This window comes from Pongo pygmaeus, chromosome 2 (genome assembly GCF_028885625.2).
Source record: "Pongo pygmaeus isolate AG05252 chromosome 2, NHGRI_mPonPyg2-v2.0_pri, whole genome shotgun sequence".
Classification (NCBI taxonomy): domain Eukaryota; kingdom Metazoa; phylum Chordata; class Mammalia; order Primates; family Hominidae; genus Pongo; species Pongo pygmaeus.
Genome location: NC_085930.1, coordinates 154,977,802 through 155,121,980, shown reverse-complemented (window position 1 = coordinate 155,121,980; position 144,179 = coordinate 154,977,802). Strand labels below are relative to the sequence as shown.

Here is a 144,179-nt window from a genome sequence, read left to right as displayed (position 1 = left end):
TCCCAGTCCAATTGGATGGTAAAAGGTTATGGAGGTTCCTTTTCCTACAATACCACCAGAAATCAGCCCAAGGTATATGGACAGCTGAGTAATTGCCATTGCTTGACTCAACAGTGATGTTTAGGATGTGGGTACAAGACAAGAGTTCTCCCATGGGCTTATTGAATTCTTCCCCGTGCCTAGAGAGGCAAAAGGAGTGGTTTATATTCCCTATAGAGAATGAGGGTTTGCTCTCGGATCCGGCCTCCACAATGTGGAAAAGAACAATGACAGATTCTTACAAGTCTTATTCCCCAACACATCCTTGTCGTGGTATGGAGCCAACATGCAACACATTCCTTTAAAGTTAACTCTAAGAAAAATCTAAAAAGAAAACATGTGCTGGCCCCATTTCTGGAGGTTAATATGGCTAGGATGGACTACTATACAAAGAGCAGACCGTCAAAACTTGGTATTCCATCCTAAGGGAAACAGAACCACCTGTGCCTGAGGTCGTCTGCAGCCCACGCATGGCAGTTACCCTTGTCGAGGGCTTGCACCAAAAATGTGGCCAATTTGACCCAGGCATTCACACAGCCATATCCTGTCTCAATTTCTTTCTTTTTTTTTTTTTTTTTTGAGATGGAGTCTTGCTTTGTCACCAGGCTGGAGTGCAGTTGCTCGATCTTGGCTCACTGCAACCTCCGCCTCCCAGGTTTGAGCGATTCTCCTGCCTCAGCCTCCTGAGTAGCTGAGACTACAGGCGCGTGCCACCACGCCCAGCTAATTTTTGTATTTTTAGTAGAGACAGGGTTTCACCATGTAGGCCAGGATGGTCTCAATCTCTTGACCTTGTGATCTGCCCACTTCGGCCTCCCAAAGTGCTGGGATTACAAGAGTGAGCCACTGCATCCAGCCCTGTCTCAATTTCTAAGGTTTGCATTAAATCCTTTACCTCAATTATTTTTACCCTTTTAGGGCCATTATCTGCTGAACTAAACTGTTTATTAGGGCTGGGGTTAGAGTATTCCCAAGCAAATGGGAGGTTGAGTTTTTGATTAGTTTGAGAACAAATCACCCTGAAGGGGTTTTTCCCTGTGATGTCTGCCCGTAACCCATATACTTGAGATGCTACTTTTGGTTCTTGGTCTAGAACAGCTGGATTGTTAATGGTTATGGGTACAGGATTGCATTCTAAATTCTGGTAGTTATTTGGCTGGGAGCCCTTGGACATATGTAGTTTATTTTTTAAGGGTCCCCAGCTCAGAGTTACCCACCCCATGTTTACTGTCCAACTCTGAAATTGGGTAGTCAACCATACATCGTCCCTGCTGGGGCAAGGTGATGCCTTACTGTAACCTGTATCTGGTTCAGGGCACAGATATTTATTTGCCTGCAAGAGCTTCTCTGATTTTCTAAATTCCCACGTGGTAAAACTTGGCAGGCATTAAATTTTATACTCTGGGGTTCTACTGTTTTGGTCACATTAATTATCAACCTGATTGAGTAGGGAGGAGTCCCCTGTCAGTTTCCATTTTGACGTTTTGCTCTTTGTATAGTATTCCATCCTGGCCATACTAACTTCTAGAAATGGGGCCAGTCCATGTTTTGTTTTTAGATTTTTCTTAGAGTTTACTTTAAGGATTTCTTAGGTGACCAATGCACTTTCCAGTGATCTTTTTCCCTCCCTTCAAGGGTCTCTTTTACCAGTCCCTTGACTCAAGTATAGTGAGTCCACCCCCATTCAGCTGTTTGCATGGCAGTCTCAGTGGTCAGGAGACCTTGATAGGGATCTTCCCAGCTTTGGTGGAGCTTGTCCTCTTTCCAGCTCTTAATCAGCACCAAGTTGTCAGGCTGGATGTGGTGAACCATGAACTTAACTGCTGTGGCTGCCCAAGGTGTGCCTGCCTACCAGACACTTGATCTTGAGTTTGAGTCAGAAGTCCTTTTAACCTAAGGGATGACAGGGTGGAGGATATGGCCAGTATATAATTTCTTAAAAATTAGTCCTTGGTAGCTTGGGTGACACAGCGAGACTCTGTCTCAAAAAAAAAAAAAAAAAAAAAAAATCAGTCCTTGGTTTCCATAGTAAGAAGATCTGTAGCCCTGCACAAATATGGGAGTCCATATAGTAAGTCACAGGGGGACAATCCCAAGTATTCTCTTGGGCCTAATCCTCAGGAGTGCTATTTGGAGATATTTGGTCCAAGGCATTTTAGTTTCTAAGATTAGTTTGGTAATATGCTTTTTGAGAGTTTGTTTCATTCTTTCTACCTTTCCAGAGAAGGGGAATGCCAAGGGGCGTAATAATCCCATTTAATTTGTAAACCTTCCATAATTTCCCTTAACACCCTTGAGGTAAAGTGGCTCCCATTGTCTGAATCAATATTTTCCACCAGGCCAAATCTAGGTACAATCTGTTCTAATATTATTTTGACCACATTTCTGGCAGTGGCTATTGGAAGGGGAAAGTCTTCCACCCAGCCAGAAATGAGATCTACGATCACCAGTAAATACTTTAGTCTTCTAACTTTGGGCATTTCTGTGAAATCTACTTGAATGCTTTGAAATCGTCTTAGTCCAGGAGGTCTTCCTCCCATGGCCTGTTTTCTAATCACCTTTTTCTTCATCTTTTGACAAGTTACACAAGTTCCACATACTTATTTAGTGAGGGTATAAATTCCTATACACACATAATTTCTGAGTATTGCATTACACAGAGCCTGGGGTCCCCAGTGACTCCCTTTGTATAATATAGACATTAGTTCTTTCATCAGGGGTTTACTGTCTAGCTGTCTCACACTGTCCACCTTTATCTCGGCTGTCTGCTCCAGTTCTGTGACTCCTGCTGCCCCTGTGCCTGCAGCTGCACTCCCTGGTCTTCAAGGCCACCTCTTAGTAGCAAAGTTAGCCTTCAAAAGGCCTTGCACTACTGGATCCTCCAGATCTAATCCAGAGTATTTTCTATCTGATCTCTGAGCCTCTGCAGGAATGCAGACGGAGTTTCCTCTTTTTCTTGTTGAATTTCGAATGCCTTTGAGACATTTTGTGTTCAAGAGTAGACTCTTTGATCCCTTTGATTATTAGTTCCCTGAGGTTCTGCATTTGGGCCTGGTTCCTGGGATCATTATTATCCCATTTGGGTTCTACATTTGGAAATTTTTGTTTGGCTGGCAACACTCCTTGCCCAGGAGGGTGTTGCCTCTCCCAGATAGTCATGACCACTCTCCTAATCATTCTCCTTTCTTCTCCTATGAACAGGATATTCACGATGGACATCAATTCAGCCCAGGTGTAAAAGCTGGTCTGCTAAACCAAGGGGATCTTCTAGGAGTGGTTTCATTTCCTTCTTGAAATTCCTAACTTCAGTACTTGTAAGAGGAGCATTTACAAAGCCAGTCCCTCCCCATCCCATGGGAACTTCCCTAAGAGGGAACATGCTAGATGTCTGCTGTGTGGAAGGGATAGGGAAGTTCTCAATATCTCTCTTACACTGTTCTAATTTTTTTCTTAAATTTGGATAAGGATTTAAGGGAGCAGTTGGTTCAGCTCCCCCATGGTCTCCAGGTCACCTTCCTCTAACCCTCCTGTTGCCCCTTGATATTCTTATGCTCAATTTTGTGAGACACAGGCAGGGGGCAAGCATGATAGGCAGTCCCAAGGCTTTTCAGTGGATGAGGGCTCTTTACTAGGCTTTTTTTTTCTTCTTCTTTGAGGGGGAACATGGCAGCTAATTCCTTGATCCAGCAGAAAGCGTAACCTATTTCTTCTTGTGAGGATGCGGTTTTATCATTCACACAGAGAATTAAAGTTTGGCACACCCAATCTTCATCTGAGCCAAACTCAGGCCAAAAGATTGTAGCCTTATGAATGGGGTCTTTGGGCCAGATAAAACAGCAATACTTTATCATCTTTTGCTATTTCTCGTCCCTGGTTCTAGGGTTGTCCCTCCAAACCTGCAACATGCTCCCCAAAGGACTATCCGGGGGAATGTCAGAGGGAGTCTCTTTGGCTCCCTCCTTCCTTTGTCTCCTAAGCCTGGAATTACTGTTTCCCATTTTCAGTCTGTGTCTGAGCTTTTCCCTGTGTACTGAGCTCCCTCTACTGGAGGTTTCTTGCACACCCCAAGAATTGCTTTGTCCATGTCCGGCGGTGTTTCCCTTGCAGGAGAACAGAACTGCAGATTGGGACTCCGCAATTGGTTTGTATGCTGGATACGTCTCAGTTACACACACTTAACCTCCAAACATGCCCAACCACCATGGCACTACTTACAGTCCAATTTTCCTACTTCGGCTCATACACGAAGTTGCCTGGTTGCTGTGGTGCTTGCTTTTCTCCCTGTGTCACTTCCGATGCCTCCTGAATAACAGTCTCAGTTTTGTCTATGGCCTCTGTCGGGAGCCAGGGTGCCCAGACAGACCGGGCCACCTACATTGGGTGGGATATGTCTCCTTTCTCAGCTAGAGTTCTACTCCACGCAGGCACAGAGATCCCAGATGAGTCCTCAGATTTGTAGAAAACATGCTCACCCATCCAAACCCAAAGAATGGACTCAGAGGCACAAAGAACAGAGAAAGTGAGACTTTTAATAGCAGTCTTGCAAGATCAAGTGTCTGGTAGGCAGGCACACCTGGGGCAGCTACAGCAGGTAATTTATCTCCTAGCATGCAAGTCCCTCCCCTAGTTCCTAATGGGTCAAGTACTCCCAGATGTCGCCTAAGTTTCGTTATCCCCCTTATAAGGTTATATCCCAGTCCCCCTTCCCCGTTAAGTTTTGATTTCCCAATAATGAAACTTTCTTCTCTTTTATGGGCTGACCCCTCCTCTACATTCTGTTCACTTATCATGACTTTCTAACAGAATGAGCCATGAGATTTCTTACATCCACAGGCTGGCTGCCAGTGCTAGATTTATCATGCCTTGAAAATGGACCATCTAAAATATTTTTTCACAATTACGAATTCTCAGAGGACAAACCTTTAGCACAAGGCCCAGTGAGGCTTTCATTTCCTTCTCATTTGCCAGTGGAAGAATGTTATCTATTCCACCCTTTATATTGGAATGTGCCCCTTTAAGGGTTCCCATTTTATTAGGGGTCTCTATTACAGTACCCTCCTTGCTCAAGCCCAAGCCCTCACAACTGCCTGGCCATGATTGGTAAATCAGATCCCCGTTCTAAGGAAGATGGGCAACTCTTTCTCTGCAGAAGCCAAAGACAGTGTTAGTCTTTTGTGTAACACTCAGATTTTTCAGATTGTTTCTTACTTTTTGGCCCCATGGATTTCTCTAAATTTCCTTGGAGCTCAACTTTGCATGCATATAGGTTTTAATTATGCTTAGCTCAGCCTTTCAGGTTTTTACATGATATACTTTGCAACATTGGCAAATATGGATGTGATATAATTGTTAAAAACACATACAGATTTTAATGTAAGGAACACAAGAGAGAGAATATTCTAACATCAACATAAAAATTAATGTTCTGGTTTTGAATTATGATTTTTGGCAATAATTTAAAAGGTACTCCTTCATTTTCTATTTGAAAAGACATGTATGATATTTATGTCATCATACTATAGAATTTCAAAACCTTTGAAAATATTTATTTCCAGTACAGTTTCATTATCCCAGCCTACAACTTTCTCCCATGCTGGATGCTTCCTGCCCTCAAACGTTAGACTCCAAGTTCTTCAGTTTTGAAACTCAGACTGGCTCTCCTTGCTCCCCAAGCTTGCAGGCAGCCTATTGTAGGACCTTGTGATTGTGTAAGTTAATACTTAATAAACTCCCCTTTATAATAAATAAATACATTTATATTTATATATCCTATTAGTTCTGTTCCTCTAGGGAAACCTGACTAATACTAATACAGGTAACCAATCATTAAATTATTATAATAGCAACTGTTTTGCAATCCAAGCACAGAAAAATCTATCTTGGAGAAATTACTAAAACTGATTTTCTTGAAAGTTTCAAAAACATGTTTTCTCAGTTGTCTTAGCTAACAGTAACTACTATTCTATTTTTGTTAAAATCTAGGTCTAAGAAAAACAGATTTAAAAGATAATGTTAGAAACTCTTGCTTATGCAAGGATAGGCAGATGAGAAATACCAGAGAGAACCAATTAGAAAGACAAAATATTATTTATTTAGATTTGTGAAATTATTGCTACTGGAATTAAATATTTCATAATTAAATTTTATTTAATAATTATATTTAATTTATTAATTTATTTATGTATTTATTACTTATATTTATAATCATAATTATATAATTATTTATTTAATAATTTAATAATAACTTAAATATTATTCATTTAATTTGGTGAATTATTCTTTTTTCCCTGACATAAAACTAAATAAAACAAGTCTACAAAATGGGACAGCAGTAGTTCATTGCTTTCTCTACTGAAATATACTATTTCCTTAGCCAAATTATGCTACTACTAATCTATAAATTTTAATGAATAGTACCAAAATATTTTAGAGTTAGAAGGAATATTGAGGACTACCTGCATTACATTCTAATCTACAAATGAGAAAACAGGCCAAGGTCATGTGTCCAAAGTTACACTGAGCACAAATAGTAGAAACAGGACTGCAAATTACAGATTCATTTTATCCCCCAGTATTCTTGCAATCACACTAAAAATTTAAGAGATTTTTTTTTTTTTTCTTGAGATAGATCTCACTCTGTCACCCAGGCCTGAGTGCAGGGGTGCGATCTTGGCTCACTGCAACTTCCGCCTCCCAGGTTCAAGCAATTCTCCTGCCTCAGCCTCCCGAGTAGCTGGGACTACAGGCGCACGCCGCCACACCCAGCTAATTTTTTGTACTTTAGTAGAGATGGGATTTCACCTTGTTGCCAAGGCTGGTTTCAAACTCCTGAGCTCAGGCAATCTGCCTGCCTTGGCCTCCCAAAGTGCTAGGATTACAGGCGTGAGCCACTGAGCCCGGCCTTAATGTGCAATCTTTTATAACAATGGTTAATAGAAAATTTTTAAAGATTTGTTTCAAATGTATCTACTGTTGTAAATTAATTGTAAGCAAATGCTAACATAGCACATCTCAACAATACCGACTGATCTCACAGCAATCTTCTACCTATGAAGGCAAAACTAAATTACTATGTTACCAAAAAAAAAGCATTTAAAATACCTGTCATCTATGAGGTATTTCAATTTACTCATCCATCCATTTATTGATACAGTCATATTTTTCACAGCCACCATTCACATCTGAGTTTAATTTCATTTATTAAGATATATTTTTAGATTCTTTTGTGAAAGATACTTATTGTTTGACAGATTCACTTGCATTGAAAAATTTAATTGTTGGTCATACAAAGAATATCAGATGATCATAGACAGACTCAAACCATTACCTTGATGAAGGGAAGGAACTAATGGGCATTAGTATTTGGCTAATGGGCAGCCAAATACTACTTTGTCCAGATGTGACCTAACCTGCCTGTTAGTCTGGCAGATAACATGGAATAGACAATATGTCTGGAGACGTGGGAATACTTTATTCATAGTTCTGGCAGATTCACAGTCAGTTATAAAAATTATTCTGGGGACTACTACTATATTTCCTATATCCTTGAATTGTTTGTTCTTAGTTTCCTATATATTATAACATTTCAATATTTCTGTTTGTTTTCCATGTCTGTATAGCTCTCTCTGTTCTGTCCGGTTTTGTGTATTCCTGTCTACCTATAATTTTTGCCACTTGTTTGAGATATGGCCATAGGACCTTCCTAGATATGGAAATCAGAGAAATGTGGTGCTGTTTTCTTAACTGACAGCAAGTTAATATTGTTGGCCTTTTGAGAGATCATTGTATACTATCACTGTTCTTTGCCTGTGAATGAAATCACTTGAGAGATAGGCAAAGGAGTAAAACTGACTTCATCATTAACCTGATAAAGCTGTTTAGAGGACAAGGCTTCATTCTCTAGCAATAATAAATTTGCAAAAGGGTGCTGAATCAGAATTACTCTCACTGTCTCAGGCAGAGCTGGAAAAAAACACAGCCCTTTATTCCAGAGGCCTGCCACCATAAACCTCACTCCCTGAAAAACCTAGGAATTCGCGCTGGCTATTAACATGCTGTTTCTCCAAAGAGAAACACAGCTGAACTTCTCATACCCAGTTTCTTTGCTCAAACTCCTCAGAACAATCATTTATCCCTGATCCCTGAGGCAAGTAAATGAGAGAACAGATAAAGATCAGAAGTCTTCTCTAATGCCAGTATCTCTACATGGAAATATCAGCAATGGAGAGTAATTTTGGTAGAGGTTTTGCTTGTTCCCTTAAGTCTCTTCTTCTTCCATAATAGCTCTAATTTCACTGATTCCACATGAAACCTGGAATACACAGAATATTTCTGACTCTTCTATGTAACTAGATTTGGAGATATGGTAAAGTTCTGTCCCGTTAGATGTTAATTGTCTAATGGGTGCTTTAACAGATAATTGGCACATACCTTTCTTTGATTCTTTCCTCATTCCCGCTGGATACATGAGAAAACCATTGTTTTAAAAAATATGTCCAGGAGTTGATAAGCCTAACTGAGCAATTTATTTAAAGTTGAATAACCTAATAGAGTTTGAAGGTTTTTTTCTGGTTATTTTTATATAGTTTATATAACACTGTTTATATTAGTATAAATGGAATAGATTATTTGCAAATGGTTTCCTATAATTTAGCATGTTTTTGTACTTGAATATAAACAGGAAGAATTGCCTTCATACTATTGCTTCCCCTTTTTAATTTCCTCTCCCTTGATTTTCAGATGAAATAAGTCTTTCAGCATCTTCGTAAAATGTGAGAAAACCTCCCAAGCACCAATAAAGTAACAAATGTAGAGTTATTTTCTCCTTAACTGGTTTACAAGTCATCAATGAAGAGACACCACTATGTAAAATTCATTTGTCTGAATCCAATAGTATTTTCAGTTTGCCATACATTCCCAATAAAACATAATCATCCCTAGTATAGAAAACGTTGTCACCGAACAAACTCAAATTTCTACGGAGGACTAGTGGAGTGAGTTAGTACTACCAGGGGCTCCCTCAAACTGAAGACCACAAATGGCATCTAAAGGGAGAAACTAATATTTAGCACAGGCAGATTGTCCCATTAAAGCATGTGAACAGATTGCCAGGCAGCGTAGGCTAGGTTAAGCTATGGTGACAATCTCAAAGTTTTAGTGGCTTATAAAAATAAAGGTTTATTATTTACTTACATGTCCTTTGTAGGTCATCAAGATACTTTTGTTCATCACAGTCACTCAAGGACCTGTTCTAGAAAAGACTTCATCTTGACCCAGTCTTTCCTAAGTACTAAGGCAGGGGGAAATGGACACAGGCCTGGGAAAGTAAATATGACAACACAGGCACTAGTTCTTAATATTTCTCCCCCAAAGTGACACACATTACTTACAGTTACAATTCACTGGCCAAAGCAAGTCATATGAATACAATCAACTTCAAATGACCAAAAAAATGCAATCTTACTATCTTCCTGGAAGGATAGAAAATAGCTTGTAAATAGGACTAATGACTATCTCATATATGTTCTGTTTCTTATGTTTGTTTGGTTTGTTTTCACGAACTCTACTTCACTATTGGCTTTGAATTTATCATTTAATTTTTATCAACTAACATCATAATTTATTAAGGTTTATTTAGCAACTGAGCAATGGTAGTAAAAGGCCCTGAGCATTGATGTCAGTAAGGGAGATGACGGACATAGAGAAGTTGCTTGATTGCACACTAGCAGAGGTGTCATAGATACACCTCTACTCACTTCAAAATGTCGTCTGCCTTAAATGGTTAAAGTTTAGAAAACTGTTAAAAACCAAGTGTTGGTAAGAGTATGGAGTAACTTGACTTATACTTACTGTACGTAAGACATAAACTTACTCTAAAATTCAGCCAGTTTACTCTTAGATGAATACTCAAAAGAAGTGCAAATGTTTACCAGATTTTGTGTACAATAATATTTGTAGTAGTTATATTCATAACACCAAATGCAAACATCCTAAATGCCATCAATAGAAAAATGGACAATTAATATATATTATACTCACACAATGGAATACTGCACAGGAATGAAAATGAGAAACTACTGATGTGCAATATAACATGGATAACCCTCAGAAGTTATCTCAATTAGTATGATCTCTCCAGCAAAATAGAATAAATAGGATAGCTTTAGACAAAGATGTACATGTAGGCTTATCATAAGAAACTGGCTCTTGTGGTTATGAAGGCTGAGAAGTTCCATGATCTTCAGATAGAAAACTGGAGACACAGGAGAGCCAATGCTATAGTTCCAATCTGAGCCTGAAAGCTTCAGGTGAGCTGATGGCGTAGGCTTCAGTCCAAGCCAAAGTCTGAAGGCAGAAGAAGACCATGTCTCACATAGAAGACAGGTAGAGAGAGAGTGAATTCTCTCCGAGCCTACCTTTTTGTTCTGTTTAGGCCTCCAACACATTGGATGAGGTGCACCTACATTTAGGTAGAAAATCTGCTTTATTCAGTCTAACAATTAAAATGTTAATCTTATCCATAAACACCTTCACACCCAGTATGTTTAACTAAATATCTCAGTACCCTATGGTCCAGTCAAAGTGACACACAAAATTCACTATTATGCTGTATTAAATGAAAGAAGCAAGAGTCAAAAGAATATACGCTGGATGATTTCATTTGATGAGTTCAATATAGGTCAAAATAATGACTTGAAGATAGAAGTAAGCATTGTGGCCACCTCTTTAGAGTGTGCTGAATGGTATAGCACAGAAGAAAACATTTTGGAGTACTTGAAATGTTCTATATCCATCTAGTTGATACATGGGTGTATGTATAACACTGAAAAAATATTCAACTTGCTTATTTAAATTTGCACACATTACAAATTGTATGTTATACCTCAGTTTAAAAATAATATATTTGTCCTTTCACAAAAACAATAATTATTCAGCTATGCATAAATGAAAATAGCTCTGGGAGAGTTCAAGATTCTATTTAAGAAGGTTCAGCCACACAGTGGGGCAATAGAACCAAAAATAACTTCACAGATAGAATGGGAAGAACAGTTTCATTTAGCCTACTTTTTTTTAATTCCTCAGGCCAGCACAGCTTCTCACTGTGAGAGGTCATCTTGGCCCATAAGTTCTCCTTATGAAGGAAAAGAGGATCAAGATGAACAACCAGTTTCCCCAGCTTTTAGGCTGAAGGACTTACATTGGTTTTAACCCAGCCAGATTGCTAAGGAAATCAGCATAACTGATATATTTGGCGATGGCTAGGAACAAGGAAGGAGGAGCTATTAGTATCAAGTACATGGCAGCAGGTGCTACCTCAGTTCCCAGTGGTCTGCCTTGCAGAGGACCCCAATAACATCACCATTAAGGACTTCAACAACCTTTATGGCCACTGCAGACTCTTGAAGCCTTCACCACAAAGGGGCCCATATTTTCTCTTTTCTGACCTCAGTTGCCTGAGCTGCAGCATCTGCTGCAACCACTGAAGGCACCCTAGCCAGTGATGCCATGGAGACTCAGGACCCAGTATGGCCATTTTGTATAAATGTATACAACTAGGCTCTGCTCCCATCACCAACCTCAGCTCCCACTGGAGTGGGCACACCTGCAGTTGGCCCCTGTAGCTAAGTACAAGCATTTTGCCCACTTCAACATCCACCTACGCAGTCATGCTCACCACTTGACCAAGAGATGCCACTGTGATTCCCAGCAACCCTAGTGGCCATCATGGGCCCCATATAAACATCAATTCCAAGACCACACATTTGTCAACATTGCATATTCCAGCTGCCTGATCACTGATCCACCACCACTTGCCCCAAACCCAGAGTTGGTACACACTCCCACAGTTTTTGTCTTGAACACCACTAGACCCAGGGCCCAGAGTACACCCACAAACAACCCTACTTTTGGCATCCCTTCATCCTCATTCCTCCTCTGCAGGTGAAAGTTTTTCCTTACCAAAGCCAGTCCATAAAGTCTGTGATAGGTAACTGCTTCTCAAATGTGCAGACACCAACACAAAGAAACAAAGAACACACAAAAAAGGAGGGAAACATGAAATCATCAAAGGAATGTAATAACTGTCCAGTAATTGACAGTTATTCTAAAGAAGCACAGTAAGGTAAGAGAGAACATAGATTAAACATTTTTTTTTAATCAGTAAACAGCACAAGGACAAAGTGAGTAAAAAAGTGAAAAAAGAATCAAACAGATTCTGTAACTTAAGAGCACAATGGCTATGCTTAAAAAAATAGAGTGCTCCAGTTGGGAGCTGTGGTTCACGCCTGTAATCCCAGCACTTTGGGAGGCCGCGGCAAGCAGATCACGAGGTCAGGAGATCAAGACCATCCTGGCTAACACGGTGAAACCCCATCTCTACTAAAAATACAAAAAAAGTAGCCGGACATGATGGCGGGCGCCCGTAGTCCCAGCTACTTGGGAGGCTGAGGCTGAATGGTGTGAAACCAGGAGGCAGAGTTTGCAGTCAGCCAAGACTGCACCACTGCACTCCAGCCTGGGCAACAGAGTGAGACTCTGTCTCAAAAAAAAAAAAAACAAAAAAAACAGTGCTCCAACATCAGGCTTGATCATGCAGAAGAAAGAATCAGCAAATGTGAAGATAGACCACTTGAAATTATCCAGTAGGAAGAGAAAAAGGAAAAACAGTAAAGAAAACCTAAGTGACTTATGAAGCACACTGAAGTGAACCGACACATTTATAATGTGAATTCAAGGAGAAGAGAAGAGGAAAGAAGTATAAATCTCATTTAAAGATATAATAACAGAAAGCATCCCAGATCTGGAGAGGGAAATAGACATCCAGACTGAAGAACCTCATGGGACCCTAAATCGATTGAAAAGAAAGAGGTCTACATTCAGACATAACAAAGTTGAACTGAGAAATTAAAAAACAGAAAACCTTGAAAGCAGCTAGAGTGAAACAAGTCATCACACACCAGGGAAATCCTATAAGAATATGAAGTATTGCTCAGTAGAAATTTTGAAGGCCAGGAAGTAGAAGGACTTATTTAAAATACTGAAAAAAAAAAAAAAATTGCCTACCCAAAATAACTAAACCCTAAAAAGGATCCTTCAAGAATGAAGGGAAGATAGTCTTCCCCAGAAACATACACTGAATATAAATTTTCACTACTAGATCTGCTTTGTAAGAGATACATAAGGGAGTTTTACAAGTGGAATTGAAGACACGCTAAACATTAATATAAAATCACATGAAAATATAAATCACACCAGTAAAGGTAAATACATAATCAAATACAGGATAATATAAAACTATTGCTGGTGCACAAATTTTCTATAACCTTAATAGGAACGTTAAAGAACAAAATATTAAAAATATAACCACAAAAATTTAGTAATTCCTATATTAGTCTGTTCTCACACTGCTAATAAAGACACACCTGAGACTGGGTAATTTATAAAGAAAAGAGGTTTTATTATTATTATTATACTTTAAGTTCTGGGTTACATGTGCAGAATGTGCAGTTTTGTTACATAGGTATATATATGCCCTGGCGGTTTGCTGTGCCCATCAACCCATCACCTACATTAGGTATTTCTCCTAATGCTATCCCTCCCCTAGCCTCCCACCCACTGACAGGCACCGGTGTGTGATGTTCCCCTCCATGTGTCCACGTGTTCTCATTGTTCAACTCCCACTTATGAGTGAGACCATGCAGTGTTTGGTTTTCTGATCTTGTGATAACTTGCTGAGAATGATGGTTTCCAGCTTCATCCATGTCCCTGCAAAGGACATGAACTCATCCTTTTTTATGGCTGCATAGTATTCCATGGTGTATATGTGCCACAATTTCTTAATCCAGTCTATCACTAATGGACATTTGGATTGGTTCCAAGTCTTTGCTATTGTGAATAGTGCCACAATAAACATACATGTGCATGTGTCTTTATTGTAGAATGATTTATAGTCTTTTGGGTATATGCCCAGTAATGGGATTGCTGGGTTAAATGGTATTTCTAGTTCTAGATCCTTGAGGAATCACCACGCAGTCTTCCACAATGGCTGAACTAATTTATACTCCCACCAACAGTGTAAAAGTGCTCCTATTTTTCCACAACCTCTCCAGCGTCTGTTGTTTCCTGACTTTTTAATGAACACCATTCTAACTGGAATGAGATGATATGTAATTGTGGTTTTGATTTGCATTTCTCTAATGACCAGTGATGATGAGCATTTTTTCATATGTCTGTTGGCTGCATAAATGTCTTCTTTTGAGAAGCATGTGTTCATATCCTTTGCCCATTTTTTGATGGGGTTGTTTTTTTCTTGTAAATTTGTTTAAGTTCTTTGTAGATTCTGGAAAGTAGTCCTTTGTCAGATGGATAGATTGCAAAAATTTCCTCCCATTCTGTAGGTTGCCTGCTCATTCAGATGACAGTTTCTTTTCTTGTGCAGAAGCTTTTTAGTTTAATTAGATCCCATTTGTCAATTTTGGCTTTTGTTGCCATTGTTTTTGGTGTTTTAGACATGAAGTCTTTGCCCATGCCTATGTCCTGAATGGTATTGTCCAGGTTTTCTTCTAAGATTTTTATGGTCCTATGTCTTACGTTTAAGTCTTTGATCCATCTTGAGTTGATTTTTGTATAAGGTGTAAGGAAGGGGTCCAGTTTCAGTTTTCTGCATATGGCTAGCCCTCTTAGCACAGCTGGCAATGCATCAGTCTCATAATCTGAAGGAAAGAGGTTTATTGACTCACGGTTCTGCATGGCTGGCGAGGCCACAGGAAACTTACCATCATGGCAGAAGAAGAAACAAAGTCCTTCTTCACATGGTGGCAGCAAGGAGAAGTGCCAAGAAAAAGGAGAAAAAGCCCCTTATAGAACTATCAGATCTTGTGAGAACTCACTCACTATCATGAGAACATGAGGATAACCACTCTCATGATTAAATTACCTCCCACTGGGTACCTTCCCCACAACTCATGGGGATTATGGGAACTACAATTCAAGATGAGATTTGAGTGCGGACACAGTCAATCCATATCATTCCACCCTTGGCTGCTCCCAAATCTCATGTCCTCACTTTTCAAAACACAGTTATCCCCTTGCAACAGTCCCCCAAAGTCTTAACTCATTCCAGCATTAGCCGAAAAGTCCAAGTCCAAAGTCTTATCTGAGACAACGCAAATTTATTCAGCCTATGAGCCTGTAAAATCAAAAGCAACTTAGTTACTTCCTAGATACAATGAGGGTACAGGCATTGGGTAAATATATCCATTCCACATGGGAGAAATTGGTCAAAACAAAGGGACTAGAGGCCCCATGCAAGTCTCAAATCCAATAGGGCAGTCATCAAACCTTAAAGTTCAAAAATGATCTGCTTTAACTCCAGACACACATCCAGGTCACATTGACGCAAGAGGTCGGTTCCCATGGCCTTGGGCAGCTCTGCTCCATGGCTTTGCAGGGTACAGTCCCCCTCCTGGCTGCTTTCACCAGCTGGCATTGAGTGTCAGTGGCTTTTCCAGGCACATGGTGCAAGATGTCAATGGATCTACCATTCTGGGATCTGGAGGATGGTGGTGCTCTTCTCACAGCTCCACTGTAAATTGGCCCCTTTTAGCCACATCTGGATCTGAAGCAGCTGGGATGCAAGACACCATGTCCTGAGGCTTCACAGAGCAGGAGGGCCCCAGGCCTGGCCCACAAAACCATTTATCCCTCCTAGAGCCTGTGATGGGAGGGGCTGCTGTGAAGATCTCTGACTTGCCCTGAAGACATTTTCATCATTGTATTGGTGATTAACATTTGTCTTCTCATTACTTATGCAACTTCAGTAATGGGATTGCTGGATCAAATGATAGTTCTGTTTTAAGTTATTTGAGAAATCTCCAAACTACTTTCCACAGCAGCTGAACTAGTTTTCCATCTACCACCAGTGTATAAGCATTCCCTTTTCTCTGCAACCTTGCCAACATCTGTTATTTTTAGACTTTTTCATAATAGCCATTCTGACTGGTGTGAGATGGTATCTTATTGTAGTTTTGATTTACATCTGTCTATGATTAGTAATATTGAGCATTTTTTTCATATGCATGTCAGTCACGTGTATCTCTATCTCGTCTGTGCATATGCTTGTTGGCCCACATGTATCTCTTCTGTCTTGTCTGTTCATATATTTGGCCCATTTCTTAGTGTTTGTTTCTTTGCTTGTTAATTTGCTTAAGTTCCTTATACATTCTGGATATTGGACATTCATTGGATGAAAAGTTTGTGAATATCTTCTCCCATTCTGTAGGTTATTTGTTTACTCTGCTGATTGTTCCTTTTGCTGTGCAGAAGATCCTTAATATAATTAAGGCCCATTCATTAATTTTTGGTTTTGTTGCAATTGCTTCTCGTGTCTTTGTCATGAGATCTTTGCCAGGGCTAATGTCCAGAATGGTATTTATTCAGTTTACTTCTAATGTTTTAATAGTTTTAGGTTTTACATTTAAGTCTTTCATCCATCTTGAGTTGAATTTTGTATATAGTAAAAGGAAGGGGTCCAATTTCAACCTTCTGCATATGGCTAGGCAATTATTTCAGCACCATTTATTGAATAAGACATATTTTCCACATTGCTTATTTTTGTTGAATTCATGAAAGATCAGATGTTCGTGGGTGTGTGGCTTTATTTCTGGGTTCTCTAACCTGTTCCATTGGTCTCTTTGTCCATTTGGGGCCAATATCATGCTGTTTTGGGTTGCTATCACCTTGTAGTATAGTTTGAAGTTGGGTAGTGTGATGTCTCTGTCTTTGTTCTTTTGGCTTAGGATAGCTTTGGTGATTCTGGCTCTTTTTTGATTCCATCTGAATCTTAGAATAGTTTTTTCTAATTTGGTAAGAAATAATGTCGGTAGTTTGATAGAAATAGCACTAAATCTGTAAATTGCTTTGGGCAGTATGGCCATTTTAACAATATCAATTCTTCCTACCCATAAGCATGGAATATTTTTAGATTTGTTTGTATTTTCTCTGATGTCCTTCAGCAAAATTGTATAGATCTTGCTGTAGGTCTTTCACCTCTCTGGTAAGCTATATTCCTAGGTATTTGTATATGGGGTGTGTGTGTGTGTGTTTGTGTGTGTGTGTGTGTGTGTGTGTGTGTGTATTGTATATGGGACTGCAGTATTGATTCAGCTTTTAGCTTGGAAGTTATTGGTGTATATGAATGTTATTGATTTTTCTACATGATTTTGTATCCTGAAACTTTGCTGAAGTCATTTGTCGGATTTAGGAGCTTTTTGCAGAGACTGTGGGGTTTTTTAGGTATAAAATTATGTCATCTACAAAGAGAGATAGCTTGAATCTCTCTCATTCTATTTGGATGTATTTTATTACTTTTTCATGTTTGATTGCTCTGCCTAAGATTTTTCATACCATATTAAATAGCGGTGGTGAGAGTAGATATTCTTCTCTTGTTCCAGTTCTCCAGGGGAATACTTCTAGTTTTTGCCCATCCAGTACAATGTTGGCTGTGGGTTTGTTGTAGATGGCTCTTATTATTTTGAGGTACATTCTTTTGATTTCTACTTTGTTGAGGGTTTTTTAACATTAAGGGATGTTGAGTTTTAACAAAAAACATTTTTTGCATTTGTTAAGATGATCATGTGTGGGTTTTTTAGTGGTTTATGTGATGATCTGATTAATCACATCATTAATTTGATGTGATAATAAAGTTGTCTTTTTTCGTAGGATGTAAGGTTTATTCAACATGCACCAATCAATAAATGTAATTTGAATCATCACATTTATTGATTGTCGCATGTTGAATGAACCTTCCATCCCAGGAATAAAGTCAACTTGTTTGTGGTGAATTAGCTTTCTAATGTGCTGCTGGATTCAGTTTGCTAGTATTTTATTGAGGATTTTTGTATCTATATTCGATAAGGATATCGTTCTGAAGTTTTCTTATGGGGTTTTCTTTTGCTGTGTCTCTGCCAGATTTTGGTGTCAGAATAATGTTGGCCTGATGGAATGAGTTATGGAGGAGACTGTCCTCCTCAACTTTTTGAAATAGTAACAGTGGAATTGGTATCAGATCTTCTTTAAACATCTGATAGAATTCATCTGCGAACCCCTCTGGTCCAGTGTCTTTAGTGGTTGGAGGCTTTTTATTATAGAATCAATTTTGGAACTAATTAATGGTCTATTCAAGGTTTCTATTTCTTCCTGGTAAAACCTTGGGGAGATTCTGTTTCCAGGAATTTAGCTATTTCTTTTAGATTTTCTAGTTTGTATGCATTCAGGTGTTCATATTAGTCTCTGGGTTTGTTTGTTTGTTTTTTTTTAATGTATTTCTGTGGGGCCAGTGATAAGGTCTCATTTTTCATTTCTGATTGTGTTTATTTGTATCTTCTTTCCTTTTTAAAATTAGACTAACTAACTGTATATAAATCTTATTTATTCTTTCAAAGAACCAAATTTTGGTTTTGTTTATATTTTGTGTAGATTTTTTGCATCTTAATTGCATTTAGTTCATCCTAGTTATTTATTTTCTTCTGCTACCTTCATAGTTGGTTTGCTCTTGTTTTTCTAGTTCCTCTAGGTATGATGTTAGGTTGTTAGTTTGAGATCTTTCTAATTTGTTGATGAGGGTATTGAGTGCTATAAACTTTCCTCTTAATAAACTTAAGTTTATTATTGTTAACTGCTTAATAAAGCAGTCAACTGTTTTAACTGTGTCCCAGAGATTCTGATCTTTGTTTTTATTAATTTCAAAAAATTTCTTGATTTATGCCCTAATTTTATTATTTACCTAAAGGTCATTCATGAGCCAGTTGCTTAATTTTTATGTAATTGTATAGTTTTGAGATATCTTCTTAGTAGTTACTTCTATTTTTATTTTGCTGTGGTCCTAGATTGTGATAGGTATAATTTTAGTTTTGTTGAATATTTTGTGAATTATTTTATGCCAATCGTGGTCAATTTTAGAGTATACTCCAAGTGCAGATGCAAAGAATGTATATTCTGTTGTTGTTGAGTGGACGGTTGTGTAGATGTTTGTTATGTCAATTTGCTGAAATGTTGAGTTTAGGTCCTGAATATCTTTGTTAGTTTTCTACTTCAAGGCATTCAAGTTCTTGTGTTTACTGTTTTTTGTTTGTTTGTTTGTTTGTTTTTCCAAACCAGGAAACAACAGCAGAGCAATGAGTTAGTCCCAGTGCCCTATTTTAGTTCTGGTACTCACTATAAATCTTTCTAGAAATGAATAGCACGTCAGACTCTAAGTTCTGATACTAAGCAGTGAAGGTTCAATGTCACCAAAGAACACTTGCAAAAACTGGAAGAGGTGGCTGTCTTCTTAGATGTGCGGCATCCACATGAAGATGCAAGAAATACGAAAACTTGGGGAAATATGACACCATCAAATCTCCAGCATTGGAACCAGAAGAATTGAAGATCTATGAAATGTGAGACAGATAATTCAGAATAATCCTCTTAAAAAAGTTCATGGAGTCACAAGACAATACAGATAGAAAACTAAGTAAAATTGAGAAAACAATCCAGGAACAGTAAGAAATTTGCCCAGGTAAACTAGTTGAACAATTGTGGAAGACAGTGTGGTGATTCTTCAGGGATCTAGAACTAGAAATACCATTTGACTCAGCCATCCCATTACTGGGTATATACCCAAAGGATTATAAGTCATGCTGCTATAAAGATACATGCACATGTATGTTTATTGTGGCACTATTCACAATAGCAAAGTCTTGGAACCAACCCAAATGTCCATCAATGACAGACTGGATTAAGAAAATGTGGCACATATACACCATGGAATACTATGCAGCCATAAAAAATGATGAGTTCATGTCCTTTGTAGGGACATGGATGAAGCTGGAAACCATCATTCTCAGCAAACTATCACAAGGACAAAAAACCAAACACCGCATGTTCTCACTCATAGGTGGGAATTGAACAATGAGAACACATGGACACAGGAAGGGGAACATCACACACCGGGGCCTGTTGTGGGGTGGGGGGAGCAGGGAGGGATAGCATTAGGAGATATACCTAATGTAAATGACGAGTTAATGGGTGCAGCACACCAACATGGCACATGTATACATATGTAACTAACCTGCACGTTGTGCACATGAACCCTAGAACTTAAAGTATAATAATAAAAAAAATTTAAAAAATAAATAAATAAAAATAAATCAAGAGAACAGTGAAAAAAAAAGAAATATGCCCAATAACTAAGTGCAATTTTCAAAAATCAAATAAAAATTTTAGGAATAAAAAATGCAATAACTGAACAGAAAGATTCATTAGAATTTCAACAGATGACTTGATAAAACAGAGAAAATAATTAACAAGCCTCAAAGCAAAATATAAAATTAATCAGAGGGGAAAAAAGAAAAAAACATATATAATAGAGTTAAGAAAACCTACAAGACTCATGGGATGCCATCAAGCAAACTGATAGGGTTTGGCTTTTGTCCGCAGCCAAATCTCATCTTGAATTGTAATCCCCAAATCCCCATGTGTCATGGGAGGGATCTGGTGGGATGTGATTGAATCATGGGGGTGGTTTTCACCATGCTATTCTTGTAATAGCTAGTGAGTTTTCATGAGATCTGATGGTTTTTTAACCGGCTTACCCCTTCGCTTGGTTTGCATTCTTCTCTCTTCTAACACCATGTAAAAAAGATGTGTTTGCTTCCCCTTCTGCAATGATTGTAAGTTTCTTGAGGCTTCTCTAGCCACGCAGACCTGTGAGTTAATTAGACCTTTTTCCTTTATAAATTACCTAATCTCAGGTATGTCCTTATAGCAGCATGAGAATGAACTAATACAGTAAATTGGTACCACAGAGAGGGGGTGCTGCTGTAAAAATACAGGAAAATGTGGAAGTGACTTTGGAACTGGGTAACAGGCTCTGCCTCTGTTGGAACAGTTTGGAGGGCTCAGAAGAAGACAGGAAAATGTGGTAAAGTTTAAAACTTCCTAGAGACTTGTTGAATGGCTTTGACCAAAATGCCAATACTGATAGGAACAATCAAGTCCAGGCTGAGGTGATCTAGGATGCAAGTGAGAAACTTGTTGAGAACTGGAGTAATGGTGACTCTTGCTATGCAAAGAAACTGGTGGCATTTTGACCCTACCCTAGAGATCTATGGAACTTTGAACTTGAGAGAGATAATTTAGGTGAATTCTGCTGAAAATTTCTAAGTGGCGTAGCATTCAAGAGGAAGTAGAGCGTAAAAGTTTGGAAAATTTGAAGCCTTACAATTTGATAGAAAACAAGACCGCATTTTCTGGGGTTAAATTCAAGCCAGCTGCAGAAATTTTTATAAGTAATGAGGAACTGAATGCTAATTACCAAGACAATGGGGAAAATGTCTCAAGGCATGTCAGGGACCTTTACAGCAACCCCTCCCATCACAGGCCCAGAGACTTAGAAGGGAAAAATGATTTTGTGTGCAGGCCCAGGATCCCCCAGCTCTATGCAGCCTTGGGACATGGTGCCCTGCATCCCAGCTGCTTCAGCTCCAGATGTGGCTAAAAGGGGCCAACATATAGCTCAGGTTGTTGCTTCAGAGGGTGCTAGCTCCAAGCCTTGGCAGCTTGCATGTGGTATTGGGCCTGCGGGCACACAGAAGTCAAGAATTGAGGTTTGGAAACCTCCACTGTCCTCCAGAGCCCCAAATAGTAGATCCACTGACAGCTTGTACTGTGCCCCTGGAAAAGCCACAGACACTCAATGCCAGCACATGAAAGCAGCTGAGAGAGGGGCTATACTCTGTAAAGCCGAAAGGGTGGCACTGCCCAAGGCCATGGGAGCCCACCTCTTGCATCAGTATAACATGGATGTCAGCCATGGAGACAAAGGAGATCATTTTGGAACTTTAAATTTACTGACTACCCTTTTGGATTTTAGAATTTCATGGGGCATCTAGCCCCTTTGTTTTGTCCAATTTCTTCCATTTGGATCAGGTGTATTTACCCAATGCCTGTAACCTCATTGTGTCTGGGAAGTAACTAAGTAGCTTTTGATTTTTTTTTCTTTTTTTTTAGGAGTCTCACTCTGTCACCAGGCTGGAGTGCAGTGGTGCAGTCTTGACTCACTGCAACCTCCCACTCCCTGGTTCAAGTGATTCTCCTTCCTCACCCTCCCGAGTAGCTAGGATTACAGGCATGTACCACCATGCCCAGCTAATTTTTGTACTTTTAGTAGAGATGAGTTTCACCATGTTGGCCAGGATGGTCTCCATCTCCTGACCTTGTGATCCACCCACCTTGGCCTCTCAAAGTGCTGGGATTACAGTCATGTGCCACCACGCCCAGCCAGTTGCTTTTGATTTTATAGGCTCATAGGTGGAAGGGACTTGCTTTGTCTCAGATGAGACTTTGGACTTGGAATTTTCGGATAATGCTGGAATGGGCTAAGATTTGTGGGGGATTGTTACAAACGGCATGATTGTGTTTTGAAATGTGAAGACATGAGATTACTGATGGGCCAGGGTCAGAATATGGTTTGGCTGTGTCCCCACCCAAATCTTATCTTGATTCATAATTGCATAATCCCCACGTGTCATGGGAGGGATCTGGTAGAAGGTAATTTAATCATGGGGGCAGTTTCCCCATGGTATTCTCATGATAGTAAGTTCTCATGAGATCTGATGGTTTTATAGGGGGATTCCCCCTTTACTCGGCTCTTATTCTTCTCTTTCCTGCTGCCATGTGAAGAAGGACATATTTGCTTCCCATTCTGCCATGATTGCAAGTTTTCTGAAGCCTCACCAGCCATACAGAACGGTTTCCTTTATAAATTACCTAGTCCCAAGTATGTCCTTATAGCAGCATGAGAATGGACCAATACACAGAATAACCTTCACATAATACAAATCTCTGAATGAGATGAGAGAGAAAAGCATATTTAAGGAAATAATTGCTGAATATTTCCCAAATCTGGATAAAGATGACACTATTCAGGTACAGAAGGCTCAGAGGTCACCAATTAAATTCAACCCACAGACAAATCTCCAGGACACATTATAATCAAATTAGCAAAAAATTAAAGACAAAAAAGAATACTTAGAGTAGCAAAGCAAAGGAACATCACATTTAATGGAGCTCCAATAGAGTTTTCAGTGGATTTCTCAGAAGAAACCCAGTAGTTGAGAAGAAATTGTAACGTTATATTCAAAATATTAAAGAAAAAAACTCAATCAAAAATACTGTAGCCAGCAAAGCTAACCTTCATACACAGACAGATAAAGCCTTTCCAAGACAAAAGCTGAGGGAATTCATCAATACCAGACATGTCTTAGAAGAAATGCTAAAGGGAATTCTTTAATCTGAAATAAATGGACACTAACGTTTAGCAAGAAAACAACTGAAGGTATTAGATTTACTGACAAAAGAAAGAAGAAAGAAAAATTCAGAATACCTTAATATTGTAATTGGGTAAGTAAATCATACATATTTAAAGTATGAAGACTGAAAGAAAAACCCATCAAAATTAATAACTATACCAATTAGTCAACAGAGAGGCAATATAAAAAGATACAAATTGAAATATCCATAAGTCGAAAATGTTGGGGAGATAATGTTATAATGTATAGTTTGATTTTATTACTTTGCTTTGTGATCAAAATTAAGCTGTTATCAGTTAAAAATAACCTGTTATAACTATATTTTTGTAAGCTTTGTGTAGCCACAAATCAAAAACTTCTAACAGATACACTTAAAATAAATAACATGAAATCAAAACATATGACTAGAGAACATTGCTTAACACTAAGGAAGGTAGTAAGAGAGAAAAATGAAAGAAAGGATTTAAAAAACAAGTAACATAGTAGCAGTAGCACACCTTTACTTATCAATAACAACCTTGATTCTAAATCAAAGTTTGCTTGGATTAAATTTTCCAATTAACAGACATAGAGTGACTGAATGAAAGTGAAAGACCAAATTAATGCTGTATTTAAGAAACTCATAACACCAGTAAAGATATGCATAGGCTGAAAGTGTAGAGACGTGAAAAGATATTGCGTGCAAATTCAGACCAAAATAATCAGGCATAGCTATACTTAGAAAAAAGAGACTTTAAGTCAAGAATGTCGAAAAGAAAAAGAATTCCATTACACAATTATAAAGAGATCAATATAGCAAGATAATATCACAATAGCTACAGAATACACATTTTTCTTAGCAGTACAATGAAACATTCTCCAAGACAGACCATATGTTCAGTGACAAAATAAGTCCTATCTAATTTGTTTTTTCTGAGATGAGGTCTCACTCTGATTATGACTCACTGCAGTCCTGAACTCCTGGACTCAAGCGAGCTTCCTGCTTCAGTTCCCAAGCAGCTGGGACTGCAGCATGCAGCACTACATGTGACTAATATATATTTTAAAATTTTTGTACAGATGGGGTCTCTCTTCATTGCCCAGGCTGGTCTCAAGCTTCTGACCTCAAGTGATTCTCCTAACTTGGCATCCCAAACCGTTGGGATTACAAGCATGAACCACCACACCCAGCCCAAATGTCAAAGAACATTCCATCCAGTAGCTGCAGAATACACATTTTTCTTAACAGCACAATGGAACATACTCCAAGACAGATCAGATGTTCAGTCACAAAATAAGTCCTATTACATTTGTTTTTGTTTGTTTGTTTGTTTTGTTTTGTTTTGTTTTGTTTTGTTTGAGATGAGGTCTCACTCTATTGTCCAGGCTGGAGCACAGTGGCATGATTATGGCTCATGGCAGTCCTGAACTACTGGGCTGGAATTACAAGCATGAGCTGCCAAACCCAGGTCAAATTCTTTAAACATTGGAGTTATGTCAAGTATCTGTTCTGACCACAATGGAATAAAACCAGAAATCAATAACAGAGGGAACATTGGAAAGTGTACAAATTCATAAAAATTAAACAACATGCTCCTGAACAATAAAAGTGTCAATAAATAAATTAAAAATGAAATTTAAAAATTCTTTGAGATAAATGAAAGTGGAAATACAACATATCAAAACCTATGGGATGGAGCAAAAGTGATTCTAAGAGGAAAGTTTATAGCAAACAGAAACCTATATCAAAAAAGTAGAAAGACTTCAAATAAACAACATAACAATGCACTTCAAAGGATGAGAAAAGCAAGAATAAACCAAACCCAAAATTAGCAGAAGGAAAGCAAGGCTCAATGGAACATATCTGTAGTCTCAGCTACTCAGGAGCCTGAGGCAGGAAGATTGTGAGTTCAAGCCAAGCCTAGGCAAAATAGCAAGAAACTGACTCAAAAAAAAATTAGAAAGAAAGAAATAACAGATATCAGGATAGATATATAAATAAAATAGAGACAAAAAAGATAAATAAAACAAGGCTTATTTTTTAAAAGATAAACAAAATTGAAAACTTTTAGGTAAACAATGGAAAAAAAGAATAAATAAAATTAGACCCAAAAAAGGAGATATTACAACTGATACCCAGAAATACAAAGGATTATTAGAGACTACTATGAACAACTATATACCAATGAATTGGAAAATCTAGAAAAAATGGACAAATTCCTGTATACCTACAACCTACCAAGACTCAATTATAAAATATAGAAAATCTGAATAGACCAATAGTGAGAAACAAGATTGGAATAGTAATAAAACATCTCAGAGTAAAATATAGGAACTGATGGCTTCTGTATTAGTCTGTTTTCACACTGCTCTAAAGAACTACCTGAGACTGGGTAATTTATAAAGAAGAGTTTTAATTGAATCACAGTTCTGCATGGCTGGGGATGCCTCAGGAAACTTACAATCATGGTGGAAGGCATAGGAGAAGCAAGGCACGTCTTACATGGTGGCGGGAGAGAGAAAGAAATGGGGGAACTGCCATATGCTTTTAAACCATCAGATCTCATGAGAACTCACTCACTATCATGAGAGTATCATGAGAAAAACTGCTGCCATAATCTATCACCTCCCACCAGGTCCCTTCTTTGATACGTGGGGATTACAATTCAAGAAGAGATTTTCGGTGGGGACAGACAACCAAACTATATAAGAGTCATTCATGAATGTTATCAAACATTTAAAGAACTAATATAAATTCTACTCAAACTATTTCAAAAAATGGAAGGAAGAGGAGAGAATATTTGCAAACTCATTCTACGAGGCCAATATTACCCTTATACCAAAACCAGATAAAGACACAACAACAACAACAAAAAACTATGGGGAAAAATCTCTGATGAACATAAATGCAAAAATCATCAACAGAATACTAGCAAACTGAATTCAACAATATATTAAAAAGATCTTTTCATCATAATCAAGTGGGGTACATCCCAGGGATGCAATATGTTTCAACAAATGCAAATCAATTAATGAGATACATCACATTAATTAAAACCCAAAAACTATGTGATCATTTCAATAGATGCTGAAAATGTGTCCAATAAAATTCAACATATTTTTTATGATAAAAGCTCTCATCAGATTGCGTATAGAAGGAACATACCTCAAAACAATAAATGCCATACATTACAAACCCACAGCTAACATCATATTGAATGGGGAAAAATGGAAAGCCTTTAAGATATGGAAAAAAATAAGGAAGCCCACTTTTACCACTTTTATTCAGCATTGTGTGGGAAGTCTTAGCCAGAGCAATTGGGGAAGAGAAAGAAATAGAGACATCCAAGTTGGAAAGAAAGAAGTCAAATTATCCTTATTTGCAGATGATATGATCCTATATTTAGAAAAACCTAAAGACTCCACCAAAAAAAAGTTAGAATTGATAAATTCAGTAAACATTCAGGGTACAAAATCAACACACAAAAATCAGCAGCATTTCTATATCCCAACAGTAAACAATCTGAAAAACAAATCATGAAAGCAATTCTATTTATAATACTACAAAAATAAAATAAAATACCAAGGAATAAACTTAACCAAAGAAATGAAAGAAATCTACAATAAAAAACTGTAAAACAATAATGAAAAAAAATTCAAGAGAACATAAAAAAGTGAAAAGATAAACTATGCTCATTGTTTAAAAGAATTAATATTGTTTAAATGTGCATAGTGCCCAAAGCAATCTACAGGTTTCATGCAATTCGTATCAAAATACAAATGGTATTTTTCACAGATGTAGGAAACAAATCCTAAAATTTTAATGGAACCAAAAAGATCCTGAATAGCCAGAGGAAATCTTAGCAAAAAGAACAAATCTGGAGGAATCACACTACCAGACTTGAAATATACTACAGAGCTATGGTAACCAAAACAACATGGTATTCGTATAGAAACAGACATATCGACTAATGGAGCAACATACAGAACCCAGAAATAAATCCACAAATTTACAGCCAACTCATTTTCAACAAAGGCATCAAGAACATACATTGGGGAAAGGATAGTCTCTTTAATAAATGGTAGTGGGAAACTAGCTAGACATCTATATGCAGAAAAATGTAACTAGATCCCTATTTCTCACCATTTACACAAATCAAATCAAAATGGATTAAAGACTTGAAACTCCTGGAAGAAAACATTAAGAAAGTATTTTAGGCAGTGGTCTACTAAAAGACTATGTAAGTAAGGCTTCAAAAACAGACAATAAAAGCAAAAATAGACAAATGGAATTTCTATACAGCAAATGAAAAAACCAACAGAATGAATAGACAACCTACAGAATAGGAGAAAATATCTGCAAACTATTCTTCTGACAAGGCATTAATAAGAAGAATATATAATAAATTCAAACAACTCAATAGCAACAAAAATAAATAATCCAATAAAAATATGGTCAAGTAACCTGAATAGACATTTCACAAAAGAAGACATATATATTGCCAATGGGTATATGAAAAATGCTCAACATTACTAATCAACAGAGAAATGAAAATCAAAACCACAATGAGATGTTGTCTCTCACATGTTAGAATGGCTGTTATCAAAAAGACAAGAGAAAAAGTACAAACAAGGATGTAGAATAAAGAAAACCTTATACACAATTGATGGGAAAGTAAATTGGTGCAGTCATTATAGAAATAAAATGGACACACTTACAAAAATTAAAAATAAAATTACTATATGATCTAGCAACTCCACTTCTTGGTACATATCCAAGAAATGGAAGACAGAACTGCAAAAAGATATCTGCATTCCCCTGTTCTTTGCAGCATTACTCAGAGTAGCCAAGATATGGAAACAGCCTCAATGTCTTTTGATGAATAAATATATAAATAAATGTGGTAAATATACACAATGGAATGTTATTTAGCCTTTCAAATGAAGAATATAGTGCCATTTGCAACAGCATGGATGGACATGTAGGACATTATGCTAAGTGAAATAAGCAAGATCCAAAAAAAAAATACAGCAAAATCTCACTTACATGTAGAATCTAAAATAGTCAAACTCATAATAACATAGAGAAGAGTAGCAGTTTCCAGGGTCTGGGTGCAGGGAAAGGAAATGGGATAATGTTGGTCAAAAGGTACAAAGTTTCAGTTATGTAAGATTAGTAAGTTCTGGAGACCTAATGCACAGCATGATGACAATAGATAATACAGTATTGTATATTTGAAATTTGCTAAGAGAATAGATCTTAAATTAAATCTTGGCACACACAAATACACACACACATATGGTAACTGTAGAGGTGACAGACACATTAATTAACTGGATTTTGGTGTTCGTTTCACATTATATCTGTATATCAAAGCATCAAGTTGTACACCTTAAATATATACAACTTTTTATATGTCAGTGATATCTCTATAGAGCTTTTTTTTTTAAAAAAAGAATTTATTGGTCTATATGTTGATATTTGTTTAAAATAGATAAGTGGTACAAAGGGGTTCAGTACACAATTATCCAGATTTGGGTATATGCTTAACATTTTTCATAATAAAAAGATTGGAGATTTGCTTGGGATAGGAAAAGCATAGACCAAGATTTTAATAATAGATCTTCTGGAATGTAAAATTGAGTAAGTTCATCTGCATTTCAGAGGCATATGCATTGCTGGAATTTATTTCAATAAATGTTATCAATTTTATAATTCAAAAAATGACAGATAAACTTTCAATGTTGCCTATAATAGCTGGCTCCCTATAGGATGTGAGTTATTAGACTATAATAAGGCTTTCTAACCCTGAGGACACACTTAAATTAATGAGGGCAACTTTCATATAATAGCAGTTCAAGTCCCCCTGACTTTCAAAGATTAATTTAATCACTCTGGATGGGACTCAGGCATGGTATTTTTTTAAGTCCCAGAGGTGTTCCTTGCATGGAACATAGACTGGGAATCATTGGTTTGTGTTGCCAGTCACCAGCTCCTCATTGTACATTATAATCGTGTGAAAAGCTTTGGAAAATCTCCATTCCCTGGCCCCAAAACAGAGCAGTGTCATGAGAAAGTTTGGAGTTCCTCCAGGAAAACTCTTGGTTTCCTGTGATTAAATAACTCAAATACTTTGCCTTCCAAATTTTTGCAATCTCACTTCCTGCAATGCATTCATTACTGTTTCCTGTGCTCCAGTTTAGATAAGGGATGATCCTTATTCCTGAACTTTTCCTTCAGTTAGAATGTAGGACGACACATGGTCTGAGGGACAGAGGCCGCAAGAAGAAACAAGGTAAAATAGAGGACATGGGTGCAGAATTTAAAGCCCGAGTAAAATTAGGAACAATAGCAAATGTAATGAGAGCTATTATTCCTGATCATTTACTATGTGCCAACACAGTTCTAAGTATGTTACATGTATTATGTTATTTCAACATATCAACAGTCTACAATGTAGGTATTTTTCTTATATCCGTTTTAGAGATTAAAACACCAATGCATAAAGAAAGAAAAGTACTCATGATGGGGGTCGGACAGAGCTAGCAGTCTAGCTCTCGAATCCTGAGTCAAACCCTGAAGTTTGGCACCAGATCCTGCTTTCTTAACCACTAGACTACTATCTAGAACAGAATCTGCAATGTCAGAACTGTACTCATAATAATATTAGCATGCTATTTGCCTTTTTTGTTCTCATAAGTATACAGTGGAATTTTTCACTGTATATTTGGAAGGTTGACATAATTCAGTGAACCAATATATTCCCCATATCCAATGCACAATGTTACAAAATCACACTTGAGTGAAAGATGGATTCAAAGTGCAAGATAGACCAATGGATTTTATTGAAACAAAGTACAAAAGTTCATTGATAAGAGTTGCAGATTCCACACTACAATGAATCTTTAAGAATTTAGCATGCATTGAATTTTGGTGTGAGATTAAAGAATATCCACAATTAATTGAAACAGCTATGGAAATGCTCTTTTCAATGTATTTAATTGTATGAGGATATTTAATTTTTTTATCAAAAATATTCCCAGATGTTATGCTGTATAGAGATAACAGAAGATTTTTAACTTGGAGTTTCTTCTTTGGCCTTTAAAATAGCTAATGATAAAGATAAACATATTTTACTACTTTGTTTATTCCAGCAGTACTTACTCTGAAAGTCTTGGAAATATATAAATCCTTCATCCTTTGTGATGATAAAACATAATTCATGCTGCATTCTTTAAGGGTTATACTTTATTCCTGTCCTTTGCTAGATTCCCTGTTAATGGGCTGATTGTGTGCTCCAGGTTCCTATGTGGAAGCCCTAAATTCCAGTATCTCAGAATGTGACTGCATTTGAAGATAGTGCCTTAAAAAAGGCGATTAATTTAAAATGAAGCCAGTAGAGTGGGCTCTAATCCAGTCTGACTGCTGAATTTATAAGAAGAGAAAATTTGGATGCAGAGATGAGGAGAGAGGCCTCAGAAGAAACCAAACCTGCCAAATCCTTGATCTTTGCTCCCAATCTCACCCATCACTGTAAGAAAAGAAATTCTGTTACTTAAGCCACCCAGTCTGTGGTATTTTGTTATGGCAGCCCTAGCAAATTAATATGCCAACCTAAAATATTTGATTGATATAAAATGTCTTATTTTCTAAAGAAAATTTGTGTGTGTTGGGGTGGGGGGGCGGGGTGTACTTTCCACACTAGTATTCGTGGCAGCTTTTATACTACCATTTAATATCTCACAAGTTTACAACATGTTTTTATAAACACCCGGGTTCCTCATATCAGCTTAAAAGTTAAGATATTACAAATACAAATGAAGTGTTGAATGGCTTTGACCAAAATGCTGATAGTGATATGAATAATGAAGTCCAGGCTGAGGTGGTCTCAGATGGAAATGAGAAACTTGTTGGGAACTGAGGTGAAGGTCACTCTTGCTATGCAAAGAGACTGGCAACATTTTTCCCCTGCTCTAGAGATTTTTGGAACTTTGAACTTGAGAGAGATGATTTAGGGTATCTGGTGGAAGAAATTTCTAAGTGGCAAAGCATTCAAGAGAAAGCAGAGTATAAAAGTTTGGAAAATTTGAAACCTGATGATGTGATAGGAAAAAAAAACGTTTTCTGGGGAGAAATTCAAGCTGGCTGCAGAAATTTGCATAAGTAACAAAGAGCCAAATGTTAACCACCAAGATGATGGGTGAAATGTCTCCAGGGCATGTAAGAGACCTTTATGGCAACCCCTCCCATCACAGGCTCAGAGGCCTCGGAGTGAAAAATTGTTTCTTGGGCTGGGCCCAGGGCCCCCCTACTCTATGCAGCCTAGGCACATGGTTCCCTGCATCCCAGCTGCTTCAGCTCCAGCTGTGGATAAAAGGGGCCAATATACAGCTCAGGCCATTGCTTCAGCAGGTGCAAGTCCCAAACTTTGGTGGCGTACATGTGATGCTGGGCCTGCAGGTACACAGAAGTCAAGAATTGAGATTTGGGTAACCTAGATTTCAGAGGGTATGTGGCAATGCCTGAATGTCCAGGCAGAAGTTTGCTACAGAGGCAGGACCCTCATGGAGAACCTCTGCTATGGCGGTGTGCAAGGGAAAGGTAGAGTCAGAGTCCCCAAGTAGAGTTCCCACTGGAGCGCTGCCTATTGGAGCTGTGAGAAGAGGGCCACTGTCCTCCAGACCCCAGAATGGTAGATCCACTGATAGCTTGCACCATGCACCTGGAAAAGCTAGACAGTCAATGCCAGCTCATGAAAGCAGTTGAGAGGAAGGCTGTACCCTGCAAAGCAACAGGGGTAGAGCTGCCCAAGGCCATGAAAGCCCACCTCTTACATCATTGTTACTTGGATGTGAGACATGGAGTCAAAAGAAATCATTTTGAAACTTTCAGGTTTAATGACTGCCCTATTGGATTTCGGACTTGCATAGGGCTGTAGCCTTTTTGTTTTTACCAATCTCTCTCATTTGGAACAGATGTATTCACCCAATGCCTGTAACCATTGTATCTAGGAAGTAATTAACTTGCTGTTGATTTTACAGGCTCATAGGCAGAAGGGACTCGCTTTGTCTCAGATGAGACTTTGGACTTGGACTTTTGAGTTAATGCTGGAATGAGTTAAGGCTTTGGGGGACTGTTGGAAAGGCATGATTGTGTTTTGAAATGTGAAGACATGAGGTTTGGGAGGGTCCAGGGGCTGAATGATGTGGTTTGACTATGTCCCCACCCAAATCTCATCTTGAATTGTGGTTCCCATAATCCCCACATGTCTTGGGAGGGACCCAGTGAGAGGTAATTTAATTATGGCGGTGATTACCCTCATGCTGTTCTCGTGATAGTGACTGAGTTCTCACAAGATCTGATGGTGTCATAAGTGGCTTTCTCCCACCTTTGCTCAGCACTTCTCCTTCCTGCCATTATGTGAAAAACTATGTGTTTGCTTCCCATTCTGCCATTATTGTAAGTTTTCTGAGGCATCCCCAGCCATGCAGAACTGTGAGTCAATCAAACCTGTTTCCTTTATAAATTACCCAGTCTCGGGTAGTTCTTTACAGCAGCATGAGAACAGACTAATACAAATGTCTTGGAGTTTTTCCCAATGTTTTCTTGCAGCAGTTTCATAGTTTGAGGTGTTAGATTCAAGTCTTTACTCTATTTTGACTTTACTTTTGTATATGGTGGGAGATATGGGTCTAGTTTCATTTTTCTGCTATGAATATTCAGTTTTCCCAGCACCATCTGTCAAAGAGACTATCTTTTCCCCAGTGTATATTCTTGGCACCTTTGTCAAAAATTAATTCACTGCAGGTGTGAAGATTTGCGTCTTCGTTCTTTATTGTGTTCCATAAATCTATGTATCTGTTTTTATGCCTCTACTGTGCTGTTTTGGTTACTATAACTCTGTAGTATAATTTGAAATCAGGTGATGTGATTCCTCCAATTTTTTTTCTTTTTGCTCAAGATAGCTTTGGCTATTCTGGGTCTTTTTTCATTTCTGTAAACTTCAGGATTTTTTTTTATATTTCTGTGAAGAATGTCATTGGTATTTTGATAGAGATTACATTGAATCTGTAGATTGATTGGGGTAGTATGAACATTTTAACAATATTTATTTTTCCAATTCATCAACATAAAATATTTTCTCATTTTTTCATGTTTCTCTTCAGTTCCTTTCATCAGTGTTTTAGAGTTTTCATTGTTGAGATCTTTTACTTATTTGGTTACGTTAACTCCTAGGTATTTAATTTTACATGTGGCTATTGTATATGGGATTACTTTTTGATTTCTTTTTCACATTGTTCCCTGTTGGCATATAGAAATGCTACTGATTTTTGCACTTTGATTTTGTATCCTGCAACTTTACTCAGTTTGTTTATCAATTCTAATAATTTTCCTGTGAAGTCTTATAGGTTTTTTCCTAAAATAAGATCATATCATCTGCAAACAAGGATAATTTGATCTTCCTTTCCATTTAGGATGCCCTTCTTGTCTTTATGTTGTCTGAATGCTCTAGCTAGGACTTTTATTGACTCTCTGGCCATTCAGAAGCATATTTTGAAATTTCAATGTATTTGTATAGTTTCCAAAATTTCTCTTGCTATTAATTTTTAGTTTTATTCCATGGTGATCAGAGAAGATGCTTGATATTATTTCATTTTTTTAAACGTTTTAAGACTTGCTTTGTGACCTAGTATATTGTCTATCCCTGAAAATGATCCATGCGCTGAGGAAAATAATGTGTATTCTACAGGTCTTGGATGAAATGTTCCATAAATATCTATTAGATTCATTTGGTCTATAGTGCAGATCAAGTCTGATGTTTCTTTGTTGATTTTTTGTCTGGAAGATCTGTTCAATGTTAAACGTAAAGTGTCTTCAGCTATTATTTTTTGGGGGCCTATCTTTCTCTTTAGCTCTAAAAATATTTCCTTTATATGTCTGGGTGTTCCCATGTTGAGTGCATATATATTTAAAATTGTTATATCCTCTTGCTGAATTGACCCCTTTGTCATTATATAGTGACGTTCTTTGTATCTTCTTAAATTTTTTGTCTTGAAATGTATTTTGTCTGATATATGTATAGTGACTCCTGCTCTCTTTTGGTTTCCATTGACATGGAATATTTTTTTCCATCCCTTTATTTTCAGTCTATGTGTGTCTTTATAGGTGAAGTGCTTTTCCTGTAGGCAGCAGATAAATAGGTCTTGTTTTTTCCATGCATTTAGCCAGTCTATATCTTTTGTTTAAGGAGTTTAGTTCATTTACATTCCAGTTATTATTGATAAGAAGTACTCCTGCCGTTTTGTTATTTGTTTTCTGGTTGTTGTATGGTCTTCTCTTCATTCTGTCTTTCCTTCATGTCTTCCTCTAGTGAAGGTAATTTTCTCTGGTAACATGATTTAGTTTCTTCCTCTTTATTTTTTCTGTATCCATTGTATGTTTTTTGGCTTTAGGTTACCATGAGACTTGCAAATACTATCTTATAACCCATTATTTTAATCTGATAACAACTTCATATTATTTGCATAAACAAACAAGTAAAAAGAAAACTAATAAAAACTCTATGCCTTAACTTTATCCCCCAACTTTTTAACTTTTCATCTTTTCTATTTGTATCTTATTGTACTGACTATGTCTTGAAAAATGGTTGTAGTTCTTTATTACTATTGGTTCATGGTTTAGTCCTTCTACTTAGGATAAAAGTAGTTTATACACCACAGTTACAGTGTTATAATATTCTGTATTTTTCTGTGTACTTACTATTACTAATGAGTTTTGTAACTTCAGGTGATATTTATTGCTCATTAATATTATTTTCTTTCTGTTTGAAGTATTCCCTTTAGCATTTCTTGTAGGACAGGTCTGGCACTGATGAAATTCCTCAGCTTTTTGTCTGGGAAAGTTTTTATTTCTCCTTCATGCTTGAAGGATGTTTTCACCGGATAAACTATTCTGGGGTAAGTTATTTTATTTTAGTACTTTAAATATGTCATGCCACTCTCTCCTGGCCTGTAAGGTTCCCACTGAAAAGTCTGTTGTCAGACTTATTGGAGCACCATCGTATGTTATTTTTTTCTTCGCTCTTGCTGTTTTTAGAACCGTTTCTTTATCCTTTACCTTTGGGAGTTTGATTATTAAATGCCTTGAGGTAGTCTTCTTCGGGTTTATTCTGCTCGGTGTTCTATAACCTTGTACTTGGATATTGATATCTTTCTCTATGTTTGGGAAGCTCTCTGTTATTATCACTTTAAAGAAACTTTCCACCCCTGTCTCTTTCTCTACTTCCTCTTTTAGTCCAATAACTCTTAGATTTGCCCTTTTGAAGCTATTTTTTAGAAGCTGTAGGCAAACTTCATTGTTTTTCATTATTTTTTCTTTTGTCTCTGACTGTGTGTTTTCAGGTGGCCTGTCTTCAAGCTCACTATTTTTTCTGCTTGATCCATTCTGCTAATAAAGGAATCTGAAGCATTTTTAAGTATGCCAGTTGTATTTTTCAGATCTAGAATTTATGATTGATGCTATTTCATTATTTCAATCTCTTTGTTAAATTTATGTGATGGAATTCTGAATTTCTTCTCTATGTAATATTGAATTTCTTTGAGTTTCCTCAACACAGCTATTTTGAAATCTCTGTCTAAAAGGTGTCATATCTCTGTTTGTCCAAAATTGGTCCCTGGCAGCTTATTGAGTTCATTTGGTGAGGTCATGCTTTCCTGGGTGATGCTGATGCTAGTAGATGTTCTTTGGAGTCTGAGCATTGATGTTAGGTATTTATTGTAGCCTGCTCTATATGGGCTTATTTGTAGTCATCTTTCTTGGGAAGGCTTTCCAAATATTTAAAAGAACTTGGGTGTTATGATGTAAGCTGTATCTTTAGGGAATACCACAAGCCCAGTAAAGTTGTGGTTCTTGCTGACTTGTGGAAGTACCACCCTCACGGCCTAGGAGATCCAGAAGAGTTCCCTGGAAAATCAGGTAGAGATTCTTGTTCTCTTCTATTACTTTCTCCCAAACATATAGAGTCTCTCTCTCTGTTCTGAGCCACCTAAAGCTGGGGATGGAGTGACACGAGCACCCCTGTGACCACCACTACTATGACTGTGCTGGGTCAGACTTGATGCCAGCACAGTGCTGGGCCTCACCCGAGGTCTGCTAAACTACTCTCTGACTGGGGCTTCACAATCCACAGGTGGAAATGTCAGTCAGGCCTGTGTTCTTCCCTTCAGGGCTGTGAGGTCCCCCAGGCTCTGGTTAGATTCAGAAGTGCTGGCCAGGAGTCAGGGATTATAGTCAAAATCCATACAAGTAAGTCTACCTGGTGTTCTATTGTATTGCAGCCAAGCTGGCACTCAAACCACAAGACGCAGTCCTTCGGACACTTCCCTTCCTTTTCCAAAGGCAGAGGAGCCTTACCCCATAGCCACTGTGCTATCCCAGGCCCAGGACTACTTCCAGCCTACCACTAATGTTCTTTTAAGCCCCAAAGACTCTTAAGTCAGCTTGCCTTAAGTGCTGTCTGGCCTGGGACTCACCATTCAGGACAGTGGACTCCTCTCTGGCCCATGACTGGCCAGAAATGCCATTCAAGGGTCGGTCCTGGAATTGGGGACCCCAAGTGCCCACTTGGCACTCTACCCTTCTTGTGGCTGTGCTGGCACCGAAGGTGGGAAAAAAAAACCCAAAAAACCTTTACTTTTTTTTTCTGCTTTTCTCAAGCAGAAGGAGTTTTTCCTCATAGCCACCACAGCTAGTAATGTGTGAGTCTCACCTGAAGCCAGCAAGTCTCAGAGGCTCACCCAAGGCCCTCGATGTAATACCTGGGCATAGCTACTGTTTATTCAGCATCCAAGGACCCTTCAGTTAGTAGGTGATTAATACTGCCAGGACTGGGTCCTTCCCTTCATTGCAGTGGTTTTCCTTCTGGCCAGAGTGTGTCTATAAATGTTGTCTAGGAGCTAGGGCCTGGAATCCGGGCTCATAACTCTGACTGGTACCCTATCCTGCTGTGGCTGAGCTGGTACCTAGATGCCAGACAAAGCCCTCCCCACTCTCCCCTCTGTTCTCCTCAAGCAGAAGGAAGGGGTCTGTTTTGGAGCCATGAGCTGTGCAGCAGCCTGGGGTTAGGGGAGGGGTGATATCAGCACTCCCTTGGCTGCCCAAGCTGGTTAGTCACATGTCCCCTCAGTCCAGTCTCTCTGGGCCTAGTTCAGCACTGGGACTCACCTAAGAGTTGCAGTCCTTATGGCCTAGACTACCTTTCAAGTTTACTTGGAGACACAGAGTGCTATAGTCCTTGGTGGTGAGGTCTGTGAGCACTCAAGTTCAGACCATTGTGATTGGTAATCTGACTGGGCTGACTAGGGCTGGTTTAAATGCTCCATCCATGGGCCAGCATCAGCTGAGTTTAGTCTGGTTTTCCTTTCTGCTCTAACAAGACAACACTGAGTTCAATGCCTCACATTGCCATGTTCTCCCTCCCCCCGGAGCACAGAGATGCTCTCTGCACCACACCACTGCTGCCATGGGTAGGGGAAGAGGGTAGCACTGGAGATTTGGGGCTTTTTTTCCTATCTCTTCAGTGCCTCTTTCAGCTATATGAAGTTAAAACCAGATACTGTGAATGCTCACCTGACTTTTGGTTCTTATGAAGGTGGTGTTAACTTGGTGTCCTTGCAGCGGGGATGATCAGTGGAGTTTTCTATTTTGCCATCTTGTTCTGCCCCTCCTGAGGCATATTTCTATATCATTGAATATTCAAGCTTTTAGTAGAAAAATGTTGGGAAAAAAATTAGAGGAATTGATGAAGTATCTTTAATTTAAGTAGGCCTAACAAATGTCTGATTCCTGGAACATCTTTTATTTTAAAGTTATGTCCCATATAAATGGAGTCTAAAACATTAATATTTTACAAACAGTATTGGTATGGGGGTGAGATCTCTATTGTATAAGAGTTATTCATTTTCCTCAGGAGTAAAAAATATTAAATGAATTATTCACAAGAATGTAGAATGTGTTTAGATAATGAAGGCTCCACCCTTATGAATGGATTAATGCCATTCTAAAAGGACTTGATTCTCCCAGCCTTTAGAAATGAAAGAAACAAATTTCTGATTATTGTAAAGTACCTTGTCTCAGGTATTTTATTTTAGCAGTACAAATGGCCTGAGACAGGGGCAGAACCCAAAAAGTGTGTGTCCTAGATTAGTGAGAGTATGACCAATCTGGAATAAGGTCTCAGTTACAGCTAAACCTATGCAAGCCCTGTTTCTACAGACCTGCAATTGAGGCATCAACCACACCCTGCTGGTGTTATTATGGAAAATCTTTGAGAACTGAGGCCGAGAGTATTTAGAGGTGTAGCCAAATATGAACTAATTGTTTCTCCTTGGGAGGAGTTTGTTCCATGGATTAAGGGAGAAACAGCAAAGAAGGAATTTGCGAAACGTAAGGTTTTTTGACCTGCATACTCAAAAGAGTTTGTAAGCCTCTTGTTTCTCCTGCTGCTGACTCAAGTCGGAACCAGTGTAGTTAATAAGGTATGTCATGCACGTTCATTCTAGCCTGTTCCACCAAGTGGGAAAAAGGAGACCTGGGAAAAGATGGAAGTTTATTTCCTGGTAACTGTGATTAGAGCAGCCATAGCAGCCTTTAATTAGATTGCTTTCCTTGTCCTTTCTGTTTACCAGGAGCTTCAGTCACCTATAGGTTAGGTGGAAGGGGAACAGAAGGTCTCAGTTAATGCAGGTCATTAAAGAGAAAAAAAATAACTTGATTCTGATTTGGATAAATTCTGTTCATTGGGTCAATTTCCAATTTGAGGCTCAATAGTAAGTATATACCCCGAAGATCTCACGTCTCAAGCAGCTCTGGCTGATTTCCTGCTTGTTTTTTAATTCACTATTATGTATACAATATCACCCTCTGCTTTCTTGAGAAAATAATGTCAAGCTCCCACAGAGAAACTCCTCATGTGGGTAGGAGCCAAACTGGAATAAAAGTAACCCCCATGCTAAATCTCCCATCTGTGTGCTTCTATATCTTTGAGAGCTTTGTTTTAGGACTCATATTAATTAGTGAACTGAACCAGTTAACTCAGGCTCATGACTTATCTGCCACCTGAGACTATGAAAGTAAGAAAAATGCACAGGGCAGTGTAAGACATCAGGAAGTGATGGGGGAAGGCAGAAACTGACAATGATGCCCAGTCTAATGTCTCTCAAAAACAATCAGACAAACAAACTACTTTGCTGGCCAAATCTTAAATTGTAGTTTGGTGTGATTAGACACAAAAGTCTCCATTTGCAACCATATACAAATAGTGTTGTCATCCCTGTGCACTACTTTTTAGAGGCAAACATCTTATTAATACAAATTAAGAACTTAAAACAATTTATTATAAGCAGAAGTATTTCATGGTGATCAAAGTGGGGACTATGAAAACACTCAATTAGAGTTACATTCCAGCTCTGCCAATTATTAGCTCTGTACGTCACCTTTCTCTTACCGGGTCCATGTTTTGGGCAAGTCGTTTAACCTCCCTATACCCAGTTCTTCCATCTGTGAAATGGAAAAACTACTACCTATATAAATTGTGAGAATTAAATATTTATTATATGTAAGGTGCTTAGAATCACACCTGGCATATAGAGAGCAAGCACTACAAATGTATTATTATTATATTACTTTTTCTTTTTAAAATGAAAGTCTATTGTTAACTTGATATTTGGGATTTATATCAGACCTGTATGATTCAATTTTTCAGAAGCTATTCAATTGCATTGCCTTTTAAAAAAATACTTAAAACCTAATTCTATTTCAATTTTGAATTAACAGAAATAGAACAAACATATTCATTACAACTAACCCTTAAGCTAAGGATCTCCCACAGCAGTGATTGTCAAACTTAATTGTACATCAGAATCACCTGGAGCATCGTTCAACTACAAATTGCTGGGCCCAACCTCAGAGTTTCTCATGCAATATGCTTAGGGTAGAGCCCAAAATATTGTATTTCTAAGTATTTCAAATATAATATTAATGCTGCTGCTCTGAGGACCACTCTTGAAAACCATTGTCTTAGTAAATGAAATCTACTGTTTGTTGGGGAAATAATTTTGGAAATTTAAACAGTAAATTTATTCTGTGTATGCATGTCCATATATAAAGTGATTATTTAAAAGATGTGTAAAATTAATAATATGTAATTTGCTATATAGTTACAAAGGTAAGATTTACCTTTACATAAATAAAAATTATGTTAATACAGATATGTAGGAGGTTTAATATCCATGTAACACTTTTAATTACATGTTAAGTGATTTTAAAGCAATCAACAGAAAAATGATTCAACAAGCAGTTACGAATTGTCTTGAAACAGATGAAAAATAGCAAAACAGAAATAGAATTTAGTTAAAGGAAACAAATCGAAATGATAGATCTGAAAAATAACGTAAGGTAAATTTTTAAAGCTTGCTAGATTGGCTCAGTAGTAGAATGGAGATGGCAGAGAATAGAATCGTTAAGTTCCAATCTGAATACTGATTTACAGATTGGAAGCAGTTATTCCAATCTGAATAACAGAGAGAAAATAGACTGAAAAAAACAAATAGAATAGAGCCTCAAGGACCTGTAGAATAATAAACCATCCAACATTTATGTCATTAGAGAGGAGAAAGAGAGGTAGGTTGAAAGAGCATTAAAAAAATAATGATGTTTAAAACTTTCCAAATCTGGCAAAATATATAAGCCCACAGATTCAAAACACTGACATGTGTCTACATGGAAAATCCCAAGAAATCTGCAGACCAAATAAACAAAACTTCTAAAACTAGTAAATGAGGTTAGCCAGGCCACATGACACATATCAAGGCATGAAAATCAATAGCATTTCTACTAACAATGAGCATGTAGAAAACAAATTTTAAAGTGCCGTAACATTTATAATCACTCCAAAGAAAATTAAATACTTAGGTATTCATTAAAAAGTCTTAATTTTAAATAGAATGGTTTATCTCCTTTTATTCACTTAAACATGTACAGAATCTGTATGCTGAAAATTATAAAATTCTGGTTAAAGGAATGAAGGAATAAAGGAATGAAGAAAGATAGAAATAATAATTCTTCCCAAATTGATTTCTAAGTTTTATGTAATTCCTGTAAAATCCTCAAAATTGTTTTCTGTAGACCTACAGCTTATCAGAAAATTTACTTATCATAAAATTATCATAAAATTTATTCTAGGGGCACAGGCCCTAGAATAATTTTTAAAAATGAAAAAAAAAATTAAGAGAGATCTCAGTATACCCAATAGTAACATCCGAAAATTACAGTAATGAGCACTGTGTGATATTGAGAGAAGCATAGACATAGAGGTCAATGGGAAAGAGTAGAAAAATAGACCTGCACAAACTTGTTCAACTGATTTTTGACAAAGGTACAAAAGCAATTCAATGAAGGAAAAATTGACTTTTCAACAAATGGTGTGGAAGTAATCAGACATCCAACGCAAAATTATACATGGCTTAACCTCACACTTTACACAAAAAAGTTATATGCAAACATGTCAGATATATAAATGTAAAACATAAAATTATAACAATTTTAGAAAAAAATAGGAGAAAATCTTCATGATCTAGGATTAAGCAAAGACTTTGTAAACTTGAGAACAAAATCACAATACATAAAAGGAAAAAATAATTTGACCTCAACAAAATTTAAAACTGTTTTTTACTCTGCAAAAGATCCTCTGATGTGAATGAAAAGATAAGCTACAGATTAGGAGAAAATAATTGCCAATTGTATGTAAAAAGTACCCAGAATACATTATGGTCAAAATTCAATACCCAAACAAAGAACAACAGTGCATCTAGAATTCTTTATCAAGTGAAAAATGCTTAAACATTGAAGGTTATATAAAGATAATTTGAGGTAAATTAAAATAAAGAATTTGCCCCACCGTACCTGGACTACAAGTAATGCTAAAGAAAGCTTTTCAGGCTGAAGCAAAATTAGACCAACTGCAAACTTGTATGCCTATGAAGAAATAAAGACTTTTTTTCTATCTTAATTCCTTTTAATTTTTAAAGCAAAAATTATAGCACAATTATAAACAACAGGGTTTATAACATGTAAAGATGTGCTATACATAAAAACTGTAACACAATGATTGTGCATAGAGCAAATGGACCCATATATTTCAGTCTTTCTACTTTTATAATAATTGGTATAATACTACCTCTAATATGCTGTAAAACATTAAGGATTTATACTATAATCCAGAAAAAAAACCACTAAAATTTATGTAAGCAGCACTGTAGAACAAATGGACTCAATAAATATTTACATAACATGTCTTCCAAAGGCTGCAGAATACAGATTCTTCTCCTCAGCATATGGATTATTCTCAAGGATAGACTGCATGTTACATCACAAAACAGATCTTAAAACATTCAAAAAATTAAAATAATATCAAGCATCTTCTCCGAACACAATGCAATAAAACTAGAAATCAAAAATGAAGAATACTGGAAACTATACAAACACAAGAAGATTAAATATGCTCCTGAATGACCAGTGGGTCAATGAATAAATTAAAAAGAAAACTGAAAAATTTCTTCAAACAAATAATAATGGAAACATACTAGTCCAAACCTATGGGATACAGCAAAAGTAGTACCAAGAGGGAAATTTATAGCTATAAGTGACTACATAAAAAAGAAGAAAAACTTGAAATAAATAATGATGCATGTTAAAGAACTAGAAAAGCAAGAGCAAACTGATCATATAATTAGTAGAAGAAAATAAATAATAAAGATTAGAGCAGAAATAAATGAATTTGAAATGAATAAAACAATACAAAATATCAGTGAAACAAAAAGATTTTTTTTGAAAATATCAATAAAATTCACAAACCTTTTATAAGACTAATGAAGAAAATAAGGGAGAAGACCAAAATAAATAAAATAAGAGATGAAAAGGCAGACATTACATCTGATACTGCAGAAATACAAAGGACAATTGGTGGCTATTAAGAGTGACTATATGCCAATAAATTGGAAAATGTGCAAGATTTGGATACATTTCTAGACACATACAACATACCAAGATTGAACCATGAAGAAATCCAAAACCTGAACAAACCAATAACAATTAATGAGATTAAAGCCATAATAAAAAATCTCTCAGTAAAGAAAATCCTGAGACACAACCGATTCACTGCTGAATTCTACCAAACATTTAAAGAAGAACTAATACCAATCCTACCCAAACTATTTTTTTAAAAAAGAGGATGAAAAAATACTTCCAAATTCATTTACAAGGCCATTGTTTCCTTAATATTAAAACCAGACAGACATACCAAAAAAAGAAAACTATAGGCTAATATATCTGATGAATATTAATGCAAAAGTTCTCAACAAAATACTAGCAAACCACATTGAACAATACATTATAAAGATCGTTCATCACGACCAAGTGGGATTTATCCCAGTGATGCAAGGATGGTTCAACAAAAACAAATCAATCAACGTGATACATCATATCAGTAGAATGAAGGACAAAAGCCATATGATAATTTAAGTAGATGCTGAAAAGCATTTGATAAAATTCAACATCCCTTCATCATAAAAACCCTCAAAAAACTAGGTATAGAAGTGATATACCTCAACATAAAAAAAAAAACCTGTATGACAGACCCACAGCTAGTATCATACTGAATGGGGGAAAACTGAAAACATTTCCTCTGAGCTCTTAGAAGATCTGAACACTATTAATGAACCTAAGCTAATAGATATTTATAGAACACCACACCCAAGAACTATAGAATACATGTTATTTTCAGTTACAAATGGTATGTTCACTAAGATAAACCATATAATAGGCATTAAAACAAATTTTGATAAATTTAGAAGAATTTGAATCAAGAGGGAGTTTCCAACATGGCCGAATAGGAACAGCTCCAGTCTGCAGCTCCCAGCGTGAGCAATGCAGAAGATGGGTGATTTCTGCATTTCCAACTGAGGTACTGGGTTCATCTCACCGGGACTTGTCAGACAATGGGTGCAGCCCACAGAGCAGGGTGGGGCATGACCTCACCTGGGAAGTTCAAGGGGTCAGGCAATTGCCTTTCCTAGTAAAGGGAAGCCATGACAGACAGTACCTGGAAAATTGGGACACTCCCACCCTAATACTGCATTTTTCCAACAGCCTTAGCAAATGGCACACCAGGAGATTATATCCCATGCCTGGCTCAGAGGGTCCCATGCCCACAGAGCCTCACTCACTGCTAGCACAGCAGTCTGAGATCGAACTGCAAGGCGGCAGTGAGGCTGGGGGAGGGGCGTCCGCCATTGCTGAGACTTGAGTAGGTAAACAAAGTGGTCAGGAAGCTCGAACTGGGTGGAACCCAGTGTAGCTCAAGAAGGCCTGACTGCCTCTGTACACGCCACCTCTGGGGTCAGGGCATAGCTGAACAAAAGGCAGCAGAAACTTCTGCAAACTTAAACATCCCTGTCTGACAGCTTGGAAGAGAGTAGTGGTTCTCCCAGCACAGAGTTTGAGATCTGAGAATGGACAGACTGCCTCCTCAAATGGGTCCCTGACCCCCGAATTGGGAGACACCTAATTGGGAGACACCTAATTGGTGAGACTAATTGGGAGACACCTCCCAGTAGGGGCTGACTGACACCTCATACAGCCAGGTGCCCCTCTGAGAAGAAGCTTCCAGAGGAAGGATCAGGCAGCAACATCTGCCGTTTTGCAATATTTGCTGTGCTGCAGCCTCCGCTGGTGATACCCAGGCAAACAGGGTCTGGAGTGGACCTCCAGCAAACTCCGACAGACCTGCAGCTGAGGGTCCTGACTGTTAGAAGGAAAACTAACAAATAGAAAGGACATCCACACCAAAACCCCATCTGTACATCACCATTATCAAAGACCAAAGGTAGATAAAACTGCAAAGATGGGGAGAAACCTTAGCAGAAAAGCTGAAAATTCTAAAAATCAGAATGCCTCTTCACCTCCAAAGGAACACAGCTCCTCGCCAGCAACGGAACAAAGCTGGATGGAGAATGACTTTGACGAGTTGAGAGAAGAAGGCTTCAGATGATCGGTAATAACAAACTTCTCCGAGCTAAAGGAAGATGTTCGAACCCATCGGAAAGAAGCTAAAATCCTTGAAAAAAGATTAGACGAATGGCTAACTAGCATAAACAGCATAGAGAAGTCCTTAAGTGACCTGATGGAGCTGAAAACCATGGCACAAGAACTACGTGACTCATGCACAAACTTCGGTTGCCGATTTGATCTAGTAGAAGAAAGGGTATCAGTGATTGAAGATCAAATTAATGAAATGAAGCAAGAAGAGAAGTTTAGAGAAAAAAAGAATAAAAAGAAACGAACAATGCCTCCAAGAAATATGGGACTATGTGAAAAGACCAAATCTACATCTAATTGGTGTACCTGAAAGTGATGGGGAGAATGGAACCAAGTTGAAAAACACTCTGCAGGATATTATCCAGGAGAACTTCCCCAAGCTAGCAAGGCAGGCCAGCATTCAAATTCAGGAAATACAGAGAATTCCACAAAGATACTCCTCGAGAAGAGCAACTCCAAGACACATAATTGTCAGATTCACCAAAGTTGAAACAAAGGAACAAATGTTAAGGGCAGCCAGAGAGAAAGGTCAGGTTACCCACAAAGGAAAGCCCATCAGACTAATGCCAGATCTCTCAGCAGAAACTCTACAAGCCAGAAGAGAGTGGGAGCCAATATTCAACATTCTTAAAGAAAAGAATTTTCAACCCAGTATTTCATATCCAGACAAATTAAGCTTCATAAGTAAAGGAGAAATAAAATCCTTTACAGACAAACAAATGCTGAGAGATTCTGTCACCACCAGGCCTGCCTTACAAGAGCTTGTGAAGGAAGCACTAAACATGGAAAGGAAAAACTGGTACCAGGCACTGCAAAAACATGCCAAATTGTAAAGACCGTCAATGCTAGGAAGAAACTGCATCAACTAACGAGCAAAATAACCAGCTAACATAACGACAGGATCAAATTCACACATAACAATATTAACCCTAAATGTAAATTGGCTAAATGCTCCAATTAAAAGAAACAGACTGGCAAATTGGATAGAGAGTCAGGACCCATCAGTGTGCTGTATTCAGGAAACCCATCTCATGTACAGGGACACACATAGGCTCAAAATAAAGGGATGGAGGAAGGTCTACCAAGCAAATGGAAAGCAAAACAAAGCAGGGGTTGGAATCCTAGTCTCTGATAAAACAGACTTTAAACCAACAAAGATCAAAAGACACAAAGAAGTCCATTACATAATGGTAAAGGGATCAATTCAACAAGAAGAGCTAACTATCCTAAATATATATGAACCCAATGCAGGAGCACCCAGATGCATAAAGCAAGTCCTTAGAGACATACAAAGAGACTTAGACTCCCACACAATAATAATGGGAGACTTTAACACCCCACTGTCAACATTAGACAGATCAACGAGACAGAAAGTTAACAAGGATATCCAGGAATTGAACTCAGCTCTGCACCAAGCAGATCTAATAGACATCTACAGGACTTTCCAACCCAAATCAACAGAATATACATTCTTCTCAGCACCACATCACACTTATTCCAAAATTGACCACATAGTTGGAAGTAAAGCACTCCTCAGCAAATGTAAAAGAAAAGAAATTATAACAAACTGTCTCTCAGACCACAGTGCAATCAAACTAGAACTCAGGAGTAAGAAACTCACTCAAAACCACTCAACTACATGGAAACTGAACAACCTGCTCCTGAATGACTACTGGGTACATAATGAAATGAAGGCAGAAATAAAGATGTTCTTTGAAACCAACGAGAACAAAGACACAACATACCAGAATCTCTGGGACACATTCAAAGCAGTGTGTAGAGGGAAATTTATAGCACTAAATGCCCACAAGAGAAAGCAGGAAAGATCTAATATTGACACCCTAACAACACAATTAAAAGAACTAGAGAAGCAACAGCAAACACATTCAAAAGCTAGCAGAATGCAAGAAATAATAAGATCAGAGCAGAATTGAAGGAGATAGAGACACAAAAAAACCCCAAAAAATCAATGAATCCAGGAGCTGGTTTTTTGAAAAGATCAACAAAATTGATAGACTGCTAGCAAGACTAATAAAGAAGAAAAGAAAGAAGAATCAAATAGACACAATAAAAAATGATAAAGGGGATATCACCACTGATCCCACAGAAATACAAACTACCATCAGAGAATACTGTAAACACCTCTACGCAAATAAACTAGAAAATCTAGAAGAAATAGATTAATTCCTGGACACACACACCCTCCTAAGACTAAACTAGGAAGAAGTTGAATCCCTGAATAGACCAATAATAGGTTCTGAAATTGAGGCAATAAGTAATAGCCTACCAACCAAAAAACAGTCCAGGACCAGATGGATTCACAGCCAAAGTCTACCACAGGTACAAAGAGGAGCTGGTACCATTCCTTCTGAAACTATTCCAAGCAGTAGAGAAAGAGGGAATCCTCTCTAACTCATTTTATGAGGCCAACATCATCCTGATACCAAAGCCTGGCAGAGACACAACAAAAAAAGAGAATTTTAGACCAATATCCCTGATGAACATCGATGCAAAAATCCTCAATAAAATACTGGCAAACCAAATCCAGCAGCACATCAAAAAGTTTATCCACCACGATCAAGTCAGCTTCATCCCTGGGATGCAACGCTGGTTCAACATATGCAAATCAATAAATGTAATCCATCATATAAACAGAACCAAAGACAAAAACCACATGATTATCTCAATAGATGCAGAAAAGGCCTTTGACAAAATTCAACAGCCCTTCATGCTAAAAACTCTCAATAAACTAGATATTGATGGGACATATCTCAAAATAATAAGAGCTATTTATGATAAACCCACAGCCAATATCATACTGAATGGGCAAAAACTGGAAGCATTCCCTTTGAAAACTGGCACAAGACAGGGATGTCCTCTCTCACCACTCCTATTCAACATAGTGTTGGAAGTTCTGGCCAGGGCAATCCAGCAAGAAAAAGAAATAGAGTATTCAATTAGGAAAAGAGGAAGTCAAATTGTCCATGTTTGCAGATGACATGATTGTTTATTTAGAAAACCCCATCGTCTCAGCCCAAAATCTCCTTAAGCTGATAAGCAACTTCAGCAAAGTCTCAGGATACAAAATCAATGGACAAAAATCACAAGCATTCTTATACACCAATAACAGACAAACAGAGAGCCAAATCATGGGTGAACTCCCATTCACAACTGCTTCAAAGAGAATAAAATACCTAGGAATCCAACTCACAAGGGATGTGAAGGACCTCTTCAAGGAGAACTACAAACCACTGCTCAATGAAATAAAAGAGGATACAAACAAATGGAAGAACATTCCATGCTCGTGGATAGGAAGAATCAATATCATGAAAATGACCATACTGCCCAAGGTAATTTATAGATTCAATGCCATCCCCATCAAGCTACCAATGACTTTCTTCACAGAATTGGAAAAAACTACTTTAAAGTTCATATGGAACCAAAAAAGAGCCTGCATTGCGAAGACAATCCTAAGCCAAAAGAACAAAGCTGGAGGCATCACGCTACCTGTCTTCAAACTATACTACAAGGCTACAGTAACCAAAACAGCATGATACTGTTACCAAAACAGATACATAGACCAATGGATCAGAATGGAGCCCTTGGAAATAGTACCACACATCTACAACCATCTGATCTTTGAGAAACCTGACAAAAACAAGAAATGGGGAAAGGATTCCCTATTTAATAAATGGTGCTGGGAAAACTGGCTAGCGATATGTAGAAAGCTGAAACAGGATCCCTTCCTTACACCTTACACAAAAATTAATTAAAGATGCATTAAAGACATAAATGTTAGACCTAAAACCATAAAAACCCTAGAAGAAAACCTAGGCAGTACCATTCAGGACATAGGCATGGGCAAGGGCTTCATGACCAAAACACCAAAAACAATGGCAACAAAAGCCAAAATTGACAAATGGGATCTAATTAAACTAAAGAGCTTCTGCACAACAAAAGAAACTACCATCAAAGTGAACAGGCAACCTACAGAATGGGAGAAAATTTTTACAATCTACTCATCTGACAAAGGGCTAATATCCAGAATCTACAAACAACTCACACAAATGTACAAGAAAAAATCAAACAACCCCATCAAAAAATGGGCAAAGGGTATGAACAGACACTTCTCAAAAGAAGACATTTATGCAGCCAACAGACATATGAAAAAATGCTCATAATCACTGGCCATCAGAGAAATGCAGATCAAAACCACAATGAGATACCATCTCACACCAGTTAGGAAGGCGATCATTAAAAAGTCAGGAAACAATAGGTGCTGGAGAGGATGTGGAGAAATAGGAACGCTTTTACACTGTTGGTGGGAGTGTAAACTAGTTCAACCATTGTGGAAGACAGTGTGGCGATTCCTCAAGGATCTAGAACTAGAAATACCATTTGACCCAGCCATCCCATTACTGGGTATATATCCAAAGGATTATAAAAAATCATGCTGCTATAAAGACACATGCACAAGTAAGTTTATTGCGGCACTATTCACAATAGCAAAGACTTGGAACCAACCCAAATGTCCATCAGTGATAGACTGGATTAAGAAAATGTGGCACATATACACCATGGAATACTATGCAGCCATAAAAGAGGATGAATTCCTGTCCTTTGTAGGGACATGGATGAAGCTAGAAACCATCATTCTGAGCAAACTATTGCAAGGACAGAAAACCAAACACATGTTCTCACTCATTGGTGTGAACCGAACAATTAGAACACTTGGACACAGGGTGAAGAACATCACACACCAGGGCCTGTTGTGGGGTGGGGTGGGGGGATGGAGGAGGGATAGCATTAGGAGATATACCTAATGTAAATGACGAGTTAACGGGTGCAGCACACCAACATGGCACATGTATACCTATGAACATATGTAACAAACCTGCATGTTGTACACATGTACCCTGGAACTTAAAATATAAAACAAAAAAAGAATTTGAATCATACAGAGTATGCTCTGTAATCACTATGGAATTAAGTTATAAATTAGTGATAATAAAATATTTTTAAATATTTGGAAATTAAACAACACATTTAATAAATAATCTGTGGACAAAATAAGAAATCAAAAGAGAATTTGCAAAGAATAATAATGAAAGTGCACAACATATCACAATTTGTGGCTGCATCTGAAGTAGTTCTTAAAGGAAAATTTCTTTCTTAAACCAAAGAAGAATAATGTTCTAAAGTGAATCATTAGGGTTGCATCTAATAAATTATTAAAAAATCAAAATAAACCAAATGTATATATAAGAAAGAAAATAAATATAAGCAAAGAACTCAATGAAATATAAACCTCTATACAAAACATCGATAAAATTAATAAGCCTAGCTAGACTTACCAAGAAGAAAAATGGAGAAAAAATAAATTATAGTTATTAGGAATTGAATAAATAAGATAAAATAAATAAATTTACTGAAAGCACAATATGCAACTTGCCAAAAATTGATGCAAGATAAAACAGATAACTAAATGGTCCTGTATCTAACACACTATTCAGTTTGCTGTCAAAATTCTATCCGTAAGGAGTTCTCCAGGCCAAGTTTATTAACTAACAAATGAAATAAATAAATAGAACCGATATTACAAAAACTCTTTGACAAAATATAGAAGGAAGATATACTTTATAATTGGTTTTACGATGCTGGTATAACTTTAATTTCAAAACCTAACAAAGATATTACTAAAAAAAGAAAATTATATAAACAAAGGAACAAAAACAACATTAACACAATACTAGCAATTTTACTATATATATAAGAAGAATACATCTCAATTAAAGGACTTATTCTAAGAATGCATGGCTAGTTTAACATTCACAAGCAAACCAATGTAAGTCACCATATTAACACAATAAAAGACAGAAACAATGCAATCATTTAAACAATTATGAAAATAACTTATAAAAATTTATTCATGATAACAATTCTCAGCAAACCAGGAATAGTAAGAAACTTTCTCAACCTGACAAAGGGCATCTATGAAAAACCTTTTTAATGCAGAAACACTGAGAACTGTTCCTCTGAGATCTGAAAAAAGCCAAGGATACCCACTTCTACCATTTATTTTGAATATTCTACTGAAGGTCCTTGCTAATTGCAGTAAGGGATTAAAAGTATTTAGAAGACTAAAGTTATAAAAGAAATGAATAAAACTATGTCTATATAGAGATGACATAATTTTTAACAGAAAATTGTAAGGAAAATACAATAAAGATACTAAAAATAATAAGTTCACAGGATACAAGATTAAAATTTAAAACTCAATTGTATTTTCATATATTGACAGAGAAAAATTTAAAACTCAAATTAGAGAAATAATTTTACTTATAATGGCATTAAAAACAAAATATTTTGAAATAAATTTGACACAAAGATATAAACGACATTCACATTGAAAACTACAATATATTGATGAAATGTTAAATAAAAAAGACCTAAATACATGGGGTTCATTTGATAAAGTTCATCAATCTGAAGACCTAATATTTTTAAGACAACAATCTACCCCAAATTGATCTATAGATTCAATGCAATCCCAAACAGAATCCCAGCAGGCGATTTTGTAAAATTTGATTCTAAAATTTGTATGGAAATACAAAGGACCTAGAATATCTAAAGCAATTTTGAAAGAAAAAAAAGAACAAATTTGGAAGACTTACATTATCTAACCCTAACATTTACTGTAAAGCTATAGTAATCAAGACAATATGATACTGGCATAGGTATTGATAAACAGATCAGCACAATAGAATAAAGTCCAGAAATATAGGCACACATTGATGGTAAATCAAGTTTTGAAAAAGATGCCAAAGGAATCCAATGGAAATAGAAAGTTTTTTCAATAACAGTTTGAGAACAACTGGATAGCTTTATGGGAATCATTAACTTCAAACACTATGTAATACTTTTAGCAAAATAAACATACAGACATAAACATTACAAACATACCTTTGTAATGAGGCTAAGCAAAAGTTTCCTAGACAGAATTAAGAAAGCAATAATCATAACAGAAAAAAGTCTTAAATTGGACTTCACAAAATTAAAAATTTGTCATTGAAAGATAAAAAAATGAATGGAAAAACTAGCAAGAAGTATTTGCAAACATGTATCTGACAAACGACTGCTATCCTCAATATACATATAAAAACTTATTATAACCAAACAGTTAAAAGACAAAATTAATTAAAAGTGAGCAAAATATTTTTAGAGATATCTGACAAAGGAAGAGATACAAATAGCCAATAAAGTACACAAAAAACTGCTCAATGTCATTTGGTCAACACAAAAATTAAAGTTAGAAGAAGATACCCACATATGTCACCAGAATGGCTAAAATGAAAAACAATGACATCACTAAGCTTTGGGGAGAATGTAGACCAGTTCTAACTCTCCTACATTGCTGAAGGGAGTATAATATGGTACAACCACATTGGAAAAACTCTGGCAATTTCTTATCAAACCAAACATACATTAATTTTTGACACAGTAATTCAACTCCTAAGTATTCACTCAAGAGAAATGAAAACGCATATCCACAAAATCATTTGTAGAAGAATGTTTATAGCCATTTTACACTCAAGAGAAATGAAAACACATTTCCACAAAATAACTTGTAGAAGAATGTTTATAGCCATTTTATTCATAATGACAAAGCCTACAAATAGTACATTTTTCTATCAACAGGACAATGGATTTTTTAAAACTGCAGTATGTCATTTAATGGAACACTTCATAGCAGTACAAGTTCTCCAAAGTGTTCCACAGCTTTCGTAAGGATCATCATTCCTGGTGCAAAGGGCAGTGCAGTCGAACCAGTTGACATCTGTTTCACATGCAAAGCTTGCACGATAATTTTGAAAAATTGTCAGTATTTCAAATAATATATAAACAGAGGAGTTTTATTGTTTTGATCAGGTTCATTTAATTTAGATTCCATAGGTTTATAACCCACATGTCTCTTGAATCACTGTCCAAAGGTATTCCTTACTTCTAAGCAAAAGAGTCATCTTTGCTATTGTGCAGATGTTGGGAACATTAGTAAGGGAGTACTGCTTTCTTGGTTTTTATGCAAAAAAAAAAAAAAAGAATGCTAAAATAAATGTGTTTACAACTGCACACACTTCCTGGTTGAATAGGTCCTGTTTACATACATTATCAGTGTGATAATGTATAGAGTGGTCTGGAATGTAATTTTGCCACCACATGAATAAATGTTGCAGATTATGACTTCATGACTATATATGTATCAGATTTACTTGACCATTCTAGATCCCCAGTGTTAGCCTAAGATGTTTGAAATCATCTGTGCAGACCTTCCTTAACTTCCTGTTAATCCATCCACCAATAAACTTATTTGAATTTACATTCATACTTTCTTTTTTTACTTGTCACAAAGAAAAAAGTGTCTTCCTTTCTTCCCATCACAAAGACAACCAAACCATTGGTGCACTGGTTGCTTCCAGCCTCCCAGAGGACATTGCCTACTCAATTATCCCCTTGTTTTCCTTTATCTCTTATCTCCCTTTCCAGAGCAGAGTGTTACTCAAATGTGGCTTTGAGTCAGTGACATTAACATCATCTGGGAACTTCTACAAAAGGCAAATTCATGGGCCCAACTCTAGACCTACTGGATCAGAAACTCTGGAAATCGGACATAGCAATCTGTGTTGGGAAAAAGGCTTATGGGGTGCCTGTATAAACTGGCCATAAAAATATGAAACAATAAGTCGTGGAAAGCCACAGGAGGCCTCTGAGTAGGAAAGCCTCCGTATTGCCATCATGTTCCCATGATCAGAACATGACCTGCTCTTATCTATAAACACTGTGCTCAAGGAGAAAGATACTCCTTTGAAGCACTGGAATGTGGCCAGACATACCAGCTCCTAGTTAAGCCCACTCCCCACAGCTGCTCTCCGATAAGTTAAAGAATAACCAACACCAATCTGTGTAATTTAAATTGTCACTGAAGTGTGAGAAACACTATAATTTAACGCAGTGATTCTCAAACTTAGCTGCACATTGGACCAGCTTTAAAAAAAAAACAATTGGGAACTTTAAAAAACTATTGATGTTTTGTTGTAGGTGACAGGTATATGGAGGTTAACTATAATGTATTTCAACTTTTCCATATATTTGGGAAAAGTCAGTATATTGGTCTCATTAGTTATCATTTGCACATTTATTTCATTAGTCAAGTTGAGCACAATCTTCATAGTAAATTTGATCAAACAGAACACAGGAGATTTTATTTTTCTTGAGATTTCCAATTTTTTCTTTTTTTCAAACTTTTTCCCAAATTTTTAGTATTGTCTCACTGAACTATAACTATATTTGTTGGCATTATAATTTGCTTAGTTCTGTTTGTTATACTATGGTGGTTATTACATGTGAAATGCAGAGTTGGGAAGAGATATTTGTAATTGACTTTTGTTAGCCTGTGCAAACTGACTACAGCACACCCCTGTTCTGACCTCATAAAACAGGTTGGGAATCATGATTTATTCTTTGAAAGTATTGGTGTAAGATTGGATTACTGTTTCCTCTTTAAATTTTCTTTAGCATTCACAGGGTTTTGATTGATGGATTTGAACGCTGGCGCTATTGCTCTTGAAAATCATATATTCTCAACTAAAAAAAAAAATCGTCTTTTTCTGTGAGGAGTATGGCCCCAATCACATTGTCTTTCAAGAGACACTCTTGTTTAAAATGTGACATATTCCAGAAAAAATAAAATCCAACTAAAAAAAAAGAAAAAGAAAATCAAAAGGCAAAAAGAACCTCATGATTCTACTACCTGACAAGAACATTTGTAGTTGGCTAGATAATGAGCAGCAGTTTTGTCAAATGCTATTGAAGAAGGATTTATGCTAATAGTAGTTTACTTAATCTTCTACTAAAACATTAATTTAATCAGTGGCTTACTTTCTCTTTAGCTAAAACATTAGCTAAATTGCATTGGGAAAATAAAGCTCAGAGGCAGAAACTAATTGGAAACATTGCTTTTAGGTAATGAAGCACTTACGCATCTATTTTGGAGATTCATTTAGTTTTAGTTTTAGGAAGCTTCACGTAACTCACCTGAAAAGCACATAATTTTGATGGAGGTGTATAAATGCCAAAGTCATTGAATACAGGCAGAGCTCTGTCATTTCATTTTATTTAACTTCACCAAACACTTCATCAAAATTTTCGTGGCCCAAGAAGATGATCAAGGCAATATTCCACTACTTAAAGAGGTTAGTAGAGAAGCAATACATGTAAACCTCTACCAGGTGATGGGGGAATTGAAGAACTTCATATACGCCATTATAGAAATGAAATGAGAGAGCAATACAATCTTTACAGGTAGGATATAAATACATTCTTTTTCTATAACAAAGTCTGTAGACATTGTTATTCTCGCTCCCTCTCCCTCTCTCTCTTTTTCTCCCTGCCTTCTTCATTCTCTCTCTTCTTCCCTTCTTCTATCAATTCCCACTTGTCTCTCATTTTGAAGATAAATTCTGAGAAGGTTCAAAGTATCCTTTCAGGATTTTAGAAGTCACATTTGTTCCATGTCCTGTGGCTTGCTAGGAGGTGTGCTCAAGCCTAACAAAGAGCATTCTAGGCAGCTACAGAAAGACCCAGTGGGGTATCTTCTTTTGGAGAACTCCAGAAGACATCTCCATGGATGGAGAGCACTTCAGCAAGTGAGCATGCTGATCCCGGGGTTGTCCAGGAACAATTTTGCTAGTTGCTTACTCTATGTTTTTTATCACACTGATTACAAACACAGAGACTATTTAAAGAGTTGTCTGTATCTTTTCCAGAAACAGGACAGGTGACATAATTCAATGAGCCCAGAGCAGACTAAAAATGCTGAGCCCCTTTTAAAAAAATATTAATATCTTCAAGATGAAGATGTAACACATTAAGCCACATGCAACTGCACAACTCCTAGGCCCACAAAGCCAGCCCTGTCCAGAAGGTAATGTCACTTTGAATATTGAAGCCAGCTAAATCTCTCCTATTCTGTCTAGTACTGGATACCATAGGCATTAGAATATAGCAAGTTCAGGTCAGAATCCTAGCTCTATCACATATCAACTATTGGATTTGGGACAAGTTATTTTGAGTTTCATTACTGAAATGTAGTTATGCAAATTAAACTTTCATTCACATGCCAACATCACATATAAATTATACCTGTAAGTCCTATTCTTATGAATTTACAAATAATGTTATGTATTATAAAATAAGAATGTATAAAAATTTGTGGCTTTAAAATTTTGGCATTTGTTTTAGAGTAGTAATTACAGATGGCCGTTCATATCCACGGGTTCCTCATCTGTGGATTCAACCAACCATGGATCGAAAATAATCAGAAAAATTAAAATGGATGATTGAGTTTGTACTGAACATGTAGATTTTTTTGTCATGATTCTCTAATCAATACAGTAATACAACTATTTATATGGCATTTAAATTGTATTAGGCATTATAAATAATCTAGAGATGATTTAAAGTATATGGGAGGATGTGCATAAGTTATATGCAAGTACAGCATGAATGTTGTTTTGTTATAACATTGAAGAGAAAAAAAATCAATTCTTGGCCTGGACCACGTCTCTTTTGAGTTTGCACGTTCTCTCCATGTCTCTGTGGGTTTTCTCCAGGTATCCTGATTTCCTCTCACATTCCAAAGATGTGCATGTTAGTTTAACTGGCATGTCAAAATGGTCCCATTCTAAGTGAGTGTGGGTGTGTGTGCCTAATTGCTCCCAGCAATGGAATGGTGTCAGCCTTGGCCCTGGGCTGCTGGGATAGGCTCCAGCTACCCGGGATCCTGAACTGGAATAATTGGATAAACATTTATCTGATTTGTTTTTTTGAGCCTTTCTTAAAGGTATATATAGCTCACATTTATTTCACTGTTGAATATTAGAAGTGTTTTGGTCTTTAGTTAGAAGTTTGGTGATGTTTTTATGACAAGAAATGTGCCATAAGAACTTAATTCTTATTTATGTCAATTAGCCTATGATTAAATAGATTTTGTTATACATTGTTTTACTTAAAGTTGCAGTTTCCAAGAACTTATCAATGATGATGAGAACTTATTGTGCTACACCTTTTTTATATGAGGAGCTTGAGCATCTATAGATTTTGGTAGGGATTCTGGAAACAATCACCCATGGATACCAAGGGACAACTGTATACTAATTAAAACAGTCTTTTGGAGTTTTTTTTCTTGCCCCCTTGGCTATCAATTTTATCTCATTCTCAGTTGTGAGCTACTAACCAAAAGTTTGATTCATGATTAAAAATATTTTTAGATGTTTTTAATATTTAAGTAAAAGTTATAAATTTAGGATTAAGAACATAATATAATGCATTATATATGTTGTATATTGTATTCTTCATTATAATCATTCAAAATTACTTTTTGATACTCATGGGTAGATCCATTTAAATTACACCATGCTTAATAATTTTAAAGATTCATTTATTTATATTTTGTCTTTCAGTCTTATACAGAAAAGCAGGAGTGCTAATTTTGGACTGTGAAGCTCTCTCTCTGGGTGGCTTGGCAACTTTTTTCATTGTCTTCCAGTGCTAGAGAACTGGCTTTTTAAAGTACATCATTAAGAAACTGGCCCCAAAATTGAAAGTGTCTATTTCCCTGAGCAAGATCATTGTTATGCTTATTCCATTAAAAAAAAAAAAAAAAAAAAAAGCAGCGAGGGGCAGAATATCTCGGCCAGGACCCAGCTCCACAGTCCAATCACATCTTTCTAGCATATTACAAAAACAAGAGACCCTCATTCCTGCTGACCCTCTGCCTGTGAGTTCTTACCTACATTACGTGATGCTTGCTGCTGTGTGCTGCTCCCTGTCTTTGGAAGAGAAATCTCAGTCATTGTGGAATAACTGAGACAAAATTGTAGCTTTAAAAAAAAACTGTGGCAAGAACAGTTAATGAGATCTACCTTCTAAACAAATTTGTAAGTTTTAATACAGTATTGTTAACTTTAAGCACAATTTTGTACAGCAGATCTAACATCCATCTTACAAAATTGAAACATTATGCCCATTGAATAACAACTCCCTATTTCCCCCTCCATCTAGTCCCTGGCAACCATTCTAATCTCTGCTACTATGAGTTGACTATTTTAGTTACCTCATATAGTGGAACCAGGTCATTGATCTTCTGTCGCCGTCTTATTTCACTTAGCAAAATGTCCTCAGGAATTCTTACCAGAGAAACATAAAGATGGGTGAAGTGAAATTACCAAGGTCACAAATCTAGTGATCAGCATTAATTGTCATTCGACTTTCCTATTCCAAGATAAATCATCAGTGATGCAAGCTTCTTGAGGGTGGAGGGGAAGCTAACACATTACTTACAGAGCCTCTCACAAGCACTTTTTATGTACTGACACATTTAATTCCATAACAAAGCCCTAGGACAGGTACTAATATTACCCCTTTTTTACTGTGGAAGAAACTGAGGCAAAAGGAAGTTTGATAACTTCCTGGAAGTCATCTCCCCTTTAGTGAGTTGTAAAGCTCAAGTTCAAATCCAGATATCCTGGGGCCAGAGTCCATTTTCTTACCCTCTAGCTGTATTGAAACTCACATATTGGCTCAGGAACCCTTTCCTACTGCTAGGAATGCTGTCCAAACATAGCCATTCTGGGTCAAATAACCAGTTCTTTCCCTGAGGCAGGCAAAGGGAAGAATCTCTCCACTGGGAGTCAGGTTGTTGTGCAGGGCATCATCCGCAGGTAAGCAGAGCCAAGGTTGTGACCCAAGTCACTGGTTGGGGTAGGATAAGGCCCAAGGCAGCAGAAATGCAGGCAGATGATGGGATAAATCAATAATCTTAAATCCATCAGATGACAGTTTATGACATATTTTTTCATGTCACCCATTAGGGATTCAAAATCATCAAAGTCACCAACACACTTTTTGTGCAGGACTGCTCTATGTATTGCAGGAGGCCTAATATCTCTGTACATTGTCCTTTCAATGCTAACAATGTCTGTATCAAAGTGGCACTATAAATGCTCCCTCACACACATTCTCCCATTTCCAATATGAATTCTATGACTTGGTTTGTCCTATGCTGAGAATCACCATGTGAAGCCCTGGGGGGCGATCTAGAATCAGGAGTCCCAGGCAAATTATCTGTACCCCACTGCGATGTACCTTATATCTTAATTTGCTTGTCTTTGCAGTAATTCCCAATTCCTGAGGACATGCCCTAAATTTCTCCCAAACAAGACCTCTACTTTTCCTTCATCTTCAAGAGAGAGTCTGAGTTCATCCACGTGTCTATAGCTTCATCAAGACTGAGTCCAAAGAAACAAAAATTGGAAGCAAAGTGTTTGAATGACTTCCTGATAGGAAAACAATCATCTGGCTAGAGGGGCAATATCCATGGGTAGATTCTTAGAGAACAAGTAAGGCAGAAGAACTTCCAGAAGTGACCAAAATGAAAGCTCTGGTGAACAATTCTAAGTCAAAGTCCTTAAAAGCCTGTCATTAATTAGAGACAAGAGAGAAATGCCAAGTCTCCAGGGCAGAAGCAAGTGTTAAATGAAAAATAAAGGATCAAAAGTCAGGAAACAGATGGAGATGGAATTTAAGAATTAGCAGGCCAGGAACATAAGAGTTGGAATGGTCTGGGATGACAGCCAGACTATTGTGTGTCTTGGGCCAGTTATTATTACTCAATGGTAAAGCTTGCACAGTTCTGTGACTATAACAAAAACCACCGTATTTACAGTGTGAAAAGGTGAACTTTATACTGTATAAATTATGTATCAATAAAGCTGTTATTTTTTACAAGTATATGGTTAGTTGAGATAAACGATAAATCAAGAAGACAGAACGTGGCAGTAATCTGTGAACCTAGTAGTCTCAAGACATTTAAACTCAAAATCTTTGTGGATATATAGAACTGAGAGAAGCTGAAATACAAATCTCAGCCATGGCTATTAGCAGTCAAAAGTTGTGAGATTAAGATATCATAAATTTGAGAAAGTGACAGAGGGATTAAATTAGTTTTCTTGATCTGAACAGCATCCTCTGGTATGTGAATGTAAACTTATTTTCTATTCTGAGGTATTCGGAGTTACCAGGAATATAAAAGGCATTTCCAAAGTATTATATCTTACAAACTTATTAATAGGATTCATATAAAATATTTTCTTTAAATCTTTTTTTTTTTTTTTTTTTTTTTTTTTAGAGACAAGGTCTCAGTCTGTCTCTCTAGCCAGAGTACAGTGGTGCAATCATAGCAATCATAGCTCACTAAAACCTCAAACTTCTGGGCTAAAGCAATCCTCCTGTCTTAGCATCCCAAGTAACTGGGACTACAGACATGTATAACCTTGCCTGGATAATTTTTAACTTTTTTTTTTATATAGAGAGAGGGGTCTCCCTACATTGCCTAGGTTGGTCTCAAACTCTTGGCCTCAGGTGATACTTCTGCCTCAGACACCCAAAGCGCTGAGATTATAGGCATGAGCCACCATGTCAGGCCTTTCTTTAAATCTTTATTGAAAAGTATTCTTGTTTTATAATTATTTTTATATGTGTATGTATTGTAGTTGACAATACATCTTTGTTTTCTTTTACCAATATGAAGCTCAGTCACATCTTGATTTATCCAATGATTTAAATTAATCACTTAATGCTTGGCTTACACCTAGCATAACAAAATAAATATTAAAATGTAAAATAAACATCTAATGGATATTATTAGACCATGTCTGGCTCATGGCTAATTTAGGGGTAGATGTAATAACATTTAACTTATTTGTTCCTATATCCAAAAACATTCTAATTTTGTTGAAAACCCCCTTAGTGCAAAGGATAGGAATGTATAAACATGGTTAAATAAAACAATAGTTTTACCTCCCTCTTTGCATGTGTACAATAGTAATGGGAAAAAAAATACTATACCAATTGCCATTGGAAGATTTAATTTAAGAAATATGTGTTTAGTGATTGTTAGCTTTCAGGATGTAATTAAAAATGTTCTTGGATTTTAATATAATTAAAACAAGGTGAAAATTAGAAAAATGGAACAAACAGTATGTCCTTGGCAACAATGTCTGTGCTACTTTTTATTTAATTAACACTCACTAAGAGAATCTTCCAGAATTCTAGTAAAAGATACAATGCCAAGATAGGTATTGAGGCTGGGCATGATTGCTCATGTCTGTAATCCCAGCACTTTGAGAGGCCGAGGTAGGAGGATCACTTGAGGCCAGGAGTTCAAGAGCAGCCTGGGCAACACAGTGAGACCTTATCTTTATTTTCAAAAAGAAAAAGTTATATATTGAATTCAACCACTATATCTTAGCCACTATGCTAAGAACTGGGGTTTTATAGGTACCAACATAGATGTAGTCTTTGCTACAGTTTATAGGGAAGATAAACACATACATATACCTACAAAGCTCATTATACATACCATGTGAGAATGATGATAGGGAGAGCCACTGGTGAACCCAGAGAAATATTATTTAACCCAATGGGATGAAGGAAAGATAGTGTATTTATTAATCCGTTTTCACATGGCTGATAAAGACATACTGAGACTGGGCAATTTACAGAAGAAAGGGGTTTAACTGGACTCACAGTTCAGGTGGCTGGGAAGGCCTCACAATCATGGCGGAAGGCAAGGAGGAACAAGCCACATCTTATGTGGATGGTGGCAGGCTAAAAAAAGAGTGTGCTTGTGCAGGGAAACTTCACCTCATAAAGTTATAAAACTCTGCCTTATGAGACTTATTCACGATCATGAGAACAGCACGGGAAAGACCTGCCTCCATGATTCAATTACCTCCCACCAGGTCCTTCCCATAACACGTGGGAATTCAAAATGAGATTTGGGTGGGGATACAGCCAAACCATATTAGATAGCAAAAAAGAAGGGGTCAGAAAAGCTTTGGGAGCAAGGCCTAAGCCAAGTCTTATAATAGGAGTTACACAGGTAAAGGGCAGAAATAGGGACTACAAGTAGAAGGGGATTCAAAAAAGAGGAGATGACATGAGCAAAGAAAGAGATACGACAAATAGCATGGGGCATGGGGCATTTGCTAGCAACTGGGTTTTGATGAACACAGTGTTAGGAAGTGATGAGAGAAAAGGTGACAGACAAGCAGAGGGGCCGCATATACATTCTAAGAGGTTGGGCTTTATCCTGTAGGTGCCAGTGAGACACTGAAGGATTTATTCAGGGTACTAAGTAGTTAGAATTGTATTTTGATTATATCATTATGACTGTCTATAAGATGAAGACAGTTTAAATACCTTAGTGGTATTAAGATGATAAAAGAGGAAAATAATTTGAGAAATATTTGGGAGACAAAATCTATACATATATAAGAATTGATTAGAAGTGGTTAGTAAAGTACAGAGAAGTTTGGGGGAAGAATCCTGGCTTCTACTTAAGTGGATTACAGTGCTGCCAATCAAGACAAAGAACATACATTAATATATCTGGAATAAAATCAGTTTCTGAAACTGTTGAATTTAGAATGTCATGTGATAACCAGAAGGAAATGTCCAGTAGCTGGCTGGATTTGTGAGTCTGTAGCTGAGGACAGACGTATATGTGGGAACGAGAGGTCTGGGAATTTTTAGTATCTGGGTAATCACTGAAAACATTTAAAAAGATGAGATTATCCAGTAGGGGTTTGCCAAGTAATGCATCCTGGAGAACATTAACATTTAAGGGTTGTGTAGAAAAGATGTCATGAAAGAGGCAAAGAATTCCAAAAGTATGAGAACCAGAAGGGTATGATGTCAGGGAACAGAGAGCCAGGGAGAGTAAAATAAAGTCTGAATTGTTTCCACTGAGTTTGGAAATTCAGAGGTCACTGGAGAACTATGTCAGAATCATTTCCACAGAAAAATAAGAGAGCAAGCCAGGTTGTAAATAGCTGAGAAATGAATGGGAGATTAAATACAATAATAATCTTGGTAGGGAAGAAGAGAAGAAATAAGATGAAATTTTGAATGTAGGGAGAAGTGGATACAATAGATGAATTATCTTGGATGGGAGAGATAGGCCTTTATTTTGGCTAAGGGGAGGAAAACAAATAAAGGCAACAAGTTCAAGATACAGGAGGTAGACATTTCAAAGGGACAGAAGGGACAAAGGGACTGCCAGGACAAAAGAGAAGGGACATAGAAGGAAGCAGATACCTTCTTGTGCATGTTCTCAATCCACAAATGCAATATCTGTCTGCCCAGGGCCCAAAGGTTGGCACAATATGCTGGTACAGGGTGGTTAATTGAAATGGAGTCGACTCGACCAGATTGTCATGTCCAACTTTCACATACTGCCAGAATGGGCTTGTATGTTTTGTATTAGACAAATACAATCTTGAAATTAAGAATAAACTGAACTTTCTCTCATGTTCTATATTCACAGAAAGGTTCAAGTGTGTGTGTTTTCACCTGGCAGACCAACTCCCTCTTTTCTGTGCTGTTTGAATTTTCATAAATCATTTTTACAATCAGGAAATATATTGAGCGCTTTCTTTTGTTGTGTTGTGTTGTGTTTTTTGAGACAGAATCTCACTCACTCTGTCGCTCATGCTAGAGTGCAGTGGCGCGATCCAGCTCGCTGCAACCTCCGCCTCCCAGGGTCAATGAATTATCTTGCCTCACCCTCCCCAGCTGGGACTACAGGCACATGCAACCACACTTGGCTAAATTTTTTCTGTAGTTTTAGTAGAGATGGAGTTTCACCATGTTGCCCAGACTGGTCTCAAATTCCTGACTTCAAGTGATCTGCCCTCCTTGGCCTCCCAAAGTGCTGGGATTATAGGTGTGAACTATTATGCCCAGCTAGGAAAAATATTGAGTATTTTCATTGTGACCATAACAAGGTCAATGGGTTAGGTTAGGAAACAGCTGACTAAATTCAATGAGTGGGAAATGAATGGAGGATTTTGTTTTGTTTTTTGTTGTTTTGGTAACAGTCCAGAAATCATTACATTCAGAAGGTAATATTCATTTACTCAGAAAAAAAGATATACAAACATCAAAAACAAACTAATTCTATATATTTGCTGGAAGTAACAGACTTATTTTTTAAATGCTCTATAATTTTGCATTGTTTATTTTTAGGGTCTGTAGACCAACAAATTTCTACTAGTCCTATTTCTCTAAGATTTTACATTCATCATAGTATAATTAGAAAAGGAAGAAATACTATGAAAGTCAGACCAGAAAAAGTAAAAAATAGTTTAGCAAAACTCTTTTTTCACTCCTTAAGTAGCTATTCATTATACAACTGTTTGAATTAAGAATATAGGTGTGTGGTACAAATAAGTAATTAATATTTAGGAAGAGGTTTCAAAACAACATACCTTGTTATATTTGTGATTTTCTTCCATACCATTAATATTACATATTTACTCACTATAAATCTCCATTATTCTTATATGGCGCTATGGACTATATGTGAAATAGTGGTAACAGCAGGAAACATCCTAATCATAGCAACATGGATTAGCAAAACTTTCGATAATTTTCATATATTTGTGAGTATAGAGCACTAAGTTGCTGACAAAGAAATTAAGTTTTTAAAGCTAATGGACATAGTTTACAAAATTATTTTTGTATTGAGTCATTGTAAAATAATATTTAGTGGCCCTGTTACTGTGTAAAATGTAAAATTTTGTATGTAAAATTACACTTCCCATATTTTTTAACTATTCTTGGGCATTTATTTTCCCCCCATATATTTGAAGATCCTTTTAGCCAGTTTTTTAAAAGTTAGGAGTTTTGCAGATTAAAGTAATATGTTAATTACTATGTATTGATTTTTAAAATCTTGGGTATTCTCATCTAAAAGCATTGCCTACACGCCCTAGATTTTACAATATTTATTGTATTTTAGTCTCCTTCATGAAGGCCTAATACATTTTTTACTAAATGTATTTTTAAATTCTAAAATTGTCTCCATTGTGGGTAGATTTTTTTTACTCTATTATTTTCTATGACTATTGGAGATAACATTGGTTGGGAGAAGCAGAAAATAAATTTAATAAATGCATTCATAAATATATGCATTTTAAATGAGAAAATCACATATTATTTGAGATAGAGGGTACAATAGTTGCAAAGATCCTGAGATAGGAGAGTAGTCTTGAAGTTTAAGAAACAGAAAGATGCCAGTGTGGCTGGAGTAAAAGCAAGAGAATGAGAGAGGAATGGGAGATGAGGTCAGAGCTACCAAATCATGCAGGTCGATATGAGGACTTTGGATTCTACTCTGAAAAGACTGGTGATAGAATAAAAACAAGCAAGCCAGCTATTCTTTTCGGAGATACCTGAAGAAAACTCCTCATGACGCAGTCAAATATGCAAATACTCCTATTCGCCTATGCTCTGTAGGAAGGATCTGTGTATACTTCAATTTCTTCTTGGCTTCAATATGTGAATCCTGGCTTTCAGGGTCTCATCCAGTCTGAGTCCATGGTTCTGCATCAGTTGCTCACACCATAGCCACCATAGAACACAGTGCCTCACTTGCACACAGACACCCATGGACATTAATATCCATTTTACTTAGGACTAGCAGACACATAGGAGTTAGTGATGAAGGGCAGGGTGACCTTGCAGTCACCTCCTTTCTAAAGCCTCCTGCTACAAAAACCAAAACTATACACACACACACACACAGGCGCACACACACACACACACACCTCCCCCTGCCCCGCACACACATATAAGTATAGACATATATACATACACCTTGGTTTAATTCCACAGTGCTCTCTTCATTTCCACCTTCTCATATCTCAAAGAAAATAATAAAATAAAAAATCACCAATTAAAATGAAGATATTTCTGTATTCCAATAGATAACATTTATGACAAGTATTTATTTCATTTTTTTAAACAATGAACTTTGTGTGATGATGATATTGTTCAATAAACCATAGTTTAATGTAGACAACTGGCAAAATAGCAATCCCAAAAGTCTTGGCTGGGTACAAAGAAGCTGCAGTTGGGCTCTTTCACAGAGCTACCCTTGATTGTGGATTCACACTTGCTTGAAACAAGCAGCATACATATAATTTTAAAAATCAACACTTAATATTTTTCCAGCAGTTAATATTTACTATGTGTTGTGCTAAACTCTTCATATATATGGTTATCTCCATTCTCAAAACAACTGAGTGTAGTAAACATTACTGATATTTTACTGTTCCAGAAGAGGACATATACAGGGGCACACACATGTCAAGGGAAAGAGCCGGTCTTGTCTGACTCCAAATCCAGGAGACCTAACATCTACTCTCTGTTTACAGAACCACCCCAAAGAATGAAAATATCCAACCTAAAGAATATAAAGCCTTTGCAAAGATGTTAAGCTATGTTACAAAATCCCCAGTTCCAGTTGACCTGTTGAGCAATTGAAGATGTGCTTTAGTCAACATCATAAGGGTTTCAGCAGAGAGAGCTGTGAAGGAACAGCTGTCTGTTCTAACCTGAATGCTGCAGGATAAGAGTTACAATTTTAGCTCCAGGTCACTCTCTCCCTTAAAGATGTGGCTTCTAAACTGAGGACATTAACTGAAACCTCTGCCTTTTAGTCGCTCTCTTGAACACCAAAGGGTATTTTGAAATAATGAAATGTGTTATACTAATTTCAACTACTCAAAAAGAAAAGGCAGAAAGAGAAAGAGAGTAAATGTACTGTACTCAGCCTCTCAAATGTGAAATTTCATGATTGATATAACTTACCTACACCATCATAACCATTTGTGGGCAAGCTCTTTCCATGATTATGGTATTGGGTATGATCTCTTGCGCCAAAAACTGAACCCCTCCATTCTTCCCTTCTCCGGTTAAACTGCTGATGGCTGGGCAGGAACCATGCAGTCTGGAGCCTTCTGTACAACGTATTTCACAGGAGCGCTTTGTGTCTGCATGAGGTAGCCCTTTAAAGCTTCTGAAGAGTTCTGATAGTTAGAAAGTAGTATATTAAATGGAAACTGTTGTCTTCGCCTAAAAATTACATTCCTTGTCCTTAGCTCTGACACATTGACATGCAAAGTTACTTTTGAATAGTTCTTCAAGTACTTCATGACAACTAACCCACTCATCCTCCTTGCTGAATCTTTATTTTTCTGGGCTAAACATGTCCATATCCCCCGTTTCAGCTGTTTTTCAAATGAAGCCATATCCGCATGCTCTCTTGCTAGAATGGCCATTCTTTAAGATATTTTTAACTTTTTACAACTTCATTTAAGACAAGGCCCAGGAACTAAATGATATTCCACACACGTTCTTAGCATTGCAGAATATGGTAAAAAGATGTGACCTTCTTTTCTTGGACACTAGACATTTACTGACATATATTAAGTTGGCATTAATTTGTTTCATAGCTGCATGAGATAGCTGAATCATACTGGGCATGAAGCTAATGGACTAATTTTTATTTTTTTATTTATGTTTATTTTGCATGAACATTAGCAGTTTCCTATTTAAGGTGTTGTTCTTTTTAATGGACATCACAATATGTAGTGAAAAGGGAATTGGACTTAAAGTCAGAATATGTAGGTTGAATCTCTACAACAACATTCATAAATTCATTCAACAACATTCGACAAACTCATAAACTTATTTAACCTCTCACAATTTATGTTTACACATCTTTACTTCATAAAATTTGTTTACTCATGTTGGCCTTAATAAATATTAAAGATAAGTATGTCAAAAGGAGTTTGTAAAGGCCAGTGTGTTATCATTAATTATGGTTTTTAATAAACCTAAATGAAAATGTTTTCATTAATTACTTTTAATAACATGTGAGATTTACCCAACTATTTGTGCCAAGATACTTTTGCTAAGAAATAGAGTTAGAAATTTAATTTAAGATACACCAAATCAGTATGTATGTGTATATACCAAATGGTTGGACTATATTAATTGTGCTGATCACTAAAAGTGATTGCGATGGTTAATACTGAGTGTCAACTTGATTGGATTGAGGGATGCAAAGTATTTATCCCGGGTGTGTCTCTGAGGGTGTTGCCAAAGGAGATTAACATTTGAGCCAGTGGGCTGGGGAAGGCAGACCCACCCTTAATCAGGGTGGGCACCATCTAATCAGCTGCCAGCGAATATAAAGCAGGCAGAAAAATGTGAAAAAGCTAGACTGGCCTAGACTCCCATCCCACATCTTTCTCCCTTGCTGGATGCTTTCTGCTCTCAAACATTGGACTCCAAGTTCTTCAGTTTGGGACTCGGAGTGGCTGTCCTTGCTCCTAAGCTTGTAGACAGCTCGTTGTGGGACCTTGTGATCATGTGAGTTAATACTTAGTAAGCTCCCCTTTATAGATATCTTATATATAATATATAAGATATATATATCCTGTTAATTCTGTCCCTCTAGAGAACCCTGACTAATACAGTGACTGATGTCTTTCTCATCAAGAAGTAAAGTTGTTTCTTTGTAAACTGTCATGATAATATAGTCTATTTCTATCTCAGTTGTAGAAGAGAGCAATTATCCTGTTTTGGGGGGAAAGGTGGGACGGGTACCTGTTTTAGTCTGGACTACTATAATACAGTACCATAGACTGAGAGGTTTAAAAAACCAACATTTATTTCTCACAACTCTTAAGGCTGGAAGTCCAAGATCAGGGTTTCAACATGGTCAGGTTCTTGGTGAAGGTCCTCTTCCTGGTTTACAGATGGCTGTCTTCTCTTTGTGTCCTCACATGGCAGAGAACAGAGGCAGAAGTTTTCTTGTCTCTTCTTATAAGGACACTAATCCCATTTGTGCGGCTCCACCCTCATGACTTAATTACCTCCCAAAGGCCCCAGCTCCTAACACCATCATATTGGGAGTTAGGATTTCAACATATGAATTTGGGTGGGTTGAAAGGACACAAACATTAAGTCAATAACAGACTTTTTAAACAAAAATGCTTCAAATACAGTTGACGTTTCTTAAGTAAAAATTGACGGAGGGAGGAGTGAGTGAAGGTGTGCCAAACTTGCTCAAAGTTTCAAAGTGTTGTTATCTTCAAAGGGCTGTGATTCTTTTTACCAGTGCATACTGTTCATCATAGCGAAACCCAGTTGTTTTGAGAAGCAGGGACTTGCTGGGAGTGCTAATCACCTGGGACATGACTACTGCTACCATAATGTCTCAGCATAGGACACACTGAAGCCAAGGTGAGCATTTTTCCAATGTTCTCAGGAAGCTGCAATTGTGACAGGGATACTGCTAAAGCCCTCCCTTCTTTGACAAAGCCCGTTAGCAGAGGGATGAATGAAGAGATGTAGAGGATAAAGTTCTTGTGGTAGCAAAGAAAACCAGATTATTAATTTTTTCTAACTAGACAAATTGTACCTTCAGAAGCCTTAAAAATAAACACTTGACTGCATTTGTAAAGATGGGTGAAAAATAAAGAAGAACAGGTTTCAAGAACAGAGGGTGGAAGGGGATTCGATTCAGAGTCACAGAGACATCAATAACAAAGGTGATGAAATTCTTGCTTAAAAATCAGCAGGTCCACTCTTTGACCTTAGAAAAGATTTGGGCTTGGTCCATGCTGTACCAGGTCATCAGAAAAGAAAATCATGTCTCTTTACCATCACCTAACACTCCCACATCCTCTCCTCCCCACTCCTCTACTGCCTCCCCATGCCCTTCATCAGGCTATTCAACACCCAAAGAGGATCAGGAGCGTAATGCCTGGCACAGAGTGGTGGGTGTATGTACATAGCAGAAGAAACAAATGTATTCATTGAAAATAATAAATACAATTTAGTCAGCTTAAAGTAAACCTAAGAGTTTCATTAGTAAAAATTCAGTTTACCTATCAAATCAAAAATGTAATTAGAGAAGTTTTGTTGAAGTGTTCTGTTTCACATATCAACATAAGAAGTTAAAGATTCAAGATAGTTTCTCCATTACTGAACACTAATATTACCTTCTCTGAACCTTTTCTGGAAACTGGTGATCTACCATACCCTATATCTTTGTCTACATGTTACTACAAAAGCATTTATGCTTTTACAAGATGATCACCTTTTCTATACACAGTCAGTTGGTTCATGGGTTCAGGGACTATTTTCTGTGATGTGAAATCCAAAGCAGCGAACAGCCTTTAATTAATGAACAAACAGCAACAATAAAAAATGGAATATATAAAGGTAAGAGATGGAGAGAGATAATTAACTTGGTTGTTGCAAAATACTAGAGCTGGACCCAGTCCTTTGTTTTTTGAGCCCCATACTGTAGCAATTAAACCAGAATCTCTCAGTATGGAACTCACACACTAGTATTTTTCAAAATCTTGCCACATTAGTCTCCAGGACAGCCAGTTTTGAGAATCATGTTTCTAGATAGTTGCTGAGCCCCAAGTGCATTTGCAATGTGGGGCTTGAAAGACAATTTCCGTATCTATCCATTAAATTACTCTGGGTTAATGTAGTTTGTCTGCCAGAATTTTAGAACATGAGTGTCACCCAGAGACATGGCAAAGCAAATCATATAAAAAAAAAGCAAAAATATACCAGTTTAATGCCATTTTACATTTTGATGAGATAGTTCAAAAAGAAATTCATAGCATATTCTTGAAGTACAATTCTTTTTTACCAGAGTCTTCTTTAAAAAGAGGAGAAAAAGGTAAAGGCCTTTAGTCCCACTGTTAAAATGCAAAATACAGCTGACCCTTGGTATCCATGGAAAATTGGTTCCAGAACCTCCTCCAAGTTTCACACATGCTCAAGTCCTTTATGTACAATGGCATAGTATTTGCACATAATGTACTCACATCCTCCTGTGTACTTTAAATCATCTCTAAATTACTTATAATACCAAATACAATGTAAATGCTATGTAAATAGTTATTATACTGTATTGTTTTGAGAATAATGACAATAGAAGAAACTCTGTCCATGTTCAGTACAGATGCAATTTTTTAAAGGAATATTTTCAATCCAAAATTGGTTGATTCCACAGATGCGAAACCCATGGATACAGAGGCTGAGTGTATATGTAATGGCATGGGTTTAATAGTAGTGTCAGTTTCATGCTTTTCAAGATTGAGTATAAGAAACTGAAATATTTCCCAGCCTTCTTCCATCAGAGATCAATGCCCACAGTTGCTTCCTAAATGTGATCAGCATTTCCAGATGTTCATGATGTCATATTTCTAGCACCTCCATCTGTATTTTAAGTAGGAAAAACTGGTAAATCTTCTATATTGGAAAGTAGACACGAGGAATTTATGAAATTTTTATCTTTTTTTTCACCAAAGTACAATCTTCAAAATGTTGATTTAGTCAGATTGTCTTGAAAACTTCTTTGGCTCCCTTCCCCCACACCCTTCAAACCCTGGGCCGAATTTATATCGCTTTTCTCATTCTTGATGAGCTTTTTCATTTTTCTTCTGGCATTTGATCCAGATTTTTGACATACATTTCATAGCTAGAATATTCATCCTGGTTTTGACATAATTTATTTTTAATTTTATTTCTGTAAACCACCTTTATTTAGCTTGTTACTTAATTCTCAATGTCCAAATTTAAAAAAAAAAAAGCAGCTATGTCACTCGGCTTTGTTATCTTATTGTCTTTCTAGATCTGCTGTTGAGGAAGAAATATACTGGTAAAAAGCATCTTCACATAGTTTAGATTGTGCTTGTTATGTCCAGAAATTTTCTTGGTCACAGAGTAAACAGAGGTATAGGAAATCCAAATAATATAATCCAAACAATAATGAAATATCCAAACAATAATAAAATATCACTATGCTTCCATTCTGAGATGCTGTTGTCCATTTTCCTTATATTCACACAGGGTTCACTGTGGAGGCCCACTGTGACTGTGTTTCTGACCACCTGCGTAGCTTAGCAGGTGGTCAGATACGTACTTACACATGCTTAGTACCTACTTAGCAGGTGGTCCTACATACTTGTTATACCTTGAAGTCAGAGTCACAGTTAGTGGCTTTCTTCTTGAAGTGTTACTTTTGCACTTCTTGTTGGTTTGCTTGATTGGTTGGTTGTTTTTGTACAGTATATATCAATTCTGTGTAATCTGCCATAATTATAGCAATCAAAATTTGTTGACTCAGATCCCAAGATTTGTTTAGAACTAAACAAGTATGGTTATACAAAATTTTACTTCTCTGACCAAAATGTTCTTTCAGTGTACCCTCCTTAGCCTTTGGGTTTTGCCAATATTGTGTCTATTTACCTCATCCTAATTGTTTGTATCACCACATTTACCTCATTTTCTCTTCCCTCTCAACTCTCTCTTGCTCTCCATTAGCTGAAATTTTTCTTTTGATGCCATTTAATGTTACAGAAACTTTATAATTACTTGCAAAACTTTCATTTTTTTCTTCAAGAGATAGAGAACACATTGTTGAAAAGGTGAATAATTCTTTCATTCTAGATTCACTGTTTACAAATAGCCTAGAAGAGGAATGTATTCAAAGTTTAGAGCAAAGAATGTTTTAATGTGCTTTCCTATTAGGAGAAATGTTTTGTGAAAATTTGCAGAAACTGTTCTTTCTATCAGTTCAAAAATGATGGCCAGGTATGAAAAAGTAAAACAAATCATTAATCAAACTGGCAAACTAGAAAGATCAAAGAAAGAAGTATTCTTTACAAAGTTATTAAGAAAACTTCATTTGAATAAGTATTCAATTGCTCAATGTACAGTAAGTGCTTATTAATCACCTACTGTGCCAGGACTGTAATAATCCTTGAGGATTCAGAAGTAAAGACTGCTACTCTCATGGAACTCAGTCTTATCTCTTTTGATCATCAAAAAGATTCTTTGACGCATTATAGTTGGCATTATTATGCCACCAGTAGGTAAGAATGAAGATTCAATGGCTTGTCTTGGTTCAAACAGAAACTTGAATCTCTGTATTCCTTTTTTGCTTGTTTGTTTTTAAACTTGTAATAACTGTAATTTTAAAAAATATCAAGACAGTACATAAAATTTAAGAAATAAATTTAAGAAAAAATTTAGGTAGTACCATTCACTTACTGTTCTTTTTAGCTCGAATACTTTATACAGTTGAAATTAATGTAACCTGATTGCTTATTTCATAGCAAACTCTACACAAACAAGAGCTCCCATTTTAGCTATGGCTGCTCCTCCTTGCTTCGTTACTTGGATTCATTCCTTAATTCTGCAAATAATTTAGGGCTAGTTATGTCTCAGGCACTATGCTTGGCTTTTCTCGAACTTCTTCCAAGTTAATGAAAAAAATCAGTACTTTCTGGTGCACAATTTGTTATTCTTTCCATTAAACCTGCTGCCCTTGTTTTTATCTTTTGCTGCATCTGACAGATGAAGTCCATTCTAACTGAGCTGAGTAGCATGAGCAATTTTGGATCTACTTTTATTAAACTGTCATGTTTCTGCTTTTGTGGCATTGTTCAACATACTTCCCATGCATTAGAATATCTCAATTCTTTCTATTAATATACATTTCTTATCTCAGCTCCACTGTAAAATCATATTTTATTCCCTCCAAAGTCTTTCTCACAAAGTCCAATGAATACATCCATGCACTAACTTAAGTCTCATTAATGAGACTTGCTTTCTTAAAATTGTGTTCTATAATTACATTTCTATGTAAACATAGCCCTGTAGACACTGAACAACTATATACAGCTGGAAAAACTTAAACATTCTTCAGGCTACCCTGTCTCACTCTGTCCCTCCATTCCTTGCCCTTCCTCTTTCCTTCTCTACCCAAAGTGTAGCAAGATTAAGGTATTATTGAGAAATGACAGGTAACAGTAATTACAACTCTTTTTTAGTTTTCCTTTCACGGGTCAAGGATTTCTTTTTGTTTCTAGCTATAATGTATTTTTTCAATTTCTGCATCCTAATAGGTAGGTGAAAAGGTATTAATATGGAAGAGATAAGATACTGGGAATGAGTGGGAATAGCATTCTGTGATAGGTAGGCAGTAATTACATCATTAAGGTCATGAGGAGAATGTCTATCACCTGTACCCACCGCAGAGTTTCTTTTACACATGGCTTCACAGATATAAGACAGAGACCACAGGCTTCTGAGTCAGTTTATGTTATTCCTTTTGCTTTTTACAGATGCAAGTAAATAACATGTTTTTGGGGTTGTTTTGTGCTTTCAAATGGATGCTGTATTTCACTATTTGTTCCTTATTTCTATTCCCAAGGAATCCAAACAGATAGCTCAGGGTAAATAAGTACTTTAAAAATATCTGTTGAATGAAATAACATAATGCTGTTTTTATGTGTGTTTCAACCCCCTCATCATGTTAAGCTCCAAAGCTAGAATTTACTAGCTTTCCAAATTATGAAAACTGGCTGATATTCTTCTCTGTATAAATTTAGCTTCAAACCTTATTCAAATTTGTTAGGTTTCTAGTTCTAGATTGTTCCTCCTTGCAAAACACCCTGTGGATACCGCTGAAATTATTTGCATCTCTTATAATTGTATCATGGCCTTATTATGTGTAATAATAACATCTCAGAAAATATCTAGTTGAAATATATATTGAATATAAATCATTATATGTCCAGACCCAGTTTAAATTTAAATATATAGGCCACAATTACAAAAGTAATCTGCAGAGAGTAATATCACTTTGGGAATTCCTACGCCAGCAATTAGTTTTGTGGGTAAATGCAACAGAATTAGGAAGGGCTAGGCAAGGAGTTGCATGAGAAGCATATAAAAGGGGTTGAAATAAAAATAAAATGAATTCATAAACTACATATTATTCTCATGCCACTCTCTCTCCTGCTCCAGCACCACCCATTTTTGTTTTGTTTTGTTCTGTCAGCATATAATATTCCTCCCTCAGGATCTCTTTGCTAGTTGTTCTCTATTTCTGGAATACTAGTAAACACCATATGTTTGCCTAGTTGTTTTTTTCTAATCATTTGGCATGAATGTCACTTTCTCCAGTGACCAAGATGCCTTTCCTGAACACTATTTGTAATGTAGTCCCACCTCACCATCTTCCATATCACCTTGCTTTATTACTTCCAAACTACTTTTCATGCTCTAAAATTGTTTTGCAATCCACTTCCTTGTTTATTGGCTCTGATCTGACAAGAATGTAAGTTCTAGGAGGGCAGAAACCCTGTCTTATTTTCTACTGAATCTCCAACACCTACTATAGAACCAGCTCAAAGTACTCAGTAAATCAGAATGGAGAGGTCACGGAACGATTCCCAAAGTGGGTGATATTTAAAATGAGTCTGGGAGAATGAATGGAATGTAGCCAGATGGAGAAATGAGGATAAAGCAGTGGCAAAATATTTATGAAATCATAAACCTCACAGTGTCATGAACCAATACAATACAATGGTGAATTTATGTGTGTGTATATATATATATATATATATATATGTGTGTGTATATATGTATATAGATAGATAGATGTAGTATCTAGCATATCACTAGAACATGGAAAACAGGGAAGTGACACATGGTGAAGCAAAAAAAAATTAAGCAAATGCAAGAAAATTGGGGCTTTATGTTCTACAACACATATTAAGAGTTTTCTTGAAAACTGTAGGCTTTAAAATGAAAAATCTTTCTTGAAAAATGAAAGACTTTAACCTGGAAGTGACATTATCAGCTTTGTATTTTAGAAGTCTTGAGCAATTCTGTAGAAAAAATACTCTTTTCATTACATGTTTAAGACTTTAGTAAATTTTTTAACGTTCATTATTTTAAATCACTGACACATACTCCAATAACTCACATTCCTAAATATATACATAAAATGTCAGTAGATCTGATTCAGCCAAAATTCTTTAAATCAGCAAATAATTCACTTTGCATATAGACACTATACAAAAAGAATTTGTTATTTGTTGACATTTAAGGACAATGGCAAACTTGTGTGTCTTTAATCACAACTTAAACATTCATATTATTGAATTAAATGCCCTGATGTTATAATAATTATGCAGATTGTGACATATGAGGCTGCTGTGTACCAAATTTGAATTTAAAATACTCTTTTCATCGATATATAGTTAAATTACTTGCCTGACTTCAAGAAATATTTCCTTTTTCTCATTTTTGCTTTTGGGAATGCCAGCCTCAAACATTTTCTAGTTCCTCAAATTTTTGTTGAACTGCATTAACCATTTTAGGATTTTGTAAAAATATATAAATACGTAATGATCACATGGCCTAACCATTAGTAAAGTAAGTATACATACTCTAAATTTAAAATACTTTTAGACATTTCACAGATATATTTGTATTAATCTGTCTGAAGTATACCTAAGATAAAACAAAATATTGTTAAATTAAAAAGCAAGATTTAAATATATCTATATGAATAGACAGAAAAGTTGGTTAATATGCTTTGTGAAAGGAAAAAGGAGATACCCTATAATTAAACTTCAAGGAACAGAGCACGTTTTTGAAAAAGATTGTTTTACTGTCTCTTTCTACATCGAATTGAATATCATAACATTTTTAACAAAGTTTATGACAGTAAGCTTTAGATTCAATACAGACTTTGGTTCAGATCTCAGCTCCATCACTTGTTGGGTCAAGTTACTTATCCTCTCAAGCCACAGTTTTCTCATTTTTCCTCTTGCCACTACTGCCACACCCCAGATAACCCATATTTATAAAAGTAGTTTGTTCTTCCATTTTTCCCCATGCTTATGTAATCACAGGTAAGCATATCTAGTGTATGCATACATATAAGCATGGCATATATATCTATATCCATATATGTAAGTATATATAAAGTTTTTTCCAACAAAATTTAACCATTGTGTTTTTAGAGCAATTTTACTTCAGAAAGATTTAAGATCCTTTTTCATTTTTAAGCAATCATTTCTAAATATGCTTCTCGATGTATTTAAATGATACTTGATAGAAGTTCCATATGTTCCCCCAAATACTTCAGTTGCTCTTTTACATTCTTTATTCTTGTGTTCTTGGAGATGCAACTCACTTTCTACCCCATGTATTAAGGTCAATTTGACCCAGATAGCATAAATGAGTTCAAGCTTTTAAAATCATATAAACTATACCCATGGGGACAAAAATCATGAAAATATTGTATTGAAATCACTCTCAATTTTCTTTTCAACATCACAGAACGTGTGAAGATTCAGAAAACTAGTAAAAAGCAAATTGTGTCCCAATTTTCAAGAAAAGAAAATATTGACTTGTAGAAATTACACACAGAAACACTCATACATTTTGTAATAGTTTCCTAGTATTGCCTTAAAAAATTACCACACACGAGATCATTTAAAACAACAGAATTTTATTTTCTCTCAGTTGTGGAGGCCAGAAAACTGAAAAAATATACATATATGTTGGTAGGGTTATTTCCTTCTTGCAGACTCAGAAAGAATTTGTTCCATGCCTCTCTCTTAGACTCTAGTGGTTGCTGGCAATCCTTGGTGCTCCTTATCTAGACACATCACTCTAATCTCTGTCTTTGTTGTCACATGGGTTCTCTCTGTGTGTCTGTCTCTGTATCCAAATTTCTCTCTTCTTATAAGGACACAGTTATTGGATTAGGGTGCACCCTAATATGGTATTGGTTTTCTTTTATTTTGATTACATCTATACAGACAATTTCTAAATAAAATCACATCAAAATATATTTTTGGGGGACACAACTCAACAACACATTGTAATGTCAGTTTCAGGCAAATTTATAGTACAGAAGTTGTAAATAATAGCATTTGAGCATTTAACAAACGCAATATTGTGTTCTCAATCGAATCTTATAAAATGGACTCATTTCCCCTTCCCTCCTGACTGGTGGAGTAGACAGACCATGAGCATGTCATAATAAACATTGTTTTTAACACATTAAGCAGAGATTTTAATAGTCATTGCTGTGAGCAAGACATTTTAAAATGTGGATTATGTAAAAGGAAAGTCTAAATGGATTTTTAGCTAGTTGAACAATTACAGAAGGTATTGATTATTGAATTTCTGTCATCCTAGAGGTTAATCTCAGAAATGACCTATTGGATTCTTTATCTAACCCAACATTTGTTTCAGTGACATAAATTTAGACATAAAGAAAAAGATTATCGAATTCCATGTGACAAAATCTAAAAAATCTAAGAAAATGGATAACAGGATAGGTAAACATAATACAGATTCAATTAACCTTAATATGCTTCATCTGATTTTAGTCACAAGGCTGAGAAGCCAAATGGGCTTAATAAAGAAGATAAAATTATATAGGCACAGTGTGAGTTTCTATTTCTAAAATCAAAAACCAGCTGTCCACACAATAACCATAACTGCAGTTTTAAAAAGCTAGTTAGATGAGAGCCTCCTAAACATGGCTAATCTGATTGTGTTCTTAACTGCCATAACATTTATGTCAAATCCATCTATGAGGAGGATCTGATAATGAGAAACTATATCCTGAAACACATTGTTGCTGGTGTCCTGTTCCTATCTAATGCTGCACACAAATAGAAATGTTTCCCATTTTTCAAATATTTTTCTCACACTGATTGGTCAGAGGGCAAATTTATTATCTTGGCCTATGTGAAAAGGTATCAAAATTGTGAAACCCATGAAGTACTTTAAATCAAAAAATTATGAGCGTAGTATTGAAAATAGTGGACAATTTGCTTTATATTGTTTACTGGTAAAACCACCAAGCCACTACTTCAGGTGCTAGAAAGAGCCTTTCTCTCACTATACTCCTCTACCTCCACCCACAACATCAGCCGTGGGCTCATTTCTTAACACGTTTGTGTACTTCTTTATTAAAATTATTTGGTTTCCATTTCTCTTATCCTTTGCATGCAGAACTTACTGGACTAAAGAATTGAGCTCAGCAAATAAAAGCTCATCTATCAGATATTAACAATGATAATATTCTTTCTAGTACACAATGAAAAGACTGACTCTAGGGTAATAATGTTAGGGTTTAATGAACCACAAATATAGTATTACTTATAATACTAGGAGTAAATAATATGCCAATACAACTAATGCAATTAGACCTCATTAATAGAGACCTATTGATATCTTACTGTATTATCTAAACATCAGATCAAATATTAGAAGGCAATGAATAAACCTAAGGAAGGTAATCTCAACGTAAGGGATCTGCAATAATGACAAATAGAAACAGCAAAAGGAAATAAGGATGTTTGGTCTTAGGAAGAAAATACTTAAGGAAAAGTTAATAGCTATTTACAACAATTTACAGGGTTATTATATTAAATAAGTAAGAAAAATATTCTCTTTTGGCATAAAGGATACATGTACATTTAGTTTAATAAAAAAAATTTCTAACAGTTTGGCATGTCTGAAAATAAATTGCTTTCAAAAGTTATGAGTTTGTGAGAGTTGGAGCTTCAATGATGATAAGTTAGCTTGGATTACAATAGTCTTTCCCTAGATAACAATAATAAACTCTGGGAAAAATATAAAATAAAAACTATTTGAAGGTACTGGAGAACAATCAAAAGCTGACAGAAATTGTAAGGCATCTGACTGGTAATATTGTTTGGATATTTGTCCTCTCCAAATCTCATGTTGAAATTCGATTCCCAATGTTGAAAGTAGGGCTTGGTGGGGGTGATTGGATCATGAGGGTGAGTCCAGGGTAGGTCCCACCTCCTCATGAATGGTTTAGCACCATCTCCTTGATAAGTGTGTACTTACTCAGTTATTTCACATGAGATCTGGTTGTTTAAAAGAGTATGGGACTTCCCCCTTCTCTCTCTTGTTCCCTCATTCACCATGAGATGTGTCTGCCCCCGGCTTTGCCTTTTGCCATGAGAAAAGGCTCTGGAGGCCTCACCAGAAGCCAAGCAGATGCAGGCACTATGTTTCCTGTACAGCCTGCAGAACTATGAGCCAATTAAATCTCTTTTCTTTATAATTTAGCCAGCTTCAGATATGTCTTTGGAGCAACACAAAAACATCATGTTGATACAGACTATTGGTCCCAGCAGTGGAGTGTTGCTATAAAGATACCTGAAAATGTGGAAATGGCTTTGGAACTAGGTAATGGGCAGAGGCTGGAAGAGTTTAGAGGGTTCAGAACAAGACAGAAAGATGAGGGGAAGTTTGGAACTTCTTAAAAGGTGAAATGGCTGCAATCAAAATGCTGATTAAAATATGGACAGTGAAGTCCAGACTGAGGAGGTCTCAGATGGAAATGAGGAATTTATTGGGAACAGGAGTGAAGGTAGCCCCTGTTATGCCCTCGCAAAGAACTTAGCTGCAGTGTGTCCATGACTTAGGGTTCGGTGGAAGTTTGAACTCAAGAGTAACGACCTAGGATATCTGGTGGAAGAAATTTCTAAGCAGCAAAGCATTCAAGATGTGGTCTGGCTGCTTCTAACAGTTTACCATCAGGTACTGGAGCAAAGAAGTGACTTAAAGTTGGAACTTAAATATAAAAGGGAAGCAAAGTTTAAAAATTTGGAAAATTCAGAACCTGGCCATGTGGCTAAAAAGGGAAAGGCATTTTCAAGAGAGAAACATATGCAGGTTGCAGAGCAGCAACTTGTTAGAGAGATTAGCATGACTAAAAGGGAACCAAGTGCTAATATCCAAGACAATGAGGAAAAGATCTAGCAGGCATTTGAGAAATCTCTAAGGTAGACCCTCCCATCAAAGGTCCAGAGGCCCAGGCAGAAAAAATTGTTTAGTGGAGCAGGCTCATGGCCCTGCTGCCCTGTGCAGCCTCTGGACATTGTTCCCCAAATCCTGGCCTCTCCAGCTGCTAGAGTTCAAAGAGCCTCTGGCATAGCTTGAGCCACTGCTTTGGAGGGCATAAGCCATAAGTCTTGGCAGCATCCATGTGGTGTTAAGTATGCAGGCCCATAGCATGCAAGTTTGAAGAAGACTTGGCAGCTTTCCACTCGATTTCAGAGGATGTATAAGAAAGCCTGGCTGCCCTGGCAGGAGCCTGCTACAGGGGCAGAGTCCTCACAGAGAATCTCTAATATGACAGCACAGAGGGGAAATGTGGGGTTGGAGCCCCCACACGGAGTCCCCACGAGTGCACTACCTAATGGAGCTGTGGGGAGGAGGCTGCCAGCCTTCAGACCCTAGAATGGTAGAGCCACTGACAGCTTGCAGCCTCATCCTGGAACCAAAACAGGCAACCAACTCCAACCTATGAGAGCAGCCATGGGGGCTACACCCTGGAACGCCACACAGGTGGAGCTGCCCAAGGTGTTGGGAGCCCACTACTTGTATCAGTGTGCCCTGGATGTGGGACATGGAGTCAAAGGAGATTTTGGAGCTTTGAGATTTAATGACTGCTCTGTTGGGATGCAGACTTGTGTGGGGCCTATTGCCCCTTTCTTTTGGCCAATTTCTCCCTTTTGGAATGGGAATGTTTACCCAATGCCTGTACCACCACAGTATCTTGTAGGTTAATAGCTTGATTTTAATCTCACTGGTTCATAGGTGGAAAAAAAAACTCATCTCCATATGAAACTTTGGACTTGTGACTTGGAATTTGGGACTTTTGAGTAATACTGGAAAAAGTTATAACTTTGGGGAACTATTGTGAAGGCAATATTGTATTTTAAAATTTGAAAAGGACATAAGTTTTGAGGGGCAAGGAGTAGAATCATATGGTTTAGATGTTTGTCCCCTCAAAATCTCCTGTTGAAATGTGATTCCCAATATTAGAGGTGGGGCCTGGTGGGAGGTGATTACATGATGAGGATGGATCCCTGATGAATGGTTTAGACCAGCCCCTTGGTGATAACTGAGTTTTTGCTCAATTAATTCATGTGAGATCTGAAAGACTTTAAAAGAGTCTGGGACCTTTCCTTTTTCCCTCTTGCTCTCTCTCTTCCCATGTGACATGCCTACTCCTCCTTTGCCTTCGTCCATGAGTAAGAACTCCCTGAGTCCTCCCCAGAAGCAGACCAGATTTAGGTGCCATGCTTCCTGTATAAGCTGCAGAACTGCGAGCCAACTAAATCACTATTCTTTTAAATTACCCAGCCTCAGGTATTTTTTTGTGGTGATGCAAAAATGTGTTAATTCAACTAGTAAAGAAGGGAATTACAATGACTGAGTACGACCCATGCTTACAGACACTTTCCTTGTGGGTACTCCCAGTTCTCAGATGTAAAGTAGCTAGAACTCAAGTAGGATGCATCAGAATTACTGAGTTGTGATATTGGTGTAGAGATTTCAGGCTACCAGGGTGCTTATAAATGAAGAGGAATCCCAGAAAGTAGGGAGACACAGGGACAATAACATTAATACCTGCCAATCAAAAGTCCTCAAATCCTTGACTGACCGTGGAACTGTGTGTCCATTGGGGATGCTCCAATGATGCCAGCAGAAAGCAGAAGGCAGCAGCTGAAAGGACTGGACAGAGATTTCAATTGCTGTATACAGCAAATGAAATACTGTTTGGAATCTGAGTAACACAAAGGATAGAGGAGCCTAGTAAAATCTTCAGGTATTCAATAGTCATGCCTTAAAGTATAAACCAATGGCTCCAGATGTTAAAGGTGATCAGCCCTTAAATGCCTGCCAGAGAATGCTTTCTCCTTAGAGGAAGAAGACATAACTCAGATATATTATTTGTAATGCCCTGTGTATAATAAAAAAGTAATATGTATTGTAAGAAAAAGAAAATCATGACTCATCATCCAAAAAAAAAAAAAAACCAGCCCATAGAAATACATGACAAGGTGAAACACATGTTGATATAAAGTAGTAAAACAGTATGTTAGGGTGTTCTTGCATTGCTATAAAGGAATACTTGAGACTGGGTAATTTATAAAGAAAAGAGGTTTAATTGGCTCATGGTTCTGCAGGCTGTACAGGAAGCAGAGTGATAGCATCTGCCTCTGGTGAGGCATCAAGAAGCTTATAATCATGGCAGAAGGCAAACGGGGAGCAGGTGTATTAATGGTAAGAGCTGGAGTGAGAGAGAGAGGGGAGAGGACACACTCTTTTAAATAACCAGATCTCATAAGAACTACCAGAGCAAGAACACACTCATCACTAAGGCAGTGGCACTAAGCCATTCACAGGAGATTCTCCCTTATAATCCAAACACATCCCAACAGGCCACCTTTAACACTGGGGATTACATTTCAACATGAAATTTGGGAGGGACACAGATCCAAACCTTATCAGACAGTTATTATAAGTTAAAAAGTTAAGAAAATGATGGTCTTACTGAATGAACAGATGTGAAATCTCATCAAAAGACATGGAAGCTGCACGAATGAACCAAATAGAAATACTAGCACTGAAAAGTGTTAATACTGTAATGGACTTAACAATAGATTGAAATAAGGGTCAGCATATTTTTGAGAGGGATCCATAGAGATTATTTAACTTAAAGAGAAAAAAATAAAAAAAATGTAAATAAAGTCTTGGTGAGCTGTGAGTCAGTATCATATGGTCCAACATACAATTAATTGAACTGAATTTCTAGAAGGAGAAGAGAGAGAAATGGGGATGGTGCAGTAAAGAAATGACTGAAAGTTTTTCATTTTGTGAATAATATCTACTTATGTATCTATGAAACTCAAAAACCACAGTAGAATACAGAAAGAAGCATACATTATAGACTAACTGCAGAAAAACCAATGATAAAAAGTTATTCTTAAAACCAACAATATGCATTCTGTCAGATAAAAATGGAGGTCAAAATTTTGGGAAATAAAATAAAAAAAATCTGTACACCCAGAATTCTATAACCAGTAAAAATATCATTACAAAATTCATATAAAATAAAAACATTTTTAGATTGAAAAAATCTAAAAAGAATTTGTCTGTAGCTGTTCTGCACTACAAGAAATACTAAAGGGACTAGGTATAGTGGCTCACACCTGTATCCCAGCACTTTTGTAGGTCAAGGCAGGCAGACTGTTTGAATCCAGGAGTTTTAGACCAGTCCAGGTAACAAAGCCAAATCTTGTCTCCCAAAAAAAAAAAAAATTAGCTGGGCATGGTGGCGTGTGCCGGTAATCTCAGCTACTTGGGACGCTGAGGTGGAAGAATCACCTGAGCCCAGGAGGTTGAGGCTGCAGTGGGCTGAGGTTGTGCCACTGTACTCCAGCCTAGGCAACCAGAGTGAGACCCTGTCTCAAAAATAACAAGAAATACTAAAGGAAAGTCTCTAGCCTGAAGGTAGGTGATAACAGGTGAAACTAAGATCTACAAGAAAAAAAACGAGGAGCACAGGAAATTGTGTATATGTGGAAATATAGAAAAGCTATTTTCTTCTTCTTTTAATTTCTGTAAAAGACAATGCACCAGTTAAGCAAAACTTAAAACATTTTGTTGTGTAAAGTCTATAATTAATGGGTATGTAAAATCTGACAGCATTTGCACATACAATTGAGGAACTGTAAAGTAATTATAAATTTCTTAACTTTATGTGAAGTGGTACATTATTAACTCTAAGTAGACTGTGGTAACATAAGAACAACCAGTGAAAAGGAAGTAACACGAAGAAATACACTTGGAGCAACAGAGCAACTAAAATGGGATTAGTATAAAAAGTAGTTAATTTGTCATCCCTCGAAATGTCCAGGTTGGAAAGTCATCAGATCAGGAAATTTCAGAAAGACAGGAAATTGAGTTCTTCTTCTTCCCCTTGAAAGTTGTGATTTGGGGTATATGACATACTTGATTTTATTTTAATCCCTCAAAGCAATATGTTTCACAAGACATGTTTTGCTCTTGAAATTTTTGGTATCTTTCATGTGGACACTGTGGATGTTTACATTCATAAGCTCAATTGCTTGGCCTCTTTCATAAATTTTAAACAAAGGTAACATGCCGAGACCAGCTCAGTTGGGGAGACCCTAACCCAGCGGCGCTAGAGGAATTAAAGACACACACACAGAAATACAGAGGTGTGAAGTGGGAAATCATGGGTGTCATAGCCTTCAGAGCTGACACCCCCCGAACAGAGATTTACCCACGTATTAACAGCAAACCAGTCATTAGCATTGTTTCTATAGATGTTAAATTAACTAAAAGTATCCCTTAAGGGAAACGAAGGGACTGGCCGGATTAACTGCAGCAGGAACACGCCCTTAAGACACAGATCGCTAATTGTTTGTGGCTTAACAATCAATGCCTTTAAGCGGTTTTCGCCCTGGGCGGGCCAGGTGTTCCTCACCCTCATTCCCATAAACCCACAACCTTCCAGCTTGAGCGTTAGGGCCATTATGAACATGTTACAGTGCTGCAGAGATTTTGTTTATGGCCAGTCTTGGGGCCAGTTTATGGCCAGATTTTGGGGGGCTTGCTCCCAACAGTAACACATGCTATTATAATTTAGTTTCACCACCAGTTTCTTTGTTTTATGCTTTCAATAAAACACTATGTCTGCATTTGAGAAATGTTCTGTGTAATTATTACTGAGAAGAACAGTATGAATTTTTAAATCTATTCTCACATGAATATTAACAAATAACACACAAAGAAAAATATAAAATTCTAGAACTCCACTCCCACATCCCTTCCCCTCTCCAACCTTCTCTCACAATGCAGTTCTGCCAAGTACTCCTCAGAGCTTAGTCAAACTTACTTCTGTCCAGTTCTGATTCTTTATAAGGTCAGAGGACCTTCAGTTCTCCCACTTCCTGTCAGTGTATTGTGCTTCTCTCCAAGCACCACCACAGAACTGAATCTCATTGGTTTGAAAGAAGTATTTGTGCCTAACAGTAATAAGCAAACGGCATTTTTCTCCCAATGTCAGAAAACATGGGCAACCTGCTCCCTTTCCCCTTTCTTGGCGTCCCTCCCACCTTCCCTCCAAGATCAAATTGGCCTCCCCCAATTCTGTGGAAAAGAAAACAGAATTTCTGGGCCCCATGCCCAAGTGTTTCCAGCCAGCACGGTATTGCCAAAGCTAAATCACCAAGCCAAGGACCCGGGGGTGGGCGCAAATACAAATCAAAAAGGCGCTTGATGCCGGGTGCAGTGGCTCACGCCTGTAATCCCAGCACTTTTGGAGGCCGAGGCGGGCAGATCACGAGGTCAGGAGATCGAGACCATCCTGGCTAACTAGGTGAAACCCCGTCTCTACTAAAAAATACAAAAAATTAGCCTGGCGTGGTGGCGGGCGCCTGTAGCCCCAGCTGCTAGGGAGGCTGAGGCAGGAGAATGGCGTGAACCTGGAAGGCGGAGCTTGCAGTGAGCCGAGATCGCGCCACTGCACTCCAGCCTGGGCGACAGAGTGAGACTCCGTATCAAAAATAAAAATAAAAAAATAAAAAAGGCTCTTGAGAAAGAGGGGTTTCTTCATTTTCTCTCTAGGCGCAGTAATCTATGAACAAAGCTCCTTTTCCCAGGCCCTGCAACCTGCCCCTCTGATTGGAAGTGACCGTGGGCTGGCTTTTATTTTTTCTTTCAACTCTTACTAGAGTAGTGACAACTTGTTTTCTTCATTTCTTCCTCCCCCTCGGCTTTTAGGTTTCAGCGGACTTCAGGGTGCCCCACCTCTTCCAGGAAGACGCTCCGGCGGGCTGGCGGCTCTCCCAGCGCTGGGCGGGGTCCGAGACGGGGCGGCCGCGCGCGGGGAAGGAGGGTCCAGGCGTGCCGGATCCGCCCCCGGACCCCGCGCCTAGCCCTCCCTTCGGCGCGCTTACTTTGTTTATAAGTTGAAAAATCCTCTTCCGTCTCCCTTCCCTGCCTCCTCTCCTTTCCCTTTCCTCTGTCAGTACAACTAGACCCGGCGTCTGGCGTCGCCGGTGCCCAGCATTCTGCGGGGCAGGCGGTGAGTGGGGCTGGACAGGCGGGCGCAGAGCAGGACAGTGTGGCGCGGGCGCCCGGGGTGCGGGGCCAAGGGCGTCGTCAGGGGAGGCCCGAGGCCGCGGTGCCTGCGGGCAGGCGCGGAGGTCGCGCGGCGTCCTGCGCTAGCAGTTCCCGGACACTGCGCTCGCGTCGCATCCTCAGGTGGTTGCAGAAGTTTCGTGGTGTCGGGCGCGCGTCTTCACTGCAGACGCAGAGGGTTTGGGAGCTAGCAGTTTCCTGCCCAGGGTTGGGGGTCCTGGCTGCACTTCACGGGGGCGGCACTTTCGTTTCGCTCTGCGTGACAGGTCTCGCTTGATTGGGTTTCTCATGGGTCTCTGACTGGCGTTTCTACGGTGCGGCTCTCACGGACTCGGGCCAGGCCACTCGCAGGTAAAAACGCTATTTATGGTAACTTTTTAATTGCTCGGCGAGTGGAGGCGGTGACAGGAGAGAATCCCTCTCTATTTTCAATTTGGGCAAACTGGGGCGATTTGGGGCTGTGCTTGATTTGTTTTTAAAAATAAAACGTTCATATTTAAAGACTTAGAATTTTATTTTGTGGCCTGAACTTCTCTTAGGATCTACAATTTAGTTTCTAATTTTATATTGCATTTAGAATGGAGCCACCAAAATAAGTACTTGTGAAGATATAATGCACCAAACTTGATACTGCTTAAAGGGGAGTAGATTTCCTAATTTAAATTGCATTCTCCTGTAAGAGTAATAGAACACAACCTCCATCTGTCTATCTGCTCTCATGGATAGCTGTGAAATACTAGCAGCATTTCCATTAAATTTGAAAAAGACAAGAATGCTAATCATTGCACTCTGTGACATGGTTGTGAATTCTATGAGCGAGTGACAACAGGTAGGGGAACATATTATCACTTTATGCATGATGTGAGTGTATACCTTAATGTCCATAGGAAACACTGAAATTTGATGGGAAGCATAAGTGAATTTATCAAAGTTTCCAATTGCATCATCCTTAATTTATAGAAATCAATTGATGTTTATACATAAACTAGATAATACAGTAAAACAAAGTAAAATTCAGTTTGGCATGAAATAACACACAATTGAGAAATTATTTTTAAGAAGATATAAAAAGATATGTATGAGAATCCAATAAAATACATAACATTCTTCTAGGTAAAGATACCATTTCTCTAAAACAACGTATAAGTAGAATCCTAACTGAATATTTTTGTTGCTGTTTTTAACTGTACCGTTTAGCTCATGTGGAAGAACAAACATATTAATGTTATGTATAATATATTACAAATAATAAAATACAAAATATATAATGTCTTATTTTATATATTATAATTTTAACATTTAATATTACACATATACACATATATATAGTGGAGACTTTTTCATATAATAAAAGGTGTTACAAAACTGTGGTTATTAAAAGACAGTGCAGTAGACCTACTACCGGATGTGTAAATGAAACTGAAGAGACATGGAAGAATAAAAGGAAAGCTGGCATTTGATAAGCATACATTTTAAATCAGTGGGTGGGGAAGAAGAAATAACATTTAATTGAATGTGCTTGGACAAGCGGGAATTTGTTTGGGAAACCTAATAATAAAACTGGAACTTTTCCTCACTGTTAATAGACAAATGTAGTCTAGTTTAAATCTAAACATATGCAGCCTAAAAAGGAAAAAAGAAAGCCTGAATAGATATTTGTGCACATTGCATGTGGGAAAAGCATTTCTAAGCATAATACAAAAACCTAGACCCATTTAGGGACATGATTTTTATTAACATTTGCATCCCCCAAAAAAGATACAAACTGAGGACATTGTTAATAGAAAAAAATATGTAATTTTGCTAATATACCTAGAAATCTTATTAATGACCTTCAAAATCAATGACCTAGTTAAGGATAAAAAGAGTCTAACTCAAAGCAAAAGAAATGCAAATAATAAGCAGAGTGAATACTGTTAGCCACACTAATTATCCAAAACATATATAAAGTAAGACATCAATTTTTGCATTAATTTTACAAATTTTGAAAGTCTGATAACTTTACGTGTTGTTGAAAATGCAATGAGGAAAATATAATTTCACAGACTTTTAGTGGAAATGTGAATTGGTGAAACTGTTTTAGGGTTAAAGCTGTTCAAATTTACAAATGTTCATTTACTTAGCTGGAATTTATCCAGCAAAACATGCTCCCAAGTGTACAAATAAAAATCTCTGTCAAAGATGTTTAAAGTAGGATTGTTTACAATGTAGAAAACATGGATACAACTCTGTAGCCATTGATCGGGAATTGGTTACATAATGTATGGTATATTCAAAGGTGGAGTAATATACAGTTTAAAACATTGTAGCTCTAAATGTTCTAATTTGGAATTATGTCCAAAACATAAGTTAAAGTTAAAACACAAAATGAAACAACAAGTTGAAACACTGTGTGTTTGTGTGTGTGTGTGTCTGTGTGTGTGTGTAGTGTGGTAATTATATTTTTGTAAATAATTTGGAATATAGGCTGAATTATGAGTAGTGATGTTGTATTACACATTTCTATAACGTATGCGTGTGTATAAGGAAAAATTGATAGTGATTAGTAATTTATACAGAAAATTGCCTTCTTGAATATATTAGCTGTGATTTACTGCAGAAGAAATATATTTCACAAAACCTTTCATATTTTCTCATTTTTTGTCTTTTATAAGTGTCCTCTTTCAGCTGCTTCCTTTAAAATCCCCTTCCTTAATATTGATGTTTATGATGTTTATTGCAAGCACAGCAGTGAAGAATTTTGCCTGAGGGATTTCACAACCAGTTAACTTTCATAAACAAAAAATACAGGAATGTTCATACTCATGTTCACCAGCATTGTACTAAAATTCATTTTTATAGTACTCATTATTCAGGATGAAAGAGATAGATATGCTAGTCCTTAAAAAGAAAAACATCTAAAGTTGGACTGCAACAAAAATTGTTTTTAATTGCATGCTAAGGCTGGGTGGCAGTGGCTCATGCCCGTCATCACAGTACTTTGAAAGGCAGGGGTGGGCAGATTGTTTTAGCCCAGGAGTTTGAGAGCAGCCTGGGAAACATGGCGAAACCCCACCTCTAAAAAAATTTAAAAATTAGCCAGACATGGTGGCACCCACCTGTAGTGCCAGCTGCTCAGGAGGCCGAGGCAGGACGATTGATTGAGCCTGGGAAGTCAAGGCTGCAGTGAGCCATTATCATGCCACTGCACTCCGGCATGGGCAACAGAAACAGACCCTGCCTCAAAAATAAAATTGCATGACAAAAATGCAGTGAAGACAAACGATAAGTTTTGAAAAGGTAATTTTAATATAAAATTTTAATACCTTTCATATAAAGAGGACAAATGAAAAGCTAACAGAAATGAGCAAATGACAAACAGGCAGTTCACAGAAACAGTTGCAAATTGCTTTCAAACAAATAATAAAAGTGGCTCAGCCTCCTCATTATAAGATATATGGAAAATAAAACCAATTTTTTTTTTTTTACTTATCAGATTGACAACTACAAAAATGTTGATAAAATACTGTATTAGGAATGTAACTTTTTGTCTGGGGTCTAAATTGATTCAAATTCTTTAGAGTGCAGTTTGATAGTATCTTTAAAAATGTACAAAACTTTGATCCATCAGTTCTGCTTCCAATAATTTAATGCACAGATCCACAGGAAGAAAATATTTTTTTCAGCATTTTTGGTAGTAGCCTAAATTTGGAAACGATTTAACTTGTTGTCATTAAGCAGCCAGTTAAATACATTATGTTGCAGCCATTAAAAAGAATGAGGTTATATGGACTGAAATGTAATTAACATCAAGACATTTTAATAAATGAAAAGAAAAAGACACAGAAAAGTATATAGATAATTGCCATTTGTATAAAAACTGTGTATATTAGTTTATATATGCTTCCAAGAAAATCTCTTGGAAGAAAAAAAATCTAATGTCTGTGGTTGCCTTTTGAAATGGGAAATGGGAATTGGAGTAGGTGGGGTTTTTTTGTATAAATGTATTATGTAGGTTTATGCACTGCTGACTCCTTGAATTATATTTGTGTTTGTTTGCACATAACATCTATTTTTTAAGTCTGTTTTCATAAATGTAAAGTTTCTTATCGAAGTGACTTAACTATGCAACATGACATCTTGTTTTACTACAATTTTAAATACTAAAAGACTAGCTGTAAAATGACACAATGAGGCGTTCTTGGTAATCATATTTGGCATGGTAATGTTTCCTTAATGTCTTACATAAACATCATGAGAATATTGTTCTGATATTTTTGTACTCTAAATAACAAAAGCATTTCCCTCTTGAAAGCTAAAAAGGAGATACCTGATATTCTCTTTAAACAATTTGAACTAAATTAGTATGTTTAATAAAGGTTATGTATGAACTGTGGCTATCAATTTGCTTTCATTTAATCTCATCTTTTATTTTATATTAAAGCCAAATAGCTAACCTCCAAGATCCTTCACACTTGCTAAAAAGAATGAAATATTCTACCGTACACTTCTTCTTTTGAAGGAGTCATGATGTTAATCAAATAATAAATATATTGATATAGGTTATAAAAACAACACTATAAAAATCTTAGGTTTTGCCCTTTTAATTTGTTGAACACTAATCACTCCCTAAGTTTCTTCTAGAATTAATTTTATGCAAAGATACAATTAAATACATATATGTTAACATGTAATTATAATGAAGATACTGTGTATCTATGGGACATTCCTGCTGCAGCATATTTTATCAACGTGGACCTAGGTTTATCTTTTGTGCAAGCCTGGAACTAACTCGTTTCTCTAATTTCAGCCCATGTGACAGAAACTTATTAAGTTTACAAGATGTCTACAGAAATGACTGAATCCTTCAGTCATTGGACTTTAATCCACTCGTATTGAGCCCACTGAACTATCCAGTTCCCCATAGCCAGGAAACCCATTAAAGTAATCAACACAGTCCACCACAGGAGCCAAGAAATTTGGCTTAAGGTCTATAAAGAGGATCGTAGTTGGAAAGGTGTGCATAATATTTCATCTTTGATGAACATGCAGGTCTTTTTGGTTACAGATTCACTACAAGAGAGTACATTGTCAGGTTTTAAAAATTATTTTAAAAACTCAGTTTATATAATCTATTATACATTTATTGTAGAAAATTTAAAGAGGAAATGTTTATATCTTAGCATATTTCCTCCAGTTTCCATATTTTTTAAAAACATTGCTATCATTATAATTATCCAGATTGTATGTTTAACATTTGAATGTAAACATTTAATGATTTTTACAAAACTATTTGTTACTATATTTTTAAAGGAAAATTATTTTATCATAATGTTTCACTATAATGTGTTTACTTAACAACCCTGTGCTTGAATTTATGTAGTTTACAATCACTACTATTTTCGTTTTGCATTCCTTCTGTGAAAATGAGAATGTATCACTTAAAAATATTATGTGGCATATTTTGGATTTATTTTGAATTTGGTATAGAGGAAATTTACTTGGGTTTACAAATGAGATTTGAGAAAAAATAGATATGTCTTATATTGGTAAACATTTGATTGAATGTATTATGATTCCTACAGCAGATAGGTTTTTATCTGCATGGGGTAAAATTTCATAGATCTGTAACTGAGGGGGTGTGTGTGGGGCCAGGAGGGAATATATTAAAATCATCTGGGAAATGGCTTCCGTTTTCTTTCCTTATCCATAGAAGCAATGATCTTTTTAAGCTTTATCATGAGACTGCAACAATTCGGTAACATCTTCATGCTTCACTTCTAACTCTTAGTTCTCTTGCTATTCTCTCACATCTGCAGGTACTTCATCCAGTGAGTCTTGAACCACGCAAAATCATCCAGGAGGGTTAGAATCAACTTCTTCCAAGCTCCTGTTAATATTTATGTTTTGACTTCCTCCCATGAATAACAAAAGTTCTTAATGGTATCTAAAATGGTGAATCCTTTTTAGAAAGTTTTCAATTTACATTGCCTAGATTCATCAGAGGAATCTAGGCCTAGCTTTTGGCCTGTCTTTGCTTTCAGCATGCCTTTCTCATTAAGCTTAATCTTTTCCAGCTTTTTGACTTAAAGTGTGAGATGCACGAACCTTCTTTTCACTTGAATATTTAGAGGCATTTGTAGGCTTATTAATTGGCCTAATTTCAATATTGTTGTGTCTCAGGGAATAGGGAGGTCCTAGCATAAGGAGGGAGATGGGAGAATAGTTGCTCTGTGGAGCAGTCACAACAACATTTATTAAGTTCACCATCTTATATAGGCATGGTTCATGGGGTCCCAAAACAATTATAATAGTAACATCAAAGATCACTGATCATAGATCACCATAACAGATTAATTGTTATGAAAAAGTCTGAAATATTGTGAGAATTACCAAAATGTGACAAAGAGACAAACTGAGAACTTGCTGTTCTACAAAATGGCACTGATAGACTCCTCGATACAAGGATGCCACAAACCCTCAGTTTGTTTAAAAAACTGGAATATCTGTGAATCACAATATAGCAAAGCACAATAAAACAAGGCATGCATGTACATAATGAGGTATCTTGAGAATGGGACCCAAGTAAACATGAAATTCATGTTCCATTATGTTTTAAACACAGCCTGAAGATACTTTTATACAATATTTTTGATAATGTTGTGTATGAAACGTTTACGTACATTGAACCATCAGAAAGCAAAGGTATCAGTATCTCAATCACCCATGTGGACAATCTGTGGTTATTTGATGTCACCATCATTCCTGACTCTAAATTCATTATGCCACTGATAAGTAATCATTTTCTTATATTACTCACAAATAAGTGCTTAACAGTAAAAAATAGGATGTATCATTAATACAGTCAAAAGAGAATGTGTTCAGGGTAACTAAGCAGCACAGTAGTATCTCCAGAATGCCTGTGTCAGAAAGCCACCAATAAGCAATGGCAGGCTTTCATTCTTTACCTACAATGCTGTATTTTGATTACAAGGTTATTGTTCACTGAATTTTATCATTTTAAGTGAGAAGAAATATCAGAAGTAGCCAAGTGACCAGCAGGTGTTTTCTTTACAAATGAGGAAGCATTCTGATGGATGACTTTTCAAAATGTTTCCTCTGGAGTCATCTGTCTCATTAACAATGGTTTTTGTCTTAGAAGTCTCTGTTGATTTTACAAACTGACACAATTTCTTATTCTGTGATGAATGAATGCTCTTCTAGTCCTTCAGTAAACCCATCACATATTTTCACCATGTCATCTATAGGCACTTTGCAGTTTTAACAGTGTCCTCGTTATCTTTCACTTGTGATATCATGTTTGTGCTGAAAGTTTTGGATTTTTGAGCATTTCAGATTTTGGACTTTTGGATTAGGGATGCTTAGTCTATACAGCATTTTATGTGCCCGAACTCTGCATGAATATTATAATCTTGTCTTAAAGCTAGAGATTGGCTCATCCTTTTTGTTCATTTCTTTGTTTTCAAGAATAAATGACAAAACAGTTTTTGTTTTGCTTTCTATTTTTTTTGTTTTTCAAGAGTTTTGGAGCATAGTCAGGATCATGATGATAAGAAAGAGATGTGTATATGTAACAAACCTGCATGTTGTGCACATGTACCCTAAAACTTAAAGTATAATAAAAAAAAAAGAGATGTATACAGTTGGCAGAGCATATAGTTAGCAGGAGTTTGAGAAGAGGGGTTTCAGTCAATTGAGAGATTCCCATGGAAGAAGCAGGATGAAATACAGATAACAGAACTTATTCTTAGAAATTTTTTTTCCGCAAATGGTCCAAGTGTCAATTAGGAGCTTTTCAGGTTTGATTTGAAACCCCCACCACAGAATTTGTTTTTCCTCCCTGAGAGATTGATGGGTTATTGTTTTGGAATTAAAGCCTTTGGGAGCTTCCTCTAGTGGAGAAACAGTTCAGACAAAAGGTAGTGGATCCATTAGATGGCTAGTATAAAAGTGGACAATGTATTTTCCAGTTGCATGAGTGTTTACCATAAAGGCAGACATCTTGGGGCATAGGGTTCTTTATTTTGGGATCCTCTTGGGCCCTGTAGCCTTTACAACTGTAAAGTCTGTTTGCCTTTTGTAAGGAATTTTCCCACTGTAGCCATTCTAAGTTACTTTTGGTAAGGTTCTCCCATTCGTCTCGAAAAGCACAGGTTCTGGGTCTCTAGTTTTTATACGTGAAGTTGGCTAGAATTCCAGATGGCAAAGTTCTAGCAACCTTTGACCAGATAAACCCATGATTCCATGTCTTTTATTAACCTTTCCCACCTACTAACTGAGTTGAGTTTATGTCTGACCCAGTCAAATACCTGAGGCCTCCCTACTGGGTTCAGTCCTGTTTCTGTCATGACTTTGAAACCCAGTGTAGATAAAAAATGTTCAAACTCAGCTCAAATCAGAAGTTCATGAAGCTTAGATTCAAAAAATCTCACTCATGACCCCAGTTGCTGCAAAAGAGCAGTGAGTACATTGGGCATGCTGGGTACCTTAACTTGGTCACTCAGTGCTCCTGGCATCACTGGAAGTTTGCTTCAAGATCTGACTTCTCATGTGAAATTCTTAAAAGAAAAACTTTACACAAATTCAGCAGAGTTTATCTCAGCAAAAAACAATTCATGAATCAGGCAGCACTCAGAGCCAGAAGAGTTTCAGAGAGCTCCACGCAGCAACATGGGCAGGCAGTATTCATAAACAGACGAAAGAAGTGACATACATAAATCAGTTGATTGGATCCAGCCTAGTATTTGCTTTATTTGGTCATGGTGTGATGAGGCATTTGCCTTCAGCGGATATGGTCTGATCAGTTGACAGCCTGTGATTGGCTGAAGCTCCGCTACCGTCATTGGCTGAGACTCAGCTACTTGTTACAAGAATACACCCTCAAATCAGGTAGCAGTCTGCTACTTACAGAGGCAGCTTTAGGCCCAATTTGATTTATCAGGTTATGATTTAGATTACGTAGAAATGTGTTGTTTTATTTTTATGTGGTTAGAGAATTTCCTGTTATCTTGCGGTTAGTAATTCCTAGCTCATTACATTATGGTCAGAGAACAAGCTGTATGATTTTAATTTTTTTGTAATATTTTAAGATTTGTTTTATGAGCCAGAATGTGGTCTGTCTGGGTGAATATTCTGTATGTTGAAAATAATGGTTATTCTAATGCTGTTGGATAGGTGTCCTACAAATGTCAGTGTTGGTTGATGATGCTCTCTAGTTGTGCCAGTATCATTGCTGATTTTTCCTCTGCTTGTTCTTATAGATTACTAAGAATGGAGTGTAAAAGTCCTCAACTATAACTGTGGATTTCTCTTTATTTTTTTCAATTTTGCCAGTTTTTGCTTCATGTATTTTGAAGCTCCATTGTTAGGATCAGTCACACTTAGGATTGATGTATCTTGTTAAGAAATTGTCTCTTACTTTTAAGTGATAGCCCTTCTTATCTCCGGTAATTTTCTTTGCTCTGAAATCTACTTGTGAGATATTAATATAACCACTCCAGCTTTCTTTTTCTCTGTAATGACTTTGTTGAGATATAATTCACATACCATAAAATTCACCCATTCAAAGTGTACAGTTGATTGATTTTTAGTATATTCAGAGTTGTGAAGCTATCACCACAATCTAATGTTAGAATAATTTCATAATTCCAAAAAGAAACCCATGCCCAATAACAGTCATTTCCCATCTTCTTGAAACCACAGATCTACTTTATGCCTTTATAAACTTGCCTATTCTGGATAGTTCACATTAGTAGAATCATGTACTGTATGGTTTTTTTGGTGACTGACTTCTTTCTAGTAGTGTAATGTCTTCAAGGTTTGTCCAGGATGTAGCATGTATAGCCATACAAAATTACTTTGTATGGCTGAGTCATATTTCATTGTAGGGGTGTTTAAAAATTGATCAGTTTACCAATTGATGGATATTTGAGTTGTTTCTATTTGTTGGCTATTATGTGTAACGCTATTATGAACATGTTTTTGAGAAGGCATTTATTTTCATTTCTCTTAGGTATATACCTAGAAATGAAATTACTAGAGGATATGGTTAACTGTATTAACCATAATGAAACTCCATGTTTAACCTTTTGAGGAACTGCCAGACTGATTTTCAAAGCAGCTTTAACATTTTACATTCCTCAGCAACATATGAAGGTTTTGATATCTACATATCTTTCCTAAAACTTGTTGTTATATTTTTTATTATAGTCATCCTACTAGGTGTGAAGAGTATCTAATTGTAGTTTTGTTGTTATTTTTTAAGAGACAGGATCTTGCTCTGTCGCCCAGGCCAGTGTGCAGACACAGTCATAGCTCAGTGCAGCCTCGAACTCCTGGTCTCAAGAAATCCTCCCACCTCAGCCTCTCCTGTAGCTGGGACTACGGGTACATGCCATCTTGCTCAGCTAATGTTTATTTTTTTGTAGAGACATAGTCTCATGATGTTACCCAGGGTTTCTAACTCCTAACCTTGAGGAATCCTCCTACCTTGGCCTCCCAAAGTGTTGAGATTACTGGCATGAGCCACTATGCCCGGCCTTAATGCCTTAATTAGTTTTGATCCGCATTTTTTTTAATGACCAGTGATATTGAGAATATTTTTATGTGCTTATTGGCTATTCATATATCTTCTTTGGAGAAATGTGCAAATTCTTTGGCCATTTTTCAATTGAGATGTCGTTATTTTTGTGTTGGAGTATTCTTTATTCTGGACAAAAGTCTCTCAGATAAATGGTTTGAAAATATTTTATCTCATTCTGTGGGTTCCGTTTTCATTTTCTTGATGATGTCCTTTGAACTACAAACCTTTTAAATTTTTATGAGTCCAATTTATTTATTTATTTATTTTTGTTGCTTTTAGTATTGGTGTCATATCAGTGAAACCATTGACTAACCCAATGTCATTAAAATTTACTCCTGTGTTTTCTTCTAACATTTATTAGCTTTATGTTTTGCATTTAAGTTTTTTTTTTTTTTCTTTTTTTGAGATGGAGTTTCACTCTTGTTGCCCAGGCTGGAGTGCAATGGTGCAATCTCGGCTTGGAGCAACCCCCACCTCCCGGGTTTAAGTGATTCTCCTGCCTCAGCCTCCCAAGTAGCTGGGATTACAGGTATGTGCCACCATGCTCAGCTGTTTTTGTATTTTTAGTAGAAGTGGAGTTTCTCCATGTTGGTCAGGCTGGTCTCGAACTCCCAACCTCAGGTGATCCACCCCCCCCTCCCCTTGGCCTCCCAAAGTGCTGGGATTACAGGCATTAGCCACCGCATCTGGCCTGCATTTAAATTTATAATATACTTTGATTAATTATTTGTATTGGGTATTGTAGGGGTCCAAGTTTTTTTTGTTTTTTTTTTGTATGTGGATATACAGTTGTCTCAGCACTATTTGTTGAAAAGACTGTTCCTCCGCCTGTTGGTATCCTTGTCAAAAATCAATTACTCATAAATGCGAAGATTTGTTTCTGGATTCTCATTTCTGTTCCTTTGGTCCATATGTCTATTCTTTGGACCAATACCATACTGTTTTGATTGCTGTAGATTTGTAGTAAGTTTTCAAATCAGGAAGTCTGAGTTTTCCATTTTTCATTGCTTCCAAGATTGTTTTGGCCTTTATGGGACCCTTTTATTTCTATAAGAACTTTGTATTCAGCTTGTTAGTTTCCGGAAAAAGGCAACTTGTATTTTGATAGTGATTTTGTTTCATCTGTAGATAAATTTGGGGAGTATTGCTATCTTAACAATATTAAGATGAACTTGGGATATCTTTTATTTAGATCTTCTTTAATTCTTTCAACATTTCATGGTTTTCAGTGTACAAGTCTTGCACTTTTTAATTAAATTTATTTCTAGGTGTTTTATTATTTTTGATACTATTATAAATGTAATTGATTTCCTGCATTGTTCATTGCCAGGGTATAGAAATACAACTGATCTTTGTATAATGGTCTTGTATCCTGCTGCATTGATGAACTTGTTTATGCTTGCTTTTTAATGAATTCCTTAGAAACTTTGATATGACTTTAAAAATGTCACATTTCTTTATTTCTATTTCAGATGGCTTTATTTCTTTTTTCTAACCTAATCACCCTGGCTAGAACATCCAGTACAATGTTGAAAAGAAATAGTAACAGTACATACTCTTGTCTTGTTTTGGTCTTAAGGGAAAGCATTTAGTCTTTCTCTGTTGAGTACGACATTAGCTGTGGAGTGCTTCACAAGTTTCTTACCAGATTAAGAAAGTTCTATATTTCTAGATTGTTGAGTGTTTATTGTTTTTATCAATAAAGAGTACTGGATTCTTTTGAATATTTTTTCTGTCATCTATTGAGATTACGTGGTTTTTGTCCCTTATTTTATTACCATGATATATTCATTGATTGAGTTTTTTTTTTGTTGGATAAACCGTTTTATTGCTACAATAAATCCCACTTGGTCATGGTGTATTGTGGTGTATTGTGGATTCAGTTTTCAAGTATTTTGTTGAGAATTTTTGTGTCAGTATTCTTCATGGTTATTAGTGTAGTTTTGTTGTGTTGTCTTTACCTGATTTTGATATAAGGGTCATACTGAAATAAAGTAAGTTTTAGAAGAGTTTGCGAAGGGTTGATATACATTCCTTATTAAGTATTTGGTAGAATGCCCAAGTAAATCATCTGTACCTGGGGTTTTTTTTTTTTTGTGGGAAGTTTTTTTGGTTACTAATTTAGCCTCTTATTACAGTTCTATTCAGGTTTCCTGTTTCTTCTTGAGTCAGTTTTGGTAGTGTCTGTCTTCTAGGAATTTGTGCATTTCACCTACTGTATCTAATTGGCATATGGTAGTTTGTAGTATTCCCCTATAATCCTTTTTTCTTTTCAATGTAAGGTTAGTATTAATATGGCTCTTTTCATTCATTATTTTGGTAATTTGCATCTTTTCTCTTTCTTTTTCTTTATTAGTGTATCCAAAAGTTTGTCAGTTTTGATCTTTTCAAAGCAACAATTTTTAGCTTTTTTGATTTTCTTTTTTATTCTCTATTTTATTTATTCCTACTCTAATTTTTATTTCTTTCCTTTTTCTTGCTTTGGTTTTAATTTGCTCTTTAAGACATATTTTACAGAGGAAGATTACATTATTTATTTAAGAGCTTTGTTCTTTAAAATTATTTTTATTTACAACTATAAATTTGCCTCAAAACATTGCTTTGGCTGTACTCCATAAGTTTGTGGCCTTTTGTCTTTTCATTGTGAATTTTCATTGTGATTTTTTGCCAACCCATTGCTTATTAAAGAGACTGTTGTTTAATATCCACATATTTTGAATTTCCTCAACTTTTTTCTATTGTTGATTTATAATTTAGTTTTCCATTGTGTTCAGATAATATTTTATATGATTTCGGTTTTTAAAAATTTATTGAGGCTCATGTTATGGCCTAATGAATGTTATATCTTGGAGAATGTTTCATATGCACTTGAAAATAAGTTATTCTGCTATTGTCAGTTAGTGTTACATAGATAATTATAGATCTAATTGGTTCATAATGTATGTGTATTTCTCATCAATTTCATCAGTTTTTGATTGTGTATTTTCGGGCTATATTGTGATGTGCACATAAATGTATAATTGTTATATCTTACTGATAGATTAATTTTTTTCTTCTCTTTATGAAATATTCTTCTTAGTCTTCAGTAATAGTTTTTGTCTTAAAGTTTTATTTGTATAAGATTAGTATAGCCACTGCAGCTCTTCTTTGGTTAACACAAAGTACACCTCTTTCCTTTTTCGACCTGTTTGTCTTTATAAATTGTGTCTCTTGTATATGACATATAGTTGGATCATGTTTTCTCTTCCTTTTTTTTTTCTTTTTTTAATCCATTCTGCCAGTCTCTACCTTTTGATTGGATTGTTTAATCCATTTACATTTAAGGTAATTACTGGTAAGGTAGGAACTATATCAGATGTTTTGCTGCTTGTTTTCTATATGTCTTACATTCTAACTTTATTCTTATTAGTGTATACATGGTATATCTTTCTTATCCTTTCTTCTTTAACCCTTTTCTCTTTCATCTTTTTCTACCTTATCATTTCATTTGAAGTTAGTTTCTTTTAGAGAGCATGTAATTGAGTCTGTATTAGTCCATTTTCACGCTGTTGATAAGGACATACCTGAGATGGGGCAATTTACAAAAGAAAGCGGTTTAACGACTTACTTCCACATGACTGGGGAGACCTCACAGTCATGGTGAAGGCAAGGAGGAGCAAGTCACATCTTATGTGGATGGTGGCAGGCCAAGAGAAGAGCTTGTGTAGGGAAACTTCCCCTTATGAAACCATCAAATCTCATAAGACTTACTCACTATCAGAAAAGCAGCACAGAAAAGACCTGCCCCCACGATTCAGTTACTTCCCACTGGGTCCCTCCCACAACACCTGGGAATTCAAGATGAGATTTGGGTGGGGACACAGCCAAACAATATCAGGGTCATTTAAAAAAAAATGCATTTAACTATTCTGTTGACCTCAGTCTCTTTGTTTATATGCTTAGTACATGAATTTTTGCATGCTTGCTCTCCTTTCTGTTCTTTATCTCATTTTGATTTTATTGATGACTCTGGGGACCTCCTAAGCCTCCAGTCCTATGATGGAAGGGGCTGCCTCCAAGGTCTCTGAGATGCCTTCAAGGCATTTTTTCCCATTGTCTTGGCTAGTAGTAATTTCCTTCCTTCTAGTTATGCAAATTTCTCAATATTGCTTGAATTCCTCCCCTGAAAATGGGTTTTTCTTTTCTACTACATGGCTAGGCTGCAAATTTTCCAAACTTTCATGCTCTGCTTCCCTTTTAAATATAAGTTCCAGTTTTAGGTCATTTCTTTGCTCACACATATGAGCACAGGTTATTAGAAGCAGCCAGGCCACCTCTTGATGTTTTGCTGCCTAGAAATTTCTTCTGCCAGTTACTCAAAATCATCATTCCCAAGTTCAAAGTCTCACAGATCTCTAGGGCAGGGGCACAGTGCAGCCAATTGCTTTGTTAAGGAACAGAAGTACCTTTGCTCTAGTTCCCAATAAGAAGTCTGTCATTTAAATCCCTCTGAGACTGCGTTATCCTGGACTTCATTGTCCATATCACTATCAACAATTTGGTCACAACAATTTAACAAGTCTCTAGGAAGTTTCAATATTTCCCTCATCTTCCTGTTTTCTTCTGAGCCCTCCAAGCTGTTTCAACCTCTGCCTGTTACCCAGTTCCAAAGCTGCTTACACATTTTCAGGTATCTTTATAGCAATGCCCCCACTCCTCGGTACCAGTTTTCTGTATCAGTCCATTCTTGCACTGCTGTAAAAAAATACCTGAGATTGAGTAATTTACAAAGAAAAAGAGTTTAATTGGTTCACAGTTCCACAAGCTGTACAGGAAACATGATGCTGGCAATCTGCTTGTCTTCTGGGGAGGCCTCAGGAAACTTACAATCATGGCAGAAGGCAAATGGGGAGCCAGAACTTCACATGGCTGGAGCAGGTGGAAAAGAGAGATGGGAAAGGTGCCATACACTTTTAAACAACTAGATGTCACGAGAACTCATCACAAGCACAGCACTAGGGAGATGGTGCTAAACCATTAGAAACCACCCCCATCACCCAATCACCTCCCACCAGGCCCAACCTCCAGCATTGAGGATGACATTTCAACATGAGATTTGGGTGGGGACACAGAGCTGAACCATATCATCATCTTTGGGTTTTCTTTTTCCACATCAGTGGAGGTTTTTCTGGTTCTTTTTGAACTATAATTTTATATTGTGTTGTAGTCATTTTGCATATTATTTTATGAGATTCTGAGTCTTACCGAAATGCCATGGAGCTAATTGATTTTCTTATTGTTTTGGCAGGCAGTTGATCCACTTGGATTGAGACCAAAAGTTCTGGCCAGCCTTTTGTGAGTTATGATTTCAATGTCAGTTAGTTTAATATTCAAAGTCTTTGCCATGATATTTAGATCTCTTTAGTGTGTGCACAACCCTTGGCCAGTCTGAGACCTGAGCAGTCATCTCTTTTGCATCAGTTCTAAAGTCTTTGTTAGGATCAGATGCTTAGGATCAGATCCATGCATTCATTACTCCTGGATTATCTGAGGAGTTCATAAACAACTTTATAGGGACAATCCCAAGCTGCATCTTCTCCATGATCTCTTTGCTACTTACCCATTTTCTGGGTCTCTCCTATTTTGTTTTTCAGCCAGAAAAAAAATGAGGTTTTATTTACCCTTTTCATCTCTGTGTGTCCCCCAAATTCATTTGCATTCAAGGCCAAGTCACAGGAAGGCAGAGAGAGAAAAAAGGTGACAGGGTGCACCCCATACTTTTGGAGCCACAGCTCCTTGTGTCAAGAGGAAGATTTCTTTCCTTTAGTGTTTTCCACACCTGTGGGCCTTCTCTGATAAAAGTATTGCTGTCTCCACAGTGAGACTTCCAGGATCTGGGACATGACAGAATGGAGAAAATAAAAAAAATAAAAAAAAACCAACTGAATTTTCCAACTGTTTTTGAGCTTTAGGGATGCTCATTCCCGTGCTCAAGCCAGAAGTAGAGGGCTTCTCCTGGAGCTGTCTCTGCATCTAGTGTCTACTACTATGTTTCAGGATGCCTTGAACCAGTATTGGCCCAGGGATACCAGAGAAAAATGTGAAGCTTACTCTGGTTTGATTGTACTTTTTCTGGTCTTCTGTCTCATCTTCTTTCTACTTTTTAATTTCCAGGGTCTTCAAATAGCTGTTCATTCATTCTGTTTAGGTTAATTAATTGTATTTAGTGGGAGAGACAGGTTGGTATCAGTTTACTGCATGTTATCCATAACTGGAACATACGACCTATTATGTTTTTTGGGTTTTTTAGTTCATGGGTAATTTCTCTTCAAACTATAAATATATTTCAAAACCCTTACCGAGTGGAATTTGAAAAAGAACACAGCAGAATAGCCTACTTTCCCATTGTAGGGTATAGTAGTGAGGTGTGCTTGATAGTTTGAAAGCAACATGAGGGTGATGGGGTATGAAGGAGAAGGCAGCAAGTATATAGAAGGTAATTTTCAGTAGGGTTTGTTTTGTAGAATACTAAGTTGGCCTCTGATGCTGGTTGTTTGAACTGTACTTTCCAGGTTATAGAGCTATAACCTTGAACAGGTTGCTTAAACTCTGTGGGCTTCTGTTTCCTGGCCTGTATAATGAAACCATAATATTCACCTCTGTCAGCATATATGAAGTTCCTGACACATCAGAGATGTTTAGTAATTCATATATAAAACTTAAAGAAACTGAGAGTTTAAAATATAGCAGGTCATTTGGAGTCTTAATCAGTAGGTAATCCTTAACATCTTTATAGCCAGCTGCTCCTTTAAAAAATGCCTTAAAACTTCTCTAAAAAATATTAGAAATTTTCATTTATAAGAATCCCCATTTTCTGTTGGGCCTCATTCAAGTTAGCTTTAAATTGAAATATAACAACAGTTATCTGTTCAAAAATTTTGAAATATGACTGTTTTACCTACCTTTTCTAGTGTTGTGGTTTGGTGTTATAAATAATTTAACATATCCAGTTATTTCTACATAGCAGGGTTCCTAATACAGTATGTGGCCGAGAGAATTATATTTTGTAATCTATATTATTAGCAGAACAATGAAATAATATAGATAAATGCAAAAGTGACAAAATTTGTAAATTCAAAGGAACTGTCTCCCATGAAAATTAACAAATGATAAAAAAGCTTTTAAATAATTGAAACTTAAAAATATAAAGCGTTGTTTTTGTCAAATAAATTGATGTATGTAAACTTCATCAGTCTTGTGGTACATCATCATCCAGAATTCATAGGTAGTCAAATACGGGGAAACAAAAGTATGGCCAGAGATGTGGAAGCATAATTCAAGCTTGTAATGTAGATTTTCTTAAAGGATGTAGCGTAAGTTTGCACACAGTAAAAAACCTCATTAGGCAATATTTATTGGGTACCTACCATATGCAGACCTGACTCTATGTACTCCAAACTGGAAGAGAGGAAGTCAAACTATCTTCACAGATCATCTGATTCTGTACCTAGAAACTGCCATAGTCTTTGCCCAAAGGCTTCTAGAACTGATAAACAACTTCAGTAAAGTTTCAGGATACAAAATCAGTGTAAAACAATCAGTAGCATTTCTATACATCAGTAATGGCCAAACCAGGAACCAAATCAGGAATTCAATACCATTCACAATAGCTACAAAAAGAACAAAATATCTAGGAATACAGCTAACTGTGGAGGTGAAAGATTTCTACAATGAGAATTACAAAACACTGCTGAAAGAAATCAGAGATAACATAAAAACATGGAGAAACATTCCATGCCCATGGATAGGAAGAAACAATACCATTAAAATGGCCCTACTGCCCAAAGCAATGTACAGATTCAATGATATTCCTATCAAACTACCAATGTCATTTTTCACAAAATTAGAAAGATATGATTCTGAAATTCATATGGAACAAAATGAGCGCAAATAGCCAAAGCGATCCTAAACAAAAAGAAGAAAGCCAGAGCCGTCACACTATCTGACTTCAAACTGTATTATGAAGCCACAGTAACTAAAACAACATGGTACTAGTACAAAAACAGACATATAGAACAATAGAACAGAAATAAAGCTGTACACTTGCAACCACCTGATTTTTAACAAAGTCAACAATACCAAGCAATGGGGAAAGACTTCCTGTTCAATAAAAGGTGCAGGGATAACTGGCTAGCCATATGCAGAAGACTGTAACTGGACACCTTCCTTTTATCATATACAAAAATCAACTCAAAATGGATTGAAGACTTAAATGTAAGACCTAAAACTATAAAATCCCTAGAAGAAAACCTAGGACATACCATTCTGGACGTAGGCCTTGGCAAATATTTTGTGATTAAGTCTCCAAAAGCAATTGCAACTAAAACAAAAATAGACAAGTGACACCTAATTAAACTAAAGAGCTTTTACAGAGTAAAAGAAACTATCAACAGAGTAAATAGACAACCTACAGAATAGGAGAAAATATTCACAAACTGCACATCTGACAAAGGGCAGATATTCAGAATCTGTAAGGAATTTAAACAAATCAACAAGTGAAAAACAACCCCATTAAAAAATGGGCAAAGGTCATGAATAGACATTTTTTAAAAGAAGACATAAACATGGTCAACAGGCATAAGAAAAGAGGGTCAACATCAGTAATCATCAGAGAAATGCAAATCAAAACCACAATGGTATATTATCTCATAGCAGTCAGAATGGCTATGATTAAAATGTCAGAAAATAAGAGATGTTGGTGAAGTTACAGAGAAAAAGGAATGCTTATATACTGCTGGTGGGAATGTCAATTAGTTCATCCACTATGGAAAGCAGTTTGGAGATTCTAATAGAACTGAAAACAGGACTAGCATTTGACCCAGCAGTCCCATTACTGGGTACATACCAAAAGGAATGTAAATTGTTCTACCAAAAAGATACATACACTTCTATATTCATTGCAGCACAATAGCAACAACATGAAATCAACCTAGTTGCCCATCAGTGATGTACTGGATAAAGAATATATGGTACATATACTCCATGGAATACTGTGCAGCCTTAAAAAAGAAGGGAATCATGTCCTATGTAGCAACATGGATGCAGGAGGCCATCATCCTAAGGGAATTAACACAGGAACAGAAAACCAAATACTGTATCTTCTAACTTATAGTGGGAGCTAAACATTGAGTACACATGGATACAATGAGGAGAACAATAGACACCAATGCCTTCTTGAGGGCAGAAGGTGGGAGGAGGGTAAGGGTTAAAAAACTACCTGTCAGTTACTGTGCTCGTTACATGGATGATGAAGTCATTTGTACACCAAATTCATTGACACGTAATTTAGCCGTGTTACAAACCTGCACTTGTTCACCCCGAACCTAAAATAAAAGTTAAAAAAGGAAAATTAATAACAAAGGACTACACCATTAAAACATGTCTTAAATTTTTTCCTTTATGGAGCTTATCTTCTAGCTGACGCGTCCATCCAATGTAATTCTCTTTAAGGTTCTTACCTCTTTAAAACTGTTTACTCTTTTACTGCTGCGAATTTTCTTCCTCCTGTCCCTCTCCTTTCCCTCTCTCATTGTCCTTACTAGGAGGCTCCCTCTCCACTGTCCCACCTCTTCTGCTCCTCCTCGCTCTCTCTGTTACACAGCAACACCTCCAAGCGACAAAGAGACAGTAGTATTTCCTTTTTGGTCCAGTGACTTTGTTGGGCCGTAGTAGGATGGCAAAGACCCCAACACTCCCTTTCATAAATATGATCTCCCCTTGGGCCACTTTCCAGGGAGGAATGTGATCAGTTCACAATATGTTTTTAAGAATTTTTATTATTATCCCTGCATGCATGCACGTAGAAACGTAAACCTGTACAGACACACATAGGAAATCCACCAAAATTTTAAGAATAGTTATTTTGAGAAAGTTGAATTGAGGGTATAGTCACATTTTTATACTTTTATTTCTTGATTTTCTAAAAATGAAAACATACTTTTGTAATCAGAAATATGTATGTATGTGTATGTACCATTGTAACCATTACACAATTACTATTATTTTTTTTTTTTAGCAATCTAAGTACAGTATTGCAATTCAGTCTGACTCTGAACACCCAGAGTTTGCAACACCACAGGCTTAGGGGCCTACTTCCTAACAAGACTGCCTTCACTTCAGACAGGTTTGAGGATCTCCAGGCCACCCACACTTGTGACCAACTAGCTACAAATTCAGATGTTCCCATCAACCTCTCAGGTATGATCATTTCCTAGAATGACTCACAGAACTCAAGAAAGTGTTCTACTTACGATTAACATTTTATTATAAAGGATAAAAATTGGCTGGGCGCAGTGGCTCATGCCTGTAATCCCAGCACTTTGGGAGGCTGAGGTGGGTGGATCACGAGGTCAGGAGATTGAGACCATCCTGGCTAACATGGTGAAACCCCATCTCTACTAAATATACAAAAAATTAGCTGGGCGTGGTTGTGGGCGCCTGTAGTCCCAGCTACTTGGGAGGCTGAGGCAGGAGAATGGCGTGGACCCTGGAGGCGGAGCTTGCAGTGAGCCAAGATTGCACCACTGCACTCCAGCCTGGGTGACAGAGCGAGACTCCATCTCAAAAATAAATAAATAAATAAATAAATAAGTAAATAAAAATAAAATGATAAAAATCAGGACCAGTCAGTTGTGGAGATCCATGGGGTGAGGCCTAGGAGGGTCATGAACATAAAGCTTTCATGCTTTCTCTCTGTGGCGTTAGGATTCATCACATTCCCAGCACATTGATGTGTTTACCAACCAGGAAGCTAACTAGAGTCAGGTTTTTTATTGGGGTTTCATTACACTGGCATGATTACTTGAATTATTGGCTTCATGGATTGAACTCAGTCTCAAGGCCCCCACCTCCCTGGAGGTCAGGCAAATACGATGTTACTCAAAGCTCCAATTCTCTAATCACATCATGATTCTTTCAGGCATGATCGGCCTCCCTATTATGTTGTCACCTTAGCAAAATCTCAGGTATGGTCCAAGGGCCCACCAAGAAAAACAGAAACACTGCTATTACTTGCAAATTCTAAGAGTTTAGAAGTTGCTTTCCCGGAACCCAGGGCAAAGGCCAGAATAATTCTCTTTTATGCAATACTAAGTTTCATGTAACAACTAAACTTGATTAGCTATCCCTTTCTATGGAGATAGAAGAAAATAATTAATACATCAGACATTTAGGAACATCTAGTAGATACCTCTTTTTAAAGCAAGGTGTATACATTTTCTTAGACCTATTAGCACTTATATTCACCCAGCCTAGATACTAGATATATTAGAGGGTTTATAAAATTTAAACATTTAAAGAATATTTATATTTTTATTTAATTTCTTAAAGACTTTCTTCTAAACAAAATGTTTTATTACTTCTAATCACTTACACATATATTAGCTCAGTTGCATCTTATACCATGAAGTACTATACTAATATAGACATATTCAATTTTTGTAGTACAATATTATGAAAAAAACCTCAGTATTTATGTGCTGATAGAATGAACACTATATTCTTTTAATTTTTGGAATATGTCACTAATATAATCTTAATTTTCTGATCTTTTTAAAGTTTACTACAAGATACATCCATCATCTGAATAGTATAAGTAATGTCACTATCCTGAACTGAAAGCAAATTTTTTAGCCTCTTAAGGTGTACCCTAGCTCATTTGTCTTTCATTTAGCTGCAAATAGGAAAAGCCGTTTGGCAACGTCTCCATTTTTTTTTTCTCCCCACTCCTTCCACTTTGAAATTCATTACAAACAATGCTCATGAAATCCCATTTGCTAGAACATTACTGAATATAGAAGATGGGAATTAGTGGTGTCAGCTCAGAACCCAGAGTCGAATCTTACATATGGATGCTCAGTAATACATGCTGACTTGCTGACTGGCAGACAGCTTTTTAAAAATACTGCTGTTAAACACACACATTTATTCTTGGTCTCTTCATCAGTTAGTGTGTCTTACTAGTGAAATAGTAGTAATAATGCAAGTTTATTGAGGATTTTTTATATGGCAGGTACTGTTTCAAGTGCTATGCAAATGTAATTGTTTTAGTCTTCACAGTATTTCTATGAGGTTGATCCAGCCATCATCATCCGCGTGATTAACAGGATAACCTAAGAACAGACTAGTCATTCAGGATTACACAGCCATCAGAGAAAGACCTGAGATTTGAACCCACACTCTGGACCACTGTCCATACTGTCTGAAGTGTGCCAGAATACACTATTTAATAGTCACACAATCTTCTGCTTTTCTCCAGGTATTCTTAAAGGAAGATTAAGATGGACAAATAATATAATCTCCTATCAGTTACATAATAAACACAAAAGGGATATCATGGTAGCTGGTATAGGACTTTGCAGGAGTGAGCTATTTTTCTTGTCCCTGCTAAGAAGCAGAAGGAATTGTTCATTGACCTGCTTTCTGTTCTCTCCTCTCAGGGTTAAAGGCACTGGAGACAGACAGGGCCCAGAGTTTTAGAATGCATATGCTGCTTCCAAGCCTTGTGCCCAGAGATTCTCACTGCCCAGAGCCTCCCTTGTGGAGAGGCCAGGACAGCTTCCAGTAAATACTCTACTGTAAAGAGCTAATCCTCCTTTTGAGTTTTGTGACTGAATTTCCAAATATCCCTGGTGTGAGTTCTGTAACTTGTGGTTTTATCAAGTTCTGATAGTTTGTCACTGTTTACAGTGATGAAATTGAAAAGCTTGCATATAACACAGCTGTGCTTGTTGGGTGCTGCAGTGATATCCATATAATAGCATATAATAAGATACAGCACTCTTGCTGTAGGATGCAATTTAAGATAACAGGGCTGCCTTGCAAGGCAGCAAACCTCAGTCTCAGCAACCTTGTCCTGTCTAGCCCATGTCTTCTTTCTCTCTTAATTACATTCCAGGCAGCTCAGATTCCCCTGTATGCATATCATGCCCCCAAAATACCAAGGCCTCTGCAATTAACAGCTCTCCAGACTTTGTAATACTAACCTGTTATGGAGACACAGCTCAGTTTTCCAATCTGGTTTCTGACAGATATAAAGCCAAAAATCAATTTTTTCAAGATAGGGCACTTTTTGCTGTTGCTAAGTGATAGGGAAATGTGAAGCAGTTCACTGAATATTAAAGGAGGATTAAGTTAACAACATTCATGCTTCTACTAACTGGAAATTATCCTGCCTTGCACAATATTTTGGCTAAAACTATATTGTAAAATTTTATAAGAAAGGGAATAGAATATAGGGTGGTGAGAAAAAAATACTAGCAGCTCAAAGGAGATGGAAGGTAAACAGACTTTGAGTATCTGAAACTTGTGAGGCAATATGTAGCTAGTTTTCTTTTGTTTAAACTCATTGAGATTAGTTGCTTTGTAATACTTTAAATATTTCTAAAATTTTATTAATTTATTTTTTCAAGTTATCATTCAATTACTTGAATTAGATTTGAACGCTGAATAATGCCTGGCATGGTTGAGAACTGTTATTTTTCTTTACATTGAATTAGTCTCAGACATGCTTGATCATAAGGATCACCTGGAACTGTGTTAAAAGTAAAGATTTCCAGGCCTGGACCCAGAGGTGCTACTTCAGGTTTGGAGTCCAGAATTCTGTATTTTTTCCAAGTTTTATTTTGAAATTAAATATTTAAAAATTAATATTCAAATTTATTTCTGCACTGAGATTCAGCAATTGTTAAAAGTTTGCCACTGTAGATAGCTAGATAGATGATAGGTGGACAGATAGATAGATATAATAATTTGGCCTCTTTTCACTGAGACATTTAATAATCTGTTGTAATTAGTTTCCACTGTGGCTCCTTGATAGTTTGCAATCCGGATAACTTAACATATAATCTAACAACAGACCATTAGTTAGAAGAAGGTCACACTCAACATATAACTGTCAAATGGTTCTTGTTTATTGTGAAATAATGCCATGCATATAAATATGCATATTTAAACATGTACATACCCTTTAAAAACTAATGACAAGACATTAGCCTTGTTCTTATCACCCTAATAGAATTTTAATATTGGCAGGAACTTAGGGTTCCTTGTGGGCCACAGCTAAACAGCCGCCCCTCATCACTTCTTTACACGTAACCCTTTTCTGAAATTTTGTGTTTTTAATTCCCTAGCATTTCTTTAAAGCTTTCCTCTATATATTTATCAGATAAAGTATTTTGTTTAGAACTCCTGCTACTGAACATTCTTACATGGAATCATACTACATGTATTCTCCAGTGATTTGCTTTTTCTGTTGTGTTGTAATTTTGAGATACATCTCTGTCCACGTGCACAGCTGTAATTTGTTTTCACTACAGTATACTATTGTATCATGTGAATGTACCAGAATTTGTTTATTCAGTCTACCATTGATGGACATTAGGCAAGTTTTCATTCCTTTTAATATGAATAGTGTTATCAAGAACATTCTTGTCTATATCCTGTGTACATGTGCAAGAGTCACTTGCAGGTACATAACTGGGAGTGTCTAAAGTTCTAGAAAGCTGTAGTCATTTTCCTTAACAAAAGGGATTACCATCATTAGGGAATATGACTAACTCCTTGAACTCCTTTGACTGGCCCAGAATTGGGTCTGACTTTTTGGTATGCGCCAGAATAAATAAATAAATAAATATATTTATGTTATTTATAATTATTATATATTTGTATTATTTTATATTTAAATATTAATATATTTAAATATAAATGTAAAAATATAATATGTATTAAATGTATATTTAAAACATTTTTACATAATATATATTATATAAAAATAAATATACATGTTTTAAAATATATTTATATATATTTTTTAAGCTTCGAGACACATAGGGCACCGTACAACAAACTCCGGCTCCAGAGGTGAGTGGAGATGGTCTAAGACTGGTTATACTTTCACCCGTCTTGGCAAGACAATCATTTCAGCTGGGAATCTGCACACTGGCTCATACCATGGCAATTTTCATTGAGTCAGCTCAGTGCCCATATTGATGACTCACTCATACGTTGTTTGGATGCTTTTTTGACCTACTCTAACTTGATACTTTTTTACTCCACTTGGACAACGCAAATGACTCTATTCTTATAAACATGATCACATATTGAAAAGTACATAGGCTTAGGATTTAGAAGCACTTGCCTTTAGCAGGGTTGGCCATTTACACATTAGAGAGTTGTTATAATCAGAGATATATGAAAAGCATTGGGCCCTTTGCCTAACACTTGATAAGCATTCAGTAAATTATAGCCTTTGTTGATACTCTTTTTGTTATTTGTCATTACTCAGAACTCAGAAATTAAGATATATTGAAATTCCCTTCTCAAGTAATAGCCTTTTTTTTGCCTGATTGAATTCAGAAAATTTTACCTTCACCCTCATTCCTTGTTTCAAATCTCATCTCAACTTCTAGTCTCCTTCTCTGAGTTATTCTCATGATGTTCCCATACATATTTTTAATTTAAATGTTTAACTTCTTTTAGTCTCTTAAACATAACATGCCCCAGTCTAAACTTTCAATTCTTACCCTCCTCCATCCCCACTATTCCCCCACTATCCGCCTCTCTAGTTTTGTTAATAGGATCACCATCAACTCAGTTACCTTGGGCTATGACTCAGAACCCTCTTCCACTCCTCTCTTTACCTTAGTCCATCAGCGACTCCTGGAGGCCCTGCTTTCAAACCGTATCATGCCTCTGAACACTCCTAACCTGCAGTGTCACCTCTCCCATCTAAGCTGGTGTCAGCTCTCACCTGGATTGCTGCTGCCATCCCTCACTGCTCCCTGCTTCTACTCTTGCTCTCATTGTATGGTGTCGGTCAGATCTGATCACTCCACTGACTGAATCCTCCAGACTTCCCAGTTCCAAATACCAAAAATGCCAAACACCTTGCCATCGCCTTCAGATGAGATCAGACCTTTATCTGCATGTCTTACCTCAGTTCGCTTCACTCACTGTGGTCCAGTCACTCCTAACCACTTTCTCTTTTCCTCCCTTTAGTATCCCAAGCTCACTGCCATCTCTGACCCTTTGCACTAATTTCCTGTCTTCCTAGAACTCTCTTCCCACAATTGTAGTGTGATGTTTATTTTTCATAGTTCAAACAGCTCAAAGGTCACTTCCTGAGACAGGCTTTCCCTGACTCTCCTAGAACTAACCATGTGTGTTTCTCTTAAGCTTGTTACATTGTTTTCCTCGTAACTGTACTATCTAAACTTTAACATTTCTTGACTTTTTACAATCTCATCCTACTACAATATAAACTGCAGCACAGTAGGTGGCAGAGTGTCTGTCTGCTTCATTGCTGTACTCTCAACATCTGTATTAGTGCCTGGTACATAATAGGTGCTCAGTAAGTATTGTTTGAATTAATGAATGGACAAATGTAAGGTAACTGGAGGTTAAAAAAATTACAGAAATCCTTACCTGTGTCACTGAGTAGTAATACTATTTATTATGTATATATTTTAAAGGCATTAACATTTTTTATTTTTCAGGATTAATTGGAATTCTTCAAAATGTCAGGTAAGTTTTTGTGAATAAATTTGAATATGCTTTATTTTCAAATGTGAATTTTGTGATTATTTTCCCTAAAGGGGGACTTTATTTCATTTTGATTTTTTTTTGTTTAACATTTGGCGAATATAAATGCGTGTGTGTGTTTGTGTATATATATGTATGTATATATTTATTATTTATGTATATAGACATTCCTATCATTGTCAGAAAAAGATTAAAAAGGGACTTACAGTGGGGCACATATCTACTGAATAATCTTTGAAGTTTGTGGGGAAAATTAGGTAATAAAAAAAAGCAAGATTAGGAAAGCAGTTCTGCAAAGAGAGGTTGTAGTAATAAAGAGCCTGTGGCAAGGTCCTGCCTTGGTAGAGGAGGGTGAAAGTAGGCCTTGTATTTTCTAGTAATTTACATAAAGAGAGAAAAGCCACATTTATGGGATTTTTGTTTGCTAGGAGATAAAAGTCAACTGGTTGTTTAGGAAAGTCAGCTTTTTTTTTGTAGTAAGTCCGGAGAGAAATTAGTCTCTAATCTCAATAAGAAGACAAGGTACAACATCATGAGACTGACTTCAGTACCTGCCCTGCAGCAATTACTGTGACCTAGATTGCTTTTAGAAATAATACAGTGAAAATGTGAGTCACTGGAGATGTAGACTAAACTATTGCTAATTCAGTTATGTGTGACACCACTGTTTATTAAACCATGATGTATTTATGGTGTTATGTTGTGAATCTTTTTAGACAGCACTTTCCAAAAATAATTAGGAAAAGAATCAACTTCACTCTATAAATGCTGTTGTTCTCCATATTATGTAATGGGAAGAATAATTTTTGCTATTATGTCAGGAATTTACTTTGTAGGTAAGAGTTAGCATCGGGGCAGTTGAACCACTAGTATGAAAGCTCATTGCTTTGATCACAAGCACAATGTAATTGTTTAGTTCTATTTTTAAATCTATGTTCAGTTTGAAAATTCATGAAATTTATTAATAGGTAGTGTCTAATATATGATGAATTCTTTTTATAAGAAATATAGGAGTGTGTTTTCCAGTTGATTGTACTACTTGATGCATTCCAATAAGAAAGAAAAAAGAATACATTTTGTCATTATATTATTGTTTCCTTTGTAAGTCATGTTCCCTCTTTTCCCCTGAAGATGTGGTACCCACAGCCCCTGAACAGCCTGCAGGTGAAATGGAAAATCAAACAAAACCACCAGATCCAAGGCCTGATGCTCCTCCTGAATACAATTCTCATTTTTTACCAGGTGGGTTAAATATTCATAAAAGATATTCTCCTTTCCTAAAAACCATACTAATAATTAAAATTGCTTTTTAAGTTAACAAATTAATTGACTGATTTAATAAGTAAATAAATATTGGATGCCGATAGGGTGCCACATAGTTTACTATATGTCAGTTAGAATATATTCCTGTAGCCATAGGATTTACAGGCTTTTAAATGGAAATTGTGCAAATATTGATGACATTCTCTCCATTCTATATGGGGATATGAAGAGAGTGTTGTAAGGACACAGAAGACAGTATTTGACATTGCCAGGGATTTGAGGAAAGCCCTGACTAAGGAGGTCAAGTTTTGCTGTCATGATAAAAATTTCACAAGCAAGGAAAAGAGGGAAAGGACTGTCCTTAGCAGAAAGAATCATATGTCCATAAGTACAGGGTCATGAAAATCTGGTGTGAGGCATGCATGAGACACATGGCAGATGTGCAGAGAAATGGAAGTGAATGGCCATGGGTGCTGATTAAGGAGCTTATCTTTCTGGCAAATATTTTTGTAAGTCTGAGTGCACTACTGGTGATGTCTTGGGAGAATGAATACTTATACAGTGCTAGTGTGAATTTGAGATATTATGATTGTTAGAAAACAATTTGGCCAAGTTTAAAATTTTAAAAATTAAAAATGCCCTTACTTTTGGCCAAGGAAATAGTTTCAGTTAGTATTGTCTTTAAACACATTGTAATGACTTACATAATGATGTAGACACTGTAGTAATATTTCTTTAAAATTTATATTTAAGTGTATATTTAGAAGTAGAAACCATTGCATTATGCTCTGAAGGGGGAAAAGAAACCCTGATATGTACAAGATAATGGCACAAGTTTTTTTTTTTTTTTTTTTTTTTGAGATGGAGTTTCAGTCTTGTTGCCCAGGCTGGAGTGCAGTGGTGCGATCTTGGCTCACCACAACCTCCACCTCCCAGGTTCAAGTGATTCTCCTGCATCAGCCTTCGGAGTAGCTGGGATCACAGGCATGCACCACCATGCCCGGCTAATTTTTGTTTTTTTATTTTTTATTTTTATTTTTTTCAGTAGAGACAGGGTTTTTCTATGTTGGTCAGGCTGGTCTCGAAGTCCCGACCTCAGGTGATCCACCCGCCTCAGCCTCCCAAAGTGCTGGAATTACAGGTGTGAGCCACCGTGCCCGGCCAAAGGTTTTTTTTTGGCTCTAGGCATATGATCCATGCAGCTCAGGTGGCTTCTGCACCTACAGTGTTTTCTGAAAGCATCAGGATTTCCTTTCTTCTCTTTTCCTAATGTGTATATGTGTTATGAGGATAAAATGCATTATAACATACTGCATTAATAGTGCCACCTTTCCTAAATCCGAGGTATTAAAAATTAAATTATTAAATTCTAATCATGCTTTATCTATAGTTTCTCTATATGTCACTTCAGTGACTTCTAACATGATATACAAGATCTATCTTATATTTACCAATTACTCTATATCTGAAAACCTAGATCCTACTAGAACAGAAACTTCACCATTTCTGAGAAAAACCTTTATACATCATGTTCTCATCTGATAAAGCTTATATCTATTCTTCTCTATATTAATAATTTAGCAAGAGAGTAGGCTACATCCTTCAAATTAAATGACAAGATAAATTGTAAAAATATTATAGTGCAGACCACACAACTAATGAATTTTCAGTTATAAAATATAGCAAAATTTCGCTCTGATCGCCACCTGGTGGCTGGACTGTAAACTTATGAAGACTGACAAAAATTGTCGCTGTGAGTCAAATTAAGAATCTTGAAATCTGTACTTGCATTATGTAGTGTTAATGAATTTATCCAAATTTCTTTACATAATTTCAATTTGCATTATAGTGTTGGATATGTGTTCCCACAAAAAATAATTTTATCCACTATTCTTGTTGAAGAGAATAGTTAATAAAGAAACCTTTGTTATATTTAGTATATTTAAAGACAAAATGGCATGATTTCCTGATGTTCAAAATAACTAAGAAAACTCAAATCCTATCAGGCAGTGTTTCTTACACCAGTATTGGTAGGACAACGCTCCATAACAGAGGTCTTTATTTACATAAGTCTGAGATGCTATAGTTACACAAAATTAAACATATTTTGTTTTGTTTTGCTTTGTTTTCCTGCGGAAGCAATCAGAACTCTTATGAAAACTTCAAAGCTTAGAAGAAAGTATAATATACCAATTTCCCACATATAATTTGATCATATGTTTCCTTCTTTTATCTCTGGATAATACATACTTATAACAAAAATCGTTCAATTACATAAATATGTATTTAATTTTAAAATAAATATAAATTTAATTTTAAAAAATATAATCTCTATATGAATGGCCTCAAAATCTAAATGGCAATCTTTTTCTGATTTATTGATCTTCAAGTTTTATAACATGAGGTGCTTTTATATTAAAAGTACATGGTAAATTAACCATTAACTCATTGAAGTGATATAATGATTAATATTCTTAAGATAATTCATACGATTTTTAGTTACATTGTTATTTTTAATAATAGCTAAAAAAAGAAGGTATGGATATCTGATTTCTAGTCCAATTTGGGTACTCTTAAATACAATTCTTAAAGGAATTAAAGTATATTCTTCATGACAAACTTAAATACATACTTTCCTTCACTTTTTTACAAATACATTGTAGTTTTTTTCTCACTTAACTCTCATTTGACATTGCTTCCTGTTACCATTATTTTCCTTTTAGTCCACTTACTCTCAGTTTCTATCAAAAACTGTGTCCCTACTCTTAAAAACTGCTGTTTTCAGAATTATTTGGTCTACTCCCCTGGTTTTCCCTGCCCTTCCCCGTCTCCTTCTCTCTCCTCTCCCAGTCACCCTTCCTTTTACACACTCTTCTAAGTGATCTTGTTAATACTGAAGGTTTCCTTTCCTTCATCACTTATGAAATACATATCCACAGATCATGTCAGTCTGATAGTCTCTAAACTTGCACTTCCAACCACCTCTAGACTGCTTCTCATGAAAGACCACTGAATGTCAAACTCAGTGATCACCAGCCCAACTTTGTTATCTTGCTTCTAAACTCTATTTTCTTTCTCCATTCTTCCCATACACTAGAGGCCTGTAGGATCCCAAGCCAGAAACTTGAGAATCTTTTCTCATATCCAGTCCACTTCAAAGTCAATGTTGTATCTTAAATGTCAATTACCATTTCTCTACTCTCTGCTCCTTTCACCAAAATCAGCCTTCCTTGCCTTCTAGCCAGACCCTTGCAAGTACTTCCTGCCTAATCTGACCTCATATATAGAGAATTCTAAATGTAAAATGAATCAGTTTACTTTCCATTTGATTGTCATAAAGTTCAAGGTCTTTCATAATCTTCACTCCATCCTATCTTTCTAGCCTTGTCTGCTAAATCTCCACACACAGCAGTTCGTCCTGCAGTAGTGAGCCTCCTCTATGCACCTGCTTGTTCTTGTCCATTTGCCTGTAAAACCTTTCCCCATCATGGAGATGCTGGCTAGGTCTAGTGTGTTAGCACCTATATCGTAGTATACCTTCTCTGCATAGGTTAGGTACAGCTCCTGTCCAATCCCTTAACACACTATGCATCTACCTATGATTATGTCAATTACTTGCTTCGTGACAGCCATTCACCTTTTCTTATACATCTTTGTACCCTCCACAGAATTTGCTGCCCTTGGAGACAGGCATGCATTTGTATGTCTTTCTGTCTTATATTTCTAGCAGCAAGCACAGAAGCTGGTCCTTGAAATGGGCTTGAGGAATATTTCATAGATAAAAGAATCTTTGATTTATCTCGTGGCCTAGTTTTCAGATAGTATTAGGAGAATTTCATGATTCATGACTATTATGAGTGGCATTTTTATGAGTAACCGAAATGTCTTAGACTTCATCACCTTCAAAGGTGACTGGCTTTCACAGTATTGGTTGACCCCAGACTACTGCATTGTCCCATGATGTCCCATGGAGGTGAAAAGGTAGAACTTAAAGACTTAAAAATAGCTGCTAGCTAGAGATGCCAATCCAGTGTATAGGCCCAAAGCCCTCCATAGAATCACACCTGGGGTGCTCTTCTTCCTTGCCTCTGAGCTAGGGGGAGTATTAGCATGTTGTATTTAAGGACGTTTCTGCAGTCAGAATGCTGGAATTCTAATTCTACTCCTGATACGTCAGCTAATGACTTTCACCAAGTTACTTAACCTCCTTATGCCTCAGTTTTCTTCTCTATAAATTAAGGATAATAATAGTATCTACTATATAGGGTTGATGTAAAGATTACAAGATTTAGTACTTGTAACATTGTTAGAGTAAGGGCTGGAATATGATGAGAGCTCAATAAGTTTTAGGTATTATCTTTCTTTCTTTTTTTTTTTTTTTTTAAATCAACATAGCTTTCTCTAACAGGACTTTCTTCCAGATCTGGGTGGTATCCAGGATCCAGTTATTTGGGGGCTCTGAGAGAGACCACAATCTCCACCTTATCACATTTAAGTGAATTTTTCATTATACAAGAGTGACCTTTTCAAAAACTGGCTGCCTATGGGACTGTCTACATTTTTGTTTGTTTTTTTGTTTTTGAGACAGAATGTTGCTCTGTTGCCCAGGCTGGGTACAGTGGTGCAATCTCGGCTCACTGTAACCTCCGCCTCCCGGGTTCTAAATGATTCTCCTGCATCAGCCTTCAGAGTAGCTGGGATTACAGGCTTGCACCACCACGCCCGGATAATTTTGTATTTTCAGTAGAGACAGGGTTTCACCATGTTGGCTAAGCTGGTCTCAAACTCCTGATCTCAGGTGATCCACTCGCCTCGGCCTCCTAAAATGCTGGGATTACAGGCGTGAGCCACAGCGCCCAGCCGGGACTGTCTACATTTTTCGGGAGATGTCAGTCCCTTCCCTACAAAGCTATGTGGCATTGCTCTTTGATTACAAAAGACAGAAAATTCTCTAGTCCTGTAGACCTACAGTTCCCAAAACTGAGTTTACTTAGGGAGACACAACACCATTTGTGGAGCTTTAACAACACAGCCCAAATTGGGCTTCTACTGTTCTAGCCTTATTCATTTTTGCACACTTATCTGGACATGAGGTGAATCTCAGCTTCTAACATCTTTCAGCTGTCATCTGAACTGAAAATCCAACAATTTTTGGGCAGATAAACAAAAAAACACATATACATACATATACACACATTACAAGGAAAAGCAGTAATTTTCAGAAAGAAACTACAGTTTAACCTATATTTAGGTAAAAATTATTTTTTTCTTCAAGGGAAATCTACAGAGAAAAATCTCCAACCATAGTAAAAACAAGAATGTATATGATTATACATTGCAGTGTTGCAACATTGATTCCATCTTTTTCATTTCAGAATAGAATCTTTGCTGTCCTTATATTAGTTAAATAAAAGGATCTCTAAATCATTGGCTTTCAAATATTCTTGATGATAATCTAATATAACACATAGTGAACAATACATACATATATATTCAATATATTTATATATAAGTAACATGAGTTTCACCAGACAATACTGAATGTAAAGTGAGTATATAGTATACTAATAATACAGTTTCGTATTTTCTATTTTATTCTTCTCTAGTTGACTATATTTTCAAAAATTAATATTTGAATTATTAAATTGATTTTAATACTCTATGAATATATCTTCAGTTTGTAAAATGCTCTATCAAAACAGAGTTTCTCAGACTTAGTAGTTGATAAGAATTGATGAAATATCAGACAAAATATACTTTGAGGAAAAAATTATTACTAGAGATGATGGTCATTTTATAATAATAAAAATGTCAGTCATCAAGAAGACAGAACGAGTATATTCATACATACATATAAAAACAATGCTCCAAAATATGCGAAGTAAAACTGGTAGAATTGAAGGGTGAAATAGATAATACAATAAATAATAGTTGGAGACTATTATACCTCACTTACAATAATAGATAGAACAACTAGGCAGAAGATCAAAAAGGAAAGATCTGAACAACACTATAAACCAAACTGGGCACAACAGACAATCTAGACATAATAGCATAATAGAATGCTCTACCCAACAACAGCATAATACACATTCTTCTTGAAACATATGGCATTCTACAGTATTGTGGTTAGGTCATGAAACAAGTCTCAACAAATTTAAAACAATTAAAATCATGTAGAGTATATTCTTCTACCCTGGTGGTAGAAGAATACTTTTAAATGACAGTAGAGGCAAAAAAAGTCACACACAGGGAAATTAGAACATACTTTGAGATGAATGAAAACGAAACACAGTATACCAAAACATATGAGATATAGCTAAAGAAGTGCTTAGAGGAAAATTTATAGCTATAAACACCTCCATTTAAAAAAAAGGAAGATATCAAATCAGTAATCAAACTTTCCACCTTAAGGGAAAACCAAGCCAAGAGGTAGGAAATAATAAAGATTAGAGCAGAAATAAATGAAATAGAAAAAAGAACAATAAACAAAATCAACAAAACTAAAAATTTGTTCTTTGAGAGGATCAACAAAATTAAGAAAACTTAAGTCAGACTAACCAAAAATAAAAATAAAAATAAAACACCTCAAATTAATAAAATCAGGAATGAAAGTGAGGCTTTTACCATAGAGAAATTGAAAAGTATCTTAAGGGAATAATATGAACAATTGTGTGTACAATTTATTGTATGCCAATAGGAAACCTAGACGAATGGACAAGTTCCTAGAAAGATACAAACAACTGAAATTGACTCAAGAAGAAACAGAAACCTTAACAGACTTATATAACAAGTAAAGAGATTAAATTAGTCATGTAAAACTTTTCCACAAAATAAAGCTAGGGCCTAAATGGCTTCAATAGTGAATTTTGGCTGGGTGCTGTGGCTCACGCCTGTAATCCCAGCACTTTGGGAATCCGAGGCAGATGGATCACCTGAGGTCAGGAATTTGAGACCAGCCTGACCAACATGGCGAAATCCCATCTCTACTAAAAATACAAAAATTAGCTGACAGGTGCCTGTAATCCCAGCTACTTGGGAGGCTGAGACAGGAGAATGGCTTGATCCCGGGATGCAGAAGTTGCAGTAAGCAAAGATCACACCACTGTACTCCAGCCTGGGTGACAGTTGAGACTACATCACAAAAAAAAAGAGGAAATTTTACTAAATGCTGCATAAAGGTTTTAATACCAGTCATTTACAATGTCTTCCATAGAAATGAAAGAATAGTGAATTCTTCCTAGCTAATTCTAGAGGCCAGTATTACCCAATTAGCAAAATCTGACATAGATATTACAAGAAAAGAAAACTAAAGATCATATCCCCAATAAATATAGAATCAGCCTTTCTCAACAAATTACTAGCAAACCAGATTTAGGAACATAAAAAAGGATTAGACACCATGACCAAATGGGATTTATCCCACAGATGAAAGATTGGTTTATCACATTAAATATCATATTAAAACACATCAATGTATGTACTATATTAATAAAATATAGTACAAACACCACATGACCACATCAGTAAGCACAGAAATCACACTTGACAAAATACAGCATCCTCCATGATAAAAACACTTAAGAAACTAGAAATAGGAGGAACTCCCTCAATCTGATAAAAGAGTACCTACGAAAAACCCACACCAAACATTAAATTTAGGAGTAAAGACTGAAACCGTTCATTTCATCTAAGATCAAGAATGAGACAGGGTATCTTTCTTGCCACTTCTATTCAGCATTGTACTGGAAGTTCTAGCCAGAGCAATTAGTCAAGAAAAAGAAAGAAAATACATCCAGATTGAAAGAAAGGAACAAAACCATCTCCATTAGCAGAAGACATGATCCTATATATGTAAAAAGTCTAAGTTGGGTGCAGTGGTACACTCCTGTACTCCTGTAGTCCCAGTTACTTGGAGGCTAGGATAGAAGGATCGATTGAGTCCAGGGATTTGAGACTGCAGTGAACTATGATCATACTACAGCACTTCAGCCTGGATGGCAGACTGAGACCCTGTCTAAAAAAAAAAAAACCCAAAAAACAAAAAGCAAAAAAAAACCCCATATATACCCACAAACAGCGCAATAAATAAGTTCAGCAGTGTGTTAGGATATAAGATCATAATACAGAAATCCAAAAGTATTTCTATATATTAACAATGAACAATGTAAAAATAAATTAAAATTATAGTTCCACATACAATAACATTAAAAATAACATACCCAGAAGTAACTTTAATAAAAGGAGTAAAATATGTTTCATATTGAAAACTATAAAACATTGTTGAAAGAAATTGAAGAAGACTACGTAAGTGGAAAGGCATTTTACAGATTTGAAAAGTAAATATTGTTAAATGGAAATGCTCCTTAAATTGATCTACAGATTCAACACAATTCTTATCATTGTGGAATTTTTTAAATTGACAGGCTATTCCTCAAATACATATGGAAATGTAAAGGATTCAGAATAGCCTAAACAATCTTGAAAAAAAAATTGGAGGACTCACAATTCCCAATTTCCAATTTACTATAAAACTACAGAAGTCAATACCACAGTACTGGCATAAAGGTAGACATATAGACCAATGAGATAGAATTGAGAGTCTAAGAAATAAACCCAAACATCTGTGGCCAACTGATTTTTGACAAGCATGTCAAAATAATTCAATAGGGAAAGAATACTCTTTTCAACAAAGGATCTGAGACAAATGAATACCAACATACAAAAGAATGATTTGAAACTGTCTCACGCTAAACACAAAAACTCTAAATGAATCAAAGATCTATGTGTTTGAAAGACCTGTGTCTAAGAGTGAAAACTATAAAACTTTTACAAGATATAGATGTAAGTATTTATGTCCTTGGATTAGGCAATAGTTTCTTAGGTATGATATGACACTCTAAAGCACAAACAACCAACAAAAAATGAATTTGACTTCATAACAATTAAAAAGTTTTGTATATCTAAGGACACTATCAAAGAGAAAAGACAACCTAAAAAATGAGAGAAAACACTTGCAAACTATCTGGCAAGAGACTTTTATCTTGAATATATAAAGAACATTTACAATGCAACAATAAAAAAAAATGATTCAGTTTTAAAGTAGACAAAAGATTTAATAGATAGTTCTCCAAAGGAGATGTACAAATGGCAAATAAGCACATGAAAAGATGCTGAACATCATTAGTAATCAGAAAAATGCAAATAAAAATCACAATAAGATACAACTTCATACCCACTAAGATGACTAAAATAAAAACAGACAATAACAAGTATTGGTGGAGGATGTGGAGAAAGTAGAACTCTCATATTTGCAAGTGGACGTGAAATTGTAAAGCCACTTTGGAAAACAGTTTGGCAGTTAATAATGGAGTTACCAAATATTTCAGCTAATTTCACTCTTAGCTAGAGAACTGAAAACGTATGTCCACACTAAAGCTTGTACATGGAGGATCACAGCAGTGTTATTTATAATAGCCCAGAGTGAAAACAACCTAAATGTCCATTGACTGATTAAAGGATACCTAAAATGTGATATATCCACACAATAGAATGCTACTCAGCCATAAAATGGAATTGGGTACTTATATGTGCTACAACATGGATGAACCTTGAAAACATGCTAAGTGTAAAAAAAAAACAGACATAAAGGCCTATCGTATGTTTTCATTTACATGAAAAGTGTAGATTAGGCAAATCCACAGATAGTAGTGGTTTTCAGGGACTATGGGGAAGAGGAGATGGAAATTGCTGCTAATGGGTATGGGTGTTCTTTCTGGTATGATGAAAATTCTGGGTTTAGGTAGCAGTGATGGTTGCACAACTTTGAGAATATACTTAAAACCACTGAATTGTACATTTTAAAAAAGGATCAATGAAATAAAATGTTTTGTTAATCTCAAGTTTTGCCGTAGAGATCCTGTTGGAATAGATTGGCATGAGGCTCAGAATCTGGAATTTTACTAAGAACTCCAGATTATTTTGAAGGACTTGGTATATTGAGCCACAATTTAAGAAACAATATGTTGAGGTGATTTTTTTCTCTAAATTTAAACATCTGCCTTTGAAAATCTGAAAAATCTAGTTCCATTTTTAAAAATTGCTTTCATGTCTTGTCACCAAGGCTTCAGATTTTACAGTTCAAGTCTTAGCTGGTATTCCCTGCTCATAAAAAGTTGTTTTTATTTAATTTAAACTAAAATAGATCCACAGTTGGACCCCTATATTTGTGAATTCTTCATTCATGGATTCAAAAAAGTGTGGATTAAAAATATTTTAAAAGCACAATTAAAAATGACAATAAAAATTATACAATAGAAATAACACAAAAACAATTTATATTAGCATTTACATTGTATTAGCTATTGTAAGTAATCTAGACATCATTTAAAGTATATGGGAGGCTGTGAGTAGGTTACATGCAAATACTACACCATTTTATATAAGGGACTTAAGCATTTGTAGGTTTTGGTATTTGAGGGAGTCCTGGAACCAATCCTTTATGAATATCAAGGGGCGACTATACTGAAATCTTAACATAAAATATCTTGACTTACATAATTTATTTTGTTTTCAACCACAGGACATTATTCCTCAAATTCTCTATTAAAGAAGAAAAACCTTTCTTTATGTGAGCCTGGCCTTCCTGACAGTTCAGACAACATCACTTGTGGGCTGCTTGTGGCTCTACTACTCACAGGATTTCAGTTAGAGCTACAAGACCTTAGCAATAAATTAGGGTCTGTTGCATATTTCTGGGCAGACAACCAAGACCCACTTATTTATAAATTTTAATTAATTAATCTTAAAACCTTGGAAAGTGAAACAAAAATAAATTAGTAATGATCAAAGTTATTCAAAAAATTCCTGGTAACCAGACCTAGATAGATATGCGGTAATGGCATTCTCATACTTATTGTTGGCAATTCTTTGAATTTAAAAAAATCATAGTGAAATGCAAAGTTACCACTGCTTATCTTAAGAGACCTTGATAAAAAAATTCCTAAAGTCAAACATTAGCTGTTGTGTACTTATTCATTTTTATGAGTACTCTTTTTTAAAAATATTTTATTTCCATAGGTTTTTGGGGAACAGGTTGTATTTGGTTATATGAGTAAGTTCTTTAGTGGTGATTTGTGAGATTCTGGTGCACCCACCACCCAAGCAGTATACACTGAACCCAATTTGTAGCCTTTTATCCCTCACCCCCTTCCCATCATTACCCCTGAGCCCCCAAAGTCCATTCCATTGTATCATTTCTATGCCTTTGCATCCTCATAGCTTAGCTCCCACTTACGTGAGAACATACGATGTTTGGTTTTCCATTCCTGAATTACTTTCCTTAGAATAATAGTCTCCAATCGCATCCAGGTTGCTGTGAATGCCATTAATTCATTCCTTTTTATGGCGGAGTAGTATTTCATCATACTACTATATATGTATATATATGTAATCTCACATTTTTCTTTATCCACTCGTTGACTGATGTGCATTTGGGCTAGTTCCATATTATAGCAGTGAATTGTGCTGCTATAAACATGCATATGCAAGCATCTTTTTTTGACTTTTTTTCCCCTGGATAAATATCCCACTAGTGGGATTGCTGGATCAAATGGTAGTTCTACTTTTAGTTCTTTAAGGAATCTCCACACTGTTTTCCATAGTGGTTATACTAGTTTACATTCCCACCAGCAGTGTAGAAGGGTTCCCTGTTCACCGCATCCATGTCAACATCTGTTATTTTTTGAGTTTTTGATTATGGCCATTCTTGCAGGAATAAGGTGTTATTACATAGTGGTTTTGATTTACATTTCTCTGATCATTAGTGATGCTGAGTATTTTTTCATATGTTTATTGGCCATTTGTGTATCTTCTTTTGAGAATTGTCTATTCATGTCCTTATCCCACTTTTTGATGGGATTGTTTGTGTTTTCTTGCTAATTTGTTTGAGTTCATTACAGATTCTGGATATTAGTCCTTTGTCAGATGTATAGATTGTGAAGATTTTCTCCCACTTTGGGTTGTCTGTTTACTCTGCTGACTGTTCTTTTTGCTGTGCAAAAGCTCTTTAGTTTAATTAAGTCCCACCTATTTATCATTGCTTTTGTTGCATTTGCTTTTGGGTTTTTGGTCATGAAGTCTTTGCCTAAGCCAATATCTAGAAGGGTTTTTCTGATATTATCTTCTAGAATTTTTATAGTTTCAGGTCTTAGATTTAAGTCCTTGATCCATCTTGCATTGATTTTTTTATAAGGTGAGAGATGAGCATCCAGTTTCATTCTCATACATGTGGCTAGCCAATTATCCCAGTACCATTTGTTGAATAGGGTGTCCTTTCCCCACTTTGTGTTTCGTTTGCTTTGTCAAAGATCAGTTGGCTGTATTTGGGTTTATTTTTTGGTTCCCTATTCTGTTCCATTGGTCTATGTGCCTATTTTTATACCAGTACCATCTTGTTTTGGTGACTATGTCCTTATAGTATCATTTGAAATCAAGTAATGTGATGCCTCCCCATTTGTTCTTTTCACTTGCTTAGTTTTGCTTTGGCTATGCAGGCTCTTTTTTGGTTGCATATGAATTTTAGGATTGTTTTTTCTAGTTCTGTGAAGAATGGTGATAGTATTTTGATGGGAATTGCATTGAATGTGTAGACTGTGCTCTTAAAGCATGATAAAATCTTGTATCCATTTAAGGAAATCTAGGTTCCTTGATGGACTTATAATGACAAAGATAATTCATCAGATCTCTGATTGAAGGTGGAATAGGGAGAAATGATAGAGGGATAAGTGCTGTGGGCTGAATGTTTATATCCCTCCCAAATTCACATATTGAAGCCCCATTTCCCAATGTGATGTTACTTGGAAGTGGGGCCTTTCAGAGAAAATTAAATCAAAAGAGTGGAGCCCTCATGATGGCACTCATACCGTATAAGAGGAGACATGAGAGGGATTCTCTCTTTCTGTCTCTCTCTCTCCCCCTTCACTCTGTGAGCATATAGCAAGAAGGTGAACATCTGCAAACCAGGAAAGGCTCTTACCAGGTTTGACCATGCTAACATTTATCTTTGAACTTCCCAGCCTCCAGAACTATAAGAAAGAAATGCTTGTTGTTTAAGCCACTCCGTTTGTGGTATTTTGTTATAGCAGCACAACTACTAAGAAAATAACTTTAAGAAATTGAATCTAAAAGAGGTCAGGATTGGTGACCAGTCTGAGAACTCGATAATGAAGATATGTACAAGTGATTGGATCAAGGCAACCTAAAATATTCATTAAAAGCACTCCTTTGAAATAAAGTAGACATTATTTATGTAACCATAAACAATAACAATAGACATAATAACAAAAATTTGCAGGAGTAATTATATGTTAGTAATTATACGTTAGTAATTAATACGTTAGTAATTAATCCCACTACAACCTCTTTAGGTAAGTTTATTATCTCCAAGGAGGAACCTAATTTATTAAGAAGCTAACATGTTTCTTCTAATGTTTCAAAACTTATTTTTGTACCATTGAAATGGGAATAATTATCTTATAAGGTTTAAGAGGATTAAATGAATTAATATGTAAATAAGTCTCCCTAATACATCGTTGGGTCATATGCAACCATGATCTGCATAAAGTGTGAATCAAAAATGGAACAAGTTGTTATATTTAAGTGGATGTCATGTGATCTATTTCATCGCATGTAAAAAGTTATGCTAACTTATAGTGTTAATAATATATAACACTTTGATTTCTTTTGAACACAGGACCCCCTGGAACAGCTGTCCCTCCACCTACTGGCTACCCAGGAGGCTTGCCTATGGGATACTACAGTCCACAGCAACCCAGCACCTTCCCTTTGTACCAGCCAGTTGGTGGTACCCATCCTGTCCGGTATCAGCCTGGCAAATATCCTGTGCCAAATCAGTCTGTTCCAATAACATGGATGCCAGGGCCAACTCCTATGGCAAACTGCCCTCCTGGTCTGGAATACTTAGTTCAGGTACTCCATGAAAATACAAATTATTTTCTTACGAAATGTGACCATAGGGATCCAACAAAAAGAGAAAAAAAGCAGAACAGAGTGAATAAAGGAGATGGGTTAGTGATGACAGATGCCATTTGTGAAACTATAAGAACAGTGATACCAGTTTCAGAAATATGAAGGGGAAACAGCAAGTACAAGGATGTTTATAGCGGATGAGTATGTTTTTCATAAGGATTTATGTTGAACTTCAAGGCATTCAAGATGTTTTCTTGAAAGAATTGTACAAATAGAAATAGAAAAACTATCATAGAGGATAGTTGTGTTATTTACTTAGAAGTAAACAGCATCAAAAAAAAGCAGCACAAAAGAGAACAAAACACAATACAGTGGGTAAATTACTGAGTGCCTTAGCCCATTGCTTTTTACCACCACCCATCATTTTCATTAGCTACTCTTGTCACCCCCAAAAACATACAATATAAATAAAAATAATGGACCCTACAAAGAATATTGCTTCAGGCCAAGTTCCAGAGACCCCCTTCATATAACACAATAACTCTCTAGTTAACATCTATATAGATATTCTGCTGCCACCAGGACATCAGATCAAAAACTGGGGTAATATGGGAAGTTTGTGCACAAATAGTTTTGTTTAAAAACCCATGTCTGAAACTAAAAAACCTGCTTAATGAAAATAACATAAAGCTGGCAGAGTAGACGCCTTTTATTTGTAGCATTGATTCCTACGGTTTCAGTTACACATGGTCAACCAGGTTCCAAAAATATTAAATGGAAAATTCCAAAAATAAACCATTCATCAATTTTATTCTGAGTAGCATGATGAAATCTTGCACAGTCCTGCTTTGTTCTGCCTGGCACATGTATCATTCCTTTGTCCAGTGTATCCATGCTGTACATGTTATCCATAGTATACAGACCCAGAGTCCCATAGTAGCCATCTTGGTTGTCAGATTGACTTACAGTATTACAGTGCTTGCATTGAAGTAACTTATTTTACTTAATTATGTCTCCAAAGCACAAGAGTAGTAATGCTGGGAATTTGGATATGTCAAGGAAAGACCAAAGAGAGTCCATAAGGTCTTCCTTTCCATGTAAAGGTGAAGGTTTTTGACTTAATAATAAAAAAAAAATTCCTATGCTAAGGTTACTAAGATCTATAGTAAAATTAACATGTCCATGAAATTGTAAAGAAGAAAAGAAAAATTTGTGCATAGTATATACAGGATTTGGTACAATCTGTGGTTTCAGGTATCCACTGGGGGCTTGGAAAGTGTCCCCTGAGGATAAGAGGGAGACTACTTTATTGGAGATTCCGTAGAACCTTCTGAATCTTTTTTGTTGTTGTTTATAGAAAAAGGAAGTGCTGAAATACATTATAAAGAAGAAACTTCCCAATTTAATACTTACCTCCCCAGGTAAACAGCCAAGTATTTCCTGGAGTTCTGTCATTTCTCTTTTCAATTCTGTATATTGACAGGGACCCTGATAATCTTGTGAGCTGAAAACTATTTGTATAATATTATAACATTGGTGTATAGAAGTCAATACAGTTGGATCAGGAAGATTTGGATTTTACAAAAGCCAAAATTTATCCTAGATTATTATTTGGACAAAATTTTGACAAAATGCAAAGCCACTCATTCAGGTGAAGTGCTAGAGTAAACATCTACATTATTTCAGAAGGTAATAAAATGTTTGTAGCTTATCAAGTTTAGAAAGTCTCATTTCTATACTTGGTGATAAATACAGAAGTTGTTCTTGGGAATCTAACATCATCTACAGTCAATTCTCTTTTCAAATTGTATAGCTTTGTTTATTTAAATATTAAAAACCTGTTAATTTCTTTTATGATTCTGACAGAGGTTAATTTAACGTATTTTATGAATTTTCCCTTTTAGGAATATTTAAAGTTAAAGAAATAAGTGAAAAAATAAACAAAACACAGGTTTGGACCCAGACAAACCTGGTTTTTTAATTCTGTCCTACTCTCTAGTAACTCAAAAACTTTGATAAAATTTCTAACCTCTTGCTGCTTGAATTTTATCATCTATAAAATATTATTATCAATACCTACCTTATCAGATTGTTAGGAGAATTTTTAATGAGATAAGGGTCACAATGTGCCTAATATTTTTGACATAAAGGGCCGTCCCAATGGATGAAAGCTATGTGGCTGTTATTATCTTAAATACCTTCTTATGTGTGAATGCAAGACATAGAGCCAATCTTTTTCCTCTATCTACCCTAGTCTTTTTGAGATCTCACATGAAGATTACATGAATCTTTATCAAGGTTACCAAGAGTCCTAAAACATCCAAATTAGCACGATTATATTATTTCCAGAGTCTTGGCTTTGTCAGTGACTTTACCAATTTGTCAAAGAACTGCCCCTTAACAGACACATATTATTGAGTTCCAGGGAGGGACACAATAATGTTGAAATTAGGCCGGTTAATAATCCTGTGATGGCCTCTGAGTGTTCAAGTGAAAGAAACAATTGCACATTTCTCACTGTAAATAAAAAAGCTGGAAATGATTTAGCTTAATGAGGAAGGCATGTTGAAAGTTGAGACAGGCCAAAAGCTAGTCTTCTAGCACCAGTTAGCCAAGCTGTGAATGCAAAGGAAAAGTTCTTGAAGGAAACTGAAAGTGATATTACTCCAATGAACATATGAATGGTGAAAAATAAAAGAGCCTAACTGCTGATATGGAGAAAGTTTTAGTGGTCTAGAAAGAAGATCAAAACCAGTCACAACATTTCCTTAAGCCAAAGCATAATTCAGAGCAAAGCCCTATCTCTCCTAAATTCTATGTAGGCTGAGAAAGGTGAGGAAGCTACAGAAAAAAAAAGTTTGAAGCTGGCAGAGGTTGGCTCACAAGGCTTAAGGGAGGAAAAAAGGCACTTTTGTAACATAGAAGTGCAAGGTAAAGCAGCAAGTCCTGATGTAGAAGCTGCAGTAAGTTTTTCAGAAGATCCTAACTATAACAAGATCATTGATGAAGGTGACTACTAAACAACAGATTTTGAATATAGATGCAACAGCCTTCTGTTGGAAGAAGATGCCATCTAGGACTTTCATAGCTAAAAAGGAGAAGTCAACGCCTGACGTCAAAACTTCAAAGGACAGACTGACTTCCCTGTTAGGGTCTCTTGCAAAACATTACTACTCACTGACAACACATCTGGTCACCCAAGAGCTCTGATGGAGATGTATAAGGAGATTAAGGTTGTTTTAATGCCTGCTAACACAACATCCATTCTGCAGCCCATGGGTCAAAGTATAATTTCGATTTACAAGTCTTATTGTTAAAAAAATGAATTTCGTTAGGCTATAGTTGCCATAGATGGTGTCATTTCTCAGACGGATCTGGGCAAAATAAATTGAAAACCATGTGGAAAGGATTCACCATTCTAGATGCCAATAAGGACATTCATGATTCATGGGAAGAGGTCAAAATATCAGCATTAACAGGTGTTTGGGAGAAGCTGATTGCTGCTTTTATGGATGATTTTGAAGGGTTCAAGATTTCAGTGGAGGAAGTAATTTCAGATATGATGGAAACAGCAAGAGAACTAGAATTTGAAGTGGAACCTGCAGATGTGCTGGTTCTGTATCACTGAATTACTGCAACTCATGATACAACTTTAACAGATGAGCACTTGCTTCTTATGTATAAGCAAATAAAGTGCTTCCTTGAGATGAAATTTACTCCTGGTGAGAATTCTGTGAACATTGTTGAAATGACAAAGGTTTTAGAATACTACACAAATATAATTGATAAAGCAGTGGCAGTTTTTAGGTGGATTGACTCCAATTTTGAAGGAAGTTCTACTGTGGTAAAATACTAAAAAGAACATCATGTGCTACAAGGAAATCTTTCATGCGGAGAAGAGTCAGTCAATTGATATGGCAAACTTCACTATCTTTTGTTAAGAAATTGCTGCCGCCAACCTGGGCTTCAGCAATCACCACCCTGACCTAATGTTAGTCATTAACATAGAGACAAGACCCTCTACCAGCAAGTGGATTGTGACTAGCTGAAGTCTCAGATGATTGTTAGCAGTTTTTAGGAGTAAAGTTTTTAAAAATTAAGATATATTCTTCTTTTAGATTAATACTCTTACACACACTATAGACTACATTATAGTGTAAACATAATTTTATATTCAATAAGAAAATAAAACATTCATGTCACTCACTTTCTTACAATAATTTCTTTATTGCATTGTTCTGGAACCAAACTTGTAGTATCTCCAGAGTATGCCTGTAGTTTATATTTTTACTTTTCATTTCTAGATTTTAATATCCTAGTTTTCTAAAATGGACTATAAACCATTTTAGTAACCACTTTTGGTATTTTATGAGGCATATTTAGGTCTCCTTATGTCATTGTGTTTTTATATAAGAAAAAGGTTTTAAGTAAGCATGGATTGTGCCCTTTGTACCCTCCTGTAATTAATCACACCATAAAACATTCATGTTTAGGTACACTATTTTAATTTCATGTATTACTGCATTCATATATTCTTCATTAATTAATGTACTTAACCAATGTTTGGTGAAATATGGCACTTCAGGCAGTGTTCTGGGCTCAGGGATTAGGAATGGTCTAATGGTCTAAATGATGTAAAATTATACAAATATAATCAGTGTGTCCTCAAGAAGGTTTCTTTTCTTCTGCTAGAATATTCTCACATGTAACAGATGATGTGCCCATCAAACTGCTCATCTTTAGAATGATTCCTAAGATAGAAATTTCTCAAATGGCGTATACCCAGCCATCCTTTTCATGGGTTGCCATCTAAGAATGTTTCCTTTCTCTTCCCCTAATCCTATTCACATGCTTCCTGGTGTCATAGACCCTTCCCTTATTAAAGTGTGCACTTGGGGAAGACCCTGGCATTTGTAGATCAAGTGAATGCAAGTCAGCGTATAAACCTCTGCTGGAGGTACCTGTAAAATAATATAAAATGGGACACTACATGTGAGGTTCACCCTGGCTTGTTTGTTCTCCTTAAGCCACTGAGAGACTTGCCTTCTCTATGGCTGGTCCATGTTAATCGTTCTGAACTTAGCTAAAGAACTACAGGCTATGGATGATATGTAGAGAGACCAGTGAGTAGGGATTTATCTAGGAACAATCTATAAGCACAGCTTCTTCTGATGTGATTACTACAGCAAGTAGATGTTTTGTTTTTCTGATATAGCAGACAACTTTTTTAAAGTGGTACTGAAAGAAAGTGTTTTTCTAATATGGACAACTGCTAATATCCATCCGATCAGATGCAGATAAGCTAATTTCAGTTGGTAAAATTTTTTTGATTCTATTGACTTTCAAAAATATATTTTGGTATCAATTGATGTATTTTAATATCTATTTCATCAGTTTATTTTACCATGGTATTTTAGTTCTGTTATTTCTGTCTTTAATTGCTTTGTTTTATCCCAACAGTTGGACAACATACATGTTCTTCAGCATTTTGAGCCTCTGGAAAGTATGTATAATTTTTGTAGGGCTCAGCAGTATTTTAATCAGATGGAAATTTGCATTATCCAATATCTAGTTCCTTCTTTATATTGATCGTGTTTTAGTGGCTCAAAGAAAAAAAACTGCTCTATTACCCTATCTTCAAAAAAGTAATAAAGTGAATTATTTTGTGTAATTTTATCCTTCTATACATCATATAATCATAAGCTCTTAGATTTGAAAAGGGCTTACATTTTATCTGGTCAATAGCCCTACACTTTACCCATTGTTCCTACTCCACATTTACCTTTCAAAGATGAGTAAAAAAAGGAGCCAAGAGACTAAATGAGTTAGCCAGGGACACCACAGTCAGCTAATCACCTCCAGATCAGGAAATAGCATTTAAACCACAGTCAGCTAATCAGTGGTAGAGCTGGAAATAGAATCCAAATCTGCCGAATTGTAGTCCAGTGCCCTCGCTTTGGAAGTAAAAAGAAAAGATCTCAGTCAAAATGATGCCTGTTCTCAGTTCATCCTACAAGAGTAATGACCCTCACTAAACCAGCTGTGCACATTCATTTGGCCACCACATAGGGCCTTTGACTTTTCTTGTTTGTTCTCTTGTTTGTAATTAGTAATGACCCTACTCCTCCAAGCATGTTTCGTGAACTGATTAATTAATGGTCAAATGTGTAATTTTTTTAATGGTTTTATAATTAAAGTTTTCTGAATTCATATACTCCAGGAATTGAAACAAAAGGGTTGTTTCAATCTTTTATGTAGAATTTTTTTAATGTTTACACTGAACTTCTTAAAAGAAATGTATTAAATTTTCACAATTGCTTAAATACTTTTATACAATATGATTTTTGGGGTACTCTAATCAATTCTACATATTTCACCTGAAACTTTAAAAAAGGTATGTTGCTTTAAGCCCTTAGGAAATACTAAACAAGGACTTTCTGAGGCCCATTTTAAATGTTTCTAATATGGACTTTCTCATTTTATTTTTTAGTGGTGACAGGTTTTGAAACTAATAATAGATATGATATTAAAAACAACTCAGACCAGATGGTTTACATTGTAACCGAAGATACAGATGACTTTACCAGGAATGCCTATCGGACACTAAGGCCCTTCGTTCTCCGGGTCACTGATTGTATGGGCCGAGAAATCATGACAATGCAGAGACCCTTCAGATGCACCTGCTGTTGCTTCTGTTGCCCCTCTGCCAGACAAGAGGTCAGAGAATGGAAGTCTGATCCACAGTTTGCTTCTGATCCAACTCTTCTTGGCACAGTGTGCTCCTTGCACTACACAGGGAGGATATTCCCTGGCCCTGCCAGCCAGAATGGAAGAAGATAGTAGGGAGGGAGGAAACCAAATTGTCTCACCTAAGGAAAATCATAGAGGAATTTTTCTTTTTGGTTACTACTTTTTAGTGCTAAAATAAGTGGGTCAAGCACAATTGACATATGTGTAGTCAATAATTATGATTCCATCAGTTGCATCTACTTAATTAGAAATTTACCTACCACATTTATCTAAATGTACCTACCTATCACCAGATAAAGCAATGCTAAATATAAACATATGCTTTTAGAATTGGAAGGGACTTAAATATGTTTAGAGTACCCATCACAACCCATACCTTGCCACAGATAAAGAGTGGCTCAAAATGACTAAATGGCTGAGGTGTTACACTTGGCTAAGGACAGGGCTGGAACTAGAATACAAATGTGCTGAGTTACAGTGTGGTTACTCATTATCTGTGCATTTCTAAGCAAGTTATTTGCTGTAGGGAAAAGAAAAGCAGTTTTGGAGAGAAACCAAACAGAGTCTGAATTCTAGATATGTCACCTACTTAAATCTGTAAAATTTAATTAACCTGTTTGAGCCTTAATGTTCTTATACATAAACTGGGTAGTACAGTTCATCATAGGAATACTGGAATACTTAAATGATCTGTTAAGTAACATCCTTTACTAAATATTAATGTTTAATTTACAGGGCCTTATTTTCCTGTAAAGTGGAAATATTAATAGTACCTATCGGATAGGATGATCATTTTAGGGATTAAGTCAATTCCTCTGCACAGTTCCTAGCAAATAGTATAGTACTCAATGAATATTTTCTCTTTTCAGATATCTTACTCCTTTGTTATTATTGTCTTTGTGATAACAGCCTTATATCTGAAGTGAATACCTATTATCCTTGATCCTTTTGGATATAGTAGGCATTTATCTTCATATTTATGAGTTAGATTTTTTTTCATCAAAGCCTATAGATACAGCCTTCTGAAATTATAGGAAGCCACAATAAAGGAAAGCAAATCAAAATTACAGCTGGGCAGGATGGTTTACACCTGTAATTCCAACACTTTGAGAGGCTGAGGTGGGAGGATCACTTGAGGCCAGGAGGTTGAGATCAGCCTGGGCAACATAGTAAAACCCCATCTCTACAAAAATAAAAAATAAAAAAAATTAGCCAGGCCTGGTGATGTGTGTCTGTGGTCCCAGCTACTTGGGTGACTAAGGTAGGAGGATCACTTGAGCCCAGGATGTTGAGGCTGCAGTGGCCTGTGATTGCACCACTTCACTCCAGCCTGGATGACAGAGAAAGACCCTTACTCCTAAAAAAAATTACAAGCCTAGTCCAATTTATGACTTTTATCTCATAACTTTACCCAGGTTTTTTCTTCAGATTTCTCCAGTTTTACTTGTATTAATTCGTGTGTGTGTGTGTATACATTTAGTTTATGCAGTTTTATCATTTGTGTAGATTCCTGTTTCCATCAGCACAATACAAATACCAAACAGTTCCATCATCACAAAAGTCCTCTTTTATTACCACATCCACCTTCCTCCCTCCTCTTTGTCCCTAGCCCTTAATAACCACTAATCTGTTCTCTATGTTTATAATCTTGTCATTTCGAGAATGTTATTTTAACAGAATCATATAGTATGTAACTTTTCAGGATTGGTCTTTTTCACCCACGGTAATTAACTGGAGATTCATACAAGCTGTTACCACTAGTTCATTCCCTTTTATGACTGAGTAGTATACCATGGTATGAATTTTTAAGGAATTTATTTTTGTACATTTTGATTTTTATCTTATAGGTTTAAACTTATATGAGATAGCTCTATGATACTCTCAAATTTATATATTTGTATATAGGTGTGAATTTATACATATGAATAATACCTTAATTTAATAATTTATGAAGCTGTGCAGTCCTGTTCCATGCCTTGGATAATCCTTTCCCCAAATTCTTACGAAAGTACATGTAACACCAGAGAAATAGTCAATAAAATTTTCACTTTGGGCTTTTACCAGGTAATTTAATCTTTATGACTCGTTATTATTAAACAGGAAGATCTTAGTTCTTCACGAAATAATATTGTTGAAGATAAATAGCTAAAAACAGGGTAGTGGACAATATTTTAAAACTTTTAAAAAATGGCTTTATAAACCCATGTACACATTTTGTTGTTTTCACAAATATAATTTTCAAAATGCCTCTTTTTTGTTTTCTGTTATAATTTTTATGTCTGAGATTTGATTTTACCCAATTTCAAATCTAAAAAGTCAGCTTGACTGTCTCATAGACTGAGTCAGAAGAAATGAGACTCCTAGGAAGGAGACAGAGGACCCTTTTACAGCACAGCAGGCAGCATAAGTGTGTAGGTTTCCCTCATCTCCAAGTTCTGAGGTTGAGTTGGAGAAGCCCATTGCTTCCTTATTGTAAGCCTTTTATTTTTTACTTGTCCTGAGAAAATTGTTCTTTCTGATGGAGAAGCAGTGCAGTGTAGTATCAACAATAAAGCCTTGAAACACCAAGCCCACTTATCTCTGTGCCACTTCCTAGTTCCATGTTTTAGAAAGTGTTTAACACTTGCAAGCCTCAGTTTCCTCATCTGTAAAATGGAGATTAAAATACTTGTATTTTTCAGAGTTATGAATATCAGCTGTTTATGCAGCTTGCCAACACTGAACTGGGACAACTGGCCATTATGTAACAAGCCGTAATTAAGCCTGCTGTCTATCCCAGAGGCAAACATGACCTCATCCGTTAAAGCTTTTCACTGAAATACAACCCCAACAATGGCCTGGGTAAAATGGAAGGCTGCCACTCCCAACAATAATTTCCCTGGTCTTTGAATGAGTGAGGACACATCTAGGTTGTGTATGTGTGTATGTGTAAGTATATGTGTATGCATGTGGCATCCTAACTTCTGTCACTGTTTTGTTTGCAGCTGGAAGTGCAGTGTCCTCCTGGTGTCACCATTGGCTTTGTTGCGGAACATTGGAACCTGTGCAGGGCGGTGTACAGCATCCAAAATGAGAAGAAAGAAAATGTGATGAGAGTTCGTGGGCCATGCTCAACCTATGGCTGTGGTTCAGATTCTGTTTTTGAGGTGAACCTATGTAAAAATAGTGTTTCTGATATTTTTCCTACTCATATTAACAGACCATGGAAAGATCTGGTTGTAGACATTTTTTTTTAATGCGAATGTATAAGATAGTGTGAGGAAAGTGTTAATTAACCAGTTGACATCAAAAGATTTTAAAGTTATTGTGAGTAGATTGAGGTTTTCCAAAATGAAAGCTTTTTTTATGACTTCAGTGCTTGATAAAAATAAAAAGAAATCGTTTAAAACATTAAATATTCTGAGAGTAAATAGCTTGACCTAATTCATCTATTCTATTGTTGGCTATATGTAATTAACCATTTTTTTCCATAGATTTCTAGGCTGGGAATATAGGCTGTACATAATGCAAAAGTGCCCAACATGTCACAGAACATACCAAGTACTCCTAAGGCTATGGAAATACTTATTTGCAGGATACAAGTCTGTCAGCATCCTCAAGAAATCGGATAACACTAACAATATGGATAAAACTTATAATAGTTATAACTTTTTTTCAATAAAAAGAAAAATTATTTTGTTTTGCCTTTATCTCACTGGCTACAAAATATTGGTTCATTACCCTACAAGCCTGACACAGGAATTTCCTAGAAATATTTCCTAGGCTTCTTAAATAATATTTTTTGAATGCCTTGCAATTAGGCAAGATTCATCATCTTCAAAACTGCTAGTTCATATGTTTCCTATGATACTCAAGAAACTTTCCTTAGTTCTTATTTTCTATTACTATATTGTTAAGCATTGCTTGTTTATTAAAAGAGCAATGTAGATAAGCCAGATTGCTAGGGCAGGGTGTGTGTGATCATTCCCATTGTCAAGTGACATTAGAAGTTAGTATTTGGATATTTTCCCTGTGACAAGTGACAGGAAGCTCTTTGGTATCTGGCCATATATTAAGAAGACAAGGTGGATTTGGCTCACAAAAACTTAAGTGATGTGAAGTGCACAGTACTTGTTTCCCAGTTTTTGCTCGTAGGTTTCGCTAGATTGGAAGTGATTCTCTCCCAATTCCCACCCTTTGCTATGTTGAGAAGAATTTCATAATCAGTTCAAATCATACCTCTTCTTAAAAGGTCCCTTAATAGCTCATTTGAAGATGAAGAAAGAGCAGCAGTCTGAGACTTTTAAGACATACCCCAGCTCAGTTATTAACCAGTTGCAAGGCAGTTAACCCTTTTTGGCCATTATTTTCTCATTTCAAATTATATAATTACATAGTCTTTTTCTGCATTGTATTTATGTTATCTGAACATAAGCAGAACATTAAAACATGTGCTTCAATGCGTTTCAATAATCATAAAGGCACATTCTTGTCATTCTAGGTCAAATCCCTTGATGGTGTATCCAACATCGGCAGTATTATCCGGAAGTGGAATGGTTTGTTGTCAGCAATGGCAGATGCTGACCATTTTGACATTCACTTCCCACTAGACCTGGATGTGAAGATGAAAGCCATGATTTTTGGAGCTTGCTTCCTCATTGTAAGCCTTCTATTTTTGAGTTATCCTGAGAGAGTTGTTCTTTCTGATGGAGAAGCAGTGTAGTGTAGTATAAAGAGTAAGCCTTGAAACCAACCCAACTTATCTCTGTGCCACTTACTAGTTCCATGTTTTAGAAAGTGTTTACACTTGCAAGCCTCAGTTTCCTCATCTGTAAAATGGAGATTAAAATACTTATAATTTTCAGGGTTATAAATATTAGCTATCATGAGTAAAATGACCAGGGGAGTACTTAGATAACATTAGGTATCCATTGGGTATAATTGTCATCATTGTGTGTTATTTGTCATTGTCACTACTTAAAAATGCCTAGCCTATGATTTCTTAGTGAAATAACTCTAAAGTAGAAGTCCCATTCCTCCTTCCTTTCTGCTTGTCACTGTACTCCTTGGGGTTGTCCAATCCTGAGATTATGAAGTTTTTCCTCTTTTTAATGATGAGATTCAGTTAATTGGCACTTCAAATGGAAAACTAACAGTTCCAAATTTGTAACTGCTGCTCTTCACAGTAGGTCTTCTTCATAAATATTTCCCTAAATTTATGTATTTTAACTGGAATGGGGCAATCCCCTAATAAATTACAAAGGATAATACTGCATGCATTATACCTAATTATCTATATATCTACATATAATTCTTTTTCCAACTTCAGGACTTCATGTATTTTGAAAGATCTCCACCACAACGTTCAAGATAGAGAGACACAGCAAGCCATCAACTATGGTTAATTTTGAAAAATGGTAAAGTTGGATTGGGCTTACAGCCGGCACTCAGTTATTTGCAAGTGTATTTCTTTGCTTTGTAGAGTATTTTTATTGGGTGTTAACTTTGACAGCTGAGAGTGGGCTTGCAAGAACACAATCTAAAAGTGTGTTTCAGTTGAGTATCTATCTCTCTAGTAGAATAGAAGTTCATCCTAAAAAGCTGTGACTCATTAACCCAGTAAACATATACAAAGTAAGCTTAAAACACTATAAACATGAGATAAGGGAAAATGAATCCAGAGTTCTCATATTAATAGGTAGTGAAATAATAAGGCTTTTTAGAGCAGACTTTGTTGGGATAAAATAACCTGGCTTCTATCCCTAACCCTTTCCTACCTTTCCTCTCTGTCAACATGTCCTCATACTGAAGACAAACTTGTTTCAATGAAAGTCTTCATTTTTAAAAACAAAAAGGCAGGCAGACAGAAATAATGATGTTTTCTTGTACTAAGAAGGTACTACTTGTACACATATATCAAAACCTCATTCTGCAAAGTTTCTGAAGGTTTCAATGGGAAATTTGATTTTATTACAGAATAAAACATTTTTTAATGTTAAAGTTTATATATTCCATGCTTGTTTTCTCATTCACTGGCATGGATGATCAGGAGCTGCCTATATATGAAGGCAGAATCAGACTATCAGGAAAGGAGCTGGCCAGGGCCACAGCCAGTCAAGATCTCTGAGCAACTTAGAGACATTGGTGTCATTATACGAAGCTTGCATTTAATACATTCATACATAATACTTCTGTACATTTAATTCATAACATCTCTTGGTCACAGATGCCTTATATATAAAATAAGTTGCCAAATCTCTAAGATTGCCTAGTACACCTTTGTATCTCATTTGATGTGATACTCAGAAGAGATCATTGTTTTTTGTTTTTGTTTTTGTTTTTTTCAAGAAGATCCTTCGTGATCACCATGCAGTTCGCATGGTAAGAACTGGAGTTATGGTTTTAAATTTGGAAATATGACATTTTATGTAGCACTTTATAAAAAGTGAAAGCGACAAATTCCACCGCTGTTTAATACTGCTTTGCTTCTTTTTATTGACATGATAGATAAATATGTATCTACACAGAGTAATAATAATAAAACACAGCAAACGTTCTATTTCTCTGTGGTCTACAGCATGCCAGTAAATAATATGTAGGACCAATAATAAATTATCAATTACACATTTTTGTGTTAACTAATTAAAAGCATAGTGTATAAGTGAGTACACTAATTAACTTCCTTCTGTTGCACTTTAGTTTTCTACCTGCATATGGACTGCATTTTTTTTTTTTAACATAGTCAGTATGTAGAATGGGATGTATTCTTCTGCTGCTGCTTATTAAATAAAGAAAGCCTGAGTGTTCTTAGATGGGGTTATTCTGAGATGAGGGTCTTAGCCTACAGTTCTTTTTGAAATGAAAGGTGCTTTGTTTTTTAATTATATTCATCTTTTCAGGGTAAATTTGTTTTTCTGAGTTTCTTGTAATGCTCATTTTTACATGCTGCTACTAGCTTTTTTTTTAAAAAAAAAGTGAAAGTTGCTTTTTTCTAAAATATTAATTGCCTTATATTTGAAAGTGCCATTGCAATCGTAAGTAGACTATGTATTTCCTATAATGATGTCTGATATTTAAATAGGAAATCAGACAAACAATATTCAGAAAGTTTAAGCATATAAACTTTTTATTTTTAACTTGCCTAAATCCCTATATTCCAAAACCTGCTGCATCATAATAAATATATCTATATATATTTAAAGATGTGATATTTTTAATTTCTTTTTTAAAAAATTGTATTTATGTCTCTTAGAGTTAAAATTTTCTTTATAAAATATTGTCATATGTCATAGTTTTAATACAATTCACATGATTTCTATGTTTCTTAATGATATTTTGTTGTGTAAAATTGATCCGGTTGATTAAAAAACATTCTCTGGAATTTGTGCTTTCATGCTTTTTCGTATTGTTTATGGCTTTTAAATAAATATATAATGATTAATAGTAAAACACTGTTTTATTTTTTGACTTTGAATCTTCAAATACTTTTTTCACAGGGATTTTGAAGTAATTTTTATTGATTATTAGGTTTATTCAAGGCCCTCGCTTTCCAATATAAATTTAATATTATTGAAGTCGGCTGGTGTGGTGGCTCACGCCTGTAATCCCAGCACTTTGGGAGGCCAAGGCGGGCAGATCACGAGGTCAGGAGATCCGGACCACAGTGAAACCCCGTCTCTACTAAAAAAAATACAAAAAA

At 36.3% G+C, this 144,179-nt stretch overlaps 1 protein-coding gene across 23 annotated transcripts; it reads left to right on the top strand.

Moving 5' to 3' along the window:
* The first annotated feature begins 87,076 nt into the window (after window positions 1–87,076).
* On the top strand, window positions 87,077–143,929 carry PLSCR4 (phospholipid scramblase 4). 23 transcript variants are annotated; one of them, XM_063662297.1, is made up of 14 exons: window positions 87,080–87,283; window positions 97,604–97,725; window positions 98,328–98,450; window positions 103,209–103,255; window positions 108,080–108,157; window positions 112,775–112,819; window positions 114,454–114,481; window positions 115,631–115,741; window positions 129,516–129,751; window positions 135,212–135,254; window positions 136,242–136,468; window positions 139,486–139,647; window positions 140,982–141,140; window positions 141,810–143,929. In XM_063662297.1, exons 7-14 carry the CDS (start codon window positions 114,475–114,477, stop codon window positions 141,852–141,854), a joined length of 990 nt encoding a protein of 329 aa, XP_063518367.1. In that variant the 5' UTR covers window positions 87,080–87,283; window positions 97,604–97,725; window positions 98,328–98,450; window positions 103,209–103,255; window positions 108,080–108,157; window positions 112,775–112,819; window positions 114,454–114,474; the 3' UTR covers window positions 141,855–143,929. The 23 variants fall into 23 exon arrangements, with proteins under 23 accessions (XP_063518385.1, XP_063518367.1, XP_063518372.1 ...); XM_063662302.1 differs by lacking the exon at window positions 97,604–97,725 and having other exon boundaries at window positions 98,353–98,450; XM_063662301.1 differs by lacking the exon at window positions 97,604–97,725.
* Window positions 143,930–144,179: the final 250 nt, after the last annotated feature.

Excerpts from the sequence above, each read along its gene's own strand:
- PLSCR4 (XM_054482810.2), top strand. Across the intron at positions 115,742-129,515 it reads CAATTCTCATTTTTTACCAG|GACCCCCTGGAACAGCTGTC; the intron begins GTGGGTTAAATA and ends TTTTGAACACAG. Across the intron at positions 129,752-135,211 it reads GTCTGGAATACTTAGTTCAG|TTGGACAACATACATGTTCT; the intron begins GTACTCCATGAA and ends TTATCCCAACAG.